The sequence below is a fragment of the Lagenorhynchus albirostris genome, chromosome 6 (genome assembly GCF_949774975.1).
Source record: "Lagenorhynchus albirostris chromosome 6, mLagAlb1.1, whole genome shotgun sequence".
NCBI classification, from domain to species: Eukaryota; Metazoa; Chordata; class Mammalia; order Artiodactyla; family Delphinidae; genus Lagenorhynchus; species Lagenorhynchus albirostris.
In genome coordinates, this window is record NC_083100.1 from 6690967 (window position 1) to 6807373 (window position 116407).

General features: G+C 48.0%; 1 protein-coding gene across 9 annotated transcripts; it reads right to left on the reverse strand.

The window, feature by feature from the left end:
- Nucleotides 1-208: 208 nt before the first annotated feature.
- Nucleotides 209-110533, reverse strand: DGKD (diacylglycerol kinase delta). Of its 9 annotated transcripts, none has more exons than XM_060151815.1 (30): nucleotides 110374-110533; nucleotides 79700-79810; nucleotides 78067-78147; nucleotides 35861-35965; nucleotides 35474-35606; nucleotides 34583-34689; nucleotides 34131-34256; nucleotides 33879-33981; nucleotides 33034-33196; nucleotides 30457-30565; nucleotides 27710-27849; nucleotides 26708-26792; nucleotides 25500-25594; nucleotides 25317-25416; nucleotides 24961-25240; nucleotides 22313-22474; nucleotides 21378-21506; nucleotides 20066-20162; nucleotides 17739-17849; nucleotides 15998-16094; nucleotides 15749-15856; nucleotides 14678-14791; nucleotides 13528-13662; nucleotides 13115-13266; nucleotides 12059-12170; nucleotides 11882-11974; nucleotides 10854-10973; nucleotides 3924-4041; nucleotides 2724-2854; nucleotides 209-1991 (listed from the first exon to the last, which is right to left on the reverse strand). In XM_060151815.1, the coding sequence occupies exons 1-30, from the start codon at nucleotides 110527-110529 to the stop codon at nucleotides 1902-1904; spliced, it is 3663 nt and encodes a 1220-aa protein (XP_060007798.1). In that variant the 5' UTR covers nucleotides 110530-110533; the 3' UTR covers nucleotides 209-1901. The 9 variants fall into 9 exon arrangements, with proteins under 9 accessions (XP_060007798.1, XP_060007797.1, XP_060007795.1 ...); XM_060151814.1 differs by having other exon boundaries at nucleotides 17739-17912; XM_060151812.1 differs by lacking the exon at nucleotides 209-1991 and having other exon boundaries at nucleotides 2711-4041; nucleotides 17739-17912; nucleotides 25500-25588.
- Nucleotides 110534-116407: the final 5874 nt, after the last annotated feature.

Consider the following 116407-nt stretch of genomic DNA (forward strand, 5'->3'; position numbering starts at 1 on the left):
AAGGTCGCTGAATTTTTAAATCAATAGATCCTAGAACCTACACCCTAAATAATACAATGGCATTCATCCCACTTTGCTTTTCAGCCACCGCCAATTCAACCTGTTTTTAGAGCAGCTGAAAAACGTAATTCTGAACCCAGTTCGGGAAGATTTTTGGCAACGACATCTTTCGTCCAAGCGCAAGGAACGATAACAAGAAACCCGACAGTGAAAGATCAAAAACAGGCTTGTTTTATTTATACACAGAACAACGTATTTACAACTCCAGATGTGGATATGTACATAGCGATACAGGAGGCGTTTGCTTCCACGGTGGGAGCTGTATAAATTAAGATCATAAATATGGGGGAAGCCCCACCAGAGGGCACAAAACCTTTTCTCCAAGACTCCAGGGATCCCTCCTCCCTCCCTCTACACTGACAGGACCGTGAGACCCCGGGGACCCCCGAGGGACAGCCGTCCAGCCTCACGGCGGGGGCGGGGGCCCAGAGGGCAGCCCCACGCGCAGCAACACGCACCACAATGCGCGTGGGACGCCGCCCTGCAAACGCGGCCTCGCGCAACGCTCGTGCTTATTCCACTCGCTCTCACTACCCTCAGAAAGTGGTTTCACGTAAACAGTGTTGCTCTAATCACTGACCACGTTACCTTTAAACACCACGCTTGACCTAAACCTAAGGCTTTCCCAAGGGAGGGCGCTGAGGGCCACGGTGGCCCCGTAGCACCGGCCACCAAACCCCACGTGCGCCCTCCTCCGCCGAGTCCCCGCCTGTGCGTCGGCCTGAAGGCCTCAGAGCCCGGGGTGCCCCCGGCCCGAAGCAACAGAGCAGACGGCGTCTGACACCGCGGGCCGGGCTAGCCTGTTCTACTTTGAAACCCAGGGACTTGTGACTGGGTTTCCTCCACCTCCCTCCACCCGCAGCGGAGGCTCTGATGGGCGGGAACCTCGGGGGCGCGGAGAGTGACACTACCGCTGGGTGGGTCGCGGCCACCCCGCCCGCGGGGACAAGCTGGCCTGGGGCAGGGCCTCGGCCGAGCTCAGCGCCGGGAGGCCCGCCAGTGGGAGCCCCCGCCGGCCGGAGGCAGCGGCCGACTGCGCGGCCGGCGGGGAGCCGGCAGAGCGTGTGCGAAGCGAGCGGCAGGTCAATGCTCCGCCGCGCGCCCCATGGACCCCTCGGGACGACAGCGCCCCCGCTCCCGGGCCCCTCGGGACGGCGGCGCACAGCCCCCGGGAGGCGGAAGCGGAGAAAAGGGCCAAGTGCCAGGCGGTGAGGACCGGGGTACCGCCGGGTCCGTTTCCGGCTCAGCTTCGTCCCCGCGGAGGGACGCTGACCTGGCGGCTCCGCCCCGGGGTGAGAAACTCTGGGCGGCCCCTGACGCCCTCGGCAGCCCGGGAAGCCTCCTCCACACAGAAAACACGGACCAGCCTCTGTCGGCGGGGAGACGACAGGCCAGGCGTCCTGGGCACAGAGGGGACCCCACGCCCGCGGCCCAGGGACGAGGGGCCAAGACGGTCGGGGCGCGAGCTCGTCAGCCCCAGACCCTAACTACCGTCTGCTCGGCTTCAGGGGCACCCAGCGTCGCCTTCGTGTCAAAATGAACCGGCCGGCGGGACGGAAGGCAGCCAGGCCGCGCTCACACCAGGGCTCTCAGACGCGCGGGGACACAGCGCGGGCCGGCAGGGGCGGGAGACGGTTACCCGCGCTGCGCCGCTGAGGGCACACGGAGGGGCCCAGGCCCGGGACAGGGCGGGAGGCGGCGTCGGCTGGAAGGTAGCTGTGTTGCGCGTCGGGACCCGGGGCCCAGGCCGCCGGGCCGGGTCGGCGGGAGTAGCACCATGAGCGGCGCCGAGCCGGCTCAGTCGCGGGAGGCGCGGGGGACGCAGGCCCAGAGAGCGGAGGCTAGGCCTCGGCGGCAGGGGTGCTGCGGCTCAGCTCCTTGATGCCACACAGGATCCTCTTCATGTGGCCCACCTTGGTCACGCCGAGGTCCTGCAAGGAGAGGACAGCGCTCAGGCCCCGGCGCGCTGCCACCCGCGTCCGAACACGAGTGAGGGTGAAAGCGACAACAGGGGACGCGGCCGGAGACGGCGCCCGAAACCAGCAGCCCGCGGCCGCCCGCCACGTCCCGGTCCCTGACGGGAGTCGTCAAAGGCACACGGAGCAAAACACAGACGAGCGAGGCGACCCGAGGGCGCCACCGTCCCGACGCCCTTGGCGGCCTCTCAGCCTCTCCGGACGGGACGCGGCCTGAGCGGCACAGAGAGCCAAGCTCCGGGAGCCCCGGGTCAGGCCGCCCCGCGTCCTCCCGAGGGGAGGGAGATGGGCGAGCGGGGCCACTGGGGGAGCCAGAAAGCGGCCAACTGGGGAAGGAACCCCGTCCCCTGGGTCCCCTTCACCCGGATGGCTGTCATCACAGAGAACACTTCAGCTTGACTAGCGGAGGGCTGTATTCCCCAAAGGGTTTTTAACGCTAACATGGCCCACTGTCCAGTTAGACTAAGAGAGCGAGGCTCCCCAGCAGGAGAGACATCACATCTGGGAGCCGCCACGCATCACCCCCAGGTCGCATCACCCCCAGGTCGTCACCCCGGGTCACGCACAAAGGCCTGAGAAGAACGGTGAGGAGACTGCTGACACTGGGACAAGGCCAGGTCAGAGGGAGGGGACAGGGGAGCCGCGGGGAGCGCAGGTGCGCCTTCCCAGGAGACGCTGTGGAAGTACCTTGAGGTCCCTCCGCTCCAGGTGCAGGAGCTCTGAGCCCCGGATGTCGTGCCGCGTGAAGATGTCCTTATACTCACAGAGACTGAGGTGCTCCAGCCAGGCAGCAACCTCCTCTGTGCCCCAAAGGTGAACTGTCAGAGACGGAAAAGCACGAGTGCAATGAGTGCCCAGAGCCCAGCGCGAAGCAGGCGGCGGCCCGCGCCCGAGACGCCCCAGCAGGCGGCGCCCAAGATACCCCAGCAAGCAGGCGCCCGAGACACCCCAGCGGCAGGCACCCGCCACCCAGCCCCAGGTGCCGCCCCAGGCTGTGCAGAAAGAGGAGGGGAGCTGCCCGCCCTCGGGGGCGTGAGCTGCCACAGAAGCTGGTGTCTGTTCCTGCCAGGTCACCAGCAGCCTTCTGTGCCAGGAGGGACACATGGGTCTGACTGCGGCTGAGGTCAGCTCCCCTCTCCCTTCTAGAGGGGTCCATTTCACTCCCAGCCCACAGCGGGAAGGGAAACATACGCAGAGATTCCATGGAGTCAGAGCCACCATCATTCAAAGAAACCCAATTTCTGGACAAACATGCGAAGAAGAAAAATCAAAGGGAGCTACCCTTACTGGCAGCAAATGCCACCCCCAATCCAGGCTTGGGGCCGCCCAGCACCTGAGAGCCTGGGGGCAGCTGTGCTCAGGGCCGACACTTTGAATGGAGATTCTAAAGCCCCAGTTTACTGACCCAGAGGAGAAACATCCTTTAGTGCCATTTTCTATTGATTTCACGGCCCAGGGCCACTGGCAGCCCAGGTTCCCAGCGCAGGGGCCTTGATCAATGAACTGATTAATGGGGGACGAGCAGCCCCGCAGAGGAAGCAGGCACAGGGGGGCCACTGTGTGGCCGGAGTGTGAGCTGTGTCTCTGTCTCGTCACCTCTGCTGTCTCCTCCCCACCTCGCGCCCCAATCTAGCGCAGGCAGGCGGCTCGGTGGCCTGTCACCCTGAATCTGCACCAGGAGCAAGTTCAGGGCAGGGCGTGACACCAGTGAGCCTCCCACATGGAGCGGGAAAGCCGGGGTGCAGTTCTGTAGCCAGACGAGTCGGCACAGGGCATGACCGGAGGCCGTGGCCCCGGGACGACGGGGACAGGCACGAGGCCAGGGAGAAAGCAGAGCCTGGGCCCCACACAGCCCGGGTGGCCAGGAGAACAGCAGAGGGCAGGTACCCGGGGCTCCCAAGCTGCTGCGAGCTTCTCTGTTCTTGTTATTCTTCTCCTTCTTAAACTTGGTCACCAGGCGGAATTTACCGCTGCGGCTGCGCTTGGAAAGATCCAGCATCACGTTCTGTGTGGCAAACGAGAAACTGTGAGCGTCAGACCCCGGCTCACCAAGACCTCAGCCACCCCTCGAGCAGACAGGCACGGAGCTGGGAAGACACGTCGTTCCTGATACTCTTATTCCGGGGCTTTTCCTTGACTTTTAGTCTTGTGTTTATTGCTGATTTTCAATGCCTATAAAAAGCGGTTTCACAGTGATAAGTATCTATTTTCATATTCTTTTTTTTTCATTTTACAGTGTTTATTTCTCATGTGACTAGAAAGCTCTCTATACATTATTTAAATATCAGGACCATATCAAGATTGGTAAGTTATCAGCCACTCTTCCAGCGTTGCACTGGCGTGCTTTGACTATCAGTATCACGAGTATCTTTCTAAATAAAGCTTTTCCTGCACTTTGCACTGTTTCCTTGCGATCTGTTCCTTGAGGCAGAATCAAGGAGGGAAGGGAGTCAGAGGGACACCACGGGGACGGGGTCCCTGCTCGGTGGCCACCTCCCCACAGAGCAGTCCAGGGCACGGCAGAGCCATCGCTGCCCCTTCCCCACGGGTCTGTGGACCTTCTCTGCTGATTCTCACAGAAGCTAGGGCAGGGGTCTCCGCCAGTAAAGCATTTTGTGCACACACAAACACGTACCTGTTCTGATAATGTGTATAAACCTATTCCCAAATAAAGCGTAATTTCCTTGTTTTTCAGGTGTGCCACTTTCTTCCTGGCCCCGCCGGCCTGGATTCTGCCCCTGGGCCCTGTCTACCTACATCCCCACTGTGACCGGCACAGTTAGGACTGCGCAGCTTTATGACACACTTTCAGATCTGACGGGGACATCGGGTCGCACTGAAAAAACTCCACCGGCATTTTCACTGGGATCGTACCCAACCTAGAGCCTGGAAATACTAAGCATGTCCACACGCAGACTGTCGTGACCCTCCATCTTCCTCATGCCCCTGCACGGTCATCTTCGTGGAAAAAGACCTCTTACAATGACATTTTCTAGTCAATGACTGTGAGTACTGAAGAAACTTGTTTTCACAGATGTCTTATTCTTGGCAAAACCATCAAGCGCCCATTCTTGCACAGCTGCTCCATGCAAGAACTCCAGCTCCCAGGCGTTCAGCACAGTCACGGGCTCTCCGGCCCCAAGACGAGCCGCCCCTCACTCCTCAGCGCCGCCTGCAGGAGCGGCGGCCACGTGTGAGCAGGTACTCTCCAGAACCCACATGAAATCCGATTCCTGACTCTACAATTTCTTTCTTCAATGCAAACATGAGCTTTAAATTTACTTCTAACTTTTTCATTATGCATATTTCCTTCCACTGGTAGGACGAGGAGACTAGTAGAATGTGGCAGATTTCAGACATCAAATTACCCCGCCCCTAAGTACTTCAGTATATGCGACTCTAAGAATACTCTTCTGAAACATACTCATGGCGCCACTGTCACACCTGATACCACCAACAAGAATTCATTTGGCTCTCACGAATCCATTTGTATCAGACCTCCCCGACTGCTCCAAAGGTTTATCCTCACAGCTGGATATGTGTGGATAAACCTTTGGAGCAAACCTTTGAATCAGGACCCTGACGGGGTTCACAGGGGACACCCAGCTCTTGTGGCTCAGTCTCTCCTCCTCGGGGCCACCTGTAGAGAGACCAGGAGTCTGCCCTGCGGGACAACTCGCGCTCTGGCTCCGACGGGCGTCTCCCTGCCTCCCCACTCCCCGTGTGGTCCAGAGCTGCTGATTCCATCAATCTCGTGTCCCCAGGGGTGCAAAATGGTGCTTTAATCCTACACTCCAGCTAGAATTCTGTTATAAAGAACTTCTTTCATCAACTATTTGATTTAAAGAAATCACTTCAGGGGATCTACTGATAATACTGAAGTCTGGAATCCAACGTGCTGGTTTTTTAAAAATGAAATGTTTAGGGCTTCCCTGGTGGCACAGTGGTTGAGAGTCTGCTTGCCGATGCAGGGGACACGGGTTCGTGCCCCGGTCCGGGAAGATCCCACATGCCGTGGAGCGGCTGGGCCCGTGAGCCATGGCCGCTGAGCCTGCGCATCCGGAGCCTGTGCTCCGCAACGGGAGAGACCACAACAGTGAGAGGCCCGCATACAGCAAATGTTTAAAGTTCTGGAGATCTGTTTCCTAACAATGTGAATATACTCAACACTACTTGAACTATACACTTAAAAATGACAAAGATGGTAAATTGTGTTTTTCTACCACAATTTAAAAAAATGAACTGGGACAATGTCCATCTTTTTCCAGCTTTGACACTTTCTTATATATGGAAATTATATATTCCTTGACATTTTCTCTTTGGAAGTAAAATTTATTTTTTCAAGTTGTTCTGTGACTATTCCTTTTAAAATATCTTGATGTTTCAATTTGTGTAATTTAAATATTTTCTGAAAAAATCAAGTTTCATCAAGATTGTAAGATTCATTGTCATTTCTTTGTATATGCCGTAACTTGATTAATGCTTGTATCTGTTGTTATAGCCCCCTTATCATTTTGTTCATTTCCCCCCCCATTACATCTGCCAGAGGAGACGGGTTTTTTTTTACTTTCCTTTCAAAGAACCAGCTCAAAGACCTATCACTTCTTTTCCTTTCAAATAAATGATTTTCCTATTTTTATGCCAGTAGAAATATGGTGCCTCCCCCTCCAAGGTTCCCTTTGCCCTTCACACTTCACCTCCTCCTGGTGCCTTGCATGGGGGGGGGGGGGACGAGCCGGAGTCCCAGAGGGTGGCAGCACTGAGCTGGAAGGCACCAGCGGAGTTGGCTGGAGAAGCCAGGAGCCCAGGAGCCAGCGTGGTTTTCCCTTCACTCCCGGGACCCCTGGCCCTCGGTTTCTGGCCTCAGGCCCCATCGGGTGAATGCCTGCAGTAACACCACCCCAGCTGGTTCCAGAAGGTTTCTGGTGTTGCAACTAAACCTCAGGTGCCATCGGTACTATTTCCCACCTACTACTGCAAGAACTAACATCTGCTCCGTCTCAGCAGCCCACATCTAGGAACCCTGGAAACTAGGGCTACTCTAGACGTGGCTTAGAGGGTTCACCAGGCAGGCAGCATTCAGGTCAGCCATCCAGGGGGGACTCGTGGTGCTCTGTGTTTGTTTCCATGGTAGCTGCATGGCATTTGGTGATAGTTGTTCTGAAAACACTTTTAGGCTTAAAGCTTTAGAACCACACAATCCCTGAGACATGGGCTTTTAGTACTAAGACCTGACAGTCCCAAATAAACTGAGGTGCTTGGTCACCATGCAACTGGGCACCAGGCTGTGGGCCTCCCACTGCAGCAGCTGCTACCCTGCCCGTGAACTAAAGAAAATCCTGGCCCTCCCTGTCTTCACTGAAGAATCTGCACGGAGGCAGAAGCGACCCACCTGCGCAGGGCAGCGCACTGGGAGCACAGGGGCCATGGTTTACAGCTGGTACAATTTCTGTTCTGAGTTAGTATCTGAGGCTTCCTTGTGGTCTAGAGCTGTGCTGCTCAAACTACCCCTGGAAAAGAACCAGCGTTAAAAATTCCCATTCCATAGTGGACTGGTACTTGAATTAAAGAAAGTAAAACAAATTACTAGAAAAATGAAACCCCCAAAAGGCATACAAAATACAAACCTCAGTTTTTTTATCGGGACTTCCCTGGTGGCGCAGTGGTTAAGAATCTGCCTGCCAACACAGGGGACACAGGTTCAAGCCCTGGTCCGGGAAGATCCCACATGCCGCGGAGCAACTAAGCCCGTGCGCCACAACTACTGAGCCTGCGCTCTAGAGCCCGCGAGCCACAACTACTGAGCCCGCGTGCCACAACTACTGAAGCCCGCGCGTGCCTAGAGCCCATGCTCCGCAACAAGAGAAGCCACCCCGATGAGAAGCCCGTGCACTGCAACAAAGAGCAGCCCCCGCTCGCTGCAACCAGAGAAAGCCCAAGTGCAGCAACAAAGATACAATGCGGCCAAAAATAAATGAATAAACAAATTTATAAAAAAAATTTATTATTTTCAACGTAAATAAAGTTTCCCTCTCAAGTGCTTCAAAGTTTCTAAACGCTTCCTCTCAATTTCTACAACGATAACAGAGAGTTTCATACCATCAGTAGTAGTCCCAGTTTAGAAAATGATCAGATTTTCAAAATGTCCTATGGGCAACAGAAAAGAAAGCATTTTCCCTCTTTGCAGAGTATAAAATTCTCTCTATAGAGAAACATGATATATACTTGTATATATATTCTACACATACGTATTCTATCAACTTGCTTTGTTCAGATGTTGTGACAGTTTGTTTTATGTGATTAATCACGGACTGATAGGGATAGCTCACACTACAAAATTGGGATTCTGACGCTTCCTATCATTTCAAGAAGTTGTAGCTTTACATATTTTATGCATGTAAAGATTAAAATCTGGGGGGTCATCACTAAAAGAACAGACAGAAGAGTACATACTTCCAAACTAGTAGAGGGACAACCAGAATTCTGTGGGAAGAGGGAGAGACTCATCAATTGAAAAGGAGAAATGCAAAGAAAAAAAAAATGGGACAAACAGAAAGCATAAAATATGGTAAAAATATATCTAAATATCAGAATCATAATAAATGTAAATAGACTGAACTCTCCAATCAAAACACAGAGTATTATACCGAATAAAACCCCCAAATTTAGCAATGCTATTTATAAGAGCGACACTCCAAATAAAGCGTGAAAGTGAAAGTATGAAAAAGAATATACCAAACAAGTGGACTTGAAAGCAAAAAGAATTAATAAAGGTCTTTATATAATGATGAAACTTGTATGCATCCAATAACATAACCGCAAATATACACAAAACCACAAGGATAAATTGAGACATCTACATTCACAGGTCAGAGAGTTCAACAGTAACTGACAGATCAAGAAGACACAAAAATAAAAAACAAAGTAAGGACTTAATGACGTAAATAATTACAACTGGATATAAGGTACATTTATAAAAACTGACCACCTTTTGGGCCATAAAGTAAGTTTCAACAGATTTCAAAGGACTGGTAACATACAAACAACTGCCTTTGAACACAGTGAGATTAAGTTAAAAATCAGTAACAAAAAACTTACTAGAAAAAAATCTCACATATTGGGAAATACAACTCATTTAAATGCTATATTAGGACAAGATTTTATCATTATAACCATCATAAGTTTATCTCAGAATTATACAATATATAGTATAATGATATGGTTATTATCTTTTACCAATATAAAGTGATCCTCTATCATTTACTGCCTTAGGTATGCAATTCTATTTTTACATTGTTACTTTGGATTTTTTATTGTGTTTTCTTGAAATTGTTTTATTTTTAATCTTTCTGGGTCACAATTTTTTATTGAGGGTATGGAAGAGAAAACTGGGCTCCTGTGACTAGTATTTGGTTAGATTTCTTTTTTTTTTTTAGCACAATCTAAGAATAATTTGCTTTTAAGAGGAGCAGTTATATTATTTCCTATTTTCTTATTTTTATGCTGTTAGCTCCATCTTTACTACTTCTTTTATTTTCTTTTATGATACAGACTACACTTTGCTTGTGTCTTTTGTGGTGATTCAAAAAGACATACACCTTTTCAATTTTACTAAAAGCTACCTTTAAAACTATATTTAAGTTTTTAAAACATAATTGACTACCTTTCTCTAATTATCAAAGTCAAGAACTTTCATGAACCTTCCTCCACCGTAAGAGGAGGGACTTAATGTGCCCTCACTCCCATCCATGTCCTCTTCCCTGTCTCCCCACTGCACTGCCCACACTTCACAGGCTTTGACAACATAATCTGGAATCACAGGCCTAGGTTACTGCTACATTTGTTGAATATTTTACGTATTGTTTTAGTAATCTTCTTTAAATGAAATTTCTATATTTATAATTAGCTACAAATTTTGATGAGCCTGGTCTGGCCCTCTGAACCAAAATGTCCTCATTCTTCAGTTGCTGAGTTTTGTTTCTTGGCTGGAAGGCCTCTGAGTCAGTTTTCCAGGTGGGGTGCACATTTGTCAACAAACGCCGCATGTTCAAGAAGAGCTCTGGACTGCTGGCCCCCTGTCCCCTCGCCCTACTGCTGCCCATGGGTCCTAACAATCGAGCCAGCAGCAGGGGCGCCTAACGTGTCTAGCAGTTCTTTACCTGGTGAACTTTTCTCCTGGCCCACCTCTGTTCCACCCCTGAGAGGAAGGCCATCTAGGGTTTGCCCCTCTCCAGATGCTGCCCGCAAAAACCAACCACTCAACAACAAGCACCTCTCCAGGGCCTTCTTCCTGCCTCTCCTGCTTCAGGAGACACTATCCCCAGGGCACATATGCCCAGGGTCCCATCTGTTGTCCCAGCTATAAGACCTGTGCAAGCTGGCATCTCTAAATACGCACAACAGAAAAGCATGACTGTGATTTGAACACAGCAACTCTGCCCCTGTCAACAACAAACTCCCAAGAAGTTGCTGTTTAGCCAACTGATGTGCCTCCACACTGGGGGCAAATAGTGGGGCTGGGCTCAGCCTTCTTTCCACCTATGTCCGGGACAGCCCCGCAGTTCTGCTGCCGAGGGCAACTTGTGCCCCAGTCACCAAGGGTCATTCTTAACAGCAATTCCCAATTCCTTCCTACCTGCCGAAGTTCATCTCTGTGCCTTGAAGGCATCTTAAAAGAGAAGTGTGGGAGGCCAGATCAGGGGCTGCAGGCCCAACACCATCTTAATCCCAAAGCTGCACAGAGCGCGTGAGTTCAGGCACTGAAGGGAGCGCCACTGTGTCCAGGGACGCCGCGCTGAAGCCCTGTGACCCACATACCTCTTCATCACCAGGCTCCACGGGCTGGCACAGCCAGGGGGTGTCCGCCAGCTTCCTGAGCTGCTGGTCCATCTCGACGAGGGCAGCCGTGAGCCGTTCCTTCTGAGGGGGATCCAACTGCTGCTCCAGGCAGGGAGGGAAGAGACACAGCTGGTTACCGGCAGGGAGCTGGGGCCATGGCAGAGCCCCACCCAGACATGAGGTCTGCTCCAGGGGCTAGGCTGCTCTCAGAGAGTTTTCTAAAAACTTGCAAGGAAACTGAGTCCCACGCCACTGAAGGGCCAGACTCAGAACCTCCCCTCGTAAGTAGTGTCAGGTGAGAGAATTAAACTCTCCTCTCGTAAATGATGGGGGAGACCCAGCTTGTCTAAAATCTCATCAGCAGGGCTGACAGGTCACCTGCTCTGGTTTCCTCGGGACCCTCTCTCGGAAGCGGGGGAGCAGCCTGCCTGCACCAGAGCGCAGGAAGCATGGTGGGGCCACGGACGCAGCAGCTGGTACGTGTCAGGACAGCGCAGTACTTTGGAATGAGAGTGTGGAACTGGACTCTTAGGGCAGTTCTCTAGTGACTTCGCCTCCTTGACCTCCCACCTCCTCGTTTTTTAAAACAAGGAGGTTGGCCAGGCGCTCTCTCAGGTCTGCCCTGAGCTAGCTTCTGCGGTTCAATCGAACTCCAGCCGCACGCCTCCACAGGGCTGACTCATGAGCCAGGTTGCAGGGCTGAGCGAGGAAGGCAGCCGACTCTGGGCGCGGGGAAAAGGCCGGCCAGCCTGGCCACGGCGGTGGCCGCGCACCTGGAGGGTCTGGGGCAGAGCGCCGTCTACGATACAGGAGGTCCCGTCCGCCAGTCTCGGACACCCTGGAGATGATGTGGCGAGATGCGGCCAGAGGGCTTGAGCATCACCACACCATCAGCTCAGATGGCCTCTGAGGCCCCTCCGACGGGGGGCCTAGAATTCTCAAGGCCGGGGATCCTGGGCTGAGGCGGGCTGCCCTCCGTGCGCACAGTAAGCGGCCCCCCAGCTCACCAGGGCCAGCTTCCCCGCCAGCAACAGCTCCGTCTCGCTGCGCAGAGCCCTTACGTTATTCACCATCTCCAGCACGAAGCTGCAGCTCAGCCCCTGGGAGGAATCAGAACAGACACCGTGGAGACGTCCCGAGGGCGAAAGGGGCCCACAGGAGAAAGGCCGGAAAAGCGCAGGCACCTCTGCGGCCCTGGGCTTGCCGTACACCCGGTCCATGGCCTTGGAGCTGGCGTTGACGGCGTGGGCGAGCTCCTGCTCCACGTCTCGGTGGGACCGCGCTGCTTCCCGGATGCTGGAGGGAGACACGGCGCTCATCAGACCGAAGAGCAGCAGCCTGCGAGTCGCCTCGCTGGAACACAAGCCCAGGTTCGGCCCAGAGGGCCGACAAGACCACGACTTGCCCGTGGTGACCCGTGACGGCCGATCGTTTCCTGGCCGGTGGCGGAGGAGGCCTTAAATGGGAAATCTGACAACAAAATCCCAAACTTTTCTAGAAACTCAGCCAAGGAGGTAATGCCCAAAATGAGACCTACACCTTGCAAAACAGCGAGCGGGTAAGTAGCAGGAGGCAGAGGAGGAGAAAGCCAGGAAGAAGCTAGACGGCCATGGAGGGGCCCCCGGCCTGCGCACGGCTCCCAGCAGGGGGAGGGGAGGCACAATGCAAAGACACCGCCAGACAGCGGCTGAAGGGGGTCAGCGGATGTGGCCACCAAGAGGTCACCAGGCAGAAGGGCCATGCTGGAGCCAGGTGGGTGGACACAGCAGGGGGCGGGGAGAATGGACAGTGGGCAGAGCGGCAACCACCGTGCTGGAAGGTCCAGAGTAGAAGGAAACGCCTTTGGCTGTTGGCTTTTGTTTTTTCAAAATAACTACAAGGTCTGCTTCTTAAGAGCAAACCCGCTCTCTGGGGGCTAAAGGAGGCAGGAGGGGTACTATTCTCAGAGATCCGGGATAGGCTGTAAAACCTATGAGCTGCCTCTGAAAACGCCTGTGGTGTGAAGCTCCCACCTGCATAAACCCCGAGTAATCCCTGGAAGACCGTCAGTGAAAATACCAAAGCCCGGGGTTAGCAGAAACTCAGGCCGAGCCCTCGTGAAGGAGGCAGACGGCACATAAGATCCGGCAGGGGCATCTCAACGCCTGCGGCCCAGCCACGGACCTGGGTCGTCCCAGTGACGTCAGGGGGCCCGGGCGCTCTCGCGGAGGAGTGGACCACGGAGGGAAGGCGGCACCCACCTGTGGATGAGGGCCCCCGCTGCCTGCCCAAACTGGTCCATCTGGTTGGCTTCCTCCTCGGACAGGATCTCCGGGTGCAGAGAGAAAGATGGAGGGCGGGGCAGCTCACACTTCTGCTTGTCCTCCCAGGACTTCAGGGTGTTCTCAAAGGCCTAGGGCGTGGAAGCCAGTGTTACACTCTCTCCTGCGAGCACACATCTAACAATAATCACTGCTGGGACACTAGCGGGATAACCGGCTAGAAAGGGAGACATTCTTTTTAACGCTGGGGGGAGAGGGAGCAGTTCTAGGAATTAGAGCCCTGTTCACTTAATCTTAATCTTCAAAAAAAATAAATTCCTGGAACAAAACGTTAAAAACTCCAGGTCTTCTCCTAGAAGGGGTACATGTGCGCCACAGGCAGTCTGTCTTACCCGATCCCTGGTGAGCGTCTGTGCCCGGTTCTTGTGGATAATCCGAATGTACCCTGGCGGCTGGATCCAGGCCTCTCCGTCCACCTGCACAGGTACGCCCTCATCCCCCAGGATGGAGATCTTCACCGTGCGACACTGAGCAAACATCACAGCCGTCACCGAGCTGCACCCAGGAGCCTTCCAGTGCTGTCAGCACCACAGGCACCGTCCTGCCCTACACACCCCTGCACTGGCCGGCTGACCCCTGGGGTGACACCATACCCCGCCCCCCCCAGCCTCTGGGGTCAGAGCATCCCCGCCTAGAGCGCAGCTCATGGAGCGCAGGGGGTGTGCCCCACCCCGCTCCCACTGCCCTGCACCCAGCACCGCCATCTGTGATCGCAGTGCGGGGAACTCTGTGCTCAGACACCAGCACCAGGCCCAGGGCGGGGACACATGACCACCAAGAGCTGCTGGGTCCCTGGGCACGTGAGGACACTCCCAGAACAGAGCAAACATCTAACAAGTGCTCCTCTTTTCAACAAAAAATACTGCCAAGGAATTAAAATTGTGAAATTCAAGCAGCCCATGGTGGGGACAGAAAGGACTGGGGTTCAGGGGAGCATGAACTCCCCATCTCTGTGCCTGAGAACATCGCCCTCCCCAACCCCACCGACAGACACACCCTTCCCAACCCATTACCAGAAGTACCGGATGGGGAACCCACCCTGCCACCTGCTAGCCGGGCCTCCGAGCAGCCGGGCGAGGCCACGCACTCGGCCTCTGCTCCCAGACTCAGGCTGTGGCTTCTAAGAGCTGCAGGCCCAGGGCCCAAGGTCAGCCAGGCCCGTCTCATCTCACCCCACCTCAGCAGGGGTGGGCAGGACACAGATGGTACCCACGGAGTGAGTCAGGGAGGGAGCTCAGGGAGGGTACAAGCCAGCCCCAGTTTCGAAAGTATTTTTTAATTGTCAGAACACGGCAGGTGAGAGCAGGCTCTGGACCAGGCGGAGGCCAGGGCGATCCTGGAAAAGCGCCTCCTCCCCTGGGCTCCGCACTCCGGGGGCCCATATATCTGAGAGCGCGGCTCTGGGCCAGGCCTGCCGCCCCAAACGTGTGTGAGCCACAGCTCCACCCAGGCCCCTCCAGCCTCCAGGACCACGGCCGGTACCTGAGCGATGCGGTGATGCTGCAGCTTTATGACACGGGAGACGGCCATCTGCATGCTGCCGAACACCGCGACCACCTCCAAGATCTTGTCATCGAACGACGGGGCTGCAAAGGTCTGGAAGGGCCGGCGTCAGAGCTGACCTCTGCTCCCAGCTTCCCTGAACACGCCCCCCGCCACGCGCATCCTTCTCACCTGGGGGCCGCTGCACTGGCGAGAGCCCGACAGGCCCACTAGTAGGAGAAGCTATGGGGTGAACACTTGCTGACGGGTCTCCACGTCAGAGCCTGAGAGCAGCTGCCTGAGATCAAACCCCAGGCCTGCCACTCACTAGCGTGGGAGCTTGGGCAAGTTACTGTCTCTCTACCCGGGTTCCCGGTGCTAGCGGGGCTAACACAGGTGCGCTCCTCACAGGTTCTCATGAGGGCCGTCAACGGGCCCAGTGCTGAGAAGGACTGGCACTCGCTCAGTGTGCAGCCGGTGTCAACTGTTTTTATTAGCTATTATGTACGAAGGGAGTCAGGCCCCTGGTTAAAACCTATCAATGCCCCCAGAGTTCTCGGCATAAATTCCAAACTCCTCCCTGGCTTACACGGCCCCACGGGAGCTCTAACCTCTCTGTGCTCCGCCCAGCACGCACACACCAGCGAGCCTCCTGTCCGCACCCGGCCCTGCCTGGCCGCCAAGCCTTCACATACGCTGCTCCCTCCTCCTGCCCCATACCCACCTGACCTGTCCAACCCCGCATCACCCTCAGGTCTCAGTGTAGGTGTCCCTCCTCCTAGGAGCCTTCCCAGATACGGGCCCGGATTCCAAGCCACGCCTGCGACCACGCCTGTCCTGCCTGGCATCCCTTTGTCGAGGCCGCGGGAGCGGGGCCTGCCTGCCGTGCTCTCCGCTGCGCCCCCGCTGCCGGCACAGGGGCCCCGCTCCACCCGTCCCTCCGCCTCACTGACAGAGCACCCCCAGAGCGGGAGGCTCCTCCATGGCTCCCGAAGGGGCCGCCTCTCGGGACCCCGCCCCCATCCCCTTCCCTGGGCTCGGGCCCACGCCGCCCAGCACCCCCGTACGTACATCGTCCTCCTTGGTGCCCCCCCAGAAGTTGGTCCCTCCAGCATAGCTGGGAATGTTGAGGACAGCAATTCCCTGGAGACTGGGCAGTGGGATGGGTCGCCCGTCACACTGAGTGGTAGAAATGCGTAAAAGGAGAGAAGAGAGATCCAGGCTTCAGCTGGGGGCTCCCTCCCCCCAGCACACCGCCCTGGGCTAAGGCCGAGGGGCCACCGGGTCAGCAGAGGGGCCGGCAGGGGGCCGCCTGCTCACCTCCAGCAGGACCTTCTGCTCCAGGTTCTTGTAGGTTCTGTGCAGCAGCTCTCTGGTGCCGAGGACTCCGTACCACATCATGTTCTTGGTTCGACTCCTAGGGGTGGAAAGCAAAGCACGGACGTGGGTCTCAGCTTTCTCTACACAGCTACCTACGGCCCTTGCTGCCACCTCATCACAGATGGGTCACACCGGGCAATCACTCCCAGCAGCGACACCGTTAAGATGAGGAGGACATGCCCTTGTCACATGTCCACGCGAGACGGGCTAAAGAGATACATTCACTGACCAGAAATTCTGCTAAAGAGTAACACTGCCAAGAAAGTAATCATACCCTGAGAGGTAAAAAAGGTAAGACATTACAGAACCTCACAAAAAAAAGTATAAATCACAATTTTTTTCCAGCTATAAAATTATGCTTACCACAGAAAATTTGGAAAGGGCAGAAAAGCACAAAGGAGAATTCACAATCCCCACATCTGTAAGTACTGATGATAAATGCTTCAGTGTATTTCCTTAGGAACTTGATTTACAGCTGAAATAGCGGTAACTGTGCACTTCGCCCTGCACGGAGAGCACCGCCCTGTGTCCTGAGCACGAATGACCACAACGGGGCACTTGCCACCAGCACTTGCTGAATTAACCCCTTTGACGGGTCTCTACTTGTTCCCACCCCTGAGCTCTATAACGTACATGGCAGTGGCCCTTGGTAAACGCCTCTTTGCCGAAGTTCCCAATTACTTTTTAAGGGTAGATTTGTAGAAGCGGCATTTTCTAAGTAGACCTTCTCAAAGATACAAACTCAGGGAAGATTACATACCAGGATCCCAAGTTTCTAAAAATATGTCACATGCGGCCTTGCTCCTCACCTGTTCTGCTCTGATAAATTACATGCATTTCAATGCCTTTTCAGTTGTATTCAGACTAACAGGGGTATCTTCAAATGATTTGGGCTCCCATCATGCACTGTGTAACAGGGATGCCCCCTGGGGACCTCTGAGCCTTTTCTGATACTCGAGCCCCAGAGCTCCAAGGTTTTTGAGTTCTTATGCTTGATTTTGTTTTCCGAGAAAGGTCCAACCATACAGGAGTCGGGGGATTGCCGGGCAACTCGTCAGGTGTCACTGTGACCGCCTCCCTCCGAGTGACAAGGGCACCTGGCGGGGGCAGGTCTGCAGGCTCTCCAGCAAGGGGCCCCCTCCTCCTGCATCAATGGCTGTTCTCCGCCCAAACTACTCCCAGCTTTCCTGCCTCTAGTTCTAGAAAGTCACAGCTGAACAGTCTGCCCTCCAGGTGACGGTCACCGTGGGGTGGGGCAGGAGACATCAACTCCCTTCTTCCCTTGTCACGTCTCCCCGGAGGAGAGGACTTTCTACTTCAGCCAGGAGGAAACCTTCCCATTTCTCTCCGTCCTCTCCCCGACCAGGGGGAGACAGTACGTGGTGATTTAGGGGAGAAGCTGAACACCCCCAGCGAAACACCCCCCCGGGGCCTCTCCTGTGGCATTTGCCTGCTCGAGGGCCTTGCGGGGGAGCAAGCCCTAACCCCACCTGAGGGTGACATGGAGATGCCACTGCCGTGGCCATGACACACAGATGCGCCCCGCTTTCTGACAAGGCATTCGGGCTCCGTGTCTGTACTCTGCCTGAGGGCTCTGTGCGCCCCAGAAATTACCCCACGGCCGGAAGGAGAAACCACCACAAGACCCGAAGGACAGGCGTGCGCAGGAGCCGGCACCCACCTGCACTTCTCTGGGTGCTCGTCACGCTTGTTGTTGAAGTCCAGGGAGATCTTCGCATCCAGGCCGATGCCAAAATAATTGTTCATGACGCACTTCTCTGTGTAATACTCTCTGCAAAGGAGCGTTTCACGCCATTTAGAACAACCCTGCATGCCAGCCTCTAAGCAGTTCTTCCTGAGGGCAAAACTCAGTTTTTTTGTTTGTTTGTTTTTGTTTTTCTTTTTGGGGGGTGGCGGGGAGGTAACAGCATTACTGAGATATAACTCACATACCATACAATTTACCCATTTAAAATGTCCAACTCCATAGTGATTGTTCACGTATTCAGAGTCACGACAATCAATTTTAGAACAGCTCATCACCCCAAAAAGAAAGTCCACATCCTTCAGCCAGGAGCCCCAACCCCTCCCCAGCGCCGGCAACCACTACTCTGCTTTCTGTCCTCTGCGGACTTCCAGATTCTGGATGGTTCCTAGAAATGAAATCACACAGCGTGTGGCCCTTTGCGTCTGGCTCCCATCACTGAGCACGTTTTCACGCCACGAACACTGGGTTCACCTGAGTTCAGGGCTTCAGCCCGGTTAATGGGGAACAGCGACGACCCACTGCAGGGATCCTTGGCTGATGGGCCTTTGGGCTGCTTCACCTTTGAGCTATGATTTGTGAACACTCGTACACACACTTCAGTGGGGACGTGTTTTCTCTTCTCTTGGGAGTAACCCTAGGAAGGGACCTGCTGGGCCACGTGGAAACCTTGGTTTTTTGTTTGTTTTTGTTTGTTTTTGGCGGTACGCGGGCTTCTCACTGTTGTGGCCTCTCCCGTTGCGGAGCACAGGCTCCAGACGCACAGGCTCAGCGGCCATGGCTCACGGGCCCAGCCGCTCCGCAGCATGTGGGATCCTCCCGGACCGGGGCACGAACCTGCGTCCCCTGCATTGGCAGGCGGACTCTCAACCACTGCGCCACCAGGGAAGCCCAAAAACCCTGGGTTTTGAGGAACCGCCAGACTGTCTTAAAAGTGGCTGCATCACCTCACGTTCCCATCAGCAACGTTAAACCTGATGACATCCGTGGCACACACGCTCACACGTGCTTACACCCTGGATCCCAAAACGTCCTTCAAACGTCCCTAGACCCAATCAAAGCAAAGTCCCCAATTTGAAAATGTCCAGCCCAGCCCCACGTCCCAGGTCCACTGCAGGTAAGACTCCTTCCGGACCCTCACCCCCGTGAACGAGGCCCGGCACACCATGCTGGGGAGGGAGGAGAGGAGAGCAGCTTGTGTCTCCCCAGGGGAAGGAGAAGCCTCTCCCTGAAGGAAGAGACCACAGCCCTCGCTGCCAGGTGCGGAAATGCAGGGACCTCAGGTGACAGAAAGAGACAGCACATCTACTTCCGGAGGCCTCTGTGGGCGCTGCTCATGTAAGCCTACAGCTCTGGCCTTGTTGGGGAGAACAACTCAGGAAGGGTCAGGACCACAGGCCTTGACAGGCCCCGGCGTGAGGAGCAGACAGGAGGGTGGTGCCAGGCTGGGGACAAGGACGCGGGCCAGCACTGGAGCAGGTGTGGGAACCCAGGCCACCCTGCAGGAAAACTGGCTGCCACTGTGCAGGCTTGCAGCTCTGCTTCCCGAAAGCCAGAGTCTCTGAACCGCACCTTTCTCACTGTTACTCTCCCCACCACGCCGGACACACATGGTGGACAACTTTTAACCAGCTGCCACTAGCCACTAGTTGCCCAGAACTTGCTATCAGCCAGCAGGAAGGGAAATCTAGAAGGCTGGGCTTTCAAAATACCATGTGTCCCCGCAACGGTCTCTACACACACGAGAACAAGCTGCGCGAAAGCCCTCACTGCCTTTGACGCTGGGCAGTGGACACAGCACGTGGCGCGCAGAGCAGCGTCGGGACTTCGTTCCCCAGAGGACAGCATCTCCCCAGGCACGGCGAGAAGGCGCTTCCAGCCTGGGAGCTACACTAACGGGAGCGGCAGACCTGCCAGAAGGAAGGTGGTCAGGAGGCGGCGCCAACGCAGGGCCAGCAAGGACCGCGGGGAGGACGACCGAGGACACGGGCAGAGTCTCCAAGCCTGCCGAGGCCCCAGAAGGTCAGGCACGCGCCAGGACGGCGCCTCCCTTCCCAGACATTCCCAACCCACCCTCTGCCCCGGACGCCTCACACCTACTAGGTTTTCCTTATTGGCCAACACCAGCTGGAAAAGGGTCACCCAGGCAGCTGCTCACGAATTTCTCTAGTTAATTCCAAGCCAGTTTTCTACGCTCCAGCATTCAGCTAACAACATGCCCCCTTGGTTTACCCCGTACTCACAGGTTTTCTGGTTCGGAGTTAAAGGGATCAGCATTAATTAATAATCGACTGATGACTGAACCTCCAGGCAAGGAACCAGACATCCCGGCGCGAACATCTGTAAGGGAGAAAACAGGAGACAGTACTGCCTGGCGGCTCCCAAATGAAGAGGCCGTCGTGTCTTTGAGGCTAATGGTCCACATGTTCTTCAGAAGGTTATTATAATAAGATGTTTCTAAAATACCGCATAAAAATGTCCAAACTTTGACAATTAATAGTCTCAGGGCAAAAATCGCTGTCATAAATCCATATTCACAGAACAAAAATGAACGCCGGGTGGTAACCAACACCTATGAGACACATCAGAAAAGACCTTACAAAGATAGTTCTCACTAATTTAAGAAACTCCACCAAAATGATCCCTACTGCAACTAATCGTAGGGTCTAGTCATACAACTTTATAAGGCTAAATTCATGAGAAAAGGTTAAACAAGGAACCCTCCAGGTGACCAGAACCCTCAAGATACCTGCACCAATTTAAAAAATTTAAATTATAAACAGTAAGGCTGAGATGGAGCCCTGCTTTTGAACATTCTGCCAATCCATCCCTTCCAGTAACATCTTTGCTGCTTATTAACCAAATCTGTCTCAGCCTCTTTTCCCTAGAGCTTCCGCAATTTTCTTTCTATTCAAATGAGATTCACCTAGCGATTGCCAATCACTTACAGGAGCAGCGTGTGCTCTAGCTTTTGCCCAGCAGGCCTCACGAAGCGGCCTCAGGAAGCTGGTTAAGGGACCATTCCCTCCTACTACAGACACAGAGTGTTATCGTGACTCCCCCTGAGGGAAGAAGCACCAGGAGCTGCCTTGACATGATCCTGGGCGAAATGAAGGCAAGGCAAGGGCACTGGGCCCGACTCTCCCGGTGGCCAGCTGTGCTCCTTCTGCAATCATGCTGGAAACAAAGGGGTGATCCACCGGCTCCCCGTCACGACCTGCCGGCCCTTCCCTCTTCACTCAGCCCAACCCCTATTTACCCATCAGCACCCAGCTCGAGTATCACCTCCTCAGTGACATCTTCCTGGGACCCCAGGGCAACGATTTGAATGCCGTCTGCTCTTTGTAATAAACAAGAGCACTTTTCATACCGTGACATGACTCTGAAATTCTGCCTATCTTTCCCATGGATCTGTGAACTCTTGGAAGACAGGGGCCTGGTCTCGTTAACCCCTCAGACTACTGCCAGGCAGAGCGACAGCTGGGCGCTGAGCTGGAAAGCTTAGCGCCCTGCCTGCGCCCCTCCCCCAGACACACAGTGCGGTGCCGCACTCACTGGGGAACAGGATCTTCGTGTTCAGTGCTGGCAGGCTGTCCCGGTTTCCTGACTGCGAAGGAAGAGAGGCAGAACCGCCCAGGGACAAGCTTCCTTTGCTTATCAGCTTTTCACACGGGGATTTGGACACTATGAGAACAGAACAGAAAACAGAACGCGACTGAGCTACTGGCAGCGTTCATCAGAGAAAGGAGCAGGCGGAGGGGGGCCAAGGGAAGCGAGGAGTGGGCACAAGCGCCACCAGCCGCGGCCGAGTGTGCAAGACGAGGAGCGAGGCAGTGAGCAAGGAGGGGAAACGAGAAAGGGGACGCAGAGGCGAGCGGGCTCGGGCACCCGCCAAAGAGACACAGGCCCCTGAGGGGCTGGGGCCGCGCTGATGTGAGGTGACCTGACGAGGCCAGGGAGGGGGAGGGGCGGCCTGCAACCGCAGTTGGGCCGCGGGGTCTGTGCACGGGCAGAGGGGAGTCCTGCACAGGAACGTGGTGGAGGAAACTCTGGGGCAGGATCTCCCGGTGGCTCGTAAAGGCCACGAGCGAGGGGGCCGCACAGAGTTGGGGCTGTTCCAGGAGGGCTAGGGGTCCCCAGGTGGTGGCCCGTACAGCTGGGTGGTCCCTTACCACCTGGAGCAAACGTGGCATGTGGCCAGCTGCAGCCAGGAGGCCCCAAGCCCTGGGTGAGGACCCCGGGCGCGCAGGGAGGTTCAGAGGGAAGCGCCGCCCCAGCAGCAAGGTCGCCCCCTGCCCAGGGTCCCGCCAGGCCTGCACCAGGCGAAAGGAGGTGGTATGTGAGACAGGTCGCCTGTTTGAGACTTTTTACACTTCCAAGTGGCCACAGAAACTGTAAGAAAGCACCCGTAAGCTTCCCAAGGCAAGCTTCTGAGCAGCGCAGACAAAAAGGCCTGATGGCGGCGCCGCGGGTCACGAGGGCCACTGTACCTCTGCGGAGGCTCCTGCCCTTGGCAGCGCCGTGGCCCTCGCCGTGGCCCTCGCCGTGGCACGCTCTGTCGTCCGACTTCAGGTCCTTCTTCTCCTCCGACTCGGAGAGACCTAAGATGAACCCCTCGTGCTCTTGGGTCTGGGCGTTCTGCTCGTCCACAGCTGTGCAAGGCAAGGGTATTTGCGGCTGAGCGCACGGACGTTACCCCGCAGGCATCACCGGGCTGGCGGGGCTCCCACTGGACGCGGACCCCCTCCTCATCTCACTCATCTCCCTTCAAACGTCGTCTCGGCTGAAGGCTTAGACCCGAAGCTCCGACCCGTCCCACTTTCTCTCCGGCCCCGGCACACAGGGCACCGGGACACTCGTGCCAGCTGGCTGGGGAGGAGGGCCGAGGGCTGGGAGAGACAGAGGGGAGGGGAGTAACGCGCGAGAGCACGCACAGCCCGGAGGGAACAGTGCACCCGCCGGTGCGCAGGGGCAGGTCACGACCTCACTATTCTCACTGTAAGAAGCAGCAGGTCGATCTGCTCAGAGAGAAAAGGGTCTGATGAGAGCAGAAAAGGTATGAGATGGTTTCTGAAGGTACCGAGAAATAAGACAAGAAAACTTGCTGGGGAGGATCTCAGGGTCTGGGTGAGGGTGGAGGTAATGCAGTTCACAGTCACTGTGGTTTTACAGTGTTCTCTTCAAAGCTTAGCAAGCAGAGTCTAGGAAAAGGGAGCGATCGACTGGGCGAGTCTCTAACCCTATGCAGGGGTGCCTCTCTCCCCCAGGCCGACTAAGGACATTCAGCAGTGGCATCAGGGGACACCAGGGCCGATGACCTGTCCAAGCCCCGGGCCCCTCGACCACTGGAGCCGGCGCCTGCCTCAGACACCACAGCGCAGACGCCCCCCCCGCCTTTTTTTTTCTTTCTGTTAAAAGTATTTTGTCTTGTTTTAATATTTCATCAGCTTTATAGGGTTACAACTGTCTTAAATATTTCTGCTTTAAATACAATCTGCACATAATGTTATAAAATGTAAACTTTCAGTGTCCTTTTCAATTTCAAAATCACACCTTTTTTTTTTCTTTTTTTGGTCTTTTTTTCCCCCCTCCCTTTCAATACCTGAATGTCCTGCAAAAACTGAAATAAATCGTCACAGGCTGCCCCACCATGGCCAGGGCGCAACAGGCTGGGCCCGGCCAGAGGTAGAGGGTAGTTTTACATCTTTTTATTGGAAGTTTTTTCTCCTTTTAACCTGAGTTCAGGCGCCATCCCCACGCCCTCTGACAAACCCCAGAGAAACTGAAATTTCACATGTCAGGAAAGAAAGGCTGAAGTCGTGTTTGCCAACAAAAAAGGCAGAAGCAAAATTAAGTGGGGGAAGAAAGAAAGGATGGTAGTGGGCAAAAATGCTACCAGTGAGAAAAGGGGCTGTACAAATGCACAACTGTTACAAGCAAACCCCCCCCCCAACAGCCGGACAGCTACAGCCCTGCGGCCGGTTTGGAGGTCACAAGGGAGCCTCTAGAAGCAGCTCATCCACAAGCACCTCCAGAACGGGGGGGCCCCTGGAGCCCCTCTCCACCCTGGGTTTGGGGGGTCCCCACTCTCAGCGTGCTGCTGAGCCCCGCCTGTTCTGGAGTGGACAGCGCTCAGCCCCCAACCCCTTACGTCCCGGTTTGCATAAGGGGTGCTGAGCGGCACCCCGGAAACCCCCCGACAGGCAGAGGCGGGGCCCCTGGGGACTGAGCGCCCGCTGGCCCCAGGCCCCACCGCGTTTCCACAGCTGGTGGACTCCCCCTGCCCCGTCCCCTACAATCGTCAGCGTCGCCCAGCACCGCAGGCACACACCGAGTTAGACCCGGGGGAAGGAGCCTCCCCTGCGGGACACCTGCTCCCCCAGACACCGCGGATGCTCAACAGGACGCACGGGGGTGGGACCCTGAGCTGGGGGCTGGTGGGGGTGGGCGGCCAGGCGGGGGTTCTGGCATCAGAAGTCAGACCTGAGGCAGAAAGAGACTCGCAGCGGGGCTGCCCACCCGCCCACCCACGTGCTGGCAGAATGGGGGGTGGAGGGCAGCCACCCGCGCTCCTGCGGTCAGGTGTCCCCCCGTCTCTGAGCACCGCCCCGGTGCGCCCGGCCTCCGACCCCATCCTCACCTCTCTGTCCCTCACATCGTCCTACAGCCTCATCCCCCACCTCTGGCCCAGGCCCACCTCCCTCCTGGGCACGGGGCCGTCCTCCGCGGGTGTCCTCAGAACACCTCAGGTCTCAGCACGGAGGCTCTCCTCGGACCCCCCGCCCCCAGAGACAGTCCCACCTCTAAGCGGACAAGGCCCGGCTGCGCCCGAGGTCTGCCAGAGCTGCCACAGGTGAGGACACTTCCAGGGAGTGGGTCCCCCAACACGCTCCCCGCGTGTGCCCGCGCGAGGCACCTTTCCACCAGCTGGGGGCGCCCTCTCGGCTCTGCCGTCCGCTCAGTGTCTTTCCATCGGGCACAGGCCCTGAGGAAGGAGGCGCTGGCCTGCGTCAGGCGGTCCAGAGCGGCTCTGGCCTACACGGTGGGTCCCTCTGTGTCTCGCGCCACGTTCAGGGGGAAACTGGGAGCGCCCGGGGCTGGCCTGCAGAAAGCCCCGCGGCATCCAGAGCCCGGCTACCTTTCTCTGTGTGCTCTATGATCTGGCGAATCGCCTTCTTCAGGCTGTTGGCTCTCAGCATGAGCTGCTCCCGAGGACGGAATAGTTGCGGCCGGGCTGGGCAGGCCGGCCCCACGGCGCGGTCCCCGGTGGAACTGGGGCCACAGCTGCCGCCCGCCCCCTCCCCGTCCTCCGCCTCCTCGGCGATGGTGGGGGGCGGCGTAGGCAGAGAGGACGAGGCCTGGGACTCGTCATCCAGGGTCTTGAGGAGAGAATCCAGCTTCTCTTTCAGGACAGAGCACTGGGCGGGGAACAGAGGAGGGAGTGGAGGGGCTGCTGCCCCGCCCTGACACCCACCCCAGGTGCCCAGGACGCACCTTCTTGGCCATGACCTCCGACTCCTCTGAGCTCTCGGTGGTCTTCTCGTAGGCCTTCCCCACCCGAGCCACGAAGTCCTTCACGGTCTCGCAGAGCACTCTGTGGGGGGAACGCGGGAAGAGGCTTCTAGAGAGACAGTCCTGGCTGGGACCCTGACTCCCCTGAGGCCGCTGGGCACTCACTTGGCTGATGAGATCACCACCGAGTGCTGGTCGGAGGTCAGGATCTTAGAGAGATGGGCCGCGACCGAGTCTTCATAGAAGAGGATCTGCTGCACCTGCCATTGCCCCAAACAGGGCGGGCGACTGTCAGCCCCACGATGCAGCCCGGTGAGCTCGACACTAACCCCCGCCCCTTGCCGGCCAGCCCCAGCTCACTTCACGCTAATCTGACAGATTTCAAAAGCTTCACAGAGCTGTGGATGAAGGGATCTTAACAGAAAAGAACACGGTGATAAAACCTCGTGAATGGCTCGTGCTGCTTTCGTCGGAGATTCAACACCGCCAGCCTGTGCTGGACTGGAGTCCTGAATCCCGCGTCCTCCTCAGCAGTACAGGCAGCAGGCAGGGTCCTCAGCTGAGGCTCCAGTCGCATTTCTCTGCCTGGCTGGAACTCGGCCTGGGCCCCTCTCCACCTCTCGATACAAATCACCCCCTTCACCGCTCACCCCTGCCTGCAGAACTGGGGTCGCTCACCCTGTGTGACGAGCCCTCTCTTTAGACCTTGGCCCGGGGTTGGCCAACTTTACTACTGGCCGGAGAGTAAATATTTAGGCTTTGTATACGTACGTACGCTCCCTCTCTTAAAACGTGCAAACCATTCCCTGCTCTCAGGACAGGTCACAGCAGCCCAGGCAGGTGTAGCCTGGGGGGCTGTAGTTTGCCAACTGCTGCCCTTGACCCTCCTGAGGGGCAGACGGGCCCTGGCAGAGCCCTCTCTCCTGGTCAGCCAGCAGCCAGCTCGCCCAGTGGGGTGAGCATGGCTGGGCGCCCAGCGCTGCGCCCGTCTGGGCCCTGAGCGGAACCACTGATGACAAAAACCAGCGTAAAGTGAAAAGAAGAGCTGAACATTGAACTAGCACAGACCGACGGCAAGGGTAGGACGTGGAGGAGGCGGGCCCAGAGCGGGAGCCTGGGCTGGGCGGGGGCACCAGCAGCAGGGGCGGCAAGTCCGAGAGGGCCATCATCACAGAGGACCCCAAATCCAGCAACACCCCAGGAGGCCCCCAGACGACCACCAATCCTGTGGGGCAGAGGCCATGGGCTGCAGCTCCACCTCGGCTGGCCCTGCGCCTGTGCGGGTCTAACCTAGGGGAGGATGTCTAAGGGTGGAGGCAGGGCCCCAAAGTGGTGAGGACAGTGTGAGCACGCGGCAGGGCAACTGGAAATACCTCGGAGCCCTCACTCAAGTCTTCGGTGACAGTGGAAGAGGAGGCTGGCCGGGGGAGTTTTGTCTCGTAGGCCATGACGCTCCACCTGCACATACAAAGGAGCTCTCAGCAGGTCAGCTCGAACCCCGAGGCAGGCCCCGTGCCTCTCCCACCTCCCCGACTCATGGCCTGGGGGCTTGATCTTATGACAGCCCTAACTTCATTTTTAAGCATTTATCTTGACTCCCGTGTCCCTAACCTGGCTCCTCACTTAGCTGAGAACAAACGTCACAACCCATTGGACACTGCAGCTCCACTGAAGGTGGTGAGAGGCATCCCATAATGCTGCTTCTGGGAAAATGGGCTTCCCCTCTTCAGAGCTAAAATCACTCGGCCAGCAGCCAGCTCTCCCGTGGGGGCTGAGCATTTCACAGCCTCCAAAGGCACGTAGGCCTCCCTTCAATAGAGAAGAAACGGTAGAGGCAGCTGGAGAGGGTTCAAGACCACACCTGCTTATTGCAGCGCAGGAGCCTAAGAGAGAATACGGGCATTTCAGCAATACCAGGTCCCGCAGGCTGTGGTCAGGGGCTTTCATACGTGAGCTCAGCACTAAGAGCAGCTCGCTCGAGAAGACCCAAGTTACTTCTAAACACACACAGGAGAGCTGTCCAAAACTGAGATTCTTCTGGGAACACGGGATTGCTCAGCTGTGCAATAAGTCTTCCTTATTGCAAGACTCTGCTGACAGGTATCAGACGAGGCTGCAAAGGCCAAAGCGGACAGGGCCACCTTCTCTAACGGCCCAGAGGATCGGGCCTGGCTGGTGAGACCTGACCGCTCGAGGGCACAGTGCCAACCTGTTCTGCTCGTCAGCTCTTTCATAATCTGATCGCCAGGTAAAGCCCACCAGAAACAAGGATTCCTGCTCAGGCCGAATTTTTACAAGTAACTGCAGAGGGCCTATGTTTCCAGGGACCCTGGGTTGAGAACACCTAGTCAAGGGGACTTGTGCGGTCCACTCACCTGTCCAGCATCTTGGTGCTGGCTCTTTCCAGCTTCTCCAAGATCTGCGGGAGCTGGGTGTCATCGTCACAGGCCGAGCCCCAGCCTAACACGCGAGCCAGGTCATTCCCTGTGCCGAGGGGCAGCACTCCCAGCTGACACTGAGACACGGGGGGAAGACATGGCATCAAACACCCTCCTTTTCACCTACAAGGTGTGAGGTCTGATCTCACACGGTGTGGTGCTCGCATTCCAGGCAGAGCCACTAGGCAGGACAGATGTCTCTCCAATCCGACAGAAAATTCCTCTCCCACCCACAGGCCTGCTTCTCATCTGCCGCCACATCTGACGATCAGTCCTCTACAACCTCCCCGATCTACATTCCCACCTTCACAGCTGTGGACACAGTGCTGACTGCTGAGTACCTGAACCCCCGAAGAATCAGTCTGTACGACTCCCCTCCTCCTGCTTCTCCGCCCTCTACAGCACCACACTAACTAACACCTTCCTTCCCCTCACAGCACCTTCCACGGCTTTAAGTCCTATCAAGACAGGCGCCAGGACTTCCAGTCTGGCCGTCAAACTGGAGCACACCCTGGCCTCGGCCTGCACCCCCCTGCCCGTCACTCCCCAGAGACCCCCTGCACTGCTCAGGCCCCACCCTCCACCTGGAATTCCCACCCAGAGCCCCCTGTGGAAACCCCACCTCGTCAGTTCAGTGCTTAGGAAGCTCCCCAGACACCAGTTGCCCAAGAGCCTTCGACCTCCGAGCCTGACACGCAGGGTGGGGGAGGGTCCCTGGTCCCCCCTGAGCACGGCACAGCCTGCGGTCACCTGCCGCAGCCACTGAGGGAGGCCCTCCACCCTGCCAGGGACAGCAAGCTGGACAGAGCAGGTGAGGAGGACCAGGAAGCCCCAGCACCGGGGGGAGGCGACCCGGCGCCGGCTTCCGGGAGCCTTAAAGGAAAGGAGCAGGCAGCACGGTGAAGGGACAGTGGCGTTCCGGGAGAGGTGACCCCCCACCAAGTCAGAGCTCAGACTGGAAGGGCAGTGAGGAGAGAGCAGTCAGAGAAGCAGAGGAGGAAGAAGGAGCTGAACTGGGGCCTCACTCTGAGTCCGGACCTTCTCCTAAGGCAAGGAGCCACTGGGGAGCGCTCAGCAAGGGTGCAGGAGCAGAGCTGTCCCAAAGAAGGTCCTTGGGGAGGTGGGGACCGGCGCGGTCCGAGAGGCTCAAGGAGGTGCGTGAGCAGAACGGCCCGAGGGGAAGGCCCCCTCGAGGAGTGGACAGATGGAGCCTGGGGCCAGCCAGACGCGCTCAGCAGCACACACTGCTGTGCTGGACACTCCAGGGCTGCAGGTTAACCAGGACGAGGAGGGAGGGTGAGGGAAGGCTCAAGAACTACTGTCAGATCTCCGGCTTGGATATCGGGTAGGATCACGGGCCACAGAGAAGTCAAAGGAAATGATGCTCCCTGAACTCAGCTGAATGCATGAAAACCTGTCTTCCTGACTTGTGATAATGAACTTGGTAACAATCCTGGAAGTGAACAAAACCTAAAATTGGACCTAAGTGTACTGCTCTAACTTTACCACGAGGGGGCAGTGCTCTCTTTCCCGAGCAACTGGCCTCCCTAGAGCTGAGCAGTTACTTTCACACCCAGGGTCCCCACTCCAACGTCATTCCAGGAGCTAAACGCTGACAGCAAAAGGTCCACCCTGCCTACAAAGACCACCAACGTGTTGAAGGACAAGTGACAAATGAGGAAAAATATGGGCAACAAGGAGTTCACATCCCTAATATAACAATAATCCTTAGAAATCAATTTTTTAAAAAGGTAAATATCCCAATAGAATATTAGGTTAAAAAAAAAACATGAACAGATGATTCATTTAAAACTTCATAGTTAATTGAGGATATGCTTGACTTCACCAGTATTAAATAAAAATGAAACATACCATTTTTTGTCTACTAAGTTGGGCAAAAGCCTTAAGATGTACAGTGGACAGCATATGCGAAAAGACAGTTTTATGAGCATTAGGAATAGAAACTGGAGAGCAGTCTGGCAATATCACCAAAATTTACATTTGGGCGCTCTTCAAAAGAGAACATAATTGGGACATTGTACACATGGTTTTCACCAGCACTGTCATTATGAAGCAATCTGAGTGTCCGTCCATGGGGGGAGATGAGCTGAACCCAGGGCTGGCACTGCCCTGCCCAGTGGAAAACCATCACATGGGCCTCCATTGAAACTGACGGATCGAGAAGTGCCCACAATGTGTTGATTAAAAACTGACAGGGTACCATGAGTCCATTTAAATTAAAACTGCATTGCACACTGTACTATATATACATTTTGATAGAGAGAGGTCTGAAGGATAGTTACTGAAATGTTGGCAGCGGTTAATTATTGGGGGCGGGGGGGTGAGGGAGCTGGAGCAGAAAATAAATCAACACTTAAAAAACAACCCTACCCTGACCTGAAGCTCAAGTATACTTCTGAGCCCTGCTCGCCAGCAGGAGGCATCAGGCAGTAGGCGACATCACTACCCAATAAGGAGCCGCACCCAGATCTGCCCGTGCCTGGAAACTGCAGGGATGGAAGTGTTCTTTTTGTTGGGTCCCTGGGCCCATAACGCCATCAGGCTACCTGCTGTTCCCTCCAAGACCACCCCAAGGGGACGAGAAGCACCCCCTGAGATGACCCAGCCTCTCTGTAACGGTGGCATCGCTCTCCCGTGGGGCCGGCCCCTCCAAACCCAGGTACCTGTTTGTGAAGGTTGAGGCTGTCGATTTCAGAGAGGACCCAACCAACACTGCCATCTCCACCACAAACCAGAATCCGGAACGTATCAAACTTCTGGAATAAGCGTAGGCTGCAGAGAAAACAGAACGTCAATGAAATGAGGTCCATCTAAAGGACAGGTAGCCGACGGCCAGTCAGTCTGGGGCCGGGGGACACCCTCTGTGCTCAAGGCCGACCCTGCGGCCTGTCCCGCGAAAAAGCCTCTCAGAGGCCGGAGCCCGGCTGTGCTCAGGCTCCGCCCACTGGGGGCCCGCCAGGCGCCTGAGAGCAAAGGCCGCACGTGTCTTCAGGAGCCCCGGGCTGCAGGATCCTGCCCACGCTGTCCCTGTCCTCTGGGCCACTCCGCCCACCCAGGTGACGACCCACCCCGCGCCCCTCGTGACTCCAGCTCCGTCTCCTTCCTGTGCTCCTCTTGGCGGCCCTGCCCCTCGCTCACAGCGTTCCTCCCAGGACACCCGGCAGCCTTCTGTTCACTCCCCAGCCGCTTCCTGGGTGGCCTTATCCGCATCTTGGCTTCAGGGACGACACAGACGCTGATGACCCTGAATGACCCTGACGATGATCCCTCGGCTCTCCTGAAGGACACCTGCCCTTGTCTACCAGAACGTGCCACTCGGTGTCGCACGGGCGCCTCCTCGACCGACGTTTCCTTCCTCAGAGAAAGGCAGAGCCACCACCAACCCAATTACCGGGCAGCCCCGTTGTCCCCTCTCGCAACCCCTCCAGGAGCCTCCTACCTGCCTCCCGTCTCCTTCAAGATGCCTCCAATTCGTGCTACCAGCCTCATCTTCCCAAAACCAGTGTCGTCAGGTGTCCGGCTTTGGAAGGGGCCGCTTGCTTCCAGGAGAGGTTCAAACCTCTCAGCGGCCCCCACGGCCCTCCCTGGCCAGGAGCTGCCACCATGTGTCTGCACCTCTGCACACAGCCCACCCTCTGCCTAGAGGGCTCCCTGCCTCCCTCCCCATTACCACGAACTCTCCTCAAATGCTAGCTTGGCGGGGAAACTGAGACCCCCATCTGACTCATAAGCCCCTTCTCCTGGTTCCCAAAGAACCTGCACACCACACTGCCAACGAGACAGATCGCCTGCCTTGGGCCTGGACTGTCCGTCCGCACCCGTCCCCGGCAGGCAGGGCGCCCCCTTGGCCGGGCTTTGCATCCAGCACAGACCGAGCCGGGGGAAGGCCTCAGACAACAAACAGGACCAGGTGACAGGGAACTCGGGACGTAACAGAGGGGCGAGGCTGCACCTGACCTTCAGGCTGGGAGAGAAGCAGCCACACGTGTCCTTTAAGAACACTGACCTCCCTCAGGCCTCCCGCTCTCTGGAGAAGAGGGGACACGTCAAGGCCAGGAATCAGGAAAATGAAGCAGTATCTCTAAGTTTTCTTAGGAACAGTGTGAGAGCAAGGCTGCTTCCCAGAAACGGGACCTGTCTAAGCCAAGCGCACCGCACCTCTGCGGGTCTGCACCTGAATCGTCCTGTCTCGTCCTTAACGCCTACTACTAGCTGTGGGGCTTGCATGCTTCTCCAAATGAACACATGCTCATTCTGCCGTCCTACTGTGCAGCCCGCCCTGCCCAACACCCCTTCGTGCCATTCCTCCAACATCCCTGGCACCTCGGGGAGCAGCGGCCTGCACCTGTCTGGTGCATCCCCGCAGGGCACCTCCAGGGTCCCTCCAGGGAAGGGGGTGCTGTCACCAAGGAAACAGGCTAGAGAGCTGCCGCCGGTGACCATTCTCCAACAGCAGGTCTCTCCAACCAGACCCAGGCTCAGGTCACAGGAGCACCCAGCTCCAAAACCAACACCCTCCAGGGAACCTCCCAGGAGCACACCCCACCCCCACCCCAGAGAGCAGGCTCTGCGGGCACTGTCCGCTGCAAACATCCTACACCACCTCCCACACGCGCCACGAGGCTCGCAGAGCTCCCACCTGGAGCCGGTGCTTCCAAACGGGGAAGGAGTTGGTTCAAATGCCAGAATTTACAAAAGCAAACGTTTTCCACAAACCTCTGGATCGTATAAAACTAGAAAGCACACATCAGGTCTCTTACTTTGCCAGATACACGGGGCCTTGCACATCTGCATGTCATGGCACCTGCAACTTAAGTAAACTCAAGTGCCCTCTAAAATGAAAAATCTCCCTTTTGGCCTCACTGGAGAAAAGCTTCCTACTCGATACTAAGCAGCCGTTCAAAAAAATGAGGCAGATCTGTAACTACTGACATCAGAACACATCCACACTGCTGTCGGCTGACACCCATAAAAAGCACACCGCACAAGGGCAGGTAACCTAGGCCCCCACCTGGTTTCAAAGTCTGTGTGTGCACACGACTGAAACACACACTGGAATGTTGGAAGGACACACAACTCTATGAAACATTCAGAGTGGACACCTCTGCCAGTGGAATTTGGGAAGGGTAACTTTTATTTCCTATTTTAAATTTTCTGTATCTTTGAATCTTTAAATAAGCACGCATTTTCTTCGAACGCTTTTTAAACTCCAAGAAAGATATATTTTACAAGCTTCCTACCCAAGGTGTGGTCCTCCATTCATGAGGTCAAAGACCTGGGCAGGGTTCAGCAGCTGCTTAAATCTTCTGAGGAACTTCACACCCTGGTTGTCCCCACTTTTTGAATTGACGAAGACCAACAATGGACTCGTGCAGGATGGAGGACACGTGGCCTTCCAGAAGCCTAGGTGTGAGGATGGAAAAGGACACAAGAAAATCTGAAAGCCACGAAAGACATCAGGGCGCCCTCAACCGTGTACCAAGTAGACACCCCCCGTGGGACCTACAACTTACACATACACACCCAGGAAACCAGCAAGACATTAATCCACGTTTCCACAACGCCATCCCCCGTGTAGAGGGAAGTGAGTCCTCATCTGGTCTGACCTCACCTTTGCAGGACTCTAAATGTCAGACACTGCTCTCAATCTAGCAGAGGTGACTTCCTGAGACACGTGCCCCGGTTCCCAAGTTCCCACCAACACTTGTTAACATGCATCATCGTGTACCATCTGGACAAGCGAGCGCAGAGGCGGAAGAGCGTGTAATATCAGCTACTAGACGAGCCTAGTTGACGGACAGCCCATGTCAAAGAAGGAGAAGCATCTTAGACTCGGTTTCTACTCAATAGCCAATGGACCCACCTTCAAGTAAGGTCCTGGCCTTGAGTCCAAGGTGCCCAGAAGCCCAGCTGTCAGGACACTGTTCATCACCTCCTCTCCTCTCCCCACAGTGGCTGGGCCTGACCTCTTCCCGACCGCATCTCAAAATCACTGACATAACCAATTCCAGAGCGGGGGAGGGGAGAAGGCCTGGAGAAGGAAGCACGAGGAAATGGCTGAGACGGGAGAGCGTGTGGTACCCACCATCAGAATCGATGCTGTTGAGAGCGGTGGGCGGGATGACCGACACTTTGCACAGGCCCAGCGGGCACTTGGTCAATAAGGATTCTTTACACGCCGTGTGCACCTGGAACACGGATCCGCTCGTCACAGGGGGCGCCGGCATCCCTCCCACACCCCAGAGCTCTCCCCAGCCCTGCCGCTGCAGGAGCTGTGCTCTCGGACCCGGCCGGCCTGTGCCCATCTGGCATTTGCCCAGCAGCTGCGCTCGCTCACCATGGCCTTGCACCAGAGGCAGCGCCAGTCCTGAAGACGCAGCACGCTGCCACAGGTCTTGTCACACACTGTGCACTTGGCGCTCACGGGCAGGTTCCCCTCCAGCCACTGGTGAGGCATGGCGATCTGCAAGCCACACAGAGACATGCACCGGGGGCGTCCTCACAGCCTCCACGCAGGCCAAGGGGACCCTCAGGCAAAAATGCTCCAAAATGAATTCCACGAGGGGGTGGGGCAGGGTCTGCAGAGCCCTGTCCAGCCCACTGCTCCCTGCCGGCATCCACAACTCACAGGGACTGGCCAGAGCTCGGGGCCCCCAGACACCAGCGTAACCAACCAAGGGAAACCCTGCCCTCACTGTCCTCAAGAAAGAAACTTGAGCACAGGCGGGAGGTGGTGGGCGTGCCTCTCGCCCCGGTGCTAGGAGGGCCGTGCAGGGTCCCCGGGCATACCCCGTCCTCGTCCTCGATGATGTCCTTCCCGATGGAGGCCAGCGTGGTCCACTTGCAGTTACTGGTCGCACGCACAGCACAGCGTTTGTGGGCCTTAAACTTACACACTGTGAGAGAATGAACACGTTAACCCTCGGAGCTGCGGCCATGGTCTGGGGTGGACTGCCCTGCTCTCCTGGGAAAGTTGGGAACCAACATATATGGTTAGTTTACTCATAAACGAAACCACCAGGATGCGTGCAGAGACTGCTCACAGGGAGACCAGGCATCCAGCCTGGCCAGGGGGCGGCAGGCTTTCTGTGAAGGGCCGGAGACAAAGCAGCTCAGGCTCCGCGGGCCAACCATTCGGCTCTGTCCCCGCAGCACAAGGGCCGCCGTGGCCACACTTCACATACGGACACTGAAATTTAAGTTTCACGGGATTTTCTGCGTCACAAAACAGTTGCCTTCTTTTGATATTTTTCAACCTTTTAAAATTGTAAAAACCATTCTTAAGCTCACAGGCTGTACGACATCAGGCGGCAGGTGGGAACTGGGCCCGGGGCCACGGTCCACCTCTCTCTGCTCCTGCCCAAGCCCAGGGCTCTATCCTCTAGATCTGGAGGACCATTTACCCAGAGAGGGGCTGAGAGAGACTTTAACTCCTTTTTCCCTGTGTCCTCTAGGTTTCCTCTTTGTGTCTCATTACTACCAATTCCCTTCTTTTTACTTTGTTCCGTTACTACAAATAATAATTTATCAAAGACTCCTGAGCAGGCACAGTAAACAAGGGTGGAGTCATACAAGCCACTCTACTCCTGACTGACCTGAGGGGACTGTGCTTGGATTCCTAAGGCTCTGTCATGTCAAACCTCAGGCCACTTTTCCCAGCGGGAAACTCATCGTTCGTACCTTCACAGGACAGTCCGTGGGACGTGACCCCAGACAGAGCCTCTCGGCACACATTGCAGTAGGTGGGCCTCGCGTGGGAGCAGGCATACCAGTTGTGCATCCCTGAGAAGTGGTCCATGCTGTACTGGGTAGGCTGCAAACAAAGAACAAAGATGGCAAAGATGAGGCAACCCTCTGACCTCCCTAAACACAGTAACTTGGACGAGATTCAATAAGAAATCAGACAGGGTCACTGCCCGATGGCCCAAAGATGAGCAACAAGCCTTAAGTTTGCAAGGAGCACGCTGAGAAAGTGAGCTCCAGACCATAACGGCCCAGCATGGGGGACATTCATATGGCAGAATACAAGGGGGAGGGCGACAAAAAGGGAGGGCTTCCTCCCCTCACCTCAAAGTGCTCCCTGCTCTGGACCGTCTTCAGCGCTGCGATCCAGTCTTCCATCTCTTTTCTGTTATCTGCACATAGGATGAGTTTCCTACATGGAGTGATGACCTAGAGAAAGAAACAAGAAACATGCAACATGTCCATGAGCAGAAGACAAATGCTAGCAACTATGAAAACTTTTTAAAAACCTACCTTCACTATATACTTTCTTTTTTCATGAAAAAGTACTGTTTCATTCAGGTATTCAATTGAACAGAACATAAAGATGGTTATCATGGGTCATTAAAAGGCAAGAACAATCTCAAACCAAGAAGACAATCAAATTTAGATTACAGATTCACCAAAATCAACTCAAGTGGACATTTACCAACTATCTACTACTGAGACACGGTAATCAGTCATACGCAATTTTATTTATTCGTTTATTTATTTATTGCTGCGTTGGCTCTTCACTGCTGCATGTGGGCTTTCTCTAGTTGCAGCAAGCAGGGGCTACTCTTCCTTGCAGTGCACGGGCTTCTCATTGCGGTGGCTTCGCTTTGTTGTGGAGCACGGGTTCAAGGCGCACAGGCTTCAGTAGTTGTGGCGCATGGGCTCAGTAGTTGTGGCTCGCGGGCTCTAGAGAGCAGGCTCAGTAGTTGGGGCGCATGGGCTTAGTTGCTCTGCAGCACGTGGGATCTTCCCGGACCAGGGCTCGAACCCGTGTCCCCTGCATTGGCAGGCGGATTCTTAACCACTGCACCACCAGGGAAGTACCAGCAATTTTTTTTAAAGGAAAAGAAAACACAGTTTCCATTGCACCAAAGAGCTCGCAAGCTGACACGTAGCACTTGAACAGTTTAGGGAAGTCTGATCCACAGTTACTGTAGGAATTTCCTGTGCATTTCAAGCCTATCATACATAAATGTTCTTTTAAAAAAACCTTTTACTGTATGACAACAGAACAACAACCAGCTACTACAGTCAGGCCTGAACAATTTAACTAGAAATGAGGTCATGAACCTGGTAATAATCAACAAATGAAAATTATACCTACAACATATAGAGATTTTATAAATCAATAGAAAAAAAGGCTATGAACTTGCATTTCACAAAAGAAATACAAAATGGCTAATAAAGGAATGAAAAGATGCTTAATCACTCTCATCACTGGGGAGCACAAATGAAAACAGCAAACTATTTTTCACCTATCAGATTGGCACAGTTCTTAGAGACAATAATCCAGTGTTGGAAAAGGTATGAGAGAAGAGAGTTCTCTTCAAGTACTCATAGGAGGGAAACAGAGTATAAACCTTTTAGAGAAAAATTTGACAATGTCTATCAAAATTTTTTTAAGTCAAAACCTTTTACCTAATTATTTTTATAATGCTGTAAAATAGCTACATGGTCCCAAAGTCAAACTGACAAAATAAGGCATTGATTTTATGTGTCCCTCATCCTAGTTCCCTCCCTTCCCAAAAGGCAGCTTGAAAACTAAATACAAGTATGGTTTATCCTCCTATTTGTAAGATACATGCAAATACATGTATATATTCATATTCTCTCTTTTCAAAACAGTAGCATACCACAGACCCTTCTGTCCACTCTCTGTTTTTTTAATTTAATCACAGTTGGCCCTTGAACAGCACAGGTTTGAACTACAAGGGTCCACTTACACGCCGGTTTTTTCCAACAGCAAATATTCCATGACACATGGTTGGCTAAATCCACAGATGTGAACCATGGCTAGGGAAGAACCGCGGCAAAGGAGGGCCGATTATAAATTATACCTGGATTTCCAACTGCGCGGAGGGTCAGGGTCCCTGACCTCTGCGCTGTTCAAGGGTCAGCTGCACACATCCTGGCCATCACTCCTTAGCAAAAGACCGCGATTCCTTATTCTTCCAACAGCTGCCCGGTGCTCCACTGCATAGAAGCACCAGAGTCTGTTCAACCAGTCCCTGTTCACGGAAGGTCTATGTTACTGAAAATCCTTTGCTATTTCGAACAGCAGCACAATGAACAGCCTTTACGTGGATCTTTTCATTTTTTTACTGGGGTATTTCTGGAATAAATTCCTAGAAGTAGAACTGCCCTGACAAAGAATAAATGCATACGTAATTTTGCTGCTATCGCCAAATTTCCCTCCAGTGGGTTTGTACCATTTCGCATTCCCACCAGCAGTGTTAGGAAAATGTCTGCTTCCTCATGGATTCACCTATAAAATACGTTATTTAACTTTTAGATGTCTGCCCATTTTAGAGCTTTAATTTATATAGAAAGATCCAATTTAGGAATACCCAACTTAAGTTATTAGATGATCATGTTTCTGGCTCAGAAAATTTAGAAATAGTATTTTATAGATTATCTCTTCCGTGATTTCCATAAACTACCTACAAAGCTTAATCACAGAAGGGGGTAAATAGAACTGGGTCACAAATGCACGGTGCTGTTCATTCTTCCATGACCGGGGTAACCACGATAATTCCACGTAGGGACCAGGCTGGGTGTAAAAGAGGTAAGCCTAGGAGAGGGTGCAGGGAGACAGAAAGACAGAACACAGAGGCCTGGAGCAGCCGCACCCTCCTGGGGTCAGGTGGTGGGAGCTGCTCTTTCACTCCTGGAGAGCACGGCAGGCGGCTGTACCCCACCCTCCCAGCAGACGCAGGCCAAGTGTCTGCTCTGGACATGGGCTCCCAAGGCCATGACAGGCAAGGTTCCTACTCACACAGAACTTGCACTGAGGAGAGACAGACAAACCACAAAACAATTTCAGACACTGACAGGAAGCGGGTCATGTGCAAGGGGGCTGGTGGGTGCTCTGGACCAGGTGGTCACGGAAGGTCATGGCAGCCTGGCAACCGCCAATGGCCTGGGGTCAGTGCATAAGGAATTTTCATCAGCATCTGTAAGTCTATAAGATCTCAGCAAACACTTCTTTATAATTCACTCCAGGGTTCATACTTTCCAATGTTCATACTTGAACATTTTTATGAGCATAATAAATACAGTTACAGAAAAATAGTACATTTATTTTGCATAACTCAGGGATTTATTAGGAGTTACTATGATATCTACAGACGAGAACAATGAGATTTTTTATGCCCATCCTATTTTAGGTCTTGACCAACAGATGAATGTCCAAGAACCTGGTTTTCAGCCTTCTTTGTTTAAACTCTTGCGCCTGTTTGAAGATACCTCAGACAGAATCCCACCTGGCCACTGACTGTTTGGGAAACGTTTCCCTTCTGGAAAAGGAGAGGTGTTAGAAGTCAGGGTTGTCACGGGACTGAACGGGGCCAAATGTGCACAGGACCCAGCAGGGGGCCCAACACACCCCTGGTCTGAAGCCCTGCGAGATGTGTAACTTGGAGCAGCTGCCTGTGCGTCCACTTGCTCACCTGAAAACTGGCACTATTAATGGTGCTGTCGCATCCTAGCGGTGCTGTGAAGTGTGGGGCAGGGACCACGTAAGGTGCTGAGAACAGCGCCTCGTATGTAAACACCCCACCACCATTACTCTTGGTGCTACTTCAGGCTCTAGGTCCTGACCTTAGGGTATTTTCTCTTTGATGGAACTAAAAGATGGCTTTTCATGTGGGCAAATCTCCCTGAGACCATTCTGGTGCCAAGAGTCCACCTCCCGATCATGAGAATCATCACAGAGGACGCCCATCAAATAAAAATCAACCTCTGCTTCTCTCCGACCACGCCCTGCCACCTTGAGACAGAAGCCGTATTTCTTAGTTGCCCACAAGACGGCTCATCACTCCATTCCCTTGGAGGCTCCGCCTCCCTTTGGTCGCCTGCAAGCTCCTCAAGAGTCCTCCAGCCCTGGGGAAGCTTCATGGGAGAGATGACGCTGGGAGGGTCTCCTCAGGAGGAAGGGAGAGGGGAGGCTGTTTCTGAGAGAGAAGCCTTGGACAGGACTTCCTACTGAATGAACCCCTTGGTTTTGGAGACACAGCGGGCAGGACAGGACCCAGGAGAGAAGCAGGTGTTGGATGAGTCCGAGGCAGGAAGAAGGCAGGATTCAGGGGAGATGCCCTAAGGAATAACAAGAGTGTCCCTTTGTTTGGGCTGCAGCCAATACTGTAACTCCTAGAAACCAAGGAATGGTGCGAAAAAGCTAGAACTATCTCCAAATCCTAGCCTTCACACAGAAAAGACTTTAGAGACTAAAAGATACTCTAAATTTTTCAAGCAAATTTGTATGGTAAGAAACAGTTCACACAACTCAATGAACTTAGAAGGTAAATGCAAATTAAAAGTAGGGTAATAACGTGAACTTAGAACAAATCAGCGACAGCACAGAGACTCAGCGGGCTAGGTCCATGACTGGAATAAGCAGACGTGGTATTAAGGGACGGAGCAGAGGAATACGATGGGGCGAGAAGACAGACAGCCACGTGGAAACCCACAAACTGAAGAGTGAAAGCACACCACATACCCTGAAGTCAGAACATGAATGAAACAGAAAGGGTATCCCAGAGGAAGAGCAGAGAAAACAGTGGAAGTATTTCTCACATAATCCTCTGAGGAGGCCAGAAGCACAATAAACAGATCTGAATTCTTAGACACTTGCTGGAATTCTCCTGAGGTAGAAAAACTTAAAAGTCAGTAAGAAGAGAAGCAGACCAACTAACAGGAAAACGGACAAAAGACTTCAACAGTTATCTCACAACAGTTATTTCACAAGTCACCAATAAGGGACACGAAAAGGTGCCCAACTTGATTAGTCATCTGGGAAGTAGAAATTAAAACCCCCCATGTGGTACACCTTTCATGGTGGCTGAGCTAAAAAAAGCGCTCAGTGTCAAAAGACAGTATGGAGTGCTGGCGATGATGCAGAGCAACCAGAACTCTCACGCGGTTCTGGTGGGAATGCAAGTTGGTACAGTCACCCTATGGCTCAGCAATTCCACCCATCGGCCCAACAGAAATACAAACATATCTCCTCGTCGAGACACAGACAAGGACTTCATGGCATCACTACTCTTAAGAGGCCCGTACTAGACACAACCCAAATGCCCTGCATGGGTAAAGTGGATAAATAACCTATAATGTATTAGTACAATGGAATACTGCAGAGCAATGAGAATGAACCACCTATTGCTACATGTAATAATGTGATGAGTTTTACAATGCTGAAAGAAGCCAGACACAAAAATATATATATACTATTCATATAAGTTCATTATGCACGTACAAAGTTAAAAAAAAAAAAAAAAGTAGGGCATCCCTGGTGGCGCAGTGGTCGAGAGCCCGCCTGCCGATGCAGGGGACACGGGTTCGTGTCCCAGTCCGGGAAGATCCCACATGCCGCAGAGCGGCTGGGCCCATGAGCCACGGCCGCTGAGCCTGCACATCCGGAGCCTGTGCTCCGCAACGGGAGAGGCCACAACAGTGAGAGGCCTGCGTACAGCAAAAAAAAAAAAAAAAAAAAAAAAAGTAAAACTAATCTATAGGGTTAGAAGCTAGCTACTTCCAGGAGTTGCTTTTGGGGAGAAGGGTACAAAAGAGAGCTACTGGAGGCTGCTAACGTTCTGTTCCTTGATCCGGAACATTCATCAACCTGTAGATGCTATAATCAATACACTTTTCCATATGTGTGCTATACTTCAGTAAAAGAATATAGAACTCGGAATAAAACTAACCATGTAACTGAATCAAAAGAAAAATGGCAGGGACTTCCCTGGTGGCGCAGTGGTTAAGAATCCGCCTGCCAATGCAGGGGACACGGGTTCAAGCCCTGGGCTGGGAAGATCCCACATGCTGCGGAGCGACTAAGCTTGTGCGACATAACTAGTGAGCCTGCGCTCTAGAGTCCACGAGCCACAACTAGAGGCCGTGCGCCACAACTACTGAGGCCGTGAGTCACAACTACTGAAGCCCACACACCCTAGAGCCCGCGCACCGCAACCACTGAGCCCAGGTGTCGCAACTACTGAAGCCCGCGCACTTTAGGGCCCACGTGCCACAACTACTGAGCCTGCGTGCTGCTACTGAAGCCCGCGCGCCTAGGGCCCACGCTCCACAACAAGAGAAGCCACCGCGATGCGAAGCCCGCGCACTGCGACGAAGAGCAGCCCCCGCCCGCCACAGCTGGAGGAAGCTGCGCGTGGCAACGAAGACCCAACACAGCACCCTGCACCAAACAACAAAAAAAGACAAATGGCATAGCTACCCAGAGCCTTGGATAAAGTCTGTTTAGAAAACTAAATGCACAAGAGAGGCAAAAGAAGACAGAAGTGTATACAGGAACATGAGAGACTGGCAGAGCTATATTAAAATAGTGGACAGATCTTAAACACAGGAAAAGTGGTCAGCCTTACTCATAAGATAAATGCAACTTAAAATTACAAGATACCTATTTTTTACCTACACAAGTTTGATAACCTGCTCTGTCGAGTCTCATACATCGAGGTGTAAATAAATAAACTCCTACAGAGAACATCTGGTGAAATCTAGCAAACTTTAAAATATACATCTTTGTCATAGCAATAGTGCTTCTACAAATATGCCTTCAGGAGCACTGACATGGAGTGTATACGAGGTAATTCATGAAAGTTCACTGTAAAGACAAAAGGAACAACTGAAATACTGATCAAGGTATGACTGGTAGGATGCTGGTGACATAAATCATGGCACCTTCATATATCGGCAGCCTACACAGCCTTAAACAGACTGAAGCTACTTACTCTTCATGCCCTTACAGGGATCAGCCTCTAAGATACATTGTTAAATGCTCAAAACAAACTGCAGGAATAGTCTGGGTGTACAGGAAAAAGTAACTTAGTCACCTCTGGGAGGGGGCTTCTGAGGGGCTGGGAAACTTACTTTATACCTTTCATCCTTTTGAGCTCTTTACCTTGTGCATGTATTCATTATAATTATTTTAAAAATAAAGCCTTAAGTTTATAATATATGCTAAAAACAAAAAAAGAACTTTTTAAGTTCTGTATTTTTTATTAATTTTTGTTCCCATCCTTTCATAGAAATGATCTTCCTGGAAATATGAGAAAATGCTAGATACTCTAAATGAATCTAAGACACCCAAGTCAGACAAATATCTTCCAGTGTCCTGGGAAGAATTAGCCGGGGAGGTTACTAAACCCCAGGCAGTGATCTTTGAGAAATCAAGGAGAAAAAGGAGACATGCTGGAAACACACAGATATGATGTCTCAATGGAGAAGGTGGACGCTTGAGTTACACACACAGGAGCGGACAGGACAGGGAAGCAACCAAGAGGATGTCAGCAGCAGCTCCCCTTGGCCGGGCGCTTGGCAATGCTGGGAAATCTGCTAGGTGTTGACAGGTGTCTGCTTGTCCCAGCTTCCCCACCACGTGATGGAGGAGGTTATCAGGAGAGGAAACTGAGGCCTGCCGAGTGACTTGCCCAAAGTCCCACAAGTAATGAAGCAGGGGGCCAGGACCCTGGGCAGCGGGTCCCCACCTGGATTCCAGGCAAGACTGCCATGTGAGCGATGCCAGGAATGGAGGGGCTGAATGCAGGGAAGGAACCGGCAGTCGCCAAGAGCTCTCCTAGGCTCACTCGGAGCAGGCAACGTCTGGTGCGTTGCATTTCCTTTTTGACAGGAATACTGGCCTGGAGGATCAGTGCAAGGATGACACGGACATCTCACTGAGTCACCCGACCGCTGCCCCTCCCACTCCAACCAGGTTTCCCAAGAGTTCAAAATAGAGGGTGGAGAAATACGATCTGGGGGACGATGACAAGGGCGATCCATGATTCACCAGCAAAGTCCCGTCCAGCAATTCCTCACCACGGATTTGGATGTGCCTCTCATTTGTAAATGAGACCTTAAATGACAAAAAGATGGAGCTCCTGCAAACTTTGTCACGCTGGGACTACAGGCCAAGCCAAACCACCTTAGCAGTAATAAATGTGAGGCCCTGAGCCTGGGATGGGCCAAAGGCCACAACAAGCAGGGCAAGCAGGCAGGGCAGACATGCAGCCTTGGGTCATCAGATTTCACAGATCCAAAAATAATAAGAGTAACCAGCAGACTTCTGATTCCGGGAAGACGGTTAGACATACTTTTCCTTATTCCTCTGGCTAAGTACAGCTAAAACCCTGGACTTAGATATAAAAAAATATGCAAAGGCTCTGAAGGGTGGAGAGAAGAGGGCCTGAGGAATGACAAGGCACTGAGTTCTCTCGGGTCTCTGTTTGCCCCTGACATCCTAAACATGGAGCTGAAGAAGCCCAGCCAGAAACACCAAGGAGTACAGAAAGAATTTAAAAGCTCACCAAAAGCCTGCCCTCTCCGGCCATGGCTCCAGGAAAGGGGAGCCTAACAAGGCAGAATCAACAGTGGGAGAGCAGCCAATAACCACTCTACTCCAGCCAAACGGAAACAACTGTGGCCCCCACGCCCACCACGAAGGCAGCAATAAGGCTCCAGCATCGGCCACGTGTTGCCCAGAGAACACCAGGTAGGGACTTTCACCCCTGCCAGCCACATCCCCACAGTGTCAGAGGGTATACAGAGGCAAATTCAACATCAACAGCCATTCAGGAAATGCTGATTAAAATCACAATATGACTATACACCTACGAGAATGGCTGAAAGAAAAAAGTGACACCACCAAATGAAGATGTCCAGAAACTGGCGCATACTGGGGGGAATGTACAGCCGCTCTGCAAAACAGTTCGGCAGTTTCTTTAAAAACCAAACATGAAACTACAAGACAACCCTGGGATTACAACTCTTGGGCATTTCTCCCAAGAAATGAAGACCTATGTTCACACAAAAAACCTGTCCATGAACGTTTATAGCAGCTTTATTGATAAGCACCAAAACCTGGAAACAACCCAGATGTCCTTCAGTGGTAAATGATTAAACTCACAGTGGCACGCCCATTCCATGAAACACCACTCTGTATAAAAAGAAACTATCATACACACAGTAACCTGCAGGGATCTCCAAAGAGCTCTGCTGGGTGAAAAAGCCAATCCCGAAAGGTTACATACTACCTGATCCCATTTACAGAACATTCTTGAGATAACAAAATTACAGATATACAGAACAGATTGATGGTTGCCAGGGGATAAGAACGGGAGTGGGTGTGGCTATAAAAGGACAACCAGGGGATCCTTGTGGAGGTGGAGACCTGGATCTTAACAGTACCAGTATCAACTTCCTGGCTGTGATATTTTACTTTAGTTTTGCAAGATGTTACCAACGGACGGAACTGGGTAAAGGACACAAAGGATCTCTGTATTATTTCAATTCCATGTGAATCTACAATGATCTCGAACTAAAAGGTTTAATTAAAAATAAGTAACCACAATCAACGTTTTCTAATAACTAATATGTTTAAATTAAATGTTAAGCATTCAGAACAATGCTGTATTTCTTAAGAACAGGGGCACGTGTGGTCTCACTCAGCACTGATTAAAAGTATAATCTTACCTTGCTAAAGTCCTTTATTTGTAGGTGGCACAAACTCATGCAATTCACATCTGATTTGCCAAGGAAATATTATGCGGACACACCCTGGGTACATAATCTCAAAGAAAACGAAATTGGGTCCTCCCCACGTGACATGAGGGTCACAGTGCTCGCTGTTTTCCGGCTGTGACACTTGGGCTGGTAGTCACACCTGCACAAGACAGAGCACCGGAAATGGCAGGACTCGCTTCTGTACACAACAGTGCTTGAGAAATCAGTGAAGCCACACCTTACGTCAGCTGTGAACCTCAGTCCTGCCTGCAAACAGCTCTGTACTTCTGCGGTGGGCCGGCCCCAACGCCCGCAGACAGCAGGTACTCTCTGGGAGCAACCAGAAACACCCTCAAGACAAGCTGCCCCGCCGCTCCAGACCCACAGATCCCACTGCCCACCGGACAGGCCCACGCACACACCAAAACAAGTCCTCCCACCAACTGCCCACCACCCCCGGAGGCCTCAATCTCACCTCCTCTCCCATGCTCAACCCTCATCTGGAGGTTCCAAATTCTTCCTTTCTTCTCAGAAATAAATTCAGTCACTCTTCCGTTCCAACAAACAGACAAGATCCCTGTTCCCCTGGAGCTTACATTCAAATTCAGACAGGAAATAAATACCATAATAAAGAAGTAAATTATATAGCACAGAGAGTAGTACTGGTGATAAAGTCTATGGGGAGAGGAGAGAGACCAGAAGAAGGAGGTCAGGAGACTGAGGTAGGCCTCACTGGAAAAGACTGGAAGGGTGTGGAAGAGAAGAGCCTGAAGCAGGAGCACGGCCAGTGGCTGGAGCGAGTGAGCCGGGGAGAGAGGTCGCTGGGGAGAGAGGCAGGGCAGTCTGGAGAAGCAACAGGGCCCAGAGTGCCCTGGGGGCACCTGTAAGAGCTCTGGCTTTTAACCCCAGTGAAATGGGGGCCGTGGAGCTTTTGAGCAGAAGGCTGACATCTGACTTGGGTTTAAAAAGCATCGTTCTGGTTGCATTATTGAAAACTGGGCGTAGCAGGTAGGGCAGAAGTCGGGAAACCTTGTGGGAGCGTGCTCAGCAATCCCATCAAGAGATGAAGGGGAGGGGAGAGCGGGACTCTGACGCCTCCTGAAGACAAGGGGTTTCCTGACAGAATGTACAGACAGGAGCCACAAAGACCCCTGGAGCAGCGGGGGAGAGGCCGCCACCCTGGGAGGGGACGGCTCTGAGCCGGCTCGGCAGCTGGGAGCCGGGGTGGGGGGTGGGGGGCAGCAGTGCAATTCTGGACGTGCTGGGCTTGGGGTGTCTATCTAGATGCTGGGCATGGCCAAGATTTTATCTCGTTCATGAGACTTCATCACCTTGCCATCAGCCTGGCTACATTATAAAAGGAAATAACATCACTCACAAGTTACCACTGTTGGCGGGTCGCTTAAAAAATTTAAAGTTTTGCAGAGCAATTTGACAATATCTCATCAAGCTAAAGACGTGCACACCTGGCAATTCTACCCTTAGAAGCACACTCTAAAGAAACTCGCGCTGTGTGCCCAGGAAGACTAGTATAAGACTGTTCCCGGCAGCGCTGTCTGCAAGGCTGAAATCTGGGAAACAAGTCGACAGTGGGACACGTCATACACTGGACCCCAATGTAAGCCACAAAAACAACCCTGGAGCATCGTGAGCCTCAACTCACTGTACCTGCGAAAAGTTCTGAGGCTCATGTCCCACTCCCTGGAAATTCTGATTTAATTCTAGAAATCAGGAATCTGTCATTTTAAACCTTGAACCACTTAACTAAAGATGAATGTATCCACATGGATAAAATTCAGAAACGCAATACTGGGTGAGAAAAAAGCAAGCTGCAGGAGATGTGTAGTGTGACACCATTTATTAGAAGTTTTTAAACTGATTAAACAATACTATGTATTGTTTATACCTACATATATGAGTAGAGAAAGTATGAAAAAGGACGTAAACAAATGATAAACCGCAAACTCAGAATGGGGGTGACCTCAGGGGAGGGAGGGCAGGAAGGGAACGGGATAAGAAAGGGAATATAAAGGACTCCAAGTACATCCATAATGTTTCTTTCTCGGGCTGGGAAGTGTACACAGTTGTTCACTATGTTACTTTTTGAATGCCTGAAATATTTAATAATTTTTTAAAATGTTAAATGTTTTGGCACAAAAATATGCTAAAATATCCAAGCTAGGGCTAGAGACATACACTATGTTTTGTACTTATAGTTTATAGTATTTACACACACACATACAGAGTACGTACAATTTACTGTACTTATGGTTTACAGTATAAATTTATAGTTTGCCTTGTGGTTATAGCTTAGCCCCACAGAAGGGAATTGTGTCAGCCTGCAGACAGATTCTGCTGGTAAAACCGGGGAATCTCCAGCAGCCTGAACTTGGCGATCATGCGTTCATTCACTCACCACACAGAACGCCCCCCTCCGGGCACTCGCGTGGCAGTCACACTCCCCGCCCACCTCTGCTGGCTGCCATGCACTTCATAGCAGACACAACTGTTCCTAATTTGCCTCTCAAATTTCTTATCTCAAAGTAGATTTCTGAATCCTAAAAGAGCTGGCTGAGTGTGTGAAAATGAAGTTGATGCTTTATGAAGGGAGAAAGAGGGAGGCGCGCTGGCTGGACGGCTCAGAACGAAGCTTTTAGAGACCAAAAAAAACCCTTCTCTCCCAACACACCCCCTGGTCAACCACTGGGGTGGCAGCTACCAGAAGCTAACATCAAACCCCAGAAAATTCCTTTTTGAGGATTCTCAAAGCACACAGAGACACACATCCTGCTGCTCAAAGGCCAAGCGAGCTCAGTAAGCTCAGTGATAGAATGAGAGGTGTGGAGAGAGGACAGTACAGCACAGCAGTTACAACAGACTGAGCCATCAGAGGGACACTGGGACAGATGCCTTGTCCCTCTAGTCCTCAGCTTCTTAACCTCAGGGTCACGGCCCCGGTGAATGAGAGAGGCCGTTATTGCTGTTCGTGCCTGGAGCTGTCACCTGCTGTCCTCCAGCAGGAAGGCGCTGGTCCGAAGGCCAGCACAGCTCAGGGCATGTGAGGCAACGATGAGAGCAAAAGGCTGGCTCCCCAGCTGCTCCCACAGAGAGACGGCAGTCACAGCAGACACCTGGGTACAAGAGACACCCAGCAGCCCATGGGGGCATCTGGTCAACACGTGCCTGAAGCGCCATCTGACGCCACTGGGCAAAAATCACCCGCATCTACGGGCAGACTACTTGAGGCTCCGTGGTACTTGGGGATCTGGGTGAAACTTCTCCTGTGACAAAGCTCAGACAACAGGAATTCATCACCGAGAAGCTTATCCGACCTGCAGGCTTTCTACTCGGCCAGGTGGTGACCAAAGAGCATTTCTAGCATGTGGGTGAAGTCACACCACCAAGCCTATGGCTTTAAAAATCCCAGCCTTCTGCTTCCAAGAAACAGAAGACATAAATCAGCCCTCCAGAGGTACTTACAATAACCTACAATTCACTCCACTTACTTCATTCTAAATCCTTATAATTTTAACTTCTTCCCCACGCAGCTTCCCACAGCCTCATCACCCACCATCACCTGGAACTCTTACCTTCCACTCTTCCCTCTTTCAGAACGTTTTCCAACTGCTCAAAATGGATCAGAATTGAAGCGGCCCAGCAAAAACAAAACTCAAGTTTTAAAGCCGATGGGCAAGAACCTGTGGGTCACCAAAGTAGACCAGAGACGCAGAGAAGCCCATCAGCACGGCGCAGTTTAGCCACCGACCCAAAGAGGAGCAAAGGGGCCGTGTCCGCGCAGGGTTAGGAACCTGGAAATACTCGGCTAAATATAGCTCCCCGGTCCACGGGGCTTGGAAAGGTGGCCAAGAATAAGCATCTGGCACGCTCAGTCATTTCTGTCACTTCCTGTTACTCACGTCCTGCCGTTCCGATGCTGCCCGAAACACTGAGTTCGCCATACACAATCCCCACCTGGAAGCCCCGATATACAAACTATTCACGACAGCTGGGATGTGCGTAGACAAGGGACTTCCTCACACGGTATCATACGAAACACAAAAATAGACACCACCACGCAAACAAGCTCCTGGAGGGCCCTGTGGGAAAGCAGCCCAGGATGCTGGTCCAGACACCCAGGCTCCCCGCCCCGCATCTGCCCTCCAGAGAGGAACCAGGCCTCGACTGCTGATGGGACACCCTCCTCTCTGAAGCTGCACCTCACCTCCAGTCACAGGGCAGCTTTGGGGGCAAAGAGGGGTCCCCACCACCACTGCTACTTGACCTACCCGGGGGCCCAAGGCATTCAGTCAAAGCCAAGCACCCTCTTCCCTGCCCACCTGCCAGCCCTCCTGAGGACACTGGCCACAGGGACTGCAGGACGCCCAGGCAGGGAGCAAAGCCAACTGGGCCACAGGTCAAACTCACATGTAACTTACCAGAAGACAGATTTTTCAAAAGGAACAAAAAGTAAGATGAAGCAAAAAGTAAAAGTTATACCTACAACTGAAATGGGATGACAGTATTTCAAGTTACTCATCTATTCAACATTTCAACGGTGCTTCATTAGCTTTGAAATGTGTTCAACGTGAGGGAAACCTTGGAGATGAGAGGCGGCCCTGAGCAGGGTGGCAGAGGCAGAGAGCCCCTGGGGGGAGGGGTACCATGGCCCACGAAGGGCACCCAGGTATGGGGGTGGTGCCCCAGAGGCGGGAAACAGGAGACGGCAAGCAGAAGGCAAAATACAAACAAACAAAATCTAACACGCCTCCAATAGCAAAACGCTAGAAACAGCCTAGATCTCCAAAAACTGGGGAGTGGTGAAATACATAAATAATGACATGTTTCATACGGTGGGATACCATTTAGCCAATTTTAAAAAGGGCGACGACAGTGCACATTTATGTACAGAGATGTTCATAAGATAATAAATTTTAAAAGCAGGCTACAAATTAGTATGCATAATTGGTCCGATTTTTTGTAAAAACTGAAGTGTATGTACTGATATTCACAGGAAAATGCCTAAATCTATGTCTATATCAGGGTCTCTGAACCCCAGCACTACTGACCCCCTGGGCCCAATAATTCTTTGTTGCAGGGACTGTCCCCCACAGCACTGGAGGATGCTGAACAGCATCCTTGAACACGCCAGTAGCATGCCCTCAACAACCCCCTCACCTAGGTGTCACACGCCACAACGTCTCCAACTGCCAAATGTCCTTCTGTGGGCGAACCTCACCTCCCCACTCCTTAGTCCCGCCCATGTTTGAGAACCACAGGGCTCTACAACAGTGTTTGCATCTATGATCTCAGTGATAAGACTACTGAGTGTTTATTGTTCATTTTGGTTATGTGTGCTTAATTATTTACAAGGAATGGGCTATTTGTATAAAAAACCGAATAAAAGAACAATCTGAGCACTGGTAAAACATTACAGGTGTTTTTGCTATAATGTAAAATTTGAGTTGCTGAAAATCCTCACATTCTACAAAAGTGCACAATAAAAATTTTAAGCCTCGTGGGAAAGGATGAGCTGGAGCAGACCACTCAAAACCTAGGCAATGCTGTAGCCAAGCGTTAACAGAACAAGAATCTTAATAAAAACACTAGTACTGTACAAACTTTAAAGTACATAAGGAAATACTACAGTAAATATAGAACTTTACTTTTGAAAAAAATGAAGGAGCTTCATGGATGGAAGCTGCTGCAGCTGAGTTACAGATCAGAGACAGGCAAAGCGCACAGAGACCAAGACTCAATAAGCAAGTTGCAGGCAGAGCCTGCAGGCCTCGAGGGCAGGGCTGTGCTCCTCCCTGGCTGGCCGTGCTGGGTCAGGACACTTTTTGTTACAGAAACACACCACAGCAGAAAGGACTTAACTGCATCTCCCTCTTGGTTACTGCACAAAAGGAACGATTAGCTCAAACACCTAGAATTATTATTATCCCAGTGATAATGAACTCTAAACCAAAGTACCCTGGCAGTGGGTCCTGAAGGGATGTGAGGATGGAGGGAGTGGAATGGGAGTGCCTTGGCAATCTCATCTAGAGGCCACCATGCTGTCACAATTTATCTGTTTTCCTCTGGGATTATTTGATGATAAATCTGCATATACCCAGGTGTATCCACAGTAACCGTACAGTTAGCAACTATCAAGGGAAGGGGAAGGGAGGGGAGGGGAGGGAGGGGAGGAGACGCATAGCAACCTCTATAGTCCAAGGTCTGCCTGCCATGCACTTTTCTGATCACTGAAGGTCAAGCTGATTAGGCAGTCAGACTTCCAAGACCAAAGTGGCCTGAGGTAAGAACACCTGCATCTGCTGACTCGCCAGGTGTCCGTCCCTGGGACAAAGTCTTGTGCACATCTTTACTGATGAGCTGATCTCAGGCTGTTTGTTAAGTAAACCACAGACTAGCTACCAGGCAGCATGCCATGCCGCCAGAAACAAACAAAACACCGAAGGAAAAAACAAGGTTTACAAAGAATTTATTAAAGGGCATGTTTATATTACACTTCTGTGTTTAAAATATATATATTTCAAGGAAGGGACACACATAGGCTGGAAAACTGGAAGTTGACACCTCAGGTTTTTTTCTTTTCCTTCTGGTTTTCTGTATCTTCCAAAATGTCTACAGTAAGGGGTATTTTTAAATTATCTATGTTTCTTTTTTTCCTACAAAATCAACATCTGGGACAAAAACTACTAGTTGCCTACACAACTAGCATTTTCCCTTCCTCCTCATGAACTGACCTTGCTGTTCCTGATGGCCCCTAGCTCGGCCTAGCTCACAGAGCACGTTCCACCGCCCCTGACCTAGGGACACAAAAGAGGTACACAAGCTGACATGCTGGGGCTGGTGGGGGGACCTCCCAGGAAAGCTCTTTGAGAGGATGACACAGTGGCAGCCTCTGCCCACCCGCTCCTTGCGGCCCCTGCTCCTGGCATTTGGCCCCCGGGAAGGGCCCTGAGACCCTGCCGACTGTGGGGCTCCAGACTGGCTAAGCCTGCTGGGCCCTAGTCTTTTCAAGGAGAAAAAAACAAACCTCTGCCGTATTTAAACCACTGTCACCTGGGTTTTCTGTTAAACACCCCAGACCTAAACTGAATTAAGACTACCATCTCTATCATCACACAGAGAAGAAAACCATGGCACAGAGACTGAGCCTTCTTCACGCTCCAGGTAAAGAACTTGATTTACTTCGTTACATGAGAACTGAAAACTGTCCACTCAAATGGTAGCAGCACCAAGGGAGCCTGATTTAACAGAGTAACAGTAAGGCTGAAATAATGACACCACGAATCAAATCTGACGACTTCCATCAGGGCTGGGCAAACTTTGGCCTGCCACCTGTTCTTGAAATAAAGTTTTATTAGAACACAGCCACACCTGTTCATTTATGTACTGTCTCTGGCTGCTGCAGACAGCCACAAAGACCCAACAGCCGCCAAGGCCTGAAATGCCTGGCCCTTTAGAGAACTTTGCTGCTGACCTCTGATATACGTCATTCCATACATCTTAGGAGGAACATAAAGAGAATTTGCTATATATAAGAGAGATAAATAACAAGGACCTACTGTATAGCACAGGGGACTATATTCAATATCCTGTAACAACCTACAATGGAAAAGAATCTGAAAAAGAATGGATATATGTCAATATGTATAACTGAATCACTTTGCTGTACACCTGAAACTAACACAACACTGTAAATCAACTACACTTCAATTCAAAACTGTTTAAAAAAAAAAAAAGAATTTGATGTGAAGGTGTTAAATGCAATTTGCTGCATAAAAGATGGAATTTGCACCTTGTCCCTTTTCTGACTCTGGTTCCTCTAAGGAGGGGGTCTCTGCTCTGTTCCCAGAGGAATCCCTGAGTGCCTGGCAGATAGTATGCACTCAATAAATAATGACGGAATGGAACACTTGCCCTTAACATGAAGGGTCACCTCTGAAAACTGTGTTTATATGCTCACACTTACTAAGCAATGTAGGATGAAAAACCTTACAAAGTGAAAACTACCACAACAATATATACTTCTGCAAATCTCCCCTAACACCCCCTCCCCCATTTTATCTGGACTATTTCAATGTAGTTTACCCAGTGGGTTGAGGATTCCCAGGTTCTCTGACCTTACTGTGACTCACTCTGGGAGATAAAAGGTCTGGGAAAATGACCACATCTCACGCTGAGGTCACACTGCTACATACGTGAGGATGCTCTCAAGTTTTGATCCCAGCAAAGGACTAGGCCAGCAGGAGAAGAAACCGAGGTGTGGGTCCTTTCAGCCCCTCCCCAGTCCCCTTGGGTGGGGACCCTGGCAGTGAGATGGCCTCACCACCACCACCCCCAGGCAATGAAAGGGGTGGTAACTCCTCCTCTCAGAACTGATTCTAAGGAAAATGTCTTCAGACATGTTACCACTGCATTAAAAAAGTAAACACCACAACGTGAAGGTTTCCAATTTGATGGTGTGAAGCAAAGCTGGAGGAGGAGACGAGGTGAGGACGGCTGGACTCGCGCACAGCTCACAGCCATCACGTGGTCCTGCTTGGGTTCAGCCAGAAGGTGAGGTCACAGACTTGCACAAGTGCCCGTGACGGGACAACCATCTGTTCTAACCCCATGTCACACACTAGGCGACGGATGCCCAGAGAGGGAAGGTAGCTCCCCAAGGCCACACAGCTTGTAGGAGGCAGAGCCAGGACCAGAAGAAGATGGCCAACACGTGTCCAGGGCACATCGTGGCCTGTGGAGCTCCCTCCTGGAGGGATGAAGTGCCCACCGACCTTGGGGCTCAGGGGAGCTGTGCCGGCTGGCACGTGGATGCGGCACTCTAACTAACACGGCAGGCCGTGTCCTTCAAATCTAGACCCAGGATGGAGACAGGACCCTGAGAAGCACAGCCCTTGTTCTCAGCTCCCAGTTCTGCCAAGGGAGCCCCGGTTCCCACACCCAACCTCTGTAGCTGCACTGTAGGCGCACAAAGACCCAGACCCTAAGATGCAAAGGGGGGAGTGAGCACTAGACCCCCTTCCAGTGCCAGGACCTGAATGGAGTACACAGCCACAGCGCTCATGTCCTCTCAGAGATGCCCAGTCCAGACCACCTGCTCTCTCTCACTCCCTGACTAATGTACTCAGTCCAGGGCTGTCACTAGTAAGCAGCCCAGGACAGGGCATCTCAGACCCATCCCAGCCGGGCAGGTAGGTCACAGGCAAGGTGACTTTCAGGATAATCCCCCCTCACCTACAACCACTCCCCCTCAACTTTAGACAGTTTACCCCTTTCCTCTGACCAAGCTTCCTATATTCCTCTGGTATTTCAAGTATATTTCAAAAATGAAAAGAAGTAATTCCAACCACAGGATTCAACATTTAAAAAAAAAAAAAACCCAAGACAGAAAAAGGTTGAAGATATTTCTTCCCTCGGCAAGCCCTGACTCAGAGGGTCTGTCTACCAGAGCTGTGGACACATCCCCATGTATCTGGACAGCTGCAGTGGAAGCGCAAGGCATGCGGTCAGCCGAGGCCAGCTGGCCTGACTCAGGAGCCACCTCCCCTTGTCATGACACAGCTATGACACAGTCCCATGTGGATGGAGGAGCGAGAAGTGTCACAGAGATGCCGAGGGATGGAGACACAGCAACAACAAACCAATCAACCCAACAAATATTTCTAGAACGCCTACTTTGTGCCAGCATGTCTCAGGGTGCTAGAATGGAGAGAGTCAGCAAGCCCAGGACATCCCTTCTCTAGAGAAGTTGACACCTCTCCCTCCAACAGAGGGAAATTGGAGGGGAAAAGGAGTACGTAAAATGTCAATGTAGACAAGAAACAAAAAACCTGAGGAGCCTATATCCATTTAAAAATTTAATTTATTATCAAAAATTTCAAAAGGTATTATCGAAAACCTTCCCAAATAGAGAGATCCACACCTAGTTTCACTGGTAAGTTTAGCAAAAATTTAAGAAAGAAGTAACACCAAACTGTATCAGAAAACAGAGGGAGGAACAATGATCCTCCTTGTTTTATAATGCTAGCTTACATGTTTTATAAAGCCAGCTTACTCTAAGTGCCAAAACCTGACAAAAACAACCTCACAGATAGAGATGCAAAAACCTCTAACAAAATAACAGCAAACTGAATCCAATAATAAGTAAAAGGATAATACATCATGAGGAAACAGGGTTTATCCCAGGAATGCGAGGTTGGTTTAACGTTGGAAAATCAGTCAATTTCATTTCTCCTTTTAACATAATAAAGGAGAAAATCCATATGATCACTTCAACAGATACCAGAAAAGCATCTGATGAAATTCAACACCCATTCATAACAAATATTCTCAACAAACAGGAAAATCCTCAAAGTGATAGAGGCTACGTAAAAAAGCCTACAGCTAACATCATACTTAACAGTGAAGAGCTTAACTGTTTCCTGTTAAGACTCAAAGAAATGAAAGGATTTCTGCTTTCACTCCTTCTATTCAACATTGCACTGGCAGTCCAAGCTTTTGCAATGAGACAAGAAAAAGAAATATAAGGCATTTGGGTCAGAAGGACATAAAGCTGTCCCTACTTTGCAGATGATATGACTGCTTACATAGAAATTTCTGGGGAATCTACAACTACTAGAACTATGAAGTTATTTTCCAAGACCACAAAAGCCATTGTTTGCAGCAAACAATTGGAAAATATTTCTATTTAATTTATTTAATAGGCACAAAAAACAAACTACACAGAAATTAATCTAAGAAAAGACATTAAAGATATCTGAAAGGGCTTCCCTGCTGGTGCAGTGGTTGAGAGTCCGCCTGCCGATGCAGGGGACACGGGTTTGCACCCCGGTCCGGGAAGATCCCACATGCTGCGGAGTGGCTGGGCCCGTGAGCCATGGCCACCGAGCCTTCGCGTCCGGAGCCTGTGCTCCGCAATGAGAGAGGCCACAACAGTGAGAGGCCCACGTACCGCAAAAAAAAAAAAAAAAAAAAAAAAGATATCTGAAAACTACAAAACTACTACTGAAAACTACAAAACTTTGCTGGGAGAAATTAAAGAAGACCTAAATAAATACAGAGATATATCATGTTCATGGGAAAACCCAATGTTATTTACACATCAATTCCCTCCAAACTGATTTATAGATTCAATGCAACCTCAGTCAAGATTCCAGCAGGCCCTTTTTAAATAGGAACTGACCAATTAATTTTTATTTACATAAAAATGCGAAGGGTTTTGAATAACCAAAGCAATTTTAAGAAAGAAAAACAGAGTTAAGAGGGCTTGAGTCTGATTTCAACACTTACTGTAAAGTAACAGTAATCAAGAAAGTGTGGAGTTAGGATAGGGGCAGACATAGATCAACGGAACAGAATAGAAAGCCTGGAGATAGATTTACAAATATATGGTCAACTGACTTGTGACAAAGGTGTCAAAGTAATTCAATGTGGAAAGGAAAGTCTCTTCAACAAATGCTGCTGGAACAACTGAACATCCATATGGGGGAAAAAAATGAACATCACTCTTACCTCACATTATACATAAAATTTAACCATAATCCTAACTGTAAAACCTAAAACTGCAAAACTTCCAGAAGAAAAATCTTTGCAATGCTGAGGTAGAAAGGGTTTCTTGGATAGAACACAAATTTCACCAAAGACTCCATTCTTCTACAAATGCCATTAAGAAAAAGGCAAGCCAGAACAAGAAAAACATTCATAACACATATATCACAGACCAATATCCAGAATATATAAAGAGCTCTTACAACTCAATAATAAGAAAAACAAGTCAGTACAAAAATGGACAGATGATTCTACCATATGCTTCACAGAAGAAGACATACAAATAGTCTATAAGTACATGAAAAGATGCTGATATCATTTGTCATCGGGGAATGGAAATTAAAACCACAATGAGACACTACTATATATCTGTTAGGACATGTAAAATAAAAAGATAATATAAAAAGACTGACCACACCAAGCACTGGTGAGGATGTGGAAAACTGGAACTTTCATGCACTATTGGTGAGAATGTAAACTTCCAAGCACTCTGCAAAACAGCTGAGCAGTTTCTTGAAAAGTTAAACATAGCACCTACTATATGACCCAGCAATTCTGCTAGTAAGTTTTTACCCAAGGGAAATGAAAACATATGTCCACACAAAGACGTGTATACGAATGTTCGTGGCAGCTTTGTCTGCATTATCTCCAAACTGGGAACTCCTTGAATGGCCGCCACAGGTAAATGGATCAACAAATTGGGGAAAAAAAACAAATTACTGATACACCCAAAATGGAAAACTTCAAAATCATTATGCTACGCCAAAGAAGCCAGACATAAAAAAAAAAAAAGGACACACTACCGTTATTCAATTTATACAGAATTCTAAAAAATGCAAACTAATCTACAAAGACAGAAAAGAGATCCTTGTTTGCCTGAGGAGGGATATGGAGAGAGAATGGATTACAAGGAAATTTTCAGGGGGATGGAAATGTTTGTTATTCTGACTGTGGCGACAGTTTCAACAGGTATGTGTGTGTGTGTGTGAGAGAGAAACTCATAAAGCTGTAACAGTGCAGTTCATTGTACAGCAATTAGGCCTCAAGTAAGCTATAAAAATATTTTTAATGCTAATATATCTTAGTGCACTAGAATATTCTTTAAATTACAGGGTTGAACCTTTCTCTAAATGACTAGATGACCAGAGGGTTTATCATCAAAGCCAGGAAATTTCTGCAAGTGGGTGCTAAAAATAATTGACAAGTGTTAACTCATCTACAACAGGGTGTGTAAACTGGCAGTGCCCAGGAAAGCCAGCACTTACAGCTTTGGGAACAACAAATACCTAATCTATTCCTTGGTGTGATTAGATACCTCTTGCATACAGCAAACCATAAAGTTCATTCCTCAGAAGACAGAGAGCCAAGCTGGCAACAGCCTCAAAGGTCAGCTATCCTGGACCCTTATTTCCCAGGTCAAGGAAGCAGCCCTGGTTTTCAGTGTCAGGGACAGGACAGACGCCAAGGCTCCTGCCTCAAGGTCAGCGTCCCTTCAGCCCCTCCAAGGATAAGGGGGGAGCCACCCCCACTCCTAACTATTTTCCAAATGTCTAATTACTCTGATTCACCATCATTAGACCTTTGCAGACTGAGAACAATTAGGAAACAGAGAAGACAGTGCCCTGACACTAACCAGCTTTTCTGGATGGAGGTGAGCCTGGGTACACACCCAGAGCGGCTGGGCGCAGGGGAGCTCCCGGCCTTACCTGAGCACCTCTGCACCCGGCTGAGTCTTGAGGTTTAGCTAAACATCCTGTAAGAACTAGTACAACAGCTCGGGATCACATGTTTCTTTTTGAGTCTACATTGCAAACTAAGTGCTTCAGCTGTGGAGGAGGAGGGATTATTAAGTCAAAAAACAGCACAGTCTCCCCACCAGCAAGCAGGGAATTATCTTAACTCGATAACAAGTTGTTTCAAGAAAATAAAAAGATCCCACCACTCTATGCACTCTGAAATACCAGATTATTCTGGAACAGAAAAGCAGGATTTTTTTTTTAAACGTAATACCCTACAGGGTGACACCATTTTCCTAACTTTCAAGGAAAAAACCAGAGAGGACACGGCTCAATCATATCCTTGGGACATTTACCAAGTATTTATGAAACCTGGACATTTATCTGAACATTTACCAAAGAACACTGGGTCAAGAATGGCTAAAACTGGGCTTCCCTGGTGGCGCAGTGTTTGAGAGTCCGCCTGCCGATGCAGGGGACATGGGTTCGTGCCCCGGTCTGGGAAGATCCCAAGTGCCACGGAGCAGCTGGGCCCGTGAGCCATGGCCGCTGAGCCTGCGCGTCCGGAGCCTGTGCTCCGCAACGGGAGAGGCCCGCGTACCGCACAAAAAAGAATGGCTAAAATTATTCATTTCCTGGACACCCCAAGAAAAACTGAATCAAATCTATGTTTCTCCACTGTTTCTTCTCTCAAAGAACTTTACAAAATTACTATAGTCAAACTACAGTCTCTCAACTGTCCTTTGTTTCCTCTATCACTTGTAAATAAAGACAATCAGAAGCGTTAACAATTAACACACACATATATACACATGCATACACACTACACAACACATACACACACACACCCCAACAGTATTGTGAAAATGGCTTCAATTTCATAAACGCAACCCCCTACTCAAAAATAACACACAGCCCTGACAAGTAACAGCGTCCTCCCGCACCCCAATTCTAAATATACTTAACAGACACCACAACTAGTTCCACCGCTCACCAGCCAGGCTGCCAGAAGACAGTGTTCTCTCTCTCTGCCTGCTTGGAACGACTGTAAGAACCAAATGCTAAGCCCTCACGTGGAGTACACGGCTCTTTGGACCATCTGTGTCACAGAGCAGGTGCTGCCTTCAGCAAAACCCCACGCTTAGCAAACACACAGCCACCAATTTGGCTCAAAGCCTGCTTCTTCCCGCTTCTTGAAACTGAGAACACAGAGTGGATTATAAAGCATGGAATTCACTGGATTAACTTCCTCCTGCAGCTGCTCTCCTAGTGCTGCTCCACTGTCCAAGGGGTGTTTTAACAATCAGAGCATTTAATTCACTAAGCACCTACTACGTGCCAGGTGCTTGCCCCTCCCCTCCCCAGGTGTGAGATAGTACTGCCCCGACTTTTCCAATAGGAGAATGAAGCTACAGGTATAAGAAGCTGAGATCCCACAGCTGACGGCCGACACAGCCAGGACATGAGGTCAGGCTCTCCTGGAGCTCTGAGCTTGGGGAGGGACCAGGCGGTGCGCTCAGGCGGCAGGAGCCGCTATCCTAACATGGGGCTTCCCGTCTGGCACAGCTTCTATATACAAGGACTTACGGGACAGCCTCAACCCACAAGTACAACCCTCCCCATCCCAGATCCAGGCCGGCAGTCACAGAAATTGGGAAGAGTTTTTTCCATGCAAGGAAATTTGCCAATTATATATATAGCTTTTCCTCTCTCTGAGCCAAAGTGACTGGTGTAGGGGTTTTGCCCAGGAAATATCTGAGCTCCAAACAAGCTGAAAAGGAAAACTGATGTTGAAATCTGGATAAAGGTCATGGTTGCTCACCAAAGGAGCGGCGCCTGACCACCCCACAGGCTGACATCTGCTGGAAATAGCTGAGAAACTCAGGTCCATGGTTTCACCTCATGCAGGCCTACAAAGGGACTCTCATTCATTGAACAAACTTTAATGCCAAATAGGTAAGATTTAAAACAACTAAAAATACTACATAAATCCATCATATATTGTAGCTTCGTTTTTATTTAGAGTTATCAGGCTATAACTAATAGAAACAGGAAACATAAAATATAAGGGAAAACCAAATGTGATTTATAATAAGCAAATTAAACAAAGATACCTTATATTTTTAATTACATTTGTGTTTCCTTTATATTTTATTTTTCCTCTTTTTATTAGTTATTTGCCTGATAATTCTTCAGGGCAATAATTCTTTCCTGATACCTACTCTTCAGTTGCAGATGCTATTTTTAACACTGCCAAGAAAATTAATCTCATCTGAAATCCTTTGGAATTTCTACAAATCAGAATAACTGCTAAGTGTTAGCAAGTTGACCCCTATTACTTTCCTACTAGTAGTGATAACTGGTAGTGGAGATAAAAACTAGGAAACATTCAGAGGGCACTTTTTTGCCAACCCAATGACCAATGAGATGGAGTCTAGTATTATCCCCATTTCACAGATGAGAAAACTCTTAGATGAAGTATCTTGCCCTAAGTCATAGAGCTAAAAAAAGAAGACCACCTTTATAATGTACCTCACAAAACTTCTGGATACCATAAAACATTTCAACAATAGTACTGGGAGGAAAGGAAGTAATAAATACAGACATGAAAAATCACTCCTCTCTATGTATGGCATGGTTATTCTGACATGGTCATTTCAGGGCAACCATCAGGATGATGCTATGAGTGAAGCCTGCTAGATCCCTATGCCAATGGCCATACGCTGTAGTCATCTGACTAACAGAAGTGATAAGTCATTTTTGGGAAACCACACAAAATTTCAATATGGAATTTTGCAGAAAAGCCACCCTCTAAACAGGTATATCCTAAATGTAATTCTCATTCAGTTTCTACTGAAATTATACTGAAACTTGGAATGTCTTTTTTGTGCCATGGACCCCTTTTGGCAGTCTAGTGAAGCCTATGGACCCTCTCAGAATGTCTCTAAATGCAGAAAATGAAGTACCATTGCAATGAAAATCAGTTTTAATAAACTACAGTCAAACCCACTGACCCCTTGTGGGGAAGAAGGTCCATGAACCTAGATAAAAAAACCTCTGCCAGGCAACACCCTTTCTTTTCTCCTCCCTCTCCCCCACCTCCCGAAAGGAGATAAGGGGGACACTGGCACTCTAGCAGTCATCTTGAACCAGGAGAATCAAATTCTGGAGGGACCCAGATGACCCTGTAGAACTGCCATACTGATCAAGGACTGCCTACTTCTGTATAGACAAATAAAACTTTACATGTTCACACCATTTTTATTTTGACAACTACTTTTTACAAGCAGATGTAGTGGGTTGAAAGATGGCCTGCAAAAAAATATACCTGTGTTCTAATCCCCAGAACCTGTGAATATGAGCTTATTTGGAAAAATTCTTTGTAAATATCATTAAGGATCTTAGGATGCAATCATCCTGGATTATCTGGGTGGCCCTAAATCCAATGACAAGTGTCCTTATAAGAGACAAAAGAAAGGACACAGGGGAAGGAGGAGAAAGTCCTGCAAAGATGGAGGCAGAGATGGGGGTGATGCAGCCACAAGCCAAGGAGTGCCTGGAGCCACCAGAAGCCGGAAGAGGCATGGGATGGAATCTCCCCTAAGACCTCGGTTGGGAGCGCAGGCCTGCCAACACCTTGATTTCAGACTTCTGGCCTCCAGAAATGTGAGAGAATACATTTCTGTTGTTCTAAGCCATATGGTAATTTGTCATGGCAGCCCCAGGAAACTAATTTAGCAGCCAAACCTATTTCTAATATACACACCTTTATGATATTCTAAACATTAAATACTAAAAATTAAATGTAAACTCCCTTTCGGGTATGCAATGCTGTATATGGCATTATGCAGAAACAGCTCTCTAAACACGTATATCCTAAATTTTTTTTTTTTTTTTTTTTGCGGTACGCGGGCCTCTCACTGTTGTGGCCTCTCCCGTTGCGGAGCACAGGCTCCGGACGCGCAGGCCCAGCGGCCATGGCTCATGGGCCCAGCCGCTCCGCGGCATGTGGGATCTTCCCGGACCGCAGCACGAACCCGTGTCCCCTGCATCGGCAGGCGGACTCTCAACCACTGCGCCACCAGGGAAGCCATATATCCTAAATTTAATTCTCATTCAGTGTATACTGAAAACTCTCTATTTTCAATCCCCATTATTTGGCCAATCCATTTTCCTGAAATTTAAGAATAAAGCGAGGGCCTGTCCTTGCCTCCACTCTATTCTTATATCATGCCATTAAGCGTTCGCTTCTTGGTTCCTGCCCTCTGCCCAAGCTCCTTCCGCCCCCTCCCAACCACTCCTCGCCCCTCACGCCAGCGTGTTTTCGACTCCTCCACTGCCCTTCTCCGGGCTGCACTGCCTGCAGAGCAGATGTTCCAACTTTCTGCTCACGTTTCTTCCTCCACCAGCTCGGTCACTGACACCAGGGTCTCTTGAGCTGTCTGTCCACTTCCTCATCATGAAACCCAGCCCAGCCTCCTCCTTTCCTTTACTACAGGTACATGACACACTCACCAGAGATTCTGGGGGTATAGGATACGTTAAAGTTCCAGTTGTGACCCATCTAAAATAATGTGAAGTAAGCAGAAGCTGAAATTCAGAAGTCCTCATGCTCAGAAATGAAGCTGTAAACCAGAACCAAACCAGAATCACGCAGAGCTGAAGGAAGTTTTATCTTCTCAACCTCAAGTCAGGCGACAGAGGTGAGAAAGGCCCCACGACCGAGCAAAGGCCACCCTCAGGAAAACCTGCACCCTCTCCTGAGCAAAGGAACCCAGCACGGGAGCTACTCTGCAGGGAGAGACCACACTCATTTTCCCAAATGTCCCTCCTGTGATCTAAGACGCTTGTGCTAGCATTATCTGCAACAGGAAAACTGAAAACATTCTAAGTCCCTAATACTGCAGGAGTAAATGAAGTTTAACTGATCAGCTATGACTCATCTACATGATGAAATACCCACAACTAGAGAGGTGGTCATTATAGAGGCTCACAATGTGGGAACATTTATACGATGAAATAATAAATAAAGCCAAAATATAAAACTATACATATGTTGATGTATATAAAACATATGCAAAACTTAATGTCTGCCTATGAAAAAGTCTTAAGGGAACATGAAAAAAGAAAACAGCTGCTGAGCTACTGCAGGATCTTCATTTTTCCCACTTTGAATTTCCTTTAAAATCATTATCACAATTCAAACACTTTAATAAGCTGTCTGCACACTGTTGGTCTGTTGGTCTGTCAGTGACTGGGAGCTCCTAGGTGCTATTCCTGGAACGCATCTGACGTGCGGGCTCACCCATGCCATCTCTGTAAGAGGCCTGTCCCCCAGGTCCCGCTCACACATCCCCTTCTCAGCAGAAGTTTCCACTCCCCAGGCCGACTGAGACACTTCTTTCTCCTCTCTCTCACGGCCTTTTGCACCTTCCTCTGCATTACACCTGTCACAGGGTCCAATCATGATTTCTGTTCACGTCTAACAGCCCGTAAGAAGTCTCTAGGCACAGGGAACGCATCTTCCACCTCCGTCCACCCCCGGACACCTAACGGAGCTTGCCACAGCAGGGACTTCTTTCCCTTTGAAAGAAGGGAAGATGAGTCTTTCTAAAACATGCATCTTTTCCAACTGATCTCTACATGATTTCAGAAATAAGGTTGCCAGGGTAAAGTCTTACTTGTCAAATTATTCCTATATTCTCCAGCGGTAAGCAAGAAGCTTTCAAGCTGTCAAACCTGGAAATGCACACAGAGCAAAGGTGCCAGCCCCTGCCGAAGCTACTCACCAGAATCCAGAAGCACGCAGCTCCAGGGAGCTCCTAGGTCCTGCTCACTCCCAGTAACAAAAAGGGGCCTGGCCCACAGGACCACCTACAATAATGGACGTCTGTTCCACTGGGCTTCACAAAGGAGCAACAATTCTCTGAACAGAAAGTGGCAGCAGGACCGACTTCCCGGCTCCCGCTCGCTCGCACAGCTGGCATGTGCCCTGCACTGGGACGGCAAGCTGTGAAAGAGAACCCTGACCTCAAATCAAGACGCAGAAGGTGACCACGTGCCCAGATTACTAAGGAGGCTGCACTCAGCACTGCAGGAGTGTGGGTCCCAAATGTGGCTGCACCTCGAAATCGAGGAGAGCTTTGAAAAATCACCCATTTGTAAATCAGCAGCAGAATCTCTGGGGATGGTGCCAGGAACCCTTTTTTTAAGTTCTAAAGGGTGATCAGGCATAGCCAAGGCTGGGAGCCACCGCCCTGAGGGAGAAGGCGGCAGAGGGTTCGTTCCCTTCGGACCACAGCATAAATAGGAAGGTCTTAGGGAACAGGGTGTTTTCACCCTACCTTTGAGGAACGGACCAGGTTGACAGGGAGAGTTTGTGGAGAGGGCCTCAGACCGAGGGGCCCCGCAGAGACCACGGCCAGCAGGCGACCGTGCACAGGGCATTTGTTCCCTGCAAAAAGAGCAGGCTGGACTGGAGCAGGTCCGTGTCGGGGAGAGGCTGGGAGGGTCAGAGAGCGCCAGATCCCCTGGATGGCATTAGATAAGAAACGAGGAGGCACTCGAGGACTTACAGTGCTTTTAAAAATGGGCAGAAGATGCCTCTTTTTAATGGTTTTATATTCAGGTATATTCCAGTAAAACTCGTCTTTCCTCTTCAAGGTCCAACTCCACTGCAGCTGCTCCTATGGCCCGGGTAGGAGTGAACAGACTGCTCCAGGCCAGTGAAATCTGGAGTGATCGCAGGACGATCCATTTAAGAAACACAAGTATACCAAACCAAAGAAAACTTTCTAATTAAGACCAATGACACAGTAAATTAATTTGGTCCATTGCTTTCCATCATTAACTCATCGAATACTCACTTGTTATAGTAAGTGCCTATAATCGTATTGTCATTAGTAGCAACCACTTTCATCACGCCTACATTACATTAATTCATTTAACCCTTCCAACAGCCCACAAGCAGGTACTATTATTATCCCTACTCCTCAGACGAGGAAACTGAGGCTCAGAGCCGTGTGTGATTTGCCCAAGGTCACTCAGCCGGTGAGAGGCCAAGCTGAGACTCACGCCCTGGCTTCCCAGTCCTTGCCTGTGCACCCTGCTTCCGTGCAAGGCCCTGTGCGGGCACTTTCAGAGATAAAGAAAGAACCATAACCCAGCCCTGCCGTCTAGGCTCTTACACCTGAGTGAGGAAACACAGATCCTGAACATTCAAAGACAGAGTCCCTGACTCCTCTGGGAAACCCGAAATTTGGAAATTCCACATAGCACGTAACTTCCCCCATAAATGAAGCAAAATGTAACTGACCATGTCACAGCAAACACACAGGTGGAACCCTCAGGCTCCTTGCTTCCTTCTCCACAGCGCTGGGCCTGGCTCTCCCCTGAGGGCAGCCTCCGTCCCTGCCCAACTCTGACCGTGTGGGGGCCCAGAGCCCCACCCAGGCGGGCCGTGAGCTCCCACCAGCCCCAGGATTCAGAGGTGTTGCCTCGGCCAAACCAGCGAGCCACGCGTGGTGCTGGTGTGGCCGCAGGTGCCCGGGGCGTCCCTGACTGAGGTGAGGGGTTTGGGGAAACATACTATCCTCTCCGAGAGGCAACGCAGGCTGGGAGTCTGTGAGCCCGGCACGCTCCAGGCTCCTTGCCCTCGCGGGGACACGGCCGGGGCTCGGCGCTCAACCTGTTCCCCAGCGTCCATCAGGAACACCGTGTCCACCTCAGATGATGCATCCCTTTATCCTACTCGTTGTGAATATCTTCACTAAATTGAATTTGGCTCTGATTCTGCCTCCCTCAAAAGGGACAGAGCCTCTGACGCCAGCCACCATGAAGTCAGTGTCTGGGGTGAAATTTCTAAAAATGGAAGCGGCCAGCAACACACCCTGGTAAAGGGAGAAAGTACAGAGCTGCCAGAGGCTTGCCCTGTACAATGTAACCGTGATATGTGCAGAGCTGCTTTCTAGGAAGCATCTAGAAGCATCTCTCATTGATTGCTCAATACCCGTTTTTCTTCAGTGCTGTTCCTGAATCACGCAGAACAAAGAGCAGCGCTGCTAACAAAGAGAACAGTGTTTAACCAAACTGCCTGCAAGGCCCTGTCCCCGCTCCACCTCCCTCACCTGCCACAGAAAAGGCCACCTGTCCAACCTCCTCACACCCATTCTGGCCACCTCTTCCCTGCAGATCTATTCTCCAGCAGCTGCCATAATAAAAACCCACAGGCTTTAAAAATCTTCCCAATACATATGGCAAAAAGGTCCAAACTCCCCACAGCCTGGAAAGCACTTCCCCTCTGCCCTCTGCCCATCTCGCCACCCTCACACATGCTCCACTCCCTCTGACAGGAACCACTTCAACCCCAGACACCTGGCATTGCTGGCCACAGCCCCCCTCAGCCTCAGGTCTCTGCACGTCTCTCCCGGCCGCGTCGCAGCCACGGGAAGGCCTGCCCTGACACCCGCTCGCCGCTACAGCCAAGCTACTTCCTTCTTGGCCTGCTGCTCCTAACTGCTCAGTACCTGCCACTCACACAGGACTGTTCACTACATGAAGGGAGCTCTTTTACTGCTATCCAGCACCTGTCCACTGAAAGTGCTCTACTGAGTGAAATCAGTGAGAGGAACAGGGCCAAAATCATCCTGGAACTAGTGATCAAGTCACTCTTCAACATATAATTATGAGCACCTACTGTGTGCTGGCACTTGGGTAAAGCAGTGAGCAAAACAGACAAAAATCCTTGCTCTCACGCAGCATGTTACAGCATTTAACAAAGTAAACAAAACTGCATGGACTCGGAGCAGCGACCCTCAAGGGAGGGATGTGGGGGGGGTGAGAACGGAGCTCTGCTGTGCCCCACTGCTTTCATTTGTTTTTGCTGCATTCTGAAACTTCAAATAACTTTAAAGGAGTGTGATGACATTTCATCAAATATTTATCAAAATAGAATACAGGTTTAAAATGATGGAACACTGACTTGAAGAAATAAGTAAACGAAAACACTCAACTCTAATGGCCCTACAATTCCTGGGCTGCTGTGGGAAGATTATAAAAGAATAGCTATAGCTCTAGGCTATAGCTCTAGGCTGCTGTGGGAAGGTTATAAAAGAAGCCATCATAGGACTTGAATACAACTAAAATCACTAAAGAAAGCTCAAAGATGACTAGATCAGGGAGGGGGGGATGTCTAAAGTCAGTGAAGACATTTGGATACCCAAGAGGAAATGCACGTGCTCAAAGGACAATCTTTCCCTGAGGCAGGAAAATGACAATGTTAAACAGAAAACATTTAAAAAATATTTTCTCTATCAAACGAGAATAAGCCAAGATAAAAACAAAGTAAATTAATTGGTAGAAGCAATAATTGAAGAGATAATAACCAAGACTCTCCCCAAACTGACAACAGAAGGGACATATAGCTGCAGATTTCAGAAGTGTTAGGAACACTAAGCAAGATAAACACAAAGAACCATGACTGGAAAAATCACAGTAAAACAGCACAATGCCAAAGGAAAAGAAAAATCTTAAAAGTAGTCAGACGGGGTGGGGGCGGGGGGGGGGGGCAAGGTATATTATCATCCAAGGAACAACAATAGGACTGACAAGTTACTTTTAACAAAAATAATGGAAGCTACAATACAATGGAATGACATTTTTAGATTGCTGAAAGAAAATGACTGCCATGCTAGAACTGTATAACAAGCAAGAGTAACCTTCAAAAAGATGAAATAAAACAAAAGTAGAGGGCTTCCCTGGTGGCGCAGTGGTTGAGAGTCTGCCTGCCGATGCAGGAGACACGGGTTCGTGCCCCGGTCCGGAAAGATCCCACATGCCACGGAGCGGCTGGGCCCGTGAGCCATGGCCGCTGAGCCTGCGCGTCCGGAGCCTGTGCTCCGCAACAGGAGAGGCCACAACAGTGAGAGGCCTGTGTACCGCAAAAAATAAATAAATAAAAATAAAACAAAAGTAGAAACCAACACTAAAGAAATTAAAGAGAATTTTTCACAGAAAGAATATTACCCCATAGATCACAGAAATACAGAAAGAAATGAAGGGCAACAGAAAAGGCAAATATTCACTAGAAATCTAAATGACTGTCAACTGTATAATAATGTCTTATGAGGTTTCAAATATATGTAAAATTAAAGTAAATAACAAACCAGCACAAAGGCAAGAGGTGACTACAGAGAGGTTTCCTTTTTTTCTTAAAATTTATTTATTTAATTTATTTATTTTTGGCTGTGTTGGGTCTTCATTGCTACGTGCGGGCTTTCTCTAGTTGCAGTGAGCAGGGTCTACTCTTCGTTGTGGGGCGCGGGCTTCTCATTGCAGTGGCTCCTCTTGTTGCGGAGCACGGGCTTCAGTATTTGTGGCACACAGGCTCAGTAGTTGTGGCTCGCGGACTCTAGAGTGCAGGCTCAGTAGCTGTGGTGCACAGACTTGGTTGCTCCACGGCATGTGGGATCTTCCCAGACCAGGGACTGAATGAACCCGTGTCCCCTGCATTGGCAGGCGGATTCTTAACCACTGCGCCACTAGGGAAGTCCTGAGAGGTTTCCTTCTTAAGTACCAGAAATTAATTGAAATTTCAATTATAATTTCAATAGCAATGAAGAGTATAGAGAGTTTAAATGCTCTAAGATCCCTGTAGTACTAATCTGTAGTAGAAGCACTAATCTGTAGTAGAAGTTAGTAAGTCAAGGATATATTTTGCAATCTATAAAATATCCACTAAAATAATGTATATGAAACAAGCTAAAAGAGAGGAGAAAATGAAATAATTCATCTATTTTAAAAAGAAAGATGTGAAAAAATATAAAATGTGAGACTAAGAGAAAACAAGTAATAATGTATTGGATTTGTACCCAAATACAAGAGAATCTAAAACTAAGTACAGATTAAACATAATCTAGTTAAAGGCACCATCCAATTAAACAGTCCAATAGACAGTTTAAAAAAACCACACAACTTTATGCTGCTTACAAGAGACACATCTTAAATATAAACAAAAAGGTTTAAGGTAAAAGGATGGAAAATTATATACCGCTACTTACAATACAATTACTAACCAAAATAAAGCTACTGTAGCTAGAGTAACATCAAAGTAAACTTTAAGGCAAAAAACATTAAGAGAAATAAAAGGTTATTTCATAATAAAAGGGTCAATCTAGTAAGAATATAAAATAATTCTAAATCTGTATGCATTTAATAATAAGCCTTCAAATATATAAAGCAAAAATTAACAGAATGAAAACAAAAAACAGGTAAGTCCACAATCACAGTAGGAGACTTTAATAAATCTCACTCAATAACTAATAGGACAAACAGAAAAACTAGTCAGAAGGTTATAAAAGATTTGAGAAAAATGATTAAACTTTTGTCCTAATCAACTTACAAGAACTAATGAATCCAAGTTCTGTTCAAATGCACATGGAACATTTATGAAAAGTGACCACTTACTGGGTCATAAAGTCTCAACAACTTTAAAGGACTGAAATCATTCCGAGTATGTTCTCTGATCACAGTAAAGACTAGAAAAATCGGACTTCCCTGGCAGCACAGTGGTTAAGAATCTGCCTGCCAATGCAGGGGACGCGGGTTCGAGCCCTGGTCCGGGAAGTTCCCACGTGCCGCGGAACAACTAAGCCCATGTGCCACAACTACTGAGCCTGCGCTCTAGAGCCCGTGAGCCACAACTACTGAGCCCGTATGCCACAACTACTGAGCCCACGTGCCACAACTACTGAAGCCCGCGTGCCTAGAGCCCGTGCTCCGTAACAAGAGAAGCCACCGCTGTGAGAAGCCCACACACTGCAACAAAGGGTAGTGCTCGCCACAACTAGAGAAAAGCCCACGTGCAACGAAGACCCAATGCAGCAAAAAAAAAAAAAAAGACTAGAAAAATCACCCAAATGCCATGAAATTAGGAAACACACAGATCAGAAAACAGACACAAAAGAATATACACAGAAGAATATGAGCTCATTTACATCAAATATCTAAAACAGCCAACACGAATCTACAGTATTAGAAGTTAGGGTGGTGGTTACATGTGGCCGGGGGTCGGAGAGGGGGAACAACTGGGCAATACCGCAAGGGGAGCTTCCCAGGGCCTAGACATGTTCCACAGCTTGATCTGGGTGACGGTTACACATCAAGCTCTGTACATACATCTGTGCACTTTTCAGTTTGGAAGTCATAGTTCGATTTTTTTAATTATTTAGAATATACAAACTTTCAGTAAAGCAGAAATGCTGCTTTGCTTTGACAAACTCCTTTGAAGAGTCATGGTAGTTAAAATATACGTTCAGAACAAATCTGTAAATTTTTTGATAAGGCTGAAAATAATTTTTAAATTATCCCATGAAAAGAAATATAAGGGGAAAATGAGAAGTATTTTAACCTGACAATTTTGGCCTATTATTAGTGTATGAAATCTAGTTTTTAAAAAAAACAACAAAAAAAAAGGATCATTGAAACAAGCATAGCCAATGGGGGCAAACTTACGTAGATAAATAGAATAAGAGAAAGGAGTAATTTTGAACCCCCAAAATACAGAGCTGACTATGCAAAAGCACATGAAAAATCAATTCATAAAGAAATTAATACAAATGGCCAACAGACTGTGAGAAATGTTTGACATCACTTTGATAATCAACAAAATAAAACAAATTACCATTTTTATCAAAGCGGCAAAGATGTTCTAAAATTTTAACACATGGTATTTGTAAAAGGATAGAAAAAAACCACTTCATCAAGTCCTACTCATACAAGTTCTAAAGGCAATTTGGCAATAATATACCAAAAGCCTTCTAGTTTTCATAGATTAATATAAACATGTTTAATTATCAAAAACCTATTTCATGTTATTTCAGAGGCTGGGACACGAAGCTGGCAAATCCCCTTTTCCTCTTCATGCTGCTGTTATGCTCTTTGACCTTGTAGACCCCACTTGAAGGTAAGAATGCAGAAGACTCTGTCTGCTCTACTCCCCATCTTCTGAAAGCTCCCACGGCCAAAGCTCCACCTCATCTAAAGGCACATCTGTGTCTTTAGCTGCATCCCACCTTCACTTTGTTCTTAAAGAACAGAAAACAAGCAGACCCGTCTCCAGTTACATAAGCCTCCTTCGTACCATTTCTTCCATCAAACCTGTATAAAAATCTCTCCTCTCCCCCAAATATTTCCTCCCATCTCCCTTGGAAGTCTCTTGTCCCTCAGATCCTTATTTCTTTATGATACAGTTCTTTGGCCATTTTAGGGAGAAATTAAAATGGAGTCTTTTCTAATGTGGAGCAAATTTACTCATTCTTTTCCAGTTACAAAAGGTTCCCATCTGTTGGCTGACTCATGATAACAGCAACTTTCACTGCCTTGTTCTTTGTATCAGGCATGCAATTTTAATAGAAGTTGTGGAATTTGGAAATTACTACCGGAATAGCTGGAAAACCAAATGAGATATCCCAGGAAATGTAGTAGCTTCTGGGCAAATGCATTCATTCATTCTGCACTCACTTCCCTGGACACATGGGCCAGGCACTGGCAAAGTCCAAGGCCAGGCCCTGCCTCCTAGGACCTGCATGCAGATTCCTGCAGTTTGCTGTATGGGAAGTGGCAGGTTCAGAGTTCAGACAGTAGATACTGCAGGGCGTTAGAAATGGGAGAGTCCAAAACCTACGGACCCTCTGTGGAAGCATGCCTCAGGGAAGTGGGCACCGGTCAACTGGCTCCAAACACTCCCCAGGTATCCCCAAATTCCAGACGCCATCACGGATTGCTCAGAAATGGTCTCCTTATCTTGGGATATTTCTGGGGAACCTCATTATTAATCTTTCTCTTGTCCTTTCAGCACATCCTCAGATGAAAAACCAGTTTTTACAGCACTAACAAAATCTAAAATAAATGTGAAAGAATCAGTGCCTCTGCCCCAAGAGCTGGGAAACCATCCATGACCGCCCCACAGGAACTGGCTCGACATCTGGAAGTCAACTATTTGGCACACATTTTCCCATAGAGACAGTATATAAATCAGGGTTCATTCTCAAATCAGACTGACAAAGCTCCATAATAACTCATGTAATACCAAAGCACAGTGGCATACTATTTTTTATGGAGACATAATTCCCATACAATTCATCCTTTTACAGTATACAATTCAGTGGTTTTTAGCATATTCATAAAGTTGTGCAACCATCACCACTATCTAATGTTAGAACATTCTGCCACAAACCCCCAACTAAAATCCGGTACCCATTAGCACTCCTCCTTCCCACAGCCTCTGGCAACCACTAATCTACTGTCTCTACAGATTTGACTATTGTGCATTTCATATAAATGTGATCATAAAATATGTGGTCTTTTGTGTCTGGCTTTCATTCAGCATGTTTTCAAGGCCCATCCAAGTTGTAACACGTATCAGTACCCCATTTATTTTTCAAAAGCCTTTTAAAAGTTCACACTTTCTACCTCAAAAGGGATTCCATTTCTAAGAACTTAGGCTATGGAAATAATCAGAAATATACAAAAGTATCTGTGTGCAAGTATACAGCACAGTGTTATTTTATACAAAAAAATGGACAACCTGACAATTTTGGCCTATTATTAGTGTATGAAATCTAGTTTTTAAAAAAAAACAACAAAAAAAAGGATCACTGAAACAAGCATAGCCAATGGGGGCAAACTTACGTAGATAAATAGAATAAGAGAAAGGAGTAATTTTGAACCCCCAAAATACAGAGCTGACTATGCAAAAGCACATGAAAAATCAATTCATAAAGAAATTAATACAAATGGCCAACAGACTGTGAGAAATGTTTGACATCACTTTGATAATCAATGAAATAAAACAAATTACCATTTTTATCAAAGCGGCAAAGATGTTCTAAAATTTTAACACATGGTATTTGTAAAAGGATAGAAAAAAACCACTTCATCAAGTCCTACTCATACAAGTTCTAAAGGCAAGTTGGCAATAATATACCAAAAGCCTTCTAGTTTTCATAGATTAATATAAACATGTTTAATTATCAAAAACTGGTTAAACGTATACATTTATATGATGGAATACTATGCAACACGAATAAACAAGATTTTGAAGGATATTATAAGAAAAAAAGCTCATTGTTAACTGAAGAAAGAGGTTAAAAACTATACTTTATAAAACACATTTGGTGGGAACGACATAAATCAATATATATTATTAGGTATCTTTGGGTAGTAGGAATGTGGATGGTTTTAAATTTCCTATTTTATTTATACGCTTTAAAATTTTCTTCAATAACTTTATCAGAAATGTAATTTATCTTGACTAACATTTTTCTACTGCGAGAAAAAACAACTTTTGGAATGTTGGAATGTGAACAGAAATGCACTCAGTTAAATTCTGAGTCCCTAATGTCTTTTAATTATTTATATATATGAAAATAAAAATGAACTAATCAATAAGTTGTTTTAAAAAGTTATGAAAAGCAGACAGAAGACAATAAATACAAATGCATAGAGTGAATTAGGTAATAGAAAAATGGAATTGTTCAATAATCTAAGAACTGGATCTCTTAAAAGACAAAAATGATAGAGTTTAAGAAATATGACAAGGCAGTCTCCCAAGGCAATAGAAATAAAAGCAAAAATAAACAAATGGGACGTAATCAAACTTATAAGCTTTTTCACAGCAAAGGAAACCATAAGCAAAATGAGAAGACAACCTACTGACTGGAAGAAAATATTTGCAAATGATACAACTGATAAGGGCTTAATTTCCAAAATATACAAACAGCTCATACAACTCAATAACAAAAAAACAAGCAACCCAATCGAAAAATGGGCAGAAGACCTAAACAGACATTTCTCCAAAGAAGACATACAGGTGGCCAATAGGCACATGAAAAGATGCTCAACATCACTAATTACTAGAGAAATGCAAATCAAAACCACAATGACGTACCACCACACACCGCTCAGAATGGCCATCATTAAAAAGTCTACAAATAACAAATGCTGGAGAGGGTGTGAAGAAAAGGGAACCCTCCTACACTGTTGGTGGGAATATAAATTGGTGCAGCCACTATGGAAAACAGTACAGAGGTTCCTCAAAAAACTAAAAATAGAGTTGCCATATAATCCATCAACCCCGGTAAAACTATAATTTGAAAGATAACATGCACCCCTGTGTTCACAGCAGCATTGTTTACAATAGCCAAGACATGGAAACAACCTAAATGTCCATCAACAGATGAATGGATAAAGAAGATATGATATGTATATACAATGGAATATTAACCAGCCATAAAAAAGAATGAAATAATGCCATTTGCGGCAACATGGATGGACCGAGAGATTATCGTACTAAGTCAGAAAGAGAAAGACAAATACAAGACGACATCACTTATATGTGGAATCTAAAACACGACACAAATGAACATATCTATGAAACAGAAACAGACTCACAGATACAGAACAGACTTGTGGTTGCCAAGGGGAGAGTAGGTAGGGGAGGGATGGAGGTTAGGGTTGGGAGTTTGGGATTAGCAGATGCAAACTATTATATATAGAATGAATAAACAACAAGGCCCTATTGTATAGGAACAGGGAACTATATGCAATATCCTGTGATAAACCACAATGTAAAAGAATATGAAAAAAGAATATATATATGTGTAACAATCACTTTGCTATACAGAAGAAATTAACACAACATTGTAAATCAACTATACTTCAATAAAATTTTTAAAAAGAGAGAAATATGACAAGAAAAACAAAAGCTAAACAAGTAAAATTAGGTATGTGAAAGGGGATCTAACCAGAGACATTTATGTTTAAAGTGCAGGACTTCCCCGGTGGTCCAGTGGTTAAGACTGCGTGCTTCCAATGCAGGGGGCGTGGGTTCAATCCCTGGTCGGGGAACTAGGATCCCGCATGCCACACGGCATGGCCAAAAATAAATAAATAAAAATAAAGTGCAAACAATAAATGTTACTAAATTTGAAGGTGTGGAATAAATGGGAAAGTAAATACAAAAATGGACTCAAGAAGTAAAAAAGTTCCTATGATCAAAAAGCAAAAACAAACCTTTTAGGGACTGCCCTGGTGGTCCAGTGGTTAAGAATCTGCCTTCCAATGCAGGGGGCGTGGGTTCGATCCCTGGTCAGGGAAGTAAGATTCCATATGCTGCAGGGCAACTAAGCCCACATGCCACATCTAGAGAGGATGCCTGCGTGCCGCAAGGAAGAGCCCGCGCTCCAAAACAAAAGATCCCACGTGCCACAACTAAGACCAGACGCAGCCATAAATAAATAAATATTTTTTTAAAATTGAAATAAACCTTTTAGGTTTATTCAGAGCCTTATTACCTCCCTGAAAAGTAAATTCTCTCAAACTTTCAAGAAATAATCAACTCTAAAGCTATAAAAATGTTCCAGAGCACAAAAAATCATGGACAGTTACTAAATGGATTTTATGGAGCTAGTTTAACTCCGAAATCAAAACACAACAAAGGCTACCTCCTACCCAAAGAAAAGCACACACATGCTTTCAGAAAATTCTAAATCCAAAATTAGGGTATAACATTCAACATTACCAGGAACAATTTTTTATTATGAAATGTACAAATACCTAAAACCAAATTGATCATCTAAATTAATGTTCAAAACAATCCAGTGAAATTCAACACCTACTCCTATTAAACACTCTAGAAGCCATAAATCAAAGAATAATCCACTTCCATAGCTGTCTCCCCAGCCAGTAAGTAAATGATAAAACTAATGCAGAAAAAAACAGTCCAAATAAAACGAGGAATGAAATAAAAGAGGCCGTCAGGGAAGTCTGACTAATTCGATAAGCCACAAAGTAAAACCAAGAGCAGTTAATTACACCAAAACAAAATAAGTAGAAGTTTAAATGAAGGAAGGAAAATCCCATTTGGAGCAGCAACATAATCGATCCATAAATAAACAAGTTTAAAAAACCCTGAAAGTAGCTAAAACTAATACTAACCCAAAATGTTTAGATCCTAAACATGAAGAGGGCTTCCCTGGTGGCGCAGTGGTTGAGAGTCCGCCTGCCGATGCAGGGGACACGGGTTCGTGCCCCGGTCCGGGAGGATCCCACGTGCCGCAGAGCGGCTAGGCCCGTGAGCCATGGCCGCTGAGCCTGCGCGTCCGGAGCCTGTGCTCCGCAACGGGAGAGGCCACAACAGTGAGAGGCCCGCGTACCGCAAAAAAAAAAAAAAAAAAAATGCAGAAAATTACCCACCTTGACTGAGTTATAAAAGAATTGAAAAAAGGTAGGGAACATACTGTATTTCTAGATAAGCTCACTTAATAACACAATGAAAAATATTTTAAAATATTCCATTCCTGCTATTAGAGTCATACCTTACACATCAGGTTCTAAAGTCAGCCCCCGAAGCCAAAACTGTAAAGTCATACAAGAAATGCTGTACACCTATTAAAAAATGTGATGAACACTTAGATCAATCAACATGGGGAAATGTCCACCATAAACTGTCAAGAGAAAAAAATAAAACTAAACATGTAAAACAAAAGGATCACTACGATCTCATGTTATATGTGGGTAAAGACATAGATATTTAGACATAAAGATAATCACTCTAAAGTGAGCAGCTGGCTACCTCTGGGTACTGAGGTCACACGATTTTACGCATTTAGAACTTTTGCAGAAAGTACAACATAATTTCTATAAATGTGGTGGGGGGAGGAGTTTTAAAAAGAAAAATATCAACATTCTATGTTTTGAGGTGGCTGAATGATGGCTGCTTTTTTAAAATATAAATTTATTTATTTATTTAATTAATTTAGTTTTGGCGGCATCGCGTCTTCGTTGCTGCGCAGGCTTTCTCTAGTTGCAGTGAGCAGGGGCTACTCTTCGTTGCAGTGTGTGGGCTTCTCACTGCGGTGGCTTCTCTTGTTGCAGAGCATGGGCTCTAAGCACGCAGGCCTCAGCAGTTGTGGCTCGCGGGCTCTAGAGTGCAGGCTCAGTAGTTGTGTTGCACAAGCTTAGTTGCTCCGCGGCATGTGGGATCCTCCCGGACCAGGGATCAAACCCGTGTCCCCTGCATTGGCAGGCGGATTCCCAACCCCTGCGCCACCAGGGAAGTCCCCTGATGGCTGTTTTTTAATTGCTTCAACATTTTCTGTATTTTCCAAATTTTCTATAACAATCATGAAAAACAAACCTCTGTGCAAAACTGTAAATGTAAACTACAACATGTTTTAAAAATTCCTTTGGTCCCTCTTGTTCTTTTGTGCTTAATGTGCAAAATTCTCAGTTATTCTCCAACCACAGCATTATTTTGAACCTTAAATTCAAAATTTACCACGAATTGTTCCAATCAGAGAGCAAAGGATGAAAAATCTGAACTGCTCACACACATTTGTTCAAATTAAACAGGAAAACCAAATGTGGTGAAGAATCAAGAAAGGTGTGCGTCCAAAGACTTACCGTAAAGCTGTTGTTGACATTTTTAGTGCTGGATTCAGCCACGCTGGCGTCTGTCAGGTCCACCTCATCAAATATGATCGACTGGAAAGACACAGGGACTGCAGTCAGTGGGGGTAAGGTGCCTCGACCCCAGGCAAGCACTTGAGAACTAAATGAACGCTGAGTGAGTTCACCCTACCTGCTTCTGACAAAGCACCGAGCTCACAGGTATAGCTCAAGACTTTTTTTTAGTCCAGGGAGTTCCCCAGTGATTGCATTAATGGAACCAAAAATATATCCTCACACGAGTCCACCTGAGAGGGCAGGTTCCCGACGGAAGGTCCTCTGTCCTTCCGACTTTAGTTTCTCCACCTCGCACATCTGGGGGGAGAGGTCCCGGCTAAAATAAACAATTCTAGGGGAAGAGAGACTGACCTAAATAGAAGGGACCCAGCCATGAAAGAAAACAAGGGAGCAGAGCAGAGTGAATCTAGTCCTGGAGAGAGAGACAGCCTCCAGAAGAAGGGCTGGGAACCAGGTCTGAGACGCCCTCCTCCTCCCCATTTTCCTCTCCTCTCTCTCCCAAATCCCCCCGTTCATAGCCCTCACCTCCTGTTTACCTTTCCGTCCCCTCTAGGAGGAGGACTCCATCAGAAACCCCTGGAGGAAACGCTAATAAGCTAGAAAAGAGATTCAGTCTTTTAAGTAACTCCCCCACCCCTCCAACTAAAATAACTGTAAGGGTTTGTCTTTTTTTAATGAAGGATGTGGTCAGAACCCTATCTAAACAAGTTACTCTGTTCAATTTCAAATTTTAATGCACTAACTCACTAGGGATACATCTCAAAATGTAAATTATTCAGATTCCAGATTATTTTTAATGCCGAAATATTAGTATTGACTGCAATACTGATACAAAAAGACTGGTATTCAGAACACCAAAAACTAGGTTTGCAGATACGCTAGTGTTTGAAGTGTGTGACACCACAATCGTCTAAACTGGGCAGTGACTCAGGGACTCTCAGTGGCTCCTCCTCTGTCACTGGCATCTGCCTGGTGATTCTAGCTTTAAATCTTACACAGATGGCACATGGGAAGAAGGATCATGGCTAGAAAGCCAGAGGCAATTTCTATTCACACACCAAAAAGCCCAACACACTTTAAAAATACTTTTAGTTAGATTCACAGGTACATACACTCAACTCCAAACTCATCAAGTTGTATACAGTAAGTATCTGTACAGCTTTTTGTAGGCCAATTATACCTTACTAAAGTGTTTTTAAGAAAAAGATACTTAGGCTGTAATAAGAGATTTTTAAGCCAGTTACCCCCGATTTTTCTGGAAAAAAAGATATCTAATGGTAATGTGGTTACTTCTGTGACCTTTTCTCCTTTCCCCATTGGTTACACATGACATTAAAGAAAAAGAAAAGGAATAAAAAAAATCAATTCATAAGAAATAAAAAATCAGTTCATAAGAAATAAAACATGCTTGAGACAAATAAAACCCAGCACCCTTGAGTATTACAAAACTTGCTCAAAATAACAGATCTAGAATCGAAGGTTTTTCCCAAGATGAGGACACAGAACCCAGTCTCTCCCTGCAGCTCCTCAGATAGTTTTCTCTCGTTAAGTTTCCTCCTCTGCATCTCACCTTGGCAGTTTTTGCATAGTACAGCGTTCGCCCTCGAAGCTTAAAGTATCTCCTTTTTGATCGTTGGAATGAATTGTTCTGTTTGGTCAGCATCCCCTCTTTGATGACGGTCTGAAAGCACAGAAACGGATTCATGAGCATGTTTTCGCGGTGCCATGCGCTTGTCCACTGACTCCAGTGCATTTGTGTCTCTAATGGGCTGATGGCCTAACAGAACTATTTCACACTCCCCAAACCCTGACCTATGGACAGGTTGAGCACACAGCCAGGGGAGGGTGACACAATTCTCCAGGGGGCGATGGTGTGCCACAGTGGCGGGGGGAGGGGCATGGGAGTGTGTCAGAGGCCCAAGGTGTGCCCTGCATATGCCCCCGGGGCGGGGGGGGATGGTTAGCAGAAGCGGGGCGCAGGACCACCATTAGTGGCCCCGGGCCAGTGCTCTCTCCAACTTCAGCATTTGGTATTTTTCAGCTATTCTTGGCCCCGTCTCCGTGTTCTCTGGCCTCCTGCCATTTCTCAGGATCCTGTTGCCAAAACTGTCGATGTAGGTTGCTATGGGGTTCAGTGCAGTTCCAGGCCTGCCCCCTTGGGCCCTCACCCCTGTTCACAGGCTGGGCATGTGCATCTACCCACACTGTAACACAGAGAAGAGCCACTGCCAAAGTCACTAAAACTCCTCCACCCCCAAAATCTGACCAACCACCACCAAGCAGGAGTTCAAAGACAATCACGAGGTGAACAGCAGTCCACTCAGCTCAGCTCAATTAAAGCCAAGAATGGGGGCATGGCTTCTCCTGAGGCTGCTTCCCGGGCACTTACCAAACGGGAGTAGGGAGCCCTACACACCACTTACAAGTTAAAAGTTCAAGGACCTACCTGATTGTTAGATGCGTTGAACTACGCAGAGCCACTAACACAGTCAAAACTAATAAACAAGGTGCCCTGAAACAAGTGCCTGGCTTCCAGCATCTGCACACACCTCAACAAATGTCCATTCTACACGGAGGCCCACCATGCGATGGAGGCAGAATGTATAAAGTTCTGTTCAAGGACAAGAACATGGGTCCAGAGAAGCTTTTGTTTAATTACCCAATCCCCTACAGCTCTGCACTTTAGGTAACTTTTTAAGTAGCTGTACAAAGCACTTGGGCGTCTGTGGCCACTTAAGACGACATACGATGAAACAAGACACAGAAACCCTATGTCACCCCAATGTGTCAGAGGCAAGAGCAGAAGTCTGTGCTGCCTGGTCCCTCCGCAGGAGTGGAACCTGCGATGCACTGATACCCCCCGTAGAAGAATGCTGAAGACAACCCCCTACACACACCACCAGCATCTGGCTGTGCACCAGGACCCCCCCCGTGACAGCCCACGCTCCAGGTGTCCTGGGAGGCCGGCAGCACTGCTCCTCCCCTTATCCCTGCCACACAACGTCCTCTTGGAGCTTCCTGGGCACAGTGGGCTGCACACACCAGCTTGCGACCCCATGCTGGGTCTGATGGAATTTGCGCAGTCGGGGCTGGCCCAGCAGCACAAAGAGCAACCATTTCCAATTCCCTAGAGAATCAACTCTGGCCGGGGGCGGGGGGGGGGGGGGGGGGGACGGGACGGACAGACGGACTAGTGAGGAACCGCCCTACTCATTCTGTGGCATGCACCTTCACCTTTACTTCTGAGGAGGCCACCCACTGTTCTTCCAGGTAATTAAGGAGAGAGGAACACATCACCCAAGATCAAGGTAAGAGATATGTGCCGATCCAAGGCAGAGAGAAAGTCCCAACCTCTGGTCCCAGGAGCTCCTGTAATACAGAAGGACTGCTAGGTTGTTTCCTAAGATTCTTTTCAGACCCAAGTGCACATGGTGATGCTATTTCAATGTGCTCTTCAAAGACAGGACAGCTGACTGCCCAACGGAGCACACATAAGACGCCTGCTCAGCTCTCCAGGAGAGCCTTTCCTCTGGACCCCGCAGGACCCGCTCACAGACCAAGTCACCTCTCCTCACCCCCAAACGTCTTCCTTACCTCTGCAGAAGAAGTCATCACTTCCACCTCTTTCCCAAATGCAAATTAAAGGAAAATAGGAAAAAAAAGGCACCAAAACCAACAAGCCCAGACCCAGAAAAGTTATAAGAAGTTATCTTTAAAGGATAAATGCTAGACTATTTTTCTTGCATCTCCCGCTACACATGTCACACATAAAAGAAAAGCAGAATTAAACCAAAATCCACTCACACACACACACACACACACACACAGACACACACACACACAAATCTTTCAGAGAGCGGATGAGAGCTGCGATCTTGGGCTACCCAAGGAGAGCTGTTGTTCTATTTATAGAACAACAGTGCTCAGAAAAAGACTCTGGTGGGTTTCAGCGGAAAAGGCTGGGGAAAAGATAAAGACCAGTATTTCTTTGAAGCTTTCTCAGAAACTGCATTTCTTCTCCTATTCACTGCTAGTGGAAGACTATAGATATGCTGCAGAATATTTTTAACACTCAGTCAAAAGCAATGCACTAAAAGTGGTCAAGAAAAGAACACCCCTGACTAATCTGCTGTGCTTTGCATTTGGCAGCCTGTAAGCAGCACCCACAGGAAACTGCTCAGCTGGCAGGGCTCCTCCTCACGCCCACCGGAGCAGAGAACCAGAAGCCCAAACCCAGACCCAAGAGGGGCTGGTCGCTTATGCTGGTCAGCCAGGCTCTTAGAATCATTTTGTCAAGTTCTTTGCACAAACAACACGGCCAACTCTGTCCTTCAAGCCATCCGGGGCACCTTCATTACCATCAGGGACAAAGGACAGATTTGCAACACACACAGGCACTGAGAATCCGAGCGGCAAGTAAGTGGGAAGTGGAGCATGTGGCCCCCCTCCAAACGGAGAGGATGCAAATCCCAAGCTGGGCTGCGGGATGGAAGACGGCAGGGTATTCAGCCTGAGCCAAAGCCGCCCACTGACTGACAGAGACACGCCCAAGCCACAGGTGAGGCGGCCCAGGCACCTGCCACAGGCGAAGCTCGCATCCTAGTCATCCTGCTCAGGAGCAAAGAACGGAGTAAGGCAGCTCCGGAAAGGCCCTTCCAAAGCCTGCAAACCAGTGGGCAGAGAAGCCGAGGTCAGGCCTGCCTTGTTGGGGCCCTGTTCACCAGTCACGGGGGAGGATGACCCCTCTCTGCAAAGGCAGTGGGAGCTCCTGCTCTCACCCTCCCTTTGTGCCCTCCCCAGACAGGCAGCAGCAGTGGCTCAGAGGGCTCCAGGGACAGCTCAGACCAGAGGAGGACAGAGGACACAGGACGCCAGGGAGGGAACAATTCCCCCACAAGGGAAGGCTTCCCAGAACAGGTCTTAGAAGATGAGCAGGGGTCTGAGCAGGCCAGGCAGAGAGGTCCACAGCCTCCTACAGGCTGCAGGCAGAGCCCAAGAGGGCTGGGAAGGTGGGCAAAGGGCCCAGATCACTGACAGCCAGACCTCCCAGTCACAGGGCCCCCAAATCAGGGGGCGGTATCTCAGGATGTACATTTTACTTAAGAAAGATGATTTTGAAAAAAAAAAAAAAAAAAGAAAGATGATTTTGGCCACAATGTGGAGAAGAGGGAGTGGGGATGAAATGAGGAGGCAGGCAGAACACTCCAGAAACTCTTATAAGACGGCAACCGACAGGAGCACCTGGGAGGATGAGGCACAGTCACAGGCATGAGAGCATTTAAAAGAAGACAAACCATAGACGGGGTGAAGGGGATGATCCCAAGGGGTCTCCTGGGGGAGGATGTGGCCTTCGTTTTAGACGTGCTGACTCAGGACGCCGGAGACGCCTGGGGGAGCTGAGTGGAGGGCCAGCAGCAGATAATGCGGTTGGGGCACAAGATAAAGTTTAAGGGGGAGACACCTCAATGAAGTCCCTTATGGGGAAGGAATGGAATGAGAAGAGGCTCAAGGAACTGGGAACCCCAGGACACGAACATCAGGTGCAGAGAGGAGGTGGGAGTCCAAAACGGAAGACAAGAAGGAAGTGGCACAAAACCAGGGGAGCAGATGAGAAAGCACCGAGAAGTCATCGTGGATGACATCTGCTAAGGGCTGAGGTCGAGTGCACGGGTGAGGTCATCAGTGGGGCCCAGGAGAAGCCAGACGAGAGGTCCGTGAGGAGTCACTGAGGACCTGCCGCCGGAGCAGACTCTCGACCTGACCCAGGGCAAAGCCAGATCAAAGGGCAATGAATGTGACCCGGATGGGAGGAGGAAGCAAAGATGGTAGGTTGTTTTTTTAATTTGCATGTTTCTTAACTTTTTATGAACTTGGAATTATACTGTACATGAACTTCCTATTCCTTCTGTCCTAATGTGTTGTCAACAGCCTTCCATATTAGTAAATATATTTTTGTCTGCTACAGAGTATTTCACTGTAGTGATGTGCGTGTATCATTCAACACACTCCCACTGCTGGAACATTTAGAACGCTTCCTGCTCAATATTATCAACAATGCTTCAAAGATTAGTGCTATAATGGAATATCCCCACATGTCCTGAGCTACTCCTTAGAGCAAAGTACTAGAAGTAGAACTTGGGGATCCAAGCCCAGAAACAGATGCTCACAGGTTTGAAAGCGTGATGTGTGACAGCAGGCTGGGGGAGAGAGGGACTAGTCAGTGGAGCTGAGACATCAGGTCATCTAAGGGGAAAGGTGCATTGGTCCCGTACCTCACACACCACACAGGAATCACTTCCAGGTGGCCTACAGATTCAGTGCAAAAGGAGAAACTTTAAAAGCTTCAGTAGACAATATAGGATAATTTCTTTATGACCTTAGAACTGGAAAAAATTTCTTAAATAGGATTTTAAAAATACTAAACATAAACTATAAGATTGCTGAAACCAACTTTATTCCCACTGAGAAACTCTGGCCATCAGACACCTTATAAAGAAACAGAAGAGAGGGGCTTCCCTGGTGGCGCTGTGGTTAAGAATCCACCTGCCAATGCAGGGGACACGGGTTCAAGCCCTGGTCCTGGAAGATCCCACATGCCACGGAGCAGCTAAGCCCGTGCGCCACAACTACTGAGCCTGCGCTCTAGAGCCCACATGCTGCAACTACTGAAGCCCGTGTGCCACAGCTACCGAAGCCCGCGAACCTAGAACCCGTGCTCTGCAACAAGAGAAGCCACCACGATGTGAAGCCAGCGCACCGCAACGAAGAGTAGCCCCCCACTCGCCAGAACTAGAGAAAGCCCTCATGCAGCAACAAAGACCCAACGCAGCAAAAATAAACTTAAAAAAGTGTTACTTTAAATTTGCACATCACTTGAAATTTTCATGAGCATTTTTATATCTATTTGCCTTCTTAAGAGAACAAACACTTATGGTCTATGAGACAGACACTAATACTCTGAGTGACAAATAAGAAAACTGGTCACTGAGTAATTTGTCCAAGGTTAAACAGCTAACAACAGACCACAAAAGAAATGTCAGGCCTCCTTACTCTTATCTCAAACCTCCTTCTAAGGTTTAGGAATACCGTAATAAATAAACAGGAAACAACCAGAAAATAATTTGCTCACAAAACACAGGCATGTACAGCATACCCAAGACCAATAGATTATTTTAAACTCTTACTAAGTGAGTGCCCACCGTATCTACCACATAACATACAAGCCATTTTCACCTTTTAATCCTCACGCCGACTTTGGAGGCATGTAGTAATATTCCCATTTTATAGACTAGGAAACTGAGAGTCAGAAGAATTAAGTAACTCACTCAAGGCCACATAGCTAGTAAACGGAAGACCTGAAATTCAAACCTAGAACCTAGTCAGGCCAAAATTATCTGTTGGCAAGTCTATGACCCTCCATCATGAGGCTGTGTCCCTCGCCAGATCAAGAGAGGCCCAAGGGCTATGGCTGTCTTATTGATCTTATTCATCTTAATTACCCAGTGCCCAGCACTGAGAATTCTGAGGAAACTTTCTGCAAAATATCATAAAGGGCTAATATCCCTAATCTATAAAAAGGTTCTTAAAAATTGAGAACTGGGCTTCCCTGGTGGCGCAGTGGTTGAGAGTCCACCTGCCGATGCAGGGGACACGGGTTCGTGCCCTGGCCCAGGAAGATCCCACATGCCGCAGAGCGGCTAGGCCCATAAGCCATGGCTGCTGAGCCAGCATGTCCGGAGCCTGTGCTCCGCAACGAGAGAGGCCACGACAGTGAGAGGCCCACATAACGCAAAAAAAAAAAAAAAAAAAAAAATTGAGAACTAACAACCTGATAGAAAAATGGGCAAAAAATATGAACAACCATTTCACAAAAAAATTAAAATAGTACATTTCACAAAAAATAAATTTAAATGGCCCTTAAATACATGAAAAGATGCTCGACCTAGCTCATAATGAGAGAAAAACAAATTGAAACTAAACTAAACTACTATTCTCACTATCAGATTGACAACAACAAAAAAAGCCAACACACTCTGGGCGAGACTGTGAAGAAACAGGCTGGTCCGACTGCAGGATGAGGTAAACCTTGAGGACCAGAATCTGGCAAAACCCAGCAAATCAGACGTGCATCTACCCTCTGATCCAGTAAGCCCACTCCAAGGAAACTATCCCACAGACACTCTAGTAAAAATATAAAATGAGGTTTGTGCAAGGATATTTGCTACAAAATATTATAGCAAAAGACTGAAAATAATCCAAATGGTTGAATAAACTATGGTACATTCAGGAAACAGAATACTACACCATTGTAAAAGGAATGAGGAAGATCTTTATACAGCTATGGAATGATCTCCAGATTATATTAAGTGAAAAAAAGAAAGGTTCAGAACATGTAAGGAGTATGCTACCTTTTGCGTAAAAAGGATATTTGTGTGTGTGTGTATAGACAGAAATAAAATTAAAAGCAAATAGGTGCATATATTATTTTTAAATTTTCAAACAGAAACAATGAAAGAATAAACCAAAATAATAAAATAATAAAAATGGTTACCTATGGGGAAAGAGAAGGACAGAGCAGAGCAGACAGGGGAGGAAGGTACATCATCTTAAAAAGGACTTGCACAGGAGGGCAGCCCCTGCAGGGCAGCAGCACCTAGGGGCACTAACACTGGCCCACCCCCACGGCTTTCCAAGGCCGGCCCCACTTCATCCGCACAACCACCTCCTAAGGGGGGCACTGCCAACATTCCCACTTCACAGAGACAGGCAAGGAGAAGACGGCGTCGGTACCCGTGCCGTGCCTGCTCTGTGCCAGGAACTTAGTTCTCATCAGTATTTCATCCAGTCTTCACCACCCTGTGAAGAGTTACTACACCCTTTCACTTACAAAGAAACTGAGGTCCAGAGAGGACCTATGTCTGCAGAGAAGGGTCAGAGATGGGGCTTCAAACCCAGGTGTGTCTGATTCCAACTCTCTCCACACTTCCATATTGAGTGAAAGGAACCCACTCTTCCAGGGTGAGCACATGGACAGACGTGCATGTCTCAAGGCACAGCCATCTCCCCTACCCACAAGGTTGGCCTCTGAACACACGCGGAGGCTCAGTTAAGGCACCAAAGACTCACCCGGCCTCTGTGAGCCTAGACAGTAAAATCAATCTCCCCACGGACCTGTGGAATGAAATGCACACTTTGTTCCAACAAATATTTACTGAACACTTAGTGCAAGCACTGCTAGGAATATGATGATGAAAAAGACAGGACCCTTGACCCTTAAGGAAACTGCATGCTGGTAGAGGGATACTTTTACAAAGTAAAAGGGACCCTTAGAATTTGCTTTTTAAATACTCAGAAAAAAGCAGGGCTCAGGGCTGGGGATAGATGACACAAAAAAGGTGCAAGGCTGACAACTGTTTGGACTGGTGATTAATTAAACTCCTCTCCCTACTTTTGTGTATGTTTGGAAATTTCCATTACAGGGGTACAGACAGGGTGCTCTGGAAACTCAGATGTGAACAAAACACAACAGAGGCTTGAACGCAAGGCCTGAAGCTGCTACCTCTTAGGCTAAAGCCAGCCACTGCCTTACCGCAGTTTCCTGATCATTCAATCCCCGCCAGAAGGTGCTATACAGAGCGGAAAATGCCTGAGAAAACAGCTTAGACACTGCAAAGGGCTTAGACACAAATGTAAGACAGTACCTTAACCATCATTACTCAAATTCCTCTTCCCTGGGCACACGCTCAACCCGCTGTTCCCTCACCCATTTTCAGACATTAGGTGGAAATAAAGTCTAGCGTTACACAGCCCAACTCGGGGCTGACGGGCTTCCTGGAGGTTACTTTTTCTTTACTTGAGAACACTCAAGAGTCCAGCCACTGCTAACACCTGACACTAACATCCTGAGATCATATCCTTCCAGTGTGTTTTCAGTATATAAATAAAACAGAAAAGTGGGGTTATATAATATACAGATTATTTAATAACCTGCTTTTCCAAACGATACATTGGGACCAGATCTGCTTTTATTTTATGTTTTGTTTCTCTACAGCCTACTTCTACTTCATTTATTTAGATGCTTAAGGACGCTGACATAATTATGAACAAATCTAAGAAACTGAGTGCTTCATATATCAAACTGTCTCAACCAAGCTAAACTGTACCTCATTTACACCAAGACCTTGAACTCTCTGCTTACATAAGTTTGGATTTATTTTCAACACAGGAATTAAAAGTTTAAACAAATGGGAACATAACTAAAATGTTCCACATAATATACACATTTATTAGGACACTATGAAATTTAAATCCTATGTTTTCACAAATCTGGCTCCTTAAATGTAATCTGTTTGACCCAACAGTTCAAACTGTTCAGCTGTGTCTTAGGACATTCCAGAGAAGCAACTGAGGGCAGACTCATCTCCATCTTCTACTAACACACAGCATCCGTGGCAAGACGGACGCTCTTACTGTAAGGAATCTTCAATTGAAGGGTAACATGTTATGCTTTTTTGTTTTCTTTAGTATAAAATAATAATGCTCATTTTAGAAAATGCAGAAAAGAAATAAAAATAATCCCAACTGCACCACCAGCACGATCCCTGACATCAGTTTGGAAACTCTCACCTCCTTGGCACACAGCTGAACGTCTATACACACTGCTGCTCTGATTTCCCGACATCACAAAGTACTGTCCAAAGTACTGTTTTCCTTCATCACCTGAATGGCTGATGAGGCCAAGGGTAGCTCCTTGCTCTGCCACTTCCTGGCTGTGTGGCCTCGTGCTGCTGGGTGCCTCAGCCCCTCCACGGCAACCTTCATGCAGTCGTGAAGTTCGTAAGACCACCCACGCACGGTACTCAGTGTAGGACCAGCACCAAACAGGTGTCAGCTAATGTCATTAACTCACTGAGTTGTTAACCTGAAGTGTTTACGGGTTTGCAACTTTTTATATTTAATGGTGCAATAAACATGTTGCCCATGATGCTTTTTCATATTTAAGATTAGTTCTTCAAGGTAGGGTTCCACCAGTGGAATTACTGGGGCAAGAGTTTGCAGTTTCTTGGAGTTTTTCACTGTGTCACCAAATCGCTTCCCCAAGTGGTTATACCCATATGTGCTGCCAGGGGGCAAAGCAGCTACAAGGTTCCTATAAACAGCAAAATCCCAGCTCATACACAATACTGGTTAAATACAAAAAGACACACAGAACATATTACAAGTAGACTGTAAAAAACCACTTAAACGATTAGACTCACACCTCAGTCTTGACAAACCTGGGTCCTCTTAAAGTACGTGAAAACTTTGAGCCACCACAGAGAGAATGGCGATAAAGAACAATTTCCCAGACTTCCTTTTCACTCGCTTCTGAGTACTAGTCCATCTTTATCAAAGAGTTCAAATACAAAAACTATCAAATGGGATTGGATTTAAGGAGGTGAGTATTTATTTCACATCTTCCCAAACCACAGAAAGAACTGAATTCACTCTCAAACGTGAAATGGAGAAGAGTTCTATGGCAGTAAAAATTCTGATATTTCCTTTTAAACCCTTTAAATGTGTAAATGTATTATAATCATCCATAACAATAATTCTACTAAGAACCACTTTACTGAGACCAATCCAAAATGGCTGGGACTTCCCTGGTGGTCCAGTGCGTAACACTCTGCGCTCCCAATGCAGGGGGCCTGGATTCGATCCCTAGTTGGGGAACCAGATCCCACATGCATGCCGCAACTAAGAGTCCGCATGCCACAACTAAAAGATCCCGCATGCCACAACTAAAAGACCCCGCATGCCACACAAAGATCCAGCACAGCCAAAACAAATAAATAAACAATAATTTTTTTAAAAAAATGGTCAAGACTACCAACCAATCCTAAAAAGTTCATTAGCTAGTTTTATGTATTAGAAGGTACAGAGCTTCAGAAGCAGAATCCAGTTGAAAAAAAGAGGCCCTCTTCAACCAGCGGTGCTGGGACAACTGGATACTCACATGCAAAAGAATGAAGGTGGACCCCTACCTCACACCATATGGAAAAATTAACTCAAAATGGATCAAAGACTAAACATAATAGCTAAAACTATAAAATTTCTAGGAGAAAACTTAGGCGTACGTATTCTTGACCTTGGATTTGGCAATGGTTTCTTAAATATGATACCAAAAGCACCAGCAAAATAAGAAAAAATAAACTAGACCATCAAAATTAAACTTTTATGCATAAAAGGACACCATCAAGAGTGAAATGACAAAATCCTCAACAAAATATTAGCAACTGAATCCAACAACACATAAAAAGGATCCTACATCCTGATCAAGCTGGATTCATCCCAGGTTCACAAGGATGGTTCAATATACACATATCAGTCAATGTGATACACTACATCAACAAAGGAAAAGACAAAACCCACATGATCATCTCAACAGATGCAGAAAAAGCATGTGATAAAATTCAACATCCATTCATGATAAAAAAAAATTCTCACCAAAGTGGGCATAGAGGGAACATATCTCAACATAATAAAAGCCATTTACAACAAACCCACAGCCAACACAGTACTCAATGGTGAAAAACTGAGTCTTCCCACCACTTCTATTGAACATAGTACTGGAAGTCCTAGCCACAGCAATCAGATAAGAAAAAGAAATAAAAGGTATCTAATTGGAAGGGAAGAGGTAAAACTGTCATCATTTGCAGATGACCTGATACTACATATAGAAAATCCTAAAGACACCACACAGAAACTATTAGAACTGATTAAATGAATTCAGCAAGGCAGCAGTATACAAAATTAACACACAGAAATCAGCTGCATTTCTTTACACTAATAATGAAATATCAGAAAGAGAAAGTAAAAAAAAAAAATCCTTTTTAAAATCACATCAAAAAATAAATAAATAAAATACTTAGGAATAAACCTCACTAAGGAGGTGAAAGACACATATGCTGAGAACTATAAAACACTGATAAAGGAAACTGAAGATGATTCAAAGAAATGGAAAGGTATCCCATGCTCATGGATTGGAAAAATTAATATTGTTAAAACAGCCACACTACCGAAAGCAATCTACAGATTTCATGTTAGCCCTATCAAATTACCTGTGACATTTTTCACAGAACTATAACAAATAATCATAAAATGTATGTGGAACCACAAAAGACCCAGAATTGCCAAAGCTATCATAAGGAAAAAGAACAAAGCTGGAGGCATAACCCTCCCAGACTTCCGACAATACTACAAACCTACATTAATCAAAACAGCATGGTACTGGCACAAAAACAGACATATGGATCAATGGAACAGAACAGAGAGCCCAGAAATAAACTCACACACTTACAGTCAATTAATCTTCAATAAAGGAGGCAAGAATATACCATGGAGAAAAGACAGTCTCTTCACCAAGTGGTGTTGGGAAAGCTAGACAGCTGCATGTAAATCAACGAAGTTAGAACACTCCCTCACACCATACACAAAAATAAACTCAAAATGGCTTGAAGACTTAAATGTAAGACATGACACCATAAAACTCCTAGAAGAGAACATAAAACTCCTAGAAGAGAACACAGGTAAAACATTCTCTGACATAAATCATAGCAATGTCTTCTTAGGTCAGTCTCCCAAGGCAAAAGAAATAAAAGCAAAAATAAATGAATGGGACCCAATCAAACTTACAAACTTTTGCACAGCAAACAAAACCATAAAGAAAACAAAAAGATGACCTACAGAATGGGAGAAAATATTTGAAAACAGTGTGACCAAAAAGGGCTTAATTTCCAAAATATACAAACAGCTCATACAGTTCAATATCAGAAAAACAAACAACCCAATCAAAAAGTGGGCAGAAGACCTAAGTAGACATTTCTCCAAAGAAGACATACAGATGGCCAACAGGCACATGAAAAGATGCTCAACATTGCTAATTACTAGGAATTCCCTAGTGGTCCAGTAGTTTGGACTCCATGCTTTCATTGCTGAGGGCCCAGGTTCAATCCCTGGTTGGGGAACTAAGATCCCACAAGCTGCATGGTGTGACCAAGGAAAAAAATAAAAAGTAAAATAAAATAAAACATCGCTAATTATTAAAGAAATGCAAATCAAAGCTATAATGAGGTACCACCTCACACCAATCAGAATGGCCATCATTAAAAGGTCTACAAATAATAAATGCTGGAGAGGGTGTGCAGAAAAGGGAACGCTCCTACACTGTTGGTGGGAATGCAAATTGGTGCAGCCACTATGGAGAACAGTATGGAGGTTCCTTAAAAAACTGAAAATAGAGTTACCATATGATTCAGCAATCCCACTCCTGGGCAAATAACCAGAGAAAACTCTAATTCGAAAAGATAATGCACCCCAATGTTCACAGCAGCACCATTTACAATAGCCAAGACATGGAAGCAACCTAAGTGTCCATCAGCAGGTAAATGGATAAAATGGATAATAAGAACCTGCTATTTAAAAAAATAAATAAAATAAAAAAAATACTTTCACTATATTTTTTTCTCTCTTTAAAATTATAACTTTGAAAGGCCTACTCTTGAAGGTCAGGGCGAATTCCACTGAAATTCAATGCGGTCAATATGATTTGTAGTCTTCAGGGATTCAAAATAAATAAATGAAAAAAGAAAAAAAAAGATGTGGTATATACATACACACACACACACACACACACACACACACAAACACACTGGAATATTACTCAGCCATAAAAAAAGAATGAAATAATGTCATTGGCAGCAACAGGGGTGGACCTAGAGAGTATCATACTAAGTGAAGTAAGCCAGAGAGAGAAAGACCAATATCATACGATATAATTTATATGTGGAATCTAAAAAAATGACACAAATGAACTTATTTACAAAACAGAAACAGACAACAAACTTATGGTTACCAAAGGGGAAGGGAGGAGGGAATTAGGAGCTTGGGATTAACAGATACACACTGCTATATATATAACAGATAAACAACAAGGACCTACTGCATAGCACAGGGAACTATATTCAATACCTTGTAATAACCTATAATGGAAAAGAATCTGAAAAAGTGAGTGTGTGTGTGTGTGTGTGTGTGTGTGTGTGTATGAATCACTTTGCTTTACACCAGAAACTAACACAACATTATAAATCAACTATACTTCAATAAAATTTTTAAAAAATTAATAGAGTGAAAAGACAACCCACAGAAAGGGAGAAAATATCTGCAAATCATATATCTGATAACTGTCTATTATCCAAAATATATAAAGAACTCTTACAACTCAACAACAACAAAATAACCCAATTTTAAAATGGGCAAAGGACTGGAATAGACATTTCTCCAAATAAGATATATAAATGGCCAATAAGCACATGAAAAGATGCTCAACACCATTAGTCATTAAGGAAATGCAAATCAATACCATGAGATACCACTTCACACCCTTCAGGATGTCTGTAATAAAAAAAAAAAAAAAAAGAGAGAGAGAGAAGGGAAGGAAGAAAGGGCAGAAAATAACAAGTGTTGACAAGCGTGAAGAAATTGGAACCCTCAAACATTGCTGTTGGAAATGTACAATGCTGCAGCCATTGTGAAAAAGTTTGGAAATTCCTAACTAAGACGAACACATAATTACCCAGCAATTCCACTCCCTAGGTATACACCCAAAAGAACTGAAGACAGACATTCAAACAGTATTCCTAGCAGCTCTACTCACAGTAGCCAAAGGGTAGAAGCAATTCAAATATACATCAACAGATAAACAGATAAAACAAATGGAGTATTATTTCATACAATGAATGTTACTCAGCCATAAAAAGGAATGAAGTACTGACACACGCTACAACATGGATGAACCCTGAAACATTATGCTAAGGGAAAGATGCCAGACACAAAAGGCCACACACATATTTTATGATTCCATTTACGTGAAATATCCAGAACAGGCAAACCCACAGAGATGGAAAGCAGGGTAGTGGCTGCCAGGGGCTGAGGAAGAAGAGGGAGTGGGGAATGACTTCCTAATGCGGAAGGGGTTTCAATGTGGGGGATAAAGAAGTTCTGGAAGTGAAAGTGGTGATGGAAGGGTGACCCTCTTCCATCTTACCCCAAGGACAAAGCACTGCTCATCCTGGAGCCTGAGGAGCCAGGCCCAGGAAAACCACCACAAACCAGGCACCCTCACCTTCAGATGCAGAAGAACAGAGCCAGCCAGAAATGGGTGGCAGGTGACCCAAAACCTCGCACTACTCAGACCAAGATGGCGGGGAGAGTCACTGGACCTGGGCCCAGTCTCATATGGGACTCACATTTCTTCCAGAGCCAAGCACACAGCTAACAGCAGTTCAAACCCACAGACCAGAAAATACCATTCAAGGATCAATAAATCAAAACAAAAAAGTGGAGGTGGGAGTTTGAAGATATACGATAAAGCACATACATAAATCTGAAATGAATTATTACAGAAAACGGAAGACCTTTTTAGAAAATATGTGCTTCCTGTAAAAGATTACAGGAAGACACTGCCTCTACTAAAAAATTAAAGTTAAATTTTTTTTAAAGAACAGGGAGCACCAATGTGAACAATATGAAATTAAAAGACAACAAGCTAAGATACAGGCCATGATTAGGATAGGAAGCAAAAATAATCACACTACAGCAGAATTAAAATCCACATGGAAGGGGCTACAGGGGAAATGCACACTGCTGAAAATGTCATTGATGGTGCACAGGACAAAACAGGTGCCCACAGCATGTATCCATGCTGCTGGATACAGTGGAGAGGAGAAAAGACTGAGAGAAAAGCTCATGGACAGAGTGATGAAGGGACAGATTATCTAACCTACAAATAATAAGAACCACCCAAAAGGAACACAAAATAAATGGAGATGCAATAATCAGAGGTAGAGAAGACAAAAGCTTTCCACCTCATTTATTAATACTGCCCCAAAAAGGAAAGCAAAGAGCTGCCAGGCTGATGTGCTGAAATCACTGGGCACTGTCTGTCCCAGGCACAGGAGAGAGAAGGACAGCATCACACATGGGCCATCCCCTCTGCCCTGCAACCCCACCTCTGGGCTCCATCCTGAAGATTAAAAGACAGATCGTGACACAGCAAGCAAGCTCTCAAAGACCAAAGAGCCAGCTTGAAGGGGCTCTCCTGGGAAAATGGGGACAATCTGAGCATGAAAAAGAATGACTATAACTGATTACAAAACTGAATAAAAAGTCATGAATCCATAGTGATAACCCCCCCTCCCCCAGCAGAGAGACAGAGAGAGAGAGAAACAAAGCAAAACCATTTGCCTCCACTAGGGACGACTATTCTACCAAACCCTTACTTTGAAAATTGGTAATTAAACAGAAAGAATCCAGCAATTACCCTGCCTTTGGTAGTAAGAAATGTAGTCGTTCCCCAGCTGAACTGGGAAAAATTTACCAAATACCAACAGATAATTGTGGAAGAAACGACAGAAAGCTGAGGGAGGGGGTAGGTCCATTTTTCAAACTCTCAAGCTCTGTTAATAAAACTGACTCAGGCCAGTTAATTATGTATAAATGCTGAAAATCATTTGGTAAAAAGTTGTTGGATAAAAGGATTATTTGCAGGGTATCTAGGAATCACCTCACAGATTACTTCCTAATCTCAAAGAAGGAAATCCACATTTCCAGTAGAAATATCTAGCTTCTCCACATAAACCAAATGAGGACACAGCAGAGGAGACTGCCTGCCTGACAGGACATGGAACATCCCACACCTAGGAGATTTGCCCAAAACATCAACCTGAATATAACTGAGTCTTCAAACCTCTCTTCCAGCTTATAGCAAATACAGAGTATAAAAGAACGATGTAAAAGAAACCATGAGGAAACAATCAGACAAATCCAGAAACAGATTTTACAAGACAACTGCCCTTGTCTATTCCAAAAGTCAATGTCAGGGAGGGGAGGGGAGGGGAGGGGAGAGAGGGCAAAGGTTGCTGAGGGCAGCTGTCCTAGGTTAAGAGACTAAAGAGATACAACCAATGCATGAATTTTGATTGGTACATGGTTCCCAAAAGGGAGGCTATAAAAGGCATTTTTGGTTCAACTGGGGAAAACTAAAAAGGATATAGATATTAGAAAATTACAATTAATATCTTAGGAATAATAATGGTATATAGGAAAATGTCCTTATTTTTAGGAGTACTTATTTGTAGGAGTTTAGGTGTAAAAATAGACTATACAGGAAATGTCATTTTTAGAAGATACACACTGAGCTCTTTAGGGATAGACTGTCATGATGCCTACAAATGGTTTAGTAAATCATTTATTTCTATTTAATACATATAGATAAAGCATATTTGGCAATATGTTACCAATTGCTGAATCTTGATAGTAAGTATATTAGGTACCTTTTCAATTTTTCACAATAAAAAATTGAAGAGCCTTCCTTGCAAAGGTATTCTTCACAGAATATGTGGTACAACCATTACAAAGGATAAGAAAAAAGAGATTGTAATAACATGGAGAAATGCTCATAACATTAAAGTGAAAACTTACATATAGTTTCATTTCAACTAAATTAAACATATCCAGAAAAATAGTCCAGAAGGAAACACCGAAGTAACAATAACGCTAGTGCCGGTGGACCTCCAGGTGCTGAAATCAGTGACTGACTTTCTTCCCCAGCCCTCGCCCAGCTCTCCTACTTCCTTCTCAGACTGGCCCTCCTCCTCTACTCACTTCCTAAAAGCCAGTGGCCCCAGATCTGCCCAGACCCCCTTCCACTATCCACTATTCTCCCTCTCAGGCTCTGAGGAACCATTCCTACTGTTTGCGCATGACTGTTATGGGGCTGGACAGAATACAGTAGGAAGAGGTGTAATCTGGAATCTATGAGACCCAGGTGGCTTCAGGGCACACCCATAAGCCACCTAACTGCCTCTGTGTCCCTCATCTGTGAAGTTGGTGTGGTTGAGAAGAAGAGGATCCTGGACACCATGCAGCAGAGCTCAGTGAGAGCAGAATCCCCAGAGCTGGTCCTCACTGGTCCTCAGCCACAGCTCCTCCTTGGAAAGAGTTCCATTCACCAGCCAGTCACGTGAACCATGAGCCTCCTCCTCCCCCTCCTCCTCCTCCTTCCCCTCCCCCTCCTCTCCAACACCCCCATCAAACCATCACCGAGTTCTCACAATGTCAAATCCAACTAATTCTCTCCATCACCACTACCACAACCCTGGCCCAGGCTACCATCATCTCTCACCACATGTGTCAGCCAGCATCCACTCAGGCGGCCACAATACAGCCAGAGAAATCTTTCCAACCTGGATCAGATGTCTCACTCCTTCCTAAAATCTTAAAGCAATAGTATCCCACTATTACAGAGCTTCTACCCAGCTCCCCAGCCTCATGGCACAATCAAGGTCTCCTCAACTCTTGCTAACTCTATCCACACCAGCTTTCTTTCAGCCTCTTGATTTCGCCAAGCTCCCCCTGGCCACAGGGCCTTTGCATACCTCTTTGACCAACTACCTCCTCCATATCTTTTTTTTTAAATCCTTTTCAGTACAGCACAGGGAATATAATGACTTTAAATGGAGTATAATCTATGAAAATATTGAATCACCATGTTGTACACCAGAAACTAATATAATGCTGTAAATCAACTATACTTCAACATAAAAAATCTTTTTCATTACAAAATAGCACACATAAACTCCATGAAACAAAAATGTACAATTATCACAAGCTGAGAACCCAATCAACCACCAGCTAGGTGAAGAAACAACACTACCGGCCCTACAGAAGCTCCCTCTCTCAAGGTCCATCCAGTCACTACCCACCACTTCCCACCACCCCGACTTCTCTGGTAATCGTCTTCCTTGCTCGTAGCTTAAACACACAAGCAGGCAAGTCTAAACTCCTTAGTGTCCCACCTGTTCTGAACTGGATGTAATCGGAATCATACAGAATGTACTCTTTTATGTCTGGCTTTTTTGGCCTGCAGCATTAATGGCTGTGATTAATCCTTAAATCAGCAGGTAGCAGTAGTTCATTTTCACTGATGTACAGCATCCTCTTGTAAGAACATACTATAATTTATCAATTCTACTGCTGACAGACACTTGGGTTGCTTCCACTTTTGAGTTGTTACAAATAATACACTAGTAATATTCTTGTACATGCCTCTTGGAATACATTTGCTTACATAAGCTATTAGATATATACCCAGAAGCAGAATTGCTGAAACATAGGGTATACATGCCTTCAACTTTAATAGATGCTGCTACAATACCTTGTAAAGTGGTGTTACCAATTTAATATTCCCACCAGAGCATTCCCTTGCTCCACATCCTCACTCACACCTGAAGAGACGCCATATGGAAGATATGTATAGGGCAAGATACTGGGGGGCGGGGGGTAGAGCATCCATGCCTGCTCTGGGTGTGCCACCCTCCCAGCATATTAATGCATTCATCAACCCAGAAGCTCCCCGAATCTCCTTGTTAAAGAGATTTTATGACTCAAACCTCCAGCCCCACTCTACTCCTAGGAAGCTGGGGGTAAGTTGGGGGGTCTCTATTTCCTGGAAGATTTTATGTAAAACTGGTATTATTTCTTCCTTAAATGCTTAGAATTCACTGGTAAAGTCATCTGGGCCTAGAGTTTTCCTTGTTGGAAGATTTCAAATTATGGATTCAATATCTTTAATAGTTATAAAGACAATTTACATTTCTATTTCTGTGTCAGCTTTAAGTCGTGTTTTTCCAGGAATTTGTCCACTTCATCTAAAGATTCAAATGTACTTGTATAAAGTTGTTTATAATACCTGCCTACTCTTTTTTTTTTTTTTTATAAATTTATTTATTCATTTATTTATTTTTGGCTGTGTTGGGTCTTCGTTTCTGTGCGAGGGCTTTCTCTAGTTGTGGCAAGCGGGGGCCACTCTTCATCGCGGTGCGCGGGCCTCTCACTGTCGCGGCCTCTCTTGCTGCGGAGCACAGGCTCCAGACGCACAGAGCTCAGTATTTGCGGCTCACGGGCCCAGTTGCTCCGTGGCACGTGGGATCTTCCCAGACCAGGGCTCGAACCCGTGTCCCCTGCATTGGCAGGCAGACTCTCAACCACTGCGCCACCAGGGAAGCCCCCCTGCCTACTCTTTTTAACATCTGCAAGATCTTCGATGATGTCCCTTTTTCATTCCTAACATTAATTATTTGCTTTCTCTAACTTTTTCCTGATTACTCCTGCTAGGGTTTGTCAATTTTTTTTCCCCAAAGACTCCATTTTTGCCTTTGTTTATCCTTTCTAATGAATATTTTTCATTTCGTTAAATTCTGCTCTTCAGGGCTTCCCTGGTGGCGCAGTGGTTGAGAGTCCGCCTGCCGATGCAGGGGACACAGGCTGGTGCCCCGGTCCGGGAAGAGTCCACATGCCGCACAGCGGCTGGGCCCGTGAGCCATGGCCGCTGAGCCTGCGCTTCCGGAGCCTGTGCTCCGCAACGGGAGAGGCCGCAACAGTGAGAGGCCCATGTATGGCAGCAACAACAACAAAAAACTTCTGCTCTTCATTATTTCCTTCGTTCTGTTTTCTTTGAATTTAATGTGTTGCTAGCCTTCTAATCACCTAATACACAGCCTAGCTCATGGATTTTCAGCAGTCTTCTTTTGTAACATAAATGCATTTAAAGATATAAACCTCCCTCTAAACATGACTTCAGCTGTATCCCATTAGTTATACGTAGTTTGCTATCATTCAACTGAAAACATTTTCTAGCTTTGACTCATAAGTTATTTGGAAACAAATTTCTAAATTTCCAGATACATGAGGATTTTCATTTTACTGATTTCTAGTTTAATTCCACTGTTGTTAGAGAACACAGTCTGTTTAATTTCAGTATTTTGAAATTTGCTGAGAATTGCCTTGTGGCCATCACATAGTGAATTTTGACCAATGTGTCCTGTGCTTTTGAAAAGAATTTCGATTCTGCAATTGCTCGGTACAGTGTTCTATATACGTCCATTAGGTCAAGTTTAGTACTTCGTTGTTCAATTTTTCTTTATTTTTACAAATTTTTGTCTGCTTATCATAACAGCCTCTGAAACAGGTGTGTTTAATATCCCACTATGATCATAGATTTATTTCCATTACAGTTGTATTAATTTTTCTTCTAAATATTTTGAAGTTACATTAGGTATATACAGAGTTTAAATTATTATATCTAAAATAAAACTTTTATCATTTATCAGTATCATATCTTTATCTCTAATAATAAATTCTGCCCTCAAAGACTATTTTGTCTGACATTAAAATACTATAGCAACTTTCTCTAGGTTGATGTGTGCATAGTATTTTTTCCCATTCTTTTACTTTCAATCTTTTTTTTTTTTCCCTGCGGTACGCGGGCCTCTCACTGTTGTGGCCTCTCCCGCTGCGGAGCACAGGCTCCGGATGCGCAGGCTCAGCAGCCATGGCCCACCGGCCCAGCCGCTCCGCGGCACGTGGGATCCTTCCGGACCGGGGCACGAACCCGTGTCCCCTGCATCGGCAGGCGGACCCTCTACCACTGCGCCACCAGGGAAGCCCTCAATCTTTTTATATCCTTCTGTTTTAAATATCTCTCTCTTAAATAACCTGGTCTGCTTTTGTTTTCTTACCTGTCTGACAATCTCTGACTTTTAACGGTAGCATTCAAATTCACTTATATTTAACGTGATTATTGCTATATTGGGATTTAAGTCTATCCACTTACTGTTTGCTTTGATCAATGCTTTGATCCACTTGATCAATGTTTCCTTTTCTCTTTTTTTTTTAATTTTATTGAAGTACAGTTGATTTACAGTGTTGTGTTAACTTCTGCTGTACAGCAAAGTGATTCAGTTATACATATATATATACACATTCTTTTTTAGATTCTTTTTCATTATGGTTTATCACAGGATAATGAATATAGTCCCCTGTGCTATAAAACAAGATCTTGTTGTTTATCCATAACAGTTTGCAACTGCTAATCCCAAACCCCCAATCCCTCCCTCTCCCTTTTCTCTCCTTTCTTGCCTTCTTTCAGATTTGGAATTTCTTATTATTCAATTTTTCTTGCCTTTTTACTTAGATACCATATCATCTTTCACAATTTAGTGGCTGCTGCACAGATTACAACATGTATCCCTGACTTGTCTAATATTAATTGGTTCTTTTTTCTTTTTCCTGGAATTGCAAGGAAAACTTTAAACAGTTTTATTCCATTTACCTCCCTTCTGACTTACATAACATTGCTATGTATTTTAATTCTATATATATTTCAAACCCAAAGACAGATGGAGAGATAATACTATGTTCTTGGATTGGAAGAATCAACATTATGAAAATGACTATACTACCCAAAGCAATCTACAGATTCAATACAATCCCTATCAAACTACCATTGGCATTTTTCACAGAACTAGAACAAAAAATTTCACAATTTGTATGGAAACACAAAAGACCCTGAATAGCCAAAGCAATCTTGAGAAAGAAAAACGGAGCTGGAGGAATCAGGCTCCCTGACTTCAGACTATACTACAAAGCTACAGTAATCAAGACAGTATGGAACTGGCACAAAAATAGAAATATAGATCAATGGAACAGGATAGAAAGCCCAGAGATAAACCCACGCACATATGGTCACCTTATTTTTGATAAAGGAGGCAAGAATATACAATGGAGAAAAGACAGCCTCTTCAATAAGTGGGGCTGGGAAAACTGGACGGCTACATGTAAAAGAATGAAATTAGAACACTTCCTAACACCGTACACAAAAATAAACTCAAAATGGATTAAGGACCTAAATGTAAGGCCAGACACTATAAAACTCTTAGAGGAAAACATAGGCAGAACACTCTATGACATAAATCACAGCAAGATCCTTTTTGACCCACCTCCTAGAGAAATGGAAATAAAAACAAAAATAAACAAATGGGACCTAACGAAACTTCAAAGCTTTTGCACAGCAAAGGAAAACATAAACAAGATGAAAAGACAGCCCTCAGAATGGGAGAAAATATTTGCAAATGAAGCAACTGACAAAGGATTAATCTCCAAAATTTACCAGCAGCTCATGCAGCTCAATATCAAAAAAACAAACAACCCAATTCAAAAATGGGCAGAAGATCTAAATAGACATTTCTCCAAAGAAGATATACAGATTGCCAACAAACACATGAAAGGATGCTCAACATCAGTAATCATTAGAGAAATGCAAGTCAAAACTACAATGAGGTATCACCTCACACCGGTCAGAATGGCCATCATCAAAAAATCTACAAACAATAAATGCTGGAGACCGTGTGGAGAAAAGGGAACCCTCTTGCACTGTTGGTGGGAATGCAAATTAACACAGCCACTATGGAGAACAGTATGGAGGTTCCTTAAAAAACTAAAAATAGAACTACCATATGACCCAGCAGTCCCACTGTTGGGCATATACCCTGAGAAAACCATAATTCAAAAAGAGTCATGTACCACAATGTTCACTGCAGCTCTATTTACAATAGCCAGGACATGGAAGCAACCTAAGTGTCCATCAACAGATGAATGGATAAAGAAGATGTGGCACATATATATACAATGGAATATTACTCAGCCATAAAAAGAAACGAAGTTCAGTTATTTGTAGTGAGGTGGATGGACCTAGAGACTGTCATACAGAGTGAAGTTAAGTCAGAAAGAGAAAAACAAATACCATATGCTAACACACATATATAGAATCTAAAAAAAAAAAAGGTTCTGAAGAACCTAGGGGCAGGACAAGAATAAAGATGCAGACGTAGAGGATGGACTTAAGGACATGGGGAGTGGGAAGGGTAAGCTGGGAAGAAGTGAGAGAGTGGCATGGACATATATACACTACCAAATGTAAAAGAGGTAGCTAGTGGGAAGCAGCTGCATAGCACAGGGAGATCAGCTGGGTGTTTTGTGACTACCTAGAGGGGGGGGATAGGGAGGGTGGGAGGGAGACGCAAGAGGGAAGAGATATGGGGATATATGTATAGCTGATTCACTTTGATATAAAGCAGAAACTAACACACCACTGTAAAGCAATTATACTCAAATAAAGATGTTAAAAAAAAAATTTAGCAGTTGATAATCATTCAGTTTTCCATTTCAGTGCCCTTTTCTTTGCTCTTCTTTCCTTCCTGAAACACTAACCCTTCACCTAAGATCATTTTCCTTTAGCCAGACACAAAAACACTCCCTGATGTTTCCTTCATTATGGGCCTGCACACAAAAAATTGATTTTGTTTATTTGAAAACATCTTTATTTCAGCTTTATTTCTGAAGGATCTTTTGGCTGAGTAATGAATTAGGGTTAGCAGTTTCTTCCAGCACTTAAATTTTGATTGACTTCTGCTTCCATGGCTTCTGTTAAGAACACAGCTGTCAGTCTCACTGTTGCTCTTTTGAGGGTAATCTGTCTCCAGTTGCTTTCAAGACTCTTCATCTGTGGTTTTCAGCAGTTTTATTAAGTGATAGGTGAGGCTTTCTTTGTGTTCACAGGCTACTGAATCTGTGGGTGGTGCCTTTTAATAGTTGTGGGAAGTTCTCAGGCATTATCTTTACAAATGTTGTTTCTGCCCAATTTTCTCATAAAAGACCTTTTCACTATTATCTCTGACTCCCGCCTTATCTGCTAATTTCTCCATTTTTTTTATGTCTCCAGGCTTCCTTATGGGTAATTTTCTTTTGAGCTGTCTTCTGGGCCACTGAATTCTTTCTTCAGCCGTGTCTATTCTACCCTTCCTTTGAGAACTTAACTTTGATTATTACATTTGCCAGTTTTAGAATTTTCATTTGGTTCTTTATTAGTTTCTAGTTCTCTGCCAGAATTCTCAGTCTGGTCTTTTATCTCCTTAAACATAGTAAGCATAGTTGTTTCAAAATCTGTGTCTGATGTCTAGAGCCCCTGTTTATCTGTCTTTATAGTCTGCCGTTTCCATTGGTTTTAATTCACATGGCCTTGCCTCCCCGTGTGTCTGTTCTTCATTGAACACAAAACAATGCATTTACAACATGGCTTGTGAAAATAACTGGACGACTGGATGATGTCATCTCCCTCTACAGAGGACTGAAGTTGCTTCTGTTAAGCACCTAAAAACAACAGCACTCTGGGATTACCTTAATTTCAGAGAACTGACATGCTATGAAGCATGACTGCAGGCCTTTGGAAGTCCTACTTCTAATCCGCCTCATTCCTTGGAAGTGGCTTTTTGGGATCCTAAACCAAATTGAGGGAGCTCACCAAGGATTGCTGCGCTTTGGCAGATCCCAGTACCTCAGGTCCCACAGGCATTTCTGACTGCTTCACAGAGCTCAGCCCCTCGGCATCCCCTCCAGAGTCAGTATATGCCCTACATTAGTTTCCTGTGGCTGCCCTATAACCAAGGCCACAGACTGGGAGGCTTAAACAACAGAAATTTGGTGTCCTACAATCCAGGAAGCTAGAAGTCCAAAATCAAGGTGTCAGCAGGGCCACGCTCCCTCTAAAGGATCCAGGGGAGATTCTATTACCTCTTCTAGTGGCCCCACCTGGTCCTTGGTTTGTGACAGCACAGGTCTAAATCGCTGGCTCTGTTTTCATACGGCTTTTTTCTCTGTGTGTTCCTCTGTGTCCAAATCTTCCTCCTCTTTCTTTTACAAAGACACCAGACATTAGCTTTAGAGTCCTTTCATCACCAAAACAACCCTACAGTACCTATGTGGTTATTCTATTAACGCCTTCTTCAGACTACTAGCTCTAGGGGTGTTCTTTGTTGCTCAGGAAGGCCCCCCAAGTGCCAGCACACAGAACAATTTTAAGGTCTCCACTATTTGCTGAGTTAAACTGAATCTGTGAAATAAAGAAAATAACACCTAGCCCATGCTATTCCCACTAGTATTCAATAAATTAACAATTTTTTAAAAAGATACTCACTGTTAATTGTCTGCCAGATTTGTTTTTATTTGCTATTCTGGCTGCTAGAGATGGAGACTCACCCAGATCAGCTTGAGCTGGGCGTGGAGGGGTTCAGGGGGATGGCTACTGGTCAAGATATAAAAAGTGAACAATCAGAAAGACAGAAATAATCATAAAAGCAACCATTTATTGAATGCTCATAATATGCCAGGCTCGACGCTAAATAAGCATTGCACAAAGACTACTCCACTTGATTCTATGAGTTATCATCATCATTTTTATTTTACAGATCTGAGAACTATTATTATCATTTATATTTTGCAGAGATAGAAACTGAGGCTCAGGAACACACACCTAACATTTACTGTCACCACTCGTTACCCAAGAACTAGTATTTTCCCTATTTACAGATAAGGAAACCAAGTCTTGAGAGGTTTGGAGACTTGTTCGTGACACCAAAGTTTAGACTCTTAAATACTGCTACATACTAGCTTTAAAAAAACCTTTTAGGGACTTCTCTGGTGGTCCAGTGGTTAAGAATCCATCTTGCAATGCAAGGGATGCCACTTCCATCCCTGGTCAGGGAACTAAGATCCCACATGCCTCGGGGCAACTAAGCCCGCGAGCCACAACTAGAGAGAGGACCACGTGCCACAACGAAAGATCCCACGTACTGCAACTAAGACCCGACACAGTCAAAAAATAAATAAATATTTAAAAAAACAAAAAACAAAAACTTTAATACCACTTCACACCCATTAGGATAGCTATAATCAAAAAGATAAAACAACTGAGGACATGGAGAAACTGGAACCCTCATACCTTACTGGTGGAAATGTAAAATAGTGCAGTCACTTTGGAAAATAGTATGGCAGTTTCTCAAAGACTAAGCATAGAGTTACCGTGTGACCCAGCAAACCTACTCCTAGGTACATATCCACCAGAAATGAAACATATGTACACACAGAAATATGTATATAAATGTTCACAGCAGCATTATCCAGAATAGCCAAAAAGTGAAAATAACCCAAATGCCCAGCAACAGATGAATGTAAATAAAACGTAGTAAATCCATCCAACGGTATATTACTCAGCAGTAAAACGAGAAGAAGTACTGGCACAGGCTACAGCATGGATGAGTTTTGAACACATTTTACTAAGTGAAAGAAACCAGACACAAAAGGTACATACTACATAGTATATTTATGTGAGATGTCCAGAATCAGCAAATCCACAAAATAGAAAGACTAGCAGTTGCCTAGGGTTGAGAGAGTTGGGAAAAAACGGGGAGTAAATGCTAATGGTTATGGGTTTCTATCTTTTTTGGTTGCGTTGGGTCTTCATTGCTGCACGTGGGCTTTCTCTAGTTGTGGTGCACAGGCTTCTCATTGCAGTGGCTTCTCCTGTTTCGGAGCATGGGCTCTAGGTGCGCGGGCTTCAGTAGTTGTGGCATGCGGGCTCAGTAGTTGTGGCTCGAGGGCTCTAGAGCGCAGGCTCAGTAGTTGTGGCACACGGGCTTAGTTGCTCTGCGGCATGTGGGATCTTCCTGGACCAGGGATCAAACCCGTGTCCCCTGTATTGGCAGGAGGATTCTTAACCACTGTGCCACCAGGAAAGTCCCATGGGTTTCTTTTTGGGGTGATGAAAATGTTCTAAAACTGACTGTGGTAATGATTACACAACCGTAAATATACTAAAAAACACTGAACTGTACACTTTAAATGAGTGAGCTGTACGGTATGTGAATTTTATCTTAGTAAAGCTGTTTTTTAAGTATTTTACAACTTGAACATTTTACTTAATTTCTACTAGTCTTCATTTCACAATGGAAAAAATACTTTGTTTAAATTTGAAATTAAGAATATAAGCACTTTAATGCACAAAGCCAAAAATGTTAACTTTTTTAAAATTTTTAAATAAATTAAGCTCCATCTTAACTGATAAGGCTTCACAGAATCACACTGTTCTCTACTCAGATTTCAAAATACCTTATAATGTCTTCATAAGCTAATTTACCAGTGTATTAGTTCCATTTTCTTTTTTCCACACTAGCTACGTGGTCCTATAAAATCACTACTGTGGGGCTTCCCTGGTGGCGCAGTGGTTGAGAGTCCACCTGCCGATGCAGGGGACAAGGGTTCGTGCCCCAGTCTGGGAAGATCCCACATGCCGCGGAGCGGCTGGGCCCGTGAGCCATGGCCGCTGAGCCTGCGCGTCCGGAGCCTGTGCTCCACAACGGGAGAGGCCACAACAGCGAGGCCCGCTTACCGCAAAAAAAAAAAAAAAAAAAAAAAAATCACTACTGTGTACTATGGTAAGGAAATGAAATGAAGTAATGTGTTTGCTGGGGACATATGTTGGAACATATGGAAATATCAGATGTACATGAAATTCTAAACTAATAAACAACCATCTAAAATCTATACACATCAAATTTTCAGAGACTTTCCCCATCAAAGACTTGGGAAAAAGTTTTAAAAGAACCTCACGAATAAAGATTTTTTTTGGCGTTTGGTAAGGCTTCTCTTTACACATGTCCTTATGGCCTTGTTTCTCAAAGTCTGGTCCATGACCAGCAGCAGCAGCATCTCCTGAGAGGTGATAAATGCAGAACCTCTAGCCCCACTCCAGACCTACTCAACCAGAATCTGCATTTTAACAAGATCCCGAGGGGACGTGTCTGCACATGAAAATTCGAGAAGCACTGTCATAAGATACTTCCTTTTCTTTTTCCATTAAGACAGCTCTAGCTTGCACTGGACTAATGTTTCAAAAACTTGACATACATACAGCTCTGGTCCTGGGCCAGCTTGTCCTCAGTTCCATTCCTCACTCTTCTGCTCTACTCCAAATTGCTGATCCCTGCAGGCTGGGTTTCCCAGGCAGGAGGGGGCATGGGGTGAGTCTCCAGGAGCAGCTGTGTCCTTCCAAGCCTCCAGCCCACGCCAGATGACCCATGGTGGTTCCAGCCTCTGGTGAGTCGTAGTTGTTCCTGATATGCTGCCTCCCGGCTTGTCTTCCAGCTTCCTGTTTGCTGCCTCATCGCAGGGTTACCTCACTGCCCACTGTTTGCATTCTCAATTCTTCAGCACCTGTGCGACCACTCCCCATTGAACTCCCTCTGTTTTGAATACTTAAAGTGGGTCGTTCCTTTTTGGACTCAGAATGATACCCCATACCATTCTGGATATTTCCCCTGTGCACCACATATACCAGAGGAATTTTCTGAATGGCTTATCTGCTTTAAAAGGGGGAGTGGGGAAGGGAGGTTGGGAGCTACCACACACACAGTAAACCTCACATTCCACCAATCTCTAACAACCCAAAAGAAAACTCAACCTTAAGCTATTTGTACAGCAGATGTGACTGTATTCAGAAACTCAAGTCCTCGGGGTGTATTTTTAACACTCTACCCATCACTCCTCAGCCAGAACAGCTGGTGTAACAGCTATTGTTTTAAGAGGGAAAAAAAAGACTCCTTAAGAACAGAATTCTGGACAAACAGTGGAATCTCTGAGAGATCAAATCTTAATAACAGTTGTAAATCACATGATCCACCCTATACTGGGCACACACCATGCTTGAGGACCAAGCAACAGGTGAGAACAACTCCTATCAGTACCATTTAGGGCTACTTGGAGATCTTTCTAAAAGCACCTCTGACCCATCACTCTCAGGCTCTGAATAATCCTTAGTGGCTCCCTCTTGCCCAAGGCCACAAACTCAACTCCAGGGCTATCCTTTCAAAATCCAGCCTGATCTACCTTTCCAGCCTCTTCCTCATTCCTCTCAATCTGACCCACTCACCTTCTGACCATTCCCAGGTGTGCCTAAACCTGTAGATACAACATTCAACTAGGTGGAAAGTCCCTCTTTCCTTACTTAGCCTGACAAACTCTTTCCCGCAAGATCCTGCCTCCCAGGGTAGCTGGAGTCTCAGTCCTCTAAGCTTCCACAGCACTTACTACATCATACTGTCACATGGACAGATGTCCACCTCCTACAGGCTGGGAACCCCGAAATGGAGAAACTGCCTTCCATCTTGGGATCCTGACCATAGCTCAGATCCAGATCCAAGCTACTACCAGTGACACCCTGGGCAAGACACTTACCCTCTCCACCTCCACTTCCGTAAGAAGGGAATGACAGACAACACCCACCACGGTGGGTTATCACCAGTGCTAATGAGTTAACCCATGGAAAGTGCCGTAAACTTAGCCCAAGAAAAGTGCCTGGCACACAGTAAGCACTGGAGAATTGCTAGCGTTATAATTACTACTATTACTGTTATACCTGGAACAAAGGAGGTGTTCAATACCTATGTGCTGAATAACTGGAGCACTTCACAGTAAAACTGTTTGTAACATTGGGACAAAAGGTTACCCCATCCCAGGTATCAGAGGCTGACATAAGATTAAGAAACGGCTCCCACGGTAAAAGTACCAGCTGAACTCACTGGCCCTGGAGGAAAAGCGCACTGCAGCGGGATGAGATAGTCTGTACCAGCTGGATCTGCCCAGGCTGCCCACAGACCCAGTCTGCCCTCAGCCACCTGTCCAACCACCTGCCTGAGGAAGCCGTGTGCTAACACAGAGGGCTCGCCTGCAGCAAAACCCAAAAGCAGTTTGCAACAGAAACCGCAATGGGAAAACAAAGGGTGCAACTTTACTCCTGCAGAAAGGAAATGCGTCTTTCTGCAGCTAATACTTCGCGTCTGGAGTTCTCCACCGAGAGTGAGATGCCAAGCGGGTGCGCAGCCAGGGACAGCCCCCCTCTCCCCGCTTTCCCGAGGAGGGAGAGAGAGACGGTCACGGGACCTGCCCTTTCCCGCACGAAAATCCACGCGAGGGGAAGGAAGAGCCCCACACCTGGGTCCAATCGGATTTCTCAGGGGCCACAGGTGAGTGCAGAGCACCCAGCGAGAAACAGCCCGATCCGTCCTCAGAAATGTGCAGAACCCGGGTCGGGGAGCGCTCGCCGGCCGGACGCAGCCAGGAGTCCCCATTTCTGGTGCGCTCGCCCCCCAGCCTGCAGGCCTGTCCCTCCCGGTCCTCGCGGCACGGGGCTTCCTCGCGGCCCGCCCCGCCAAGCGCCCTGCCGGCCCGGCCCCGCGCGGCGCCCACCTGCTCCCCGGCCCGGGGGTCCCCGCGCCGCCCCGCCGGGAGGCGCGCTCAGCCCCGGGCGCCTGGTCCGTTACCCCGCGGAGCGCGCTCCGTCCGAGCAGCGGCGCCCGGCGGGACCCTAGGCCGGGCCGGGCCGGGCCGGGCCTGGGCGGCTGTTCGGGCCGAACTGCGGGCCTCACGGGGCTGCCGCGGCGTGAGGGGCGCGCGCCCGGGCCGCCGCCGCGGGCTCACCTTCTGGCGGATCTGGCCCGACGTGGACACCTTGCGGATGAGCTTCTGCGGGGAGCCGGGCTCCGCCTCGGGCTCGCTGTCGGACGACTCCTCAGGCGGCGGCGGCGGAGGCGGCTGCGGCGGACCCGGCTGAGGGGCACCCGCCGCCGCCGCCATGCTGCCGGGCCAGCGCGCGCACAGCGGGCGGGGGCGGGGCCGGGGCCGGGGCCGAGCCGGGCTGGGGGGCGGGGCCCGGAGGGGCGGGGCCTGGACCGCTGTCTCCAGCTCCGCCCCTCCGCGCCCCCTGCCGGCCGCGCGCGCAGCCGGAGGTGGCGCCCCTGCCGGGCGTCTCCTCGCCCCCACCGGTGGTGTCAGAACCACAGGTTTTAGCAACTGTTTCTTTTCTTCCTGGGACACAATTTGTATGGGGTTTTTTATTTTTGTGTTCACTCTTTTTCATCTTTAATGTTCCCCTTCAAGAATGTAAGTGACCTCCAGGCGGCTCGGGACTGTCTTTCTTGCCCTGCATCGTGTCTCCAGCATCTAAAGCAGCGTCTGGCATTTAGTAGTTAGTTGCACGACAAACAGTTCGAGGAGTGGGTGAGTGCATGCATGAATGCAGGAAAGAAAGTACTTGGACAGGCCTGTGGGATGCCGGAACAGGGATACACAGTTCCATCCGAGAAGGCTTCCTGGAGAAAAAGATAAAGTGAGACGGAAAATGTGAGCAGGAGTTATCCCTAACCGGGGACCCCTGTTCCAGGCCAAGAGATGAGATTGTGCAAAGACCTGGAGGCAAGAAAGCACATATCTCTGGAAAAAAGGGAAACTGTAGCCTAAAGGAAGGAAAATACTTGAAGAGATGAGCCTGGGGGCGGGCAGGTCAGACTGGGCCTTTGTAAACCTGATAAGGGGGTTGGTCTTTTAGGCTGAGTCCTGAAGGCAACAGGAAGCCCTTAGAGCCATCTCGACCCTGGGCGGGGCTAAGTGACAAAGCTGAGGACTGCGATCCAGGCTTTGAAGCAATCGGGGCAGGTGGCTGCCCTGGATTACTGGGAGGGGCTGGGGAGACAGAGAAGTGGACTTCGGAGGGTAGCTGGAGGAGAGGCAGAGGCAATTTGGGATAAGCCCCTCCTTCCCAGCTAAGACAGCTGGAGGAGAGGGAGTGAAATTGGAGGTGAGTTTTTGCTGCCCTATGGGACCTCCAGGTGGAGAAGGGTTTGGTGCCACCTGAGAAGGGCAAATCCTCTTTAAAGACCCTATCTCCAGATACAGCCACATTCTGAGGTACTAAGGGGCTGCACAATTTTCCCCTTGCCCTTTCAAAGGGCTGCTCCTAGAGACACAGTGGCTCCTGTCCTGCCTGCGGGTCAGCACACTCTGGCCCCCACTGCACTGGGCAATGCTTTCCAGAGGCAAAATAAGTGAGACCCCCGCCCCCAGGGGCCACAGAGGAGCATCTGGTGTGGGGACATGGCCAGGGGAATGGATACGCTGCCAGGACAGAGTATATCAGGGCCTAATGCAGGAACACTCTGGGACACGCTGGAGACCCCTGGTGAACCCAGCTGTGCAGCCCAGTGCTGTAGCCGCTAGCCACATGTGGCTACTTCGATTTCAAGTTCAATTAATTAAAATTAAATTTTCAGTTCCTTGGTCACACTAGCCACGTTTCAGCTGCATGTGGTTTAGCAGCTACCACACGGGACAGCACAAATATAGAAGATTTCCATCATCGCAGAAAGTTCCGCAATGCAGGACAGTGACGGCTCCCGTATACTGCCCACCGGCCACACCCCAGACACTTGACCAGCGACTCTAGTCCACACACATGTCCCCCAGAGCAAGCTTGATGGTCTCATTCTAGAGATGAAGACCTGAGGTTCAGATACGTCTCCCAAGGAATTCATGAGAGGCAGAATTTGAACTTGGACTATGTGATTCCCAAGTCCTTGACCCTTCAGGGTTAGGCCTCCCAGGAAGCTGAGGCTCGAAGGAGCTCAGAGGAAGAAAGAGGAGAGAAGGGTCTTGTTATGGGCTGACTTGTGTCCCCCCTCCCAACATTCATACGTTGAAGTCCTAATCCTCTAGTACCTAAGAATGTGGCCGTATTTGGAGACAGGTAGGTAATCAAGTTAAGGAGGTAATCAAGTTAAAATGAGGTAAGTTTAAGGAGGTAATCAAGTTAAAATGAGACCATTAGGATGGGCCCTAATCCAATACAACTGGTGTCCTTACATCAATAAGAAGACATTTGGACGCAGACAGGCTCCAAGGGAAGACCATGTGAAGACACACAGAGAAGTCATCTGCGAGAAAAGGATAGAGGCCTCAGAAGAATCTGACCCTGCCGACACCTTGATCTCAGACTTCTGGTCTCCAGAATTGTGAGAAAATAAATTTCTGTTGTTTAGGCCCCCAGGTCTGTGGTACCTTGTTATGACAGCAAGGAGCTGGCTAATAAGGGCACAGAGGGGAGGGTGTCCTGCATCTCCATGGAGATTGGTGATTTTTGTATCAATTAATTACAATGTGGTGTGATACATAAGTGTAAAAATCTAAGGGTGTTATGGGGGGAGGGACGGTACAGCAGGAGAAAAAGTTATAACTCTGCCGGAGGTGTCAGGGGAGCCTCTCCAGAGGACGGATTACCCCAGCCTGGTTTGGAGATTTGAACTGAAAGGCGAGGGGATGGAGGGAATTTTCCAGGAAAATACAAAAAGGCAGACTACTAGGCGAGTTGGGAGGATGACGGGGATTTGCATTTGCTGCTGAGCCACTGGTCAGGTGGTGGGGAGTCTGGAAGGTGAGCTGCACCAGGACTCAAAGCAGCCTCTGTTTGACTCAGGAGCAAGGACGTTATCCTCTGGGCACCAGAGCCACTGAAGGGTTTTTGCAAAGCAGAGGAGGGTTCTATCCCTGGTCGGGGAACTAGATCCCGCATGCATGCCGCAAGAGTTCTCATGCCTCAACTAAGAGTCTGCATGCCACAACTAAAGATCCCATGTGCCGCAACTAAGACCTGGTGCAGCCTAAATAAATAAATATTTAAAAAAATAAAATAAAGTGACTTACCAATCCAGGCAATGCCGATTTGGGCCAGAACCGAGGAGGTAGTTGTGGAGGTGGAGAGAGGAGGTGACAGACAGAAGACGTAGTAGAGGGAAGAATAGGGACCAGGTTCTCCCTGGCAGGAGATTAGGGAGTGGGGCAAGTCAGAACGCCTCCCAGATACGGGGCTTTCCAGGGAAGAACGCCCCACTGAGCACAGTAGGCCTAGAGGAGAAGATGAACTTGGTTTGGAGCAAACTGAGCTTGAGATGCCTGGGTGTGCTGTTGCCTATGCCCGTTAGATGCTCAGGGGATACCAAGGTTCCAGAATCCATCATTTTAGAGGCGAAAAGCCAAGGGCATGAACGTGAACGCAAGGGAGAGTTGGGAGGCAGAGATTGTGGCTGAATAGGAGTCTATTTGCAATTATGAAAAAGTACTAGAAATTGTCACAGCCAAGAGGAGCCTAAGGGAATGTGATGACTAAATGTCATGTGGGATCTTGGAACAGAAAAAGGACATTAGGTAAAAACTAAGGAAATCTGAATAAAGAATGGGCTTTAGTTTAATAATAATATGTAAATATTGATTCATTCAGTGTGGCAAATACACCATCCTAATGTAAGATGTTAATAATTTAGAGGAAACTGGGTATGGGGGAACTCACTGTACTTTCTTTGCAACTTTTCTGTAAATCTGAAACTGTTTGAAAATAAAAAGTATATTTTTAAAAAGAGTATTAGGCTTAGTAAGAACTATATTATGTTCTTAAATCAGAGGAACACAACTGCCATATTTTCTCTGATGAGCAAAGAAGGCTTTGTGTTCTCTGGTGGCTGCAGAGTACTGTTCCCTTGGAGACCACCCCCAAGGTGGCACGCCTGTAAGAGCACATTCACCCGTACCTCCTTATGCAATGAGTCACGCTGTGAATCATCTCTAACAATATGCTGCTCCCCGAGTTTACCCCACCTTAAGGGCATATCAAGGTGGCAGTAATAACACACTTCATATGCAACCTAATCTTTCTTCTCGACCTGTCAATGTAGAAGTGCACCTCCTGTCAAAAAGAACCGCTTCACGTTAGAATAGATAAAGGATGCACTTGAAAACATGGGCATTATCTTATTTTATCCTGAACTGCGGTTATGATTGACATCTGGAGCAGGACATTGTTTTACTGTGTGCGACATGTAGTTCCCCTGGCCCCCAGGACCTGTGTCAACCAAATACCACCCCCATACATTTCCAAGTGCACCCAGCTTCCGCCCCCTCCCTGCCCATCCCCCAAGCATAAGTAAACTAAACCCTTAGGGTTGTGATATTAGACTGGGAGGCAAGCAGTGAAAAATGTTAAAGGAATAGGAAAACAGACACTCTAAAAAGAAGTTATCTACACGCGATAAAATTGTAGAGAACTAAATACACACACACGAATACAAGTGAAAAGGGGGGAAATCTGAAAAAGATGGGTGAATTACAGCTACATGTGAATCTATAATTATCTCAATAATATTTTCAACTTAAAAAATAACTTGGGCTTCCCTGGTGGCGCAGTGGTTGAGCGTCCGCCTGCCGATGCAGGAGACACGGGTTCGTGCCCCGGTCCGGGAAGATCCCACATGCCGCGGAGCGGCTGGGCCCGTGAGCCATGGCCGCTGAGCCTGCGCACCCGGAGCCTGTGCATCGCAACGGGAGAGGCCACAACAGTGAGAGGCCCGCGTACCGCAAAAAAAAAAAAAAAAAAAAAAAAAAATAACTTAAGGGCAGCCATTGTTGAATCATAAATGCTCCGACAGTGCCCCCCCCAGACTCTCATATACACATTCAGCAACAAAAGGTGAGCAAAGGAAATTCCCTGGCGGTCCAGTGGTTAGGACCCCGAGCTTCCACTGCAGGGGGCACGGGTTCAATCCCTACTCAGGGAACCAAGATCCCGCATGCCACACAGTGTAGCCAAAAAAAAAAAAAAAAAAAAAAAAATGGTGAGCAAAGTTCTGGTTGTTATAGACTCAGGGAAACCAGAGTTTAAGTCTTGACTCCAACTCTCACTAGCTGTGTGACCTTGGGTAAGGTACATAACCTCTCTGAACTGCAGTTTCCTCATCTAACAAATGGGAAGCATGGTTGGAATGATTAGATGTAACAGGTGAAGTGCCTAGCACAAGGCAGGTGCCCAGGAAATAGCAGGGACCCCTACTTCTCCTTTGGTTGCAGGTTGCAGAACTTTGCCCCAAGTTCTCAGCTGCCGCTTTCTCCATGCAGCACGCTCAGCTCCTTTGCACCCTGTTTCTCCCACTGCACCTACCTAGAAAACCCTGGGCTGCACATCCAACCTGCACACGGGACATCCTGCCTTCCGACGCCAGAGCAGACACAACGCCTCTAGTGCGCAGGCCCAGCCAAGCTGAGGTTCCATGTCCCGTTCGGGGCAGCGGCTGCTCACTTCCTGCTCACACCCGCACGCCCTTGTAGGGGCGGCCAGCTGCAGATCGTAAACTAGCCAGCACGCGAAAGTCAGGCGTTTTGGTACCAGAATAACCTGGAGGGCCAGGGCTGTCCTGACCTCTGCTCTCCAGGGACTGACCTTCCAGCTCTTCTCTCTGGCTCTCACACCCGTACAAAGGTCCGACCTATTCCTGCCCACCCTGACTTAGGATATCCTGGGGTCAAGCAATGCAGGAACCAACTGGCTGATCCTCTCACCGGGCCCTGCCAGGCAGACTCCCAAGTCCCTGGCTTGCCCGGCATCTCGGGCGGGAGCCAACCACAGCCAACCTGTGGGCTTGTGGGGTAGGAGGGCAGCAGACGGGCTCAGATTCCCAGAGGAGCATGCCGCCCTCCCTGAGTATCCTGAGAGAGGGGTGTGGCTGGAGTGGAAGCCTGCCAATGGGGAAATCGTGTCTTACCCTGCAAACCCACAGCTTTTCGCCTGTATTTTTTTCTTAATTTTTTTTTGGCCGCATCACGCAGCATGCGGGATCTCAGTTCCCTGACCAGGGAT

What these genes read in the sequence shown, in the direction of transcription:
- DGKD (XM_060151811.1), bottom strand. Translation starts at nt 110,529, where the DNA reads ATGGCGGCGGCGGCGGGTGCCCCTCAGCCGGGTCCGCCGCAGCCGCCT. An exon ending in AGAGCAGGGAGCACTTTGAG is followed by an intron (nt 35,607 to 35,860) that starts GTGAGGGGAGGA and finishes CTTTGTTTGCAG; the next exon opens with CCTACCCAGTACAGCATGGA. An exon ending in GCAAGCCCAGGGCCGCAGAG is followed by an intron (nt 11,975 to 12,058) that starts GTGCCTGCGCTT and finishes GATTCCTCCCAG; the next exon opens with GGGCTGAGCTGCAGCTTCGT.